We start from the raw sequence: 144,179 nt of genomic DNA, 5'->3' as shown, positions 1-144,179 counted from the left end.
AGTTGATAAATAACCAACTCCAAGGTTTTGGATGGTTTTTTTTTCAACTTGTTGAGTAACTCAATTGAAGATAAATGTGTATGCTTACAAGGAGGTCTTTGCTAGTATGCACCAATATGCACAACTCTGCTAAAATGTAACCACAAAGTAAGATACTTTTTTTTATGTTCCATTATATGATGAATGCATTTTCTAATCAATGCAACTATATAAATTATTATTTTAACCAAGTGTTTGAAAAGCAAATAATAAATATAGAGTAACGAGAGATTAAAGAAAATTACTAAAATAAAAATTGCTAATAGAAATAATTCAAAGTAACAATGCATTTATGAATTAAATTATAAAAAAGATGTGGTAGGAAACTAATGAAATTATGAGAAGCACTTCCTCAACTCCACTAATGCAATCATTGATGGGAACTTAAATAATAACCAAAAGATGTTTCACATTTCATCAAATTGTGAGGCCACAAAAAGTGTGCTCACACAAGACAAAATGCTATGCAATAACAGTAATGATCCTTTCTCGAATTCATCACAACATCAAAATTCATTAACACAAGGAAAACACCAAAACTAAAATATTGCACAATCATAAAAATGAAATAAAACCATTAGCTCCATTATTATTCATGAACATGCATTCACAAAAATAACACACTCCAACAAGATTTACTACACTCAAAATGAGAGCACCAATAGCATTTATTATTTCGTCAAAATAATGGCTTGGAGTACATATTATATCCATGTATTTAAAAGAAATCATCTCCTCCTTTTGTGTTAGGAGTTAGATCTCTTCTAGTGCAAAATCATGCTAAAAAATTAATAAAATAAAGTTATTTACATATAAATTGACTCTCTAAATGGTGCTAAGTAGGTCTCCACCCTTATTTATATCATTTAATGGGTGCATGAGCCTTTACATGACTTAAAACAATAAAATAAGAAGGCGATAGGAAGATAGAAGCCATGAGATGATTTAGGAGTCATTGGGAGCTCTAAAAATGGAAACTTGACCTTCTCTAAGTGTCTCTAGGAGTTGAACTACCATCAAAATGTATTTTCGATACATGGAATGCTCTAAAATTGCAACTGGTAGTTAACTATCAATGCACTACTTCTTCTTCAAAATTTTTGGCCCACCTTTTAGAAAAGTGCACCTTCAAATAGCACACCTTGGAAAAGTGCACCTTGATGAGAAGACCCAAAAATCCAAAAATTCTTCTAAGTGTTAAAACTCGATTTCCAACATTCGGGTCTTCTTCCCCTTCATAAAAAAATGATGTATGGATGTTTGGTTTTAAATTTATCCATTATCTCTACCACTTTGTTAGCCTCTAGTAAATCTAATGAATCATACTTCTATCTAACTACTTGTCAGTACTCGCTCACCTCTATTCTTGTATTCGTAAAACTCTCAAGCTTAGAATCTAGTTCTAACAATGCTTCTTTAGTTTTGAATGTTTGTCTTACATCATCTTCTAACAAAGAATTTTCAAATGTATCCCTAAGTTGTTGAACTATTGTTTGCACTAACAAAAGCTTAGTCTTTGACTCATCTTCAAAAATTTCAAGGCTAGCGGCTTTGTAGTATTATCTACTTCCAAAAATTTCTCTTGAGTCTTATTCATAATCTATTGAATACCTTCATGTAACCCCTCCATGACTTTATTCCCCAAATATATCTTCTTTATCCAATCATCTAATTTATCTAACTCCTTTGTTGAGTATATATCCATCAACATTTAGTATCTTTTCCCTTTAATAGTTTTGAGTGCTTGCAAATTATTAGCCCAGGTATGTAATTCATCCATCAAGCCAAAATATTGGTTTATAATAGTAACCAATTTTTTGGCATTGGTTTGGACGTTATGCAATAGGTTCAAATTACCCTGTATTATTTATACTCCCCTATCCTCAAAACTATGATGTCATTTTTGACAAGCATCCAAAAATGAACCCATTGTTGGCTCTACCTCCTTCCTTTCTAATACAACTCTGAGAGTGATTTTAGGATTAGCTAGGTCAATCAGAGCTACCACCTCATTCAAGTATCCTCTCAACAACTCATTCTATCTCCTTAGCATAAAAATATCTAGTTCATCTTTGTCCAAATGTGTGAACTTTTTTTTGAGACTTTTAGTGATTAGAAGCTTCAATGTGTCCACCATAGGTTTCCCTAATATCACCTCCTTTATTTGATAGTCCTTAGGATTCAATTCATCTATGTGGAATGGGAATGTGTGTCATAAGTTCCTTAGCTTGATTCTTCATTATGAAGACACTACAACATTTGGGGTCAAATTGCAATGACAATCTGTGATGATAGTGTAATTTGTGGTCATTTTCATTTTATTTTTTGCAATTATCCCTGATGATGTTGTAATACCAACGTTGGTGTCATAATTGCAATGACCTCATGAGAATAAAACAAACAGAAAAAAAGAAACACAACAATCATTTTCCTTTTTTTAAAATTTTGGAGAGAGTTGCGTGTGAAAGAGGTGGAGAGGTATGAACATTGTCATGGTGCCCTTGTGATCAATTAATTTGGTTGATGTTCCCTCATGATCTCTACATTTTGTAGTTGTGTCCTTTCTCTACAATTTCATTATCATGTCATGCCATTTCTTTGTGATTTCATTGTCATGTTGTGCCCTTTCTCTATGATTTCATTGTTGTTATGTGCCCTTGAGATCTACATGCCCTAGCTCTGTTATTTTCTTCAAGGATGAGAAGGGGTACGTATGCAAATGTTTTCTTTTCTTTTCCTTATACACGTATATCTTTATATTTACTTTTAAACATGTATCTCTTTATATATTCATAGAGATCTTTTTCAAGGTGCTTATTACATATATGGTCCAATTGCATACATATTCTAGAATCCAAATAAGAAAGAAATAAAACTCACTCAATCTGTGCTAAGTGACTTACCTTAAAATCCAGCACAAAAATAATACAGACCACAAAAAATGGATGAATTTCATAAGAAATTTTACAAAACCATATCATAGCAGATATTTTTAGAAACAAACAAGCCATAACTAGTTAAATGAGTCTAGTTACTAATTAGCTAGGTTGATATATACATATATTTAACTAGGTTATGGAATCTGCAAGGGAATGAGCCTCATGATTATGCATATGTGTTTGGTGCATTTATTTCCTATGATATATCTATACATTTCATTGTTGTGCCCTTGCTCTACAATTTGGTTGGCATGCCCTTGTGATCTTTGAGTTTCTTTGTCATGCCCTTGCTCTACAACTTTGGTATCATGCCCTTACTCTATATTTTTTTTCCATGACATTCACTTTCTCTATGATTTTTTTGTCATGTTGTACCCTTTCTCTAAGATTTTGTTGTCATACCCTAGCTCTATGATTTTCTTCAAAGGTATGTAAATGTTGGTTTCTTTTCCTTCTAATAGATTTATCTTTATATCTCCTTTTAAACATGTATATCTAGAGATCTTTTTTAAGGTGCTTATTACATATTAGCTACACAATAAAAAAATTGATCCAATTGCATACATATTCTAGAATCCAAATAATAATAAAATAAAACTCATTCAACCTATGCTAAGTGACTTACCTCAAGATCCTCAACAAAAATAATGTAGACTAGGAAAAATGGATAGAGTTCACGAGAAATTTTACAAAAAAAATATCATACCAGATATTTTTAGAAAGAAATTATCCATAATCACAAGGTTCATTCTTTTGCAGAAGCCTTTTCCACAATGATATTACCTCTAAACCTTGCAAAGGATGTTAAAGTGGTTCCCAACCTTGAAACACTCTTATAAGCATTTGATAATTGGAATCATCGCAAGGAGACTATGCCAATACTTGAAAAACTCTTATAAGCATTTGATATTTGGACCATAAGTTCTCAAAGACACTTGCAAGTGATTCTAATGTCATAGTACCTACCGCAACACTTTCTTGGATTCTATCTAGTGGCTCTCATAATATCCTTTATGTTGTCTAGTTGTTGTTTCTATCATGTAGTCTCTTTGTAAAGCCACTCCATCTTGTTCTCTTTCTAAAGCTTCTCCTTCTCCTTTACCCTCATGCCTTAAATTTTGATTATCAAACTTCTAAATATCTGCCTCTACCTTATCTAAAATCAACTTCACAGTGTGTTATAACGCTGGCATAGGTGTTTGATCATCAATAGCTTTCATTTCAGCATTCAAGTTTTCAAGATTGGTCAACACCCTCCCTTGTGTAACTCTCATGTCAAGAACTTTTTGTATTGTTTCAACACCATGTTCTTGCTTTTGAGCTAACAATTGTTCAGCTGCATTTTCTTGTAAAACACTAATTTTGTTGACCAATTGTAAGCTCTTAGAAAGTGCATTATTGTTTTCATGTATGTATATATATATGTATGTATGTATGTATGTATGTATGTATATGTATGTGTATATATCTATATGTATGTGTGTGTGTGTGTGTGTATATATGTATGTATGTATGTATGTATATATACATGTATATATATGCATATATATATATATATATATATATATATATATATATATATATGTATGCGTATATACATGTATATATATGCATATATATATATGTATGTAGGTATGCATATTGAGAGATCTTGTGGATTGTGGATTATCGATTATAAAAAAAAATGAAAACAAAACACACATTAATCATTCCCCATTTGTTTTGATTGATTGAGAAGAGTTTCATGTGAAAGAGGGTGGAAATCTCTAAACGAGTATGGAGAGAGCTCTGAACATTGGTGGAGGTAAGTGGAGATCTATGATTTTGTTGTCGTTCCCTTGTGATCTTTGTGCCCTTGATCTATGATTTTCTTCAAGGGGAGAAGAGTTACTTATGTAAATTTTCTTTTCTTTTCTTTTTCTTTCTAAACATGTATCTCTTGTTCATATATAATAGCTTTGGTCAGATTCAAGGATAATTGAGTATGATGATTGTATGCATATGTGCATGTATGTATGTAAATCAGTTCACTATGTGAACTACTTTACATGCATACATACACAATTGCATAGTGCTTGTGCTAAATTAAATTAATCATTCATGCCTTGGATTCACACAAGAAATTATCCTTGCATTCAATCAAATTTATTCATACCAAACTAAGTATGCAGAAATCTATACTTACAAATTATATTAGCTCTTGGTGATTGAGTAAAGATCTCATGCATAATATCATCTAGGTAATGATTGGATGCATTAACATTAAGTCATAATAGGATCAAGAAAATGATCCATTTATGTTACTTCATACTTTTTTTCTTGAACATTTTGTTTAATATAATCACTAATACTAGAATTATACAACTATAGCTAATACTCTTGTTTTTTTTTTTTTAATCATATACATTTAAGACTATTATTTTCTCAAAATTTGACTATATATTTGTTATCTCTAAAACACAAATATATATCTCTGATAGTTATCTTTTTTAATTTCAAGATCTTCATATTTAATGTGAAGATTTTCCACTGCTAGATAGTGGAATAGCCACAATGTGGAGCCACATAGCTCATGAATTTTTTCACTAAATTATATTTTTGTCTTTCAAAAAATATTATAGGTGAATGTTCTTCTGATTTTCTATATATTTAATAATTTATTGCTTTTTGTTTGAGGTAATTTTCTATTATGAGATAGAGACATCTATCATAAGGATGGACATGCCAATTTTGATCATCCTACTTTCAAAGTTGATTCCCTTATCTAATTAATGAAACTACTTGCAACTGACACCCTGATTTTTTGCAACTTGCCTGATCAGGCATTCACACAAATGAATCATCCCATATCCATAAACAACATATATTTTTTAGTAAATCTCTCTCCTTTAAAGACCCAATACATGGAGCCATTATCATTATGAGTAGACTCACTCTCCACAAATGAACTTAATCAAAACTATTCATACCAAACTAAGTATGCAGAAATCTATACTTACAAATTATATTATCTCTTGGTGATTGAGTAAAGATCAAATACAATTTCTCAAGGTTATAAAATTGCATATGTAGATTTATGTATGTATGTATGTGTGTATCTTTGCATCTTGTTGTCATGCCTTTGTGATCTTTGTATGTGTATGTTTGTATGTATGTATATGTATATGTATATGTATATGTATATGTATATGTATATGTATATGTATATGTATATGTATATGTGTATGTGTATATATATAGACATACACACACATGTGTCTATATGTGTGTATATATATAGATATATATACATAAAGTGAAGCTTCTCTAATCACTTGCTGGGGGAAATATAAAGAGATACATGTTTAGAAGGAAAAGAAAAGAACATTTACATAGGTAACTCTTCTCCCCTTGAAGAAAATCACAAAGCAAGCACTATAACATTTGGGCTTGAACACCACAAATTACATCATTGTCACAAATTGCCATCATAATTTGACCCCAAATGTTGTAGTGATGCAAAGGGCATAGAGATCACAAGGGCACAACATGGCAATGAAATTGCATAGCAAGGACACAAAGATCACAAGGGCATGACAACAAAAATACAGAAATCACAAGGGCATGGCAATAAAATCCTAGATCTCCACTTATCTCCACCAAGGACAAGGCAACAAAATGTAGAGATCATAAGGGCCCGGCAAGGAAATGTAGTGATCATAAGGGCACGATAATGAAATTTTCACCAACATTCGGAACTCTCACCCTCTTTTGTACACATCTCTCCACAATCAAAACAAATGGGGAATGATTTATGTCATGTTTTCTTTCTTTTTTCTTTATATCTAAAATCAACTTCACATTATGTTGTAACTCTTTCATAGGTGTTTGATCCTCAATAGCTTTCATTTCAGCATTTCAACATTCAAGTTTTCAAGTTTCCTCTTCATTATATAGTCCTTTCCACCCTAAAAACCATTTTTTTACTTCATTAAAATCGGGACTTGAACAAAGCCAATGGTAAAACAAAGCCCATATTCCAAAATCCAAATAATAAAACAATAAAACTCACTCAGCCTATTCTAACTTACTTAGCTCAAGTTCTTGCACAAAACTAATGTAGACCACAAAAAATGGGCAAGAAATTTTAGAAAGACATATCATAGCAGATATTTTTAGAAAAAAAACAAGCCATAACCTAGTTAAATTGTTATAGTTGTTGATTAGTTAGGTTGATTACAAATTCCTATAGAACTATCATCAAATTAGGTACAATAAAATGAACAATCAGTTATTCCTAGCTAGTAGGATCAAATACAGTTTTCCAAAGTGATAAAATTACATATGTAGATGTATGTGTGTGTGTATGTATGTATGTATGAATGTATGTATGTGTATATATGTATGTATGTATAAATGTATGTATGTATATATGTATATATGTATGTATATATATATATATATAGAGAGAGAGAGAGAGAGAGATCTTGTGGATTGTGGAGATCTAGGATTTTGTTGTCATGCCCTTATGATCACCACATTCCGTTGTCATGCCCTTATGATCTTTGCATCTCATTGTCATGCCTTTGTGATCTCTGTATATGTATGTATGTATGTGTGTATATGTGTGTGTATATATGTGTATATGTATGTATGTATGTATATAAATAGAGAGATCTTGGCACAATAGAAAAATAATGAACCCCACTCAATAGGTAGCATGGTCATAGGTTTTGTCACAAGAATTTAAACATGACTATATAAGGAAGGAGTTAGGACATATATAGGTTAACCTTACATATTTAACTATAAACTAAAACACAAAGGTTGTACCAAGGTATTACTATATTTTAATTATAGAAAACCACCTTATTCACCCAAATGGGTGTATGATTGTGAAGAGTTGTATTAGGTGATTAAAGCTCACTAGTGGTTATAAGAATATAGCTACATAAAAACAATTAGAAACCATAACTACATATTCATTAGAGTGAGTAATTCAAGGGTCTTGATCCCATGGATATGGATATGTAGGTAGCCTAGTAGGCAGAGTGTGCCTCTAGTTTGCAGATACCTTGGACATAGTTAGGTAGCACTTAACCATGTACATATGTATTTAACTATTCTCTACTTAAGAGTGTCATCCTCATGATCAGGAGGGAGGTGGAGGGTAGTTGAGCTTGCACCTTCAGCAATACTTCATTTCCATTATTTGCACTCTCTAAATCAAAGGTATATAACTATTTGCACTCTCTAAATCAAAGGTATATAACTTTATCACTTGTAACTATAATTTTCAAATAGTACAAACCACAACAGTTTCTTATAATTCTATGGTTCTCTTTGTAAGTTTATAAAATTGAAGTTTAAAAATTAATTGCATTTATGTACATCTTTTTCAAGTTTGATATTTCTCTTTTTTTTGACTCACAATCCAAGAATAATTTTTCAAAACACATACTAACTAGATGGAGATTGAGTCAAAACATTGTAAGAACGATTCTGCTAAAAGAACTAAAAAATGATTGTGCGCGATAATTATATTTTTACATTCTTTTTGGCATAGTTGTTCTTACATTTTATAATTTTTTGTGAGAACAAAATTCCAAACTAATTAGGTAGATGATAAGACTTGTGTCTTGTGATAAGACCTCTTTCTTTATTTAATAGAAATCCTAGAATATATCTAATTGAGTTATTTTTTATTTGGTTTTGGCTAATACAAACTTTTATTTCCAATCTATGTTTTTTTTCCAAATATGATGATTTTTAACTAGAAAATCTAGCTGAAATATCGTATAGAATCCTATAATATATCTAATTTTTTTAAGGGAAAATTTGTTCATCTTTTTAAAGAGTACCTATATTTAATGATTGCTTTCTTTTTCAATGGGGTTTGAAATATGTTTACTTGTCTATGCCTCTAAACTATAACTATGTTTTCTATATGCTCAAGAAATATGAGTTTTTTAAATTCCAATTTGACTTTAATTAGATTCAAGAAATTAGCTAAGATATGGTATTAACAATGTAGGAACATGTTGGGAAACTTAGTGGACTATGTTATTATTTGTTCAATGTTTGCCAATAAATTTAGCTAGAATGTTTAGATCTAGCAGACTTGGTGTTTTATGCCTATCTTAGTAAAGGTTTAAAAGAATTGCAGATAAATAACTTGATTTAAATTTTGCAGTTTTGAATTGTATTGGCACACTCTCTCTGCGAGGATCCCAAGTATCTAGTGTTGCTATTAATTTTGTCTAGTTGCTAATTAGTTGGGTTGATTACAAATTTCTATAGAATTGTCATCAGATTAGGTACAATAAAAGGAACAATCAGCATTATTTTTGTGCAAGATCTCAAACTAAGTCACTTAGCATGGGTTGAGTGATTTTTTACTATTTTATTATTTTGATTTTGGAATATGTATGCAATTGGATCAATTTTTCTATTATGTAGCTAATATGTAATATTCACCTTTAAAAAGATCTCTTTGTATATATACAAACATACATACATGAATATGTATATGTATGTATGTATGTATATGTGTGTGTGTGTGTGTGTGTGTGTGTGTGTGTATGTATCATGTGGAGATCTAGGATTTTGTTGTTGTGACCTTGTGATCTTTGCATCCCAAATATCTGTTGTTGTTGTTAATTTGGGCATTACTATATGATCTAGAATGTTATAAAGTACTGAAGCTGGTAGTAACTTCTCCCATGTCTCCAAAAAGCATAGCATAGGTTTAGGGTCCCTTGGCTCTCAGGAATTTGTAGCATCTATTCTCACTGCTGGAATAAAAACTTCAGTGAAGAGTTGAGTGTAAGGAGTTGAAGAAGAAAGTTTTGCTTCTATGTAAATGCCTTAATCACGAGGCTCATTCCCTTGCAGGAAGTCGTAACCTAGTTAAATATATGCATATATCAACCCAACTAATTAGCAACTAGACCCATTTAATAGGGTTATGGCTTGTTTCTTTCTAAAAATATCTGCTATGATATATTTTTGTAAAATTCCTTGCGAACTATGCCCATTTTTCCTAGTCTACATTATTTTTGTGGAGGATCTTGAGGTAAGTCACTTAGCACCTTAAAAAATATCTCTATATATATATATATACATGTATGTATGTATGTATGCATGTATATATGCATATATGTATGTATATATGTATATGTATGTGTGTATGTATATATATGTATGTATGTATGTTCCCTTGTGATCGCTACATTTCATTGTTGTGATCTCTACATCTCGTTGTTTTTCCCTGGTGATCTCTGTATATGTATGTATATATATATACATATGTGTATGTATATATATGTATATATGTATATAAACAAAGAGATCTTGGCACAGCAAAAAAACAATAAAACTCACTCAACAGGTAGAATGGCCATAGATGCAATGGCAACACCTATTTGTAAGTAGATTCCTCTTTTTCTCTCTCATTTTTAATATGTTTGTTGAGATCTAATTGAAAAGATAATTTTTGAGAAAGATTCAAAGAGAGAAATTATTGAAGAACACTATGTGTTTCAATCATTGTTTTGTCACTGATTGCAAACCTACTATTTGCTGGTAAGATAACTATTATAAGATTCAAGTGCTATCACTTAGTTTATTGATGAAGAGGATTTGATCAAAAGATGTAACAATAGCACCTAGAGGAAAAGTTGAGTTATGATTATGTATTGAAGTACAAGGATTAGTTAAGACAGTGATGACATGATGTATTAATAATCTACTTAAGGTTACAAAGGTTGGTTACACTTAAAAAGTTTAGAAGAACAAGTTACACAAAGTTTGTCTACCAAGCTTGATCGAGTGGATAGTAGGTGTCAAGCAAAGCCAGTGCAAGCTGAGCAGAAAATTAGTTGGAGCTAAGTAAATGTTCATTCTAGTGTATGCCAAGAAAAATAGTTGATGTCGAGTAAATTTTAGTTGACGTTGAGCACCAATAAACTTTAGTTCATGCTGAGTAATTTCACAATGGATGCCAAGCAATGCAATATGTGTCGAGCATCAAAAGGTTGATAATGTTGAGTTGTTACATTATTTAAAAGATCATAGATTCGATGAATCTAAGCTAACAAGTTTATTTTCTTAGATTTTGTGAACCAAGTGGAAGATAAGGTTGATGAGCTAGTGGCATAGAATTTGAGCTAAACCATTTTTAGGCAAATTCAAAGTGGATTCTAGGAGAAGTTTCAAGAAGAAATATGAGATGTGGGGTAGATACATTGTATCCTACCTAATCCATTTGAACCCTAAATTGGATGATGGAGAATGAGTGGAAAAATATATTATATTCCTATTTATAGGAATGGTTGGTCATGAAGCAAGGTTTTTATTTGTGAGAACCTAAGGGAGACAAGGAGTTAAGGGTTTTTCTTCATCAAGTGACCTAAGAGAAGAGTCTACAATGGCATGTTAAGTAAGAATGCTTAAGGAGATGAATGCTTGAAGGATGAACAAGCTATCAGAGCTAAAAAGTATGAAGGCCAAGTAGAATTGAGGACTAAATAGAGATTTTTAATTTTCAAGAGAAGTTCTAAGTTGTATTAGATCAAAGCCTTATTATTACTCTCTAACAATTGTATCAGTTTAGGGTAAATCCTTTGGATTAAGGCTGACCTAATAGTTATTTGTAAATCCTTTAACCAAGTGACATTTCAAGTGAATGGTCTAAAGTCCTCTAACAAGGCTTGCTTCTAACAGGATGATTGAAATCTTTTAATAGGGTCACATTTAGCAGTGTGTATTGTAACCTTTAACAAGGTTGGCCTTTCATAGGGCATCAGTTCAGACGAGTGAAAAGAGTAGCATGTTACTGATGGTTTTTCCCAAATTAGGTTTTCACATAAATCATTGTGTCAAGTGTGTTGATGAATCTATTATGTTTCATTCTTTGCATTTTTGCAAGTTGATTTGATAGTAACCTACAAGTGTTAGTGATTATAGAGAGCTAGTTTGAAAGTACTAGAAGCACAAAGATCAAGATGTCAAAAAAAGAAGTACCCAAGCTCAATAGAGATAACTTTCCTACATGGAAAAGTTTGATGAAGCTACACCTTGGAGAACTTGGAGATCATGCACAATCTACCATTTATATGGAGCATGTTAATCATGTTGGTGCCCTAACTACTAAAGATATGAAGATGAAGAAAGAACACAACTAGGCAATGTTGGAGATTGCCTCTACCCTAAGTTATGTTGAATTTGATGATATCAAAGGTCTTGATAGTGCCAAGAAAATGTGGGATGCCCTAACCAATATCTATGGAGGAGATGCAAATGTTCTTAAAGCCAAATTTGAAAAGTCTCAAAGGTAAGTTTGATGATATGAGAATAGAGGAAGTTGAGAATATTGCTCAATATGTTGAAAGGATAAAAGAAGTTGTTAATGCAATAAGAGGAGCTACTAGTAAGATAGATGGTGATACTGTACTAAACAAAGTTTTCAGAACACTGCCACCTGTATAGGCTATTAGAGTCTATACAATTCAAGAACTAAGACATGTTCCAGGAAATAAACTATCACTTCAAGGTCTAGTAGGTAGACTCACTACTTTTGAGCTATCTAACTTTGATAATTACAAGCCTGAAAAGATTGAATCTACTTTAAAAGCTAAGGTGTCATTAAAGGAACCTAGTGAGAAGAAGAAAAAGAAAAAGAAGAAGTATGTGTCCAACAATATTGATACAAATGAGGAGGATGTTGAATAGCTTGAAGCACTGCTGGCAAGAAGATTCCACAAAGGTAAAGGCAAGTTCAAAGGTAAGTTACCCATCATTTGTTTCAATTGCAAAGAGGTTGGTCATATTGTTGCTAGATGTCTAGAGAAGAAGAACTATAGAGGTGGTGATAAGTACAAGAGTAGAAGAGATGAAGATAGCAAAGATTATAAAGACAAAAATAAGAAATCTTGCTACATTGATGAAGAGGAAACACTAGATGATTCTAATAAACATGATGATGAAGTGGTATATGTTGCAATGAAGGATGAATCTAATGAAGATGATGCAATTGCACTTGTGACTTGTGTGAAAAAGAATGATAGATGGATCACTAACAGTGGATGTTCACATCACATGATTGGAGACAAAAGTAAGTTCATTACCCTAAATTTTTATGATGGAAATAGTGCAAGATTTGGTAATAAGGCACCATGTTTGATAAAAGGAAAAGGTTCTATCAAACTCACAGATAAGATTTTATCTGACAATGCTTACTATGTTGAAGGATTTAACTATAACTTGTTGAGTGTGTCACTACTGAACAATTTGGGATGTAAGGTTTAGTTTGAAAACAAGATTACTAAGATATATAACACAAATGGAAAACTAATTGGAAAGGGTGATAAAATTAGAAGCAATCTATTATATCTTGACATATAAGATGCTACTTGTCTTGTTGTAAAATTTGATGATGTATGGTTATGGCACAAGAGATTATGTCATATTAATTTTGATAACTTGGTTAGTATCAGTAACATGAAGAAAATTGGAGGTTTGCCTAAGTTGAAGAAGCTTGATAATGTAATGTACAAACAATGTCAGTTAGACAAAATGAAAAAGTCAAATATTAAGAGTAAAACTTATACCTCTAAAGGAATACTAGAGATTGATCATACTAACTTGTGCAGACCAATTGATGTGAAAATCTACAAGGCAGATAAGTACATTATGTTATTTGTTGATGACTATTCTAGGATGATGACAATTATGTTTCTGAAACAGAAATATGATGCTTGCCAAATGTTTAAGTGGTACTTAGCAAGAGTTGAAAAGGAAATAGGTAAAAGTATGAAGTGTTTGAGATTTGACAAAGGAGGAGAATTCACATCAAATGAATTTGTAATGTTCTATAATGACAGAGGAATCAAACAACATATATCTTCCCCTAGAACCCCTCCACAAAATGGAATAGCTAAAAGGAGGAATAGATCTATAATGGGTTTTGATAGAACACTCATGATGGAGAAGAATGTTGCTCTAAAATACTGGAGAGAAGCTATAAGTATAGTTGTTTGTACCTTGAACCATGTACAAATCAAGAAAGGTACTCATTTAATACCTTTTGAACTATGGTATGGATACTCACCCAATGTAAAATACTTTAAGGTATTTGGAAGTAAGTGTTACATTCTTAAAGATGTTAGGAATGACAAGCTTGATGCAAAAAGTGAAGAAGGTATATTCTTAGGATACTCCACAAGAAGTAAAACTTATAAGTGTTTGAATACTGACACTAACAAAATTGTGGAAAGTACAAATGTGAACTTTGATGAATATATAGAAGTCTATGAGGCCAAACCTATGAAAGAACCAGAAGAATACAAATCATTTGTATACTTTTATGAAGGTATGCTTGCTAAAGAAGATGCTACAAATCAAGTTACAAATCAACAACAAGTTGTAGTGACTACCGAGTCATGCCCTATGAATGTTGAGTTAGATTTAGGAACTGAGCTACATTCAAATGCCAAGTTAGAGAATGAAGTGGATGCACATTCTGATTCTGAGATTAGTATACATGAAAGAGAAGCTAAGATACCTAATAGAGATATGCACAATGATTCTAAAGTTGAAAGAAAAAATGAAGAAACAATATTTGAACCAAGATTGTCTAAGTATGTCAAAAGACATCATCCTACTACTCAAATCATTGGAGATAAAGATGCTAGACCAATGACAAGAAATAGATTGAGAAGTAAAACATGTTTTTTGAGCATGAAAGAACCCAAAATAGTAAGAGATGCATTAGAAGATGTTGACTAGTACAAATCCATGGAAGAGGAGATAGAACAAATAGAGAATAAGAAAACATGGAGACTAGTTCCTAGACAAGAAGACAAAAATGTGATTAGTACCAAGTGGGTCTTTACAAACAAGCTAGATGAAAATAGTGAAGTCACAAGGATAAAAGAAAGATTAGTTTGCAAGGGATATGCACAAGAAGAAGGAATTGACTATAGAGAGACATTTGCCCCTATTGCTAGATTGGAAGGAGTAAGAACTCTACTTGCTTATTCTGCATACAAAGGTTTCAAAGTTTATCAGATGGATGTTAAATCTGCATTTTTGAATGGTATATTAGAGGAAGAAGTTTACATAGAACATCCAAAAGGTTTTGTTAATGTTAACAATAAGAACATAGTATGTAAACTACACAAATCTCTATATGGTTTCAAACAAGCACCAAGAGCATGGTATGAGAGACTTCAAGATTATCTTATGAAGATTGGATTTGAAAGTACTAATGATAACAACAATCTATACATGAAGACAAAGAAAGGAAAAGGTATTTTGTTATCTAAAATATTTGTTGATGATATCATATTTGGAGGTCAAGATGCTTTATGTAAGGACTTTTAAAATCAGATGGAGCAAGAATCTAAAATGTCTATGTTTGGAGAGATTAAATTTTTTGTGGGTTTGCAAGTATATCAGATGAAATATGGTATATACATCACTTAGTCAAAGTATGTCAAGGAAATATTGAAAACTTTTGGATTAGAGGATTCAAAACTAGTGAGTACACCTATGGTGATAGGACATAAGTTGTCAAAGAATGATGATTCTACTAAGGTGAATCAAATATTATATAAGCTTATGATTGGAAAATTTCAATATGTAGTACATAGAAGACCTGATATTGCATTATCTATAGGAATAGTTGCAAGATTCTTGGCTAATCCTATGGAGAATCATTTAATGGTTGTGAAGAGAATAATGAGATATCTAAAAGGAACAAAAGAGTTTGGTCTATACTACAAGAAGAATGAAAAATTTGAACTGAGAACCTTCATTGATGATAATTGGGCAAGAAACATTGACGACAGAAAGAGCACTAATGGAGAAGGCTTTTTCTTAGGCAAGAGACTAGTTACATGGACTAGTAAGAAACAAAATTGTACTTCACAATCTACTGCTAAAGCTGAATATGTTGTCGCTACTATAAATTGCACAAACATTGTATGGATCAAATAGCTACTCAAAGGAATGAAGGAAGAAATCATAGAACCAGTGATACTTTACTGTGATAATACAAGTGCTATTAATATATCAAAGAATCCATTAATGCACACAAAGACTAAGCACATTGTAATCAAGTATCATTACTTGAGAGAGTTAGTTCAAGATAAAGAGGTGAATACAGAATATGTTAACACAAAGGAACAAATTTTTGATATCTTCACAAAAGCATTACCTAAGGATGTTCATGAGTATCTATGAGGTAAACTAGGGGTGATACCCCTATCAAAGGCTATCTAAGTAACAAGAGGAGTGCTCTGCATCAAAAAAATTGATGTTTGTATGTTACACATTGATGTAAAGGATCTTACTTTAGAAGTTGCCTAAAGTAATCACAAAGCTAAAACTTCAAATTAATCAACTGGAGAAACTAAAGAAACTAAAAAAGATGCAAAGTTTCTGGTATATGTCTTTGGCATTGTTGTCAAAGAGGGAGAGATTTACTAATCAAGAGGGAGATCGATCATTCCAGTATGTATAATCACATAGGGAGATATCAAGAGATTGTTGTCAAAGAGATGGAGAGCAGAAGCTAACTGATGATATTGTTGATTAGGGAGATAGAAAAGAATATAAGAAAGAGGGAGAAAATTCTTAATCTACCTAGTCAAAGGGAGATATATAGTAAGAGGGAGTTATAAGAGAGAATTTTTTAACCTAATCAGAAGATGGAAGTCATTGATAGAGGGAGAGATATAAATAAAAGTTTTCTTTTTGGTATTATCTTACTATTTTAACCTAGCCAACTTGGTTGAACAAAGGTGTTTACCATTTAGTTAATATCATTGATTAGTTTGGTTTGCCATCAATGCCAAAGAGGGATATTATTGAGATCTGATTGAAAAGATCATTGTTGAGAAAGATTGAAAGAGGGAGATTGTTGAAGAACACTATGTGTTTCAATCATTATTTTTTCATTGATGTCAAACCTACTATTTGCTAGTAAGACAACTGTTATAAGATTCAAGTACTATCACTTAGTTGATTGATGAAGAGGATTTGATCAAAAGATGTAACAATAGCACCTAGAGGAAAGGTTGAGTTATGATTATGTATTGAAGTACAAAGATCAGTTAAGATAGTAATGACATGATGTATTAATAATCTACTTAAGGTTACAAAGGTTGGTTACACTTAAAAATTTTAGAAGAACAAGTTACACAAAGTTTTTCTACCAAGCTTGAATGAGTGGATAGTAGGTGTCGAGAAAAGTTAGTGCAAGTCAAGCATAAAATTAGTGTGAGCCAAGTAAATGTTCATTCTAGTGTATGCGGAGCAAAATAGTTGATGCAGAGTAAAGTTTAGTTGATGTTGAGTGCCAGTAAACTTTAGTTTGTGCCAAGTAATTTCACAGTGGATGCCAAGAAATGTAATATGTGTCAAGCATCAGAAGGTGGATAATGTCAAGCTACTATATTATTTAAAAGATTGTAGACTCAATGAATCTGAGCCAACAAGTTTGTTTTCTTGGATTTTGTGAACTAGGTGAAAGATAAGGTTGATGAGCTGGTGGCATAGAATTTGAGGTAAACTATTTTTAGAAAAATTCAAAGTGGATTCTAGGAAAAGTTTCTAGAAGAAATATGAGATATGGGGTAGATACATTGTATCCTACCTAATCCATCTGAACTCTAAATTGTACAATGGAGAATGAGCGAAAAAATATCTTAATTTCCTCTTTATAGGAATGGTTGGTCATGAAGCAAGGTTTTCATGTGTGAGAACCTAAGGGAGACGAGGAGTCAAGGCTTTTGCTTCATCAAGTGACCTAAGAGAAGAGTATGCAATGGCATGTTAAGTAAGAAGGCTTAAGGAGATGAATGCTTGAAGGGTGAACAAGCTATCAAAGCTGCAAAGTATGAAAGGCAAGCAAAATTGAGGATTGAACAAAGATTTGTAATCTACAAGAGAAGTTGTAAGTTGTATCAAATCAAAGCCTTATTATTACTCTCTAACAATTGTATCAATTTAGGGTAAATCCTTTGGATTAAGGTTGACCTAACAATCATTTATAAATCCTTTAACCAGGTGACATTCCAAGTGAATGGTTTAAAGTCCTTTAACAAAGCTTACTTCTAATAGGGTGATTGAAATGCTTTAACAAGGTCACATTTAACAATGTGTATTGTAACCTTTAACAATGTTGGCTTTTCACAAGGCATCACTTCAGAAGAGTGACAAGAGTAGTATGTTACTGGTGGTTTTTCCCAAATTGGGTTTCCATGTAAATCATTGTGTCAAGTGTGTTGATGAATCTATTATGTTTCATGTTTTACATTTTTGCAATTTGATTTGATAGTAACCTACAAGTTTTAGTGATTATGGATGCATGCATGAGTATAAATGTTTTATGGGTTCACTAAGTTGTGAAAAGTTTTATTTATACATCTAGACCTTAGATAATTGATTCACCCCACCCTCAATTATTCTAAAGTATTTCAATAGTTTTTATTTCACTTGAACTATATAAGGAGTGAGTTAGTATATGCAGGTTAACCTTACATTAACTGTAAACTACAACACAAAGGTTGCACCAGGGTATTACAGTATTGTAATTATAGAAAACTGCTTGATTCACCTGAGTGGGTGTATGATGGTGAAGTGTTGTATTAGGTAGAGTATGCCTCTAGTGTGAAAACACCTTGGACATATTTAGGTAGCACTTAACTATTTTAAGACATTATATGTTAACTCATGAGGCTCATTCCCTTGCAAAGGCCTCTCAACAAATCACCCAAGATGGCTAGAATATATGGCTGAGCATCTCCTACATTGCTCAATTTATTGAGTTCATCTCTAGCATAATTATGATTATGTATAAGAGGATTATATGTTTCTTCATTGTTGCCAATATCTATGTTCATTCTAAATATATACTCTTTATTTGGAATTGATGTAAGCTAATTTGCATGGTAGTAGAATTTCTTGAATTTATTGACATAGTGCTAAGTGGAATCCAAAAAAATTGCATTTCAATTCGCCATTGGGGACATAATTGTATTTTATTCCTTAATTTTGGATGCAATAATGAGGATTTTAGCTCAAGCCATGACAGAGCATTTGAGTTGTGAACATAAAATTGGGAATGATTTATGTCATGTTTTCTTTTTTGTTTTTTATATATAAAATCAACTTCACATTGTGTTGTAACACTAGCATAAATGTTTGATCCTTGATAGCTTTCATTTCAGCATTTTAACATTTAGTTTTTCAAGTTTACTCTTCATTATATGTTTGGTTTATCAATGTTTTCCTATAGCTTGATTACAGTGCATCTCAACTAGTTGCTCCAATGATGTAATCACTCATTCATCTCCAAATTATGAAAGAACTTGTTGATTTATAGAATCTAAATGGATAATGAAAAATCCAAAGCCATAAACCTGAAGAACATCATGTGTGTGTCCCACTGTAGGGAAAAATTGGATGTCATGTTCTTGTGCATATATTACAATCACTTCCTTCAAACTCAACTAAGGTGCACCCATGGAATTATTTAGGTAAATCCCACTACCCATGGAAGTTGAGGCTTGTTGACCATATGTTGTTGTTGCTTGTTGTTGCTAAAATGCCTCAAATTGGTGTTGCTCTATCACCCTAAGATAGCTTACATTCTCTCTAGCCCCATGTTGTTCAATAGTTGTACTCTCTACAGCTTGATTTATCATTTCAAGGGCTACATTTAGTTGACTTCTCATCCTCTCATTAGCAAGAAGCTCAAGGCAAAATAGTCCTTTCCACCCTAAAAGCCACTTTTTTACTTCATTAAAATCAAGCCAATGATACAAAACCTGCTGCCACTTTTGAAAAAATGTTGCCTCCAACATTGCAACCATATGATAAATGGGAATAGCACATGCTCAAGCCATAACCCAGTTAAATTGGTCTACTTGCTGATTAATTGGGTATTAAAGTTAATTTGGGCATCACTATAGAGATATTGTGGATTATGGATAGTGGATTATGGATTATAAACAAAAAAAACATGACATTAATCATTCCCCATTTGCATGTTGCTAAATAGAGAGATCTTGGCACAACATAAAAACAATAAAACTAACTCAACATGTTGTTGTGCCCTTGTGATCTCTACATCTCGTTTTCTTTCCCTTGTGCTCTTTGTAGATGTATGTATGTATGTATGTATGTGTACATATGTATATGTATATATGTGTATATGTATGCATGCATGTATATAAATGAAGAGATCTTGGCACAACAAAATAATAATAAAACTCACTCAACAAGTAGCATGGCCACAGATGTGATGGCAACACATATTGGCAAGTAGATTCCTCTTTATCTCTCTTATTTTTCATGTGTTTATTTCACTTGAACTTAGATGTTGGCAGGGGAGGGGGCACAAATGAGCTTCCACCTTGACATGGTTGGCCCTAATTAGTAGAGAATATTAAACTATTCTCAAAACCAAGTGAAGCTCAACAATAATTTATAATTGTATGACAACTAATTGTGTGAATCTCTTGGTTTCAGGAAATACAAAAAGACGACATAGTTCAATATGCAATGTCAATTCATATGCATATGACATTAGGCAGAGCTAAAGAATACAATAGATTTTCATTTTTTTTAGCGGTCTTTAATTAGGTATTTTAAGTTATAGACCATCACAAACATTGTTCATGATGGTGCTCTACAATTTTAAAAACTTAATAGACCTAATAAATAAAGGTAATTGTGTTACATTTTTTCAGCTCTGCCTATTGTCCATGCATAAAAGATGCAGTTGCATGTGTATTCTCAATTTAGAGTGGAAGAATCTTATTTTGGATGCAACAAAAAAATGACATGCACCAGAAGATGGGAAAGTGATGTCACTTTTGCAGGTTTGGAACCTTTTTTTGTACTTTAAAATTTCATCATTTCTTAAATATTTTAGATGTTAACAAGGAATTTAGATGTTAGGGGGGTGGGGTTAAATGAGCTTCCACCTTGGCATGGTTGGCCCTAATTAGTAGAGAATGTTAATATATTCTTGAAACCAAGTGAAGCTCAATATTAACCTATGATTACATCATAGCTATTCAACGTTTGCTGCCAAATTTTTTGTATTAATACAACATGATGTTGCAACTGTAACGGTTGGTTGTTGATCCCACAGCATTTCTGCCACATGCTTGTCCTCATTGCAATAGAGGTTTCTGATGGCTTTTCATCAGATCTATAGCATTTATGTCACACAGGCGTAGCAATTGTGATGGTGTATTTGATAGATTTTTGTCGCAATGCTTATAGTGAAACTGAATGGTTTGCCACAACTATATCCCAATTTATGACACCTGTGGTCATCACAATTACAATGGTAACCCTTGTCATCGCAACTTGCAATAGAAAAATTTAGACACCCATCTGATGGGAGTCAATTTTGACTGATGTCTATTGGGTGACAATTTACTATCATAATTGCAATCGCCCGCTATCACAATTTGGGCCCAAATATAGTAGTGAGGCCAATGTTTTTGCATCACCCTTAGGTGGCTCAGGATTCTTAATCATTTTCATTAATTTTTGCATTCCCTCCTCTTCTATCAATTCCATCTACCTCTTTTATCTGAACACAATCCCCTTCTTTAACTGTGATGGTGTTGTCCATATTGGTGGCATGTATTGTGCTAAAGAAGTTGGTTCTTCTATAGGATCCTTTCCCTTATCACTCATTTTTGGAGTCTTCTCATGTCAGGAAAGATCTTCAAAGAGAGCTTTTGTATCATGTTGAGCTAAGGGCATAGCCTCTATTTTTGAAGGAACTTGTTTCTTTTCTTATGTTATCTATCGTTCCTCAAATACTTCATCGACATGCAACTGCACATATTCTCCTTCCTCTACATTTTGACTCTCTAGTTCTACTTCAGTCATCAAAGGAGGTGGAGCCACTAATCCTTGATCCACTACTACTATCATATCATGTGCTAGTGGAAAAGGAATTCCTAGAGGTCCTTGAGGTAAAGGAGGTAATTGATTCCAATCCTCTCCTAGTGGCTTGTTCTTGGCAGTGTCCCTTATTTTCTCAATTACTATCTTGGTGCCTACAAACTTAAAATCAAAATATGAGAGTTCAAAATGTTTACCCCCTCACATTCCATTTTTGCAATCCATTTTGTGGCTTATCTTCAAAGGTCTTGACCTGGATGGGTTCCCTAGGGATAGTTGGAGGTATCTGATTTGAGCTTCTTCTACTCTCTTCTTCGATCACAATAGTCAAACAATTCCTCTTCTTTAAAGGGAAAAAATCAATTTGTTCCCCTTCCTCCTTATCTTCTACCTCAGGGATTATTTATGTCATTTGTGGTAAGGGAGTGCTCTTCTTCTTCAATATTCTCCTTCTAACTCCCACCATTGTCGTCTTTGTTTAGGATCTTTTGGGCACCAATGTAGAGGCTTCTTCTATTGAGGCTCTGGGTGGTGGAACATCTTCTTGCTCTAGTTGCACCTGTTCATGTTCTTGTGGAGCTTTTTCTAGCTCTTGTTGAGCTCATCTTCCTAAGAAGACAATTCTTCTTCGCCCTCTTCCACTTTCTCCCTTGTCTAGGGGCTCCTTTTCTCTTCTTAGCCTTACCCTTTTGAACCTCAAATTACTCAACCTCTCGCTCATGTTGATGTATTATTTCCATCCTCACTAGTGATTTGAAATGGTAGGTTGGTATTGTGACCTTCATTCCTTTTCTTTTCTTTGGTCAAGTTGTGGCTTGAAGAGGTATGGCTTGAAAAATTGGATCCATCCAAAAAGACTTTCTAATCCATTTTTCTAGTTATCTTGACTACATGTCGGCACTGGTGTTTGATATCATTGATTTCCTCATGCCCAATTTCTACATTCATAATGGACCTACCATAGATGTTGTCCTTGTTGTACAAGGGATCCATTGTCTCAGGTACATCTTTGTCCCAAGCCTTAAGGGGAATCTCTATATTCAGCACCTTTTCTACCAGTTGCAGACCCATTCTACAATATTCCCTAATGCAGACATCATAGTCATCTACTACACTCATCCAAGGTTCTTCAAGGGCTTCTTTAGGTACAAATTTCTTTCCCACTAGGTGCTAGACCATCCCAATGTTGTCAAAATATGGACAAAGTGCTTGATAATCCTCAAGAGAATATTGGTTCCATTCTGAGTCAAATGTGGTGATGTCTTGATTTTTTTCACCTCAAAGGCTCCAATGGTGATTGGCCATACCCATGTCATCTTATGTTGTTTACTCACTCTGGCATATGTAGAGGCAAGTTGTCAACTTGGCTAATATCAACTTATCTGATGGGTATCTTGGGAGCTTTTTAGGACATAAGATAGTATCAACTACTTGAAGATAAGTGAAGGTCTTAAATTTTATATAATATGCACCAACTTCTATTATTCGAGATACAACCTCTACTAATTTTCTCTTTGCATAATCCCCCTTGATGAACCTAATGATGGAAAATATGAAACCATCATTGACCACCCTATATTCCACACTTTGTAGTGGGAGCTTATTCTTTACTAGCTATGGATATAATACATAGAGCCAAACATTTGCATCATGCATGCTTCCCTTTCTATACACTCCTGGATAATATGTAGTCCTTGCCACCAAAAGATATACCATGAATGAGGTCATATAAAAATGGGGGTCATTCTTCACCACAATCAATTGCTCGTCCAAATTGTAACTGGGGATTGTGACCCAATCAATAGGCATCTTGCTTGTCCTGATGGTTTCCATAAAATGTATCATCCATGTTTCCAAGTGACTTGTTGTGAGAAGGCCCATGGCTCTACTCAAGAGAAATATCGAGTAGTCGATATCATCAATCAAGTATCTACATGTCATATCACCTTTCCCTACTCTTCAACCCAAGGGTGTCCTATCAATTAAGTTCTTTTCTTGTACCAACTCCTTGGTCTCTGCTTCATTTTCCCTATACCACCTATATGCACCCTCATAAGAGATCTGAAGATATTGATCCTCCTATGGAAGGTGGAAGATTTTTTTGATGTTTCATGGCCTAATATCTATGACTATCTCCCATGTTACACTCTTAATGACCTTATCCTTAAGTACATAGTGTTGGTTCAATGTCATGATCATCTCATATGATTAAACCAATGTTGGGTGAGAAGCAACATTCTCTAACCCACTTAGGATCAAAGCTAACATCATAGTTAATCTCTCTTTCAGTTTGTTGCATAGGATGAGGAAGATGTTCCAGTCAATGTCCCCTATTTCATTGTCTCAAATCATATTATGTCTATCCTAGAATCAGGACTTCTTCATTGCTCCCTTATATTTGAAGGTTATGGGCTTTGGTGTTATCTTTTATGCCATGGAGGATGAGGATGATGTAATCAAATATACACAAAAGGAAGAAATATTGGTATCCTAGTGTCATAAAACCATAATGACACTTAGAAGGGACCAAGACTGACAAGAAAACGTCTAAAAATAGTAGAAAAAAATCAAAATCCTTCCTAAAGAGCTTGATATGCATACTAGCACACCTAGTGCACCTAGCGCACATGCGCAGATGCGCTAGGTGCACAAGTACATTTTATGTAATTTGTTCAATACAAATTTGCACAATTGTGCACATGTACACATGCAAAGTGGGGTGTCAAAAAGGGGTTGTTTTGTATTTTATGTTCATACATTAACACCTATTGAGGGTGGACACATGTGCATGTACTCATGCACACACCTCCAAAAGGTAGTTTACATTAGCAAATATTAAAGGCTGGAGAGTTTGTATAGGAGCAGACTAGCAGAGCAACAAACCTTGGGAGGGTGCAAAGGTGTATCAATAAAATTTGAAGAGAGCAAGTTAGAAAGAAGAGGGGAGGGGTGGGGCCTATATAGGCCCTAAGTTGGCCTTAGTGCACACCTCTGCAAGTATGCACCTCCAAGGTTGCACATATGTGCATCCTTAGAGAGAGGTGAATGTGCATCTGTACACTTAGTGCACATGCACATGTGTGCAGTTTATGCATTTGCCTAAAAATTAGATTTTATGTCCCTCTTTAGTACTCAACACTGCCCAATTGGATACTAGGGTTTGACCTAGACCTAGAGGATTGTCCTAGATGACCAAGGCACCTAACTTGGTGTCTTGTAGATGATTTTGAAAGCATACATTGTGAGACCACAACAAGTCGTAGTCATGGGTTGAACCTCATCATTTGTCTCACTAGTTGTGGAAGGTTCTTCATCATAGATAGGAAGTTTTATTTCAACACCATAGCCTAGACACATTGTATCCTTTCTTTTGCAACCTTTTGCATGACTTATGGGTTCAATAAGGGCATGCTTATTATCACTCAAATGTCCATGTCAAGGATAACCCATTTTCTTAAGAAATTGATAACCTTTTATGTATCTCTTAGGAGAGATAGGTGTAGTAAGTGTGACTTCATCAATAGGATCTTCCCTATATATCTAATCTCTTATAAATTGATCTTTTATTTTGTCTACTAAGGGAATTAAAGTCTAAAAAAATGTACCATAAATAGTTATGGTCGAAGAGATGGGCTTCTTTTCAGAAAATGGTTTCCCATAAGATTGGGGAGAGATTGGCAGTGCAACAATAGAGTCCAAGGTGTATTTCCCCACACCAATACTCATCATCTTCAATTTCTTCTTACATTGAGCAAGCAATGGCCTAATAACACTAACAGGTATGTTATGTGGCACTAATGACTCAGCAACAATGAGTGTGTTAGTAGACATATAGTTATCCCTCAAAATCATGATTTCGGCACCATTAAAGGTGAATTTTATCCATTAGTGATAAGTTGACAGCATGGCTTGTATATCATCAATCAATAGTCTTTCTAAAAAAATATTATATGCAAGTAGAATATTGAGGACTTAAAATACCACATCCTTCTCCATAGAACTAACTTGAATGTGTAGCACAATTATACCTTTAGAAGACTGTTCAACCTCATCATAAGATATTATGGTAATTTTGTGTTAAGGGTCAATGGAAAATTTATATAACCTCAATTGTTGAACCACACTAAAAGAAACAATGTTTAACCTCGCACTATTTTCTATCAATACTCGTCTAACTTAGATACTATAAATTTGGACTTCAATGTGTAGGGAAATATTATGAGGATGGCTTAATGCTTTGTCATATTCTTCAAAGAATTTGAGGTAATGTGATGAGGAAATATGGTTCACCATAGCTTGGAACTTATCAATTTCAATGTCCATAGAAACACTATGTGCACATAAGACATTTTCTAGGATCTCCTTATGCAAAGGAGATAACTCTAGCAACTCAAAGATAGATATCTGAGAAGGGGTTCATTGCAAATGAATCACAAGATCATAAGTGGACACAGTGGAAGTATTAGGTTTGTTAGAAGAGAATTTTTTTTAGGATCATTAACCACCTTAAGCACAACCTTAGATTGTCCCTATTGATAGTGTTTAGTGTCTCACCATGAGAAGATCAGAGATCTTCTACCTTAAGTAAAACCCTAGGTATAGTGTCATCATATTATATAAAGGGATCATTTGTTCTCAAGACTACCTTTGGCCTTTCATCATCTATTCCATAATTAGGTTCCTCATCAAATTCTGGACCCATCATGTAGACATTCTCCTCAATAGGCTCAAACATGTTGATGACATTGTTGGTGTTGGCATACATGTAATTAATCTTTGTATCTTTGTATTTCTTTCTAGTGTTGGATGTTTATCCTTGTCCATACTTAGGCAAAGGTTGTTTAAAATAATTGTGATATAAATTCATAAGAAATCCATTAGTGACAACCTTCCCCTCATCAATTAGGTCTTCTATTACATCCTTGAGTTCAAAATAGTTATTAGTGTTATGACCATTATTTCTATTATAATTGCAAATATGAACATCCCTCCACAAAGTAGGTTTAATAGGTGGGTCATAAGGTCATGAATTGTCAAGAAATGTAAAAAAAAATTTGGCAAGAGAAGTCTTTAAGACTATACCATATGGCTCAACCATCAAGGTATAGGTGTGTCTAGGTCTAGAAAACTTTTTAGATTTCTCATGAAGTTTTGATTTATTGGAATCATAAGACTTTGTTTCTTCTTGTTCCTTAGTAGAATATATAGCATTGGTCAAGTGAAAATCAAGTTCTTTTGTATTAGGAACATCCACAACACCGTCATTGACGATATACTTATTCTCATTCCAAGCTTTATTCTTATCCTTTCCCATACTATTGCCATTTTTATCTTTATTCAACAGTACATTACCCTTCTTTATAGAAACATCTTCAATGTGATACACACTTTCAATAATACAATTGAAGGTAGTTAATAGTTTTTTAATAAAATAATAATATAGTTTAGGGACAAGAGTATTAACAAAGAGACCAATTTTATCATTCTCATGAATTTTTCGTGAGTATCTAGCATGTAGTCTTCCCCACCGTTGTAGGTAGGAAAAAAAATATTCCCTTTTCCTTTTCTTAATGCTGCAAAATCCAACATGGTGATGGGGTGTTGTATGTTACAAGAATAATGTTGAATAAAATATTGTGCAATTCCATCAAAAGACTTGAGGGGTTGTGATATCTTGGTGATCCATTCCATAGCTTATCCACTTAAAATCCGTGGAAATAGCCTCATAAGGTATGTGTCTTCTTCCACAAAGTCCATATAAGTGTATAAAATTGTCTAAAATAATAATTTGGATCACCATTTCCATCATATTTGTCATTTTTGGGAACCTCTATATCCCTAGGAAATGGTACCATGTAGAGAATTTTGTCGAAGGGAAGAGAACATATAGTTTCAACAAAAGAGGTCTTGGGTTTTTCTTTCTCCATTTACATTTGCATAACTAGATTTTTTATATCTTGGACTCGCTTCTCTAAGATCTCCTCCATAGTTGGTTCTCTCTTTTGAATAATGTGTTGAACATCAAATTCATGAGGTATTTTCCAACCTCTACTTTCCATGTATGTAAAGTATGCATCACCATTTTGTTCTAATGTCTTGAGCGTAAGCTTGTCTTGTTGGAATTTCATGAGATCTTCAATAATAACCTCGTTGTCTACTTCACTTTCATGATGTAAAGGTTGTGGTAATCTAGGTGGTGATGTAAATCCATCAACACATGAACTTGAAATTCTCAGAGGGGTATCATTTTTGTTGTATCCAAAGTGTACCTAGTTCACAAAAGGATTGCTAAAGGCGGTGTTGGCATTTTGATTCTCATAACCAAATCCTTGAGTGTTGTTGTGTGTATCATTTTTTTCAAATAGGTGAGAAGTCACCCTAGAAGCTACACAGCTACCTTGTTCAAGTCTTTCTTGATCTAATCTAGCTTGCTTGTCTTTAGTTTCATTTTCATCCTTTTAATGTCTTCTCTCCTAATATGAAAGTATGCATCTAAGAAGAGGAGTTCCTCCTCTTGATTCATGGTGAGAGATACATTATTTTCAGCTCTAGGTGTGTCTAAAGAGGTATGAAAAGAACTACCAAAGTGGCTAACATTATTTTACCAAGTCATGGACTTTCCTCCCTCCTCTTGGTCAAAGATAGGTTCGTTGTAAGAATGTTTCTTATTTGGACATTTAGGAGAAGCCAACTATTCAAATCAAAAAGAGGGACAATTTCCTTCACCCAATTGCAACCTATTTGTCACCTGCATGTAATAGCAAGTCCTAGCTTAGTAGGATGAGACAAAGTACTTCAAATTGTAAATTGTAAATTTAGGACGTTCACTTGTCAAGAAATGTAACAAAGAGGAAAGCTTGGAAAAAGTGTCCAAGAAACTTACAACACTAGTGACTCGAGCTAAGAGTAGGGCAAGAATTCCAATAGAAACAAGCCAAGAAAGTAGGGTAACCAAGTTTGAAAAGTGATTATCTATGACATTAAGTTTGCACCCAAGAAGCCAATTTTATCTCTTTATCCTAAGACATAAAAAAATTTGTAAATTATAGACCAAGAACATAATAGGACCAAGTAGGTACACCCTAATTAGCTAGAATTTGATTAAAGACCAAGTCTTTCAAGAAGTAGGTTTGAGAAACATTTTCAAAATAGTCAGGCGACATAAGTTCACCAAATAAAATCATGTGATGGTTCCTATAATAGTCAAGGGATAGTTTTCGATGAAATGATGATTTTTAGAAGGTTGTGTGATAGAATGTAGAATACCCAAGTGACAAAGTTTGTAAGTCAATGTTGTACTTATATGATGTAGGAGCATCTTGGTTTTCCTTGTAATCTTACAATTTTATTCATTATACTAGTTTCTATCAAGTTACAGTTACTGTCGAGTGCCAATTTCTTGTTGCTACTGAGTTCTAGTTACTATCAAGTTATCCAATGAGTGTTGAGTTATCCAGTGTGTGTTGAGTTATTTAGTGTCTATCAAGTGAGCTTGTTATTTGTTGATACTCAGTTCCTTCTTTAGTCAAGTTGTCTATGTTTTGATTGTTATTGGGAGTAAACTTGCATATTTAATTTTGATCGTGAATTTAATGATAGGATCTTGTTTAGGGATGAGTTTTGACCATTTTGAGGATGGTCTTTCTATTATGTAATGTTCTAGAATCTTCTATAAGTTTTTTTGGAAAGTATAAATAGAGTGCTTAGGCTTAGGTTATAGGAAAAGAACTTAGAGGGTTTTGAAGGGGGAACGCATGTGTCTAGAAATGTGAATTTGAAGTTGGATCGTGGATCTAGAAGTTGTACTTCTTATCTGGGCATAACCAAGAAGGCCTTATAGTTGAGCATGTATACAGATTACTTGATGAATCAATAAAATATTTTGGTCTCTCTCTCCTTGGTGTTGTTCTCTATTTGTTGCTTATGTTGTGTTTACTATACAAGGTGGTTGGGATAGCCAAGTGTACCCTTGGCCCTAGTTTTTTTTTCCTTCTTGCACTGGGACGTATCAAAGCTCGAGGTTCATCCTAGTGGAGATTGGATTGTGTAGAACCCTAAGTGAATTTTTTTGTGTGGTAGAAGATCTTAGGATTTGGCCTATGACTTCCAAAGGGTTATAATCTTGCAGGAACCTAATTTACAAAGATGGTTTAAGGTAGAGAAATGTTGATAATGCAGTATTGAATAGATTGAGACAAATTGTAGCCAAATTAGATGTTGTAGAGATTTCCCAAAGGAGAGGAGCACATCTTGATGATGTGAGTGATGATGAAGCAGTAGCATCAAACCCTAATCCAAAACCTAAAGAAGATCAAGATGAGGAAAGTTTGTTGAGAGTATTATCTAGGCCAAATTCAAAGCCTATTGTAGAAGTTGTTCCTTATGATGGAAAATTGGATACCAATGTTGTGTTAGATTGGATCTCTAAAATGGAGAATTTATTTGAGTATGAAAATACTTTAGATAATAGGAAGGTGAAGATTACAATTACTAGGTTGAAAGGACATGCCTCATCATGGTGGGAGCATTTACAAACTGATAGACAAAGGAGAGGAAAGGAGAAGATCATAACTTGAGTGAAGATGGTAAACAAAGTAAAGAACATATTCCTTCCTACTGATTACCAACACTAATACATTTGGTACCAAATTGCAACGGCAATTTCATTGAAGTTTTTTCGTCACAACCTTGTCGTCGTCGCAATTACAATGACGACAAGGTTGTGACGAAAAAAATTCAACGGCATTGTCGTTGCAATTTGGTACCAAATGTATTAGTGCAAGTTAGCTTGTTGAGACAGATGCAAAATTTGAGACAAAAAGATGTGACCTTGAAGGAGTATACTAAGGAATTCTATAGATTGGAAATTAAATATGGACATGTGGATGATGATGTTGAGAAAATTGTAAGGTACTTAAATGGATTGAGATATGGAATTCAAGATGAAATAAGTTTTTTGAAATTGGAAAGTGTGGAAGAAGCATACCAATATGCCTTGAAAGCTGAGGATATCTTTACAAAGAAGCATGACCAAAGACAAAGAGGTAAAGGTGGTAGATTCTAAAGAGGTAGAGGTAGATCTTATGGAGAAGGTGGAAAATCTGACAATTATGTGCAAGATAAGGGAAAATCTAAATGGGAGAACAATGAAAAAAGCAAGACCAGGTGGAAAGGTGATGATTCTTACCAAGGAAGTACTGGTTCTTACCGAGGAAGAAATAATTCTTATTCTAGAGGTATATTTTATGGTAATTTTTTTAGATGTGGTAAAGAAGGGTATAGATCCTTTGAATGTAGATCTTATGTAAGTGGGCAAGCTAACAGAAATGTTGTGATTCAAGGAGACACTGGGGGTTCACCAAGTAGACTTGAAGCTAGAGAAAATTTGATGATGAGAAGAACCCTATGTAATAAGGGAAGTGATGAGGAACCTATCCTAAGGAGAAGTCTTTTCAAAACTAGATGTAAGATGGTTGGAAAATGTTGCAAGGTAATCATTGACACTGGAAGTTCTAAAAAATCTAGCATCAAAAGAACTGGTTATAAAGTTGGAGTTGCAAAAGCTGAAGCATCCTAAACCCTACCATATTTCATGGATCAAAGATGAGCATAAGATATCGGTAAGTGAACAATGTATTGTAAAGTTCAAGATTGTACATTACTTTGATGAAGTTTTATGTGATATTATACCTATAGATTATTGTCATATTTTATTGGATAGACCTTGGCAATATGATAGATATGATATACATGATGGAAGATTGAATCAATATACTCTTTGGGTGAATGGAAAAAAGCAAATATTGCTTTCTTTGATTGAAAGTCCAGATGAGGTTAATTGTACTACTATGAAAATTTGCATGGTCAATGGGAAACAATTTGGAAAAGAAATGAGAATGAACCAAGATTGTTTTGCTATAATTCCTAAAGGACCAAGTTTTGGTGGTAATGAACGAGTAACAGCAAAAGCTAGTAATAACCAAGTGACAACAAAAGCTGGTAATGATTGAGTGATAGTAGAAATTGGTAGAAGTCGAGTACCAACAAAAATTGAAAAAATTTTGAATGAATACAAGGATATTGTTGCAGAAGATATTCCTGATAGTTTACCACTAGTAAGGAGTATAAGTCACTGTATGGATCTGATTCCTGGAGCTAGTTTTCCTAATAAAGCACCATATAGATTGACACCTATAGAGAATGAAGAATTTAACAGATAAGTGCATGAGTTATTGCAGAAAGGTTTGATCGGAGAAAGTTTGAGTCCATGTGTTTTACCTATTGTATTAGCACCTAAGAAGAATGGAGAATAGAGAATGTGTATTGATTCCAGAGCTATCAACAAGATCACAGTGAAATATAAGTTTCCTATGCCGAGGATGGATGACATAATAGATTTTTTAAGTGGACAAAAGTATTTTATCAAGATCAATTTAAAGAGTGGCTATCATCATATTAGAATTAGAGAAGGTGATCAATGAAAGACTATTTTCAAGACAAGAGATGGTTTGTATGAATGGTTGGTTATGCCTTTTAGTTTGACTAATGCACCTAGTACTTCCATGAGGTTAATAAATGAAATTTTGAAAATATTCTTGGGTAAATTTGTGATCTTTTATTTGGATGACATTTTGATATTTAGTAAGACTAAGGAAGAACATCTTGAGCATGTTAGACAAGTATTGCATAGATTGAAAGAAGAGAAGTTGATGATTAATCCAAAAAAAGTGTTCTTTGTGCAAGAAGAGATTGTATATTTGGGATTTGTGATTTCAACCGATGGTTTGAATATAGATCCTAAGAAGGTTAAAGCAATTATGGAGTGGCCTACACCTGTGAATATGGGTGAGGTAAGATCATTTCATTGTTTAGCTAGTTTTTACAAGAATTTGTAAGGAATTTTTGTTTTGTTTGTAATGTTATGACTGAGACAATGAGAGGAGATAAAAAGGAATTCAGGTGGACACATGGAGCTGATAATAGTTTTGAGACTTTGAAACAAAAGGTTGTTGAGTTGCGTATATTTTCTGTACCTAATTTCAATAAGGTATCTCAAGTTGAATGTGATGCTAGTGGTAGTGCAATAGGAGTTGTATTAAGTCAAGAAGGTAAACATGTTTCTTTCTTTAGTGAGAAGTTGAATGATGCTAAAAGGAAGTATTATGTGTATGATCAAGAGTTTTATGCTATTGTTCAAGCCCTAAAGAATTGGAAACATTATTTGATTCCTAAGGAGTTTGTGTTGTACACTGATTATAAAGCTTTATAGTAATTGGGAAGTCAACTGAAATTGAATCAGAGACATATGAAGTGGGTTGAGTACTTGCAAAGTTTCACATTTTTTGTTAAGCATAAGAGTGGAATTACTAGCAAAGTTTTTGATGCATTGAGCAAAAGATTTTCTTTGTTGACTGAGATGAAGGTTAAAGTTCTTGGTTTTGATGAAATGAAAGAGTAGTATGATACTAACCCTAATTTTTTTTGAGGGATCGAGAGAATGTAGAGCACCAAATCTAACAGATCACATAAGTAAGTATGATGAATATTTCATTGAAGAAGGTATGTTGTTTAAAGAAATTTATTTGTGTATCCCTAGAAGTTCTATGAGAGTTAATTTGGTCAAGGAAAAACATAGTGGTGGATTAGCTGGACATTTTGGAATTGATAAGACATTGAGTTTGCTGAAGGAGAAGTATTATTGGCCAAAAATGTATAAGGATGTTCAAAAATTTGTGAAGAGTTGTGGAGTTTGTCAAGTTGTAAAAGGAGTAAGTCAAAATATTGGTTTGTATACACCTATTGTTGTTCCTAAAAAACCTTGGAGTAACATCAATATGGATTTTGTTCTTGGATTTCTTAAAACAATGAAGGGGTATGATTCTATATTTTTTGTTGTGGGTAGATTTTATAAAATGGCTCATTTCATACCATGTAAGAAGACATCAGATGCTGAGCATGTTGCTAAAATTTTCTTCAAAGATGCCTGGATTACCAAGAATTATTATGTATGACAACGATAGTAAGTTTTTGGCTATTCTTGGAAGACTTTGTGGAAGAAGATGGGTACTAAGTTAAGGTTTAGTTCTACATTCCATCTGCAGACAAATGGATAGACAAAGGTTGTGAGTAGAAGCTTGTGTAATTTGATGAGATGTCAAGTTAGAGATAAGCCAAGTAATTGGGAGATGGTATTGGCACAAGATGAGTTTTCATATAATAATTATGTGAATAAGAGTATAGGGAAAACACCTTTTGATATTGTTATAGGAATGCATCCTAGAGGAGTATTATATTTGAGGGATTTTGTTGGTGAAGAAAAGAGAAGTGATGCAAGGGAAGAATTTTTTTATTTTATGGAGTCTTTGCATAAGGAAATAAAGTTGAGATTGGAACAAAGCAATCAAAAGTATAAAGAGAATGCTCATAAGTCTAGAGGACATCATATTTTTCAAGTTGGTGATGAGGTGATGGCTTAGTTGAATAGGAATATTCCCTATTGGAACATATAGTAAGCTAAAGTTGAAGAAGTTTGGACCTTATATGATCTTGAAGAGGTTTGATAGTGGTAATGCTTATGAAGTTGAGTTACTTGATGACATGGATATATCTCCTATATTCAGTGTTGGCAATTAACATAAGTCTCATCAGTCAGAGGATGAAGTTGTTGTATCAAATTATTATCCTAAGAAGAAGATTGAAGAATTTGAAAAGGCATTGGATCAAAGAGTTGATAAGAGCACAAGAGGAAAATATTACTGTGAGTACTTAGTGAAGTGGACAAATAGACTAGTTGAAGATGCTACATGGATTTCTCAATCTAAGTTGGATTCAACTTAGGTTGTGACACTTGCATGACTCAGGAGAATCATTTATTCCAACCCTAGTTGTTTGATGTAGGAGTAGCCTAGGTTTCCTTGTAATCCTGCACTTTTTTTCATTATGTCAGTTGCTACTGAGTTCCAGTTACTACCGAGTGCCAGTTTCTAGTTTTTGTCAAGTTCCAGTTACTGTCAAGTTATCCAGTGTGTGCCGAGTGAGCCTATTATTTGTTGATGCTTGGTTCCTTATTTAGCTAAGTTGTCTGTGTTTTAGTTCTTAGTGGGAGCTGACTTGCATATTTAATTTTGATCATAAATTTAATGATAGGATCTTGTTTAGGGATGAGTGTTGACCAATTTGAGGTCGGCCTTTCTATTATGTAATGTTCTAGAATCTTTTGTAATCCATTTTGGAAAGTATATATAGAATGCTTAGGATTAGGTTAAAGATAAAGAACTTAGAGGGTTTTGAAGGGGGAATGTATGTGTCTGGAAATGCAAATTTGAAGCTGGATTGTGAATCTGGAAGTTGTATTTTGTATCTAGTCATAACCCAGAAGGCCTTACAACTGGGCATGTATATTGATTATTTGATGAATCAATAAAATATTTTGTTCTCTCTCTCCTTGGTGTTGTTCTTTTTTGTTTTCTTATGTTGTGTTTACACTAAAAGGTGGTTGGGATAGCTAGGTTTGCCCTTGGCCCTAGTTATTTATTTTCCTTCTTGCACCATTCTAGCAATCCATAAGTATTGTACAATATTTTTGATAGTAGTAGTGTGATACAAGTTCAACAAATATCATATTTCATGACTTCATGCCTAAAAAACTTATGTTTTGACTTAATCTTTCATGTGTTCGAGAAAAATGATAGTTATAGCAGAGTGTTTTTCTAGTTCATAGAAGCAAGTGTAATGTTTTGAAAGAAAATAGTGTCACAAATACACGTCTTAAAGAAATTGATCAAGGGAGAAATAAATCTTGCCAATGAAAACACTTGTGAGTTTTTCAAAGTAAAACCCTATGAATTCTATAGCCATGTGTGTGTTCAAATAATTCCCATAGGTCTAGCACAAAACAAGAACACACCAAGCAATATCTACCTAAATATCATAGTTCATTACTCAATACCTTGGCCCATGCTTGGTGACCCCTCACCTTACACAAAAAGGTTTCCCACAATAGATATTGGCCTTGTCATGGAAGTGTTATTAACACAACCAAAGGGACACATATGGTGAGTGTAACATCTTGGAGTGATCTAGGTAGTTCACTAGGATCAATACTTGCACGAAGGTATTGAGGAGCAAATAAAGGTGGCCTATAAATCCTAAAGTGTCTAGTAAGGGTCTCGTTTGCAACACCCCTCTTGCACCTGATACCAAGACACTCTGTCATATGATAAGTAATAGACCTCGCAGCCACAAGAGTACCTTAAGCATTCTCACCCAGTGATTTCCTCATGGTCCTAATCCCATGAGTACTCTCCCTAGATGAAGACAAGTATTACACCAACCAAGGCTTTGGCCTTTGTCAAGGGGTTTTTTATTATAGTAGGTCAAGTTAGCCGAGTTTTGGTTATTCCCACTTTGGATCGTTCCTATTGATATCTTTCCACCAATAGCAGGCCCTCTAATTAGAACAAAATGGATCTGTGCCAAAGAGGTCAAGATTTTTTATTCACCTTAAAAGGTGAAGAGCATACTCTCTTATTCCTTAGTGCTTCTCCAAAACACACCAAAAATATTAATCAAAACCACTAAAAAAGTGGAGTATCCCACTCGCTTTCATGACTCAATGAAGGGTCAAGACTATAAGAATTTTCCTTAGGGAAAAATCACACATGACTAAAAAGCACAATAATTAGCACAAAATAGACCAACAGAATATGACTAGAATAACAATATGATATTCAATTGATTGTATATTACACTAGAGGTGCTTGTATATAAAGGCCTCTATGATACATCTAGAATGTCTAGGAGTTAACAATATGATCAGCCTCACAACTAAGCACATGTCCACCAGGAGTGGATTATCCTCCATTAAGCACAGGAGTTAGTGTGATGATGAGAGGATGAGCCTACAAAGGTGTGTCATGTAAATTATGTTGTAGACACAATGTGCTTAATTAAGAGTGCAAACAACTATGTTGTCAACATGACAACTTAGTTGATTATGCATACTCCAATGTTGTAGACAACATGTGCTAAACTAGAGTTGCTTACTCATGTGTTGTCAACAATACAACTCATGAGTACACAAACTCCTAGATGTCTAACCTAATAAATAATAAAATAATGCATTTATCCTAAGTAAACTTAAGTAAAGTGTAAATAATAATTATTTATGCTAACACCCCCTCTTAAGTGCAACTTAGCGGAATGCACTTAAGCTCACAAAAGCTATGATGAAATGCATAATGGGTCCTAGCTACTAGGCCATGTTAGGTAACCAAGTACAAATGCAATGCTAAAATGCAATGAAATCTCTCTGCAAATGGAGAAAGAGATAAACCTCATGGAAAAAACCCTCCTCCAAAAAGACAGATAAGTGCAATAAAGAAGATGAATGTATGAATGGAGTAATCAAGACCCCCCGATTATGACATACATAATGCATATACAATAAAGAATCCCTCCATGAAATCCCCCCCTTAATGAAGGATCTTGTGATGATGAGTGCTTGAAGACAAAAGTAAATCTAATGCCAAAAAACAACATTTCTTCCTTTAGGAAAAAGATACAAAAAGTATAGGTACAAGTATGCTTCCCATTGTGGATAGGAAGATGGAATAGGGATCTAGATATATTATGGTGTGGATGCTACCTTTGAAGTCTGCTCTTTTGCCCCACTTTTCATCCCTTAACCATTTTGCAAGGTGGAAATTTTGTGTCCTACTAAAGTCCTAGGTGTTCAGGTCTAAGTTCAAACACCCTTAGGTGGAGAAAGTCTTCATCAGATTTTTCATCTTCCCCTTCCCCACATTTCATAGCTAAGTGGTTTTTCTTTTGTGTTGTGATTTTTTGTGGGTAGTTTAATACCTAATCCAATGGATATTCTTGTAACATGCAAGGATCATTCACAAGAGTTATATATGCTTGTGGCCTATCATTTTCTCCATATAAAAAATTGCTTGCAAAAATATGGACTTTGCCTTCTTCGTGGTAGGTTTTGAACCCATGAAGGTGATGTCTCACGAAGAGCACTAAATGATACATATGGGCCAAAGTAAGAAGGTATAAAGCTATCCTATGAAAAATTGGGGTTCCTCTTATAATTATCTACTTCAGGAAGTATTTAGAATTTGTCACAACTCTCAGAATCACTCTGGGTGAGGAACTAGAAACTGACCTCTCCTCGACAGTTTTCAACCCATGAAGTTTGTTTTTCGTAAAAGACAATTCTAAAGGAAAGGAAATAAAAGGTGGGTCCCTAATGAATATTTGCACTCCTTATGGACATCCCCAAACCCAAAGGAGGGAATAAGTCAAAAAGAAAGGTTAAAAGGCAAGCCAAGGTGGAGAATTGAAAATTGTCTTCTCCTCATTGGGTTTTCAACCCATGAAGACAATTTTCTAAATTTTAAAGAAAATCAAGTATGAAAGTGGATGGAACCAAAAAATTGTATGTGAAACATCTTGAGATGATTATGGAAACAATATAACCATTGTGGGAAAGATCTATTAAGCATAATCCAATTTGGCAGATATTTCCTTAAAGAGTACTCTATTTATAATTTTTCGTAACTTAGTGGAAAATGGGAAAGTAAATGTGAAGAATAGAAAATTACCATTCTCCCAACAAAAAAATGAAAGGACATCAAGTTTTCTGTTGAAAATATGCATTTACTGCTACAATGGACCTCTCCTTTGATTCATGTGTGTGGCATGAACCCTAAAGATTAATGGATGGATTAAAACTTCTATATAGAGATATATGAATAGTTGCAAAATTTACCGCTCTTACTCAAACTATTATTATGTTAATTTGCACAACTTCTACTTGAAAAGCTAGCATTTGTGCATTTACCATTCTTTTCTTTACTAGATTTTGAAATTCATCCATGAACAAAATGGCAACTAGATTCACAAGTTTTGATGGGCTGAATGGAATCAAGTCTATGTTGCAAAATTTCATGGACACCTCTCTCTATTTCTATGATATGCAAGACTTTCAAAAGAGAGTAAGATCAGAGCCAATTCATCCCATAACTAAGAAGCTCCAAGGATGCAGGCTAATTGAGGCAACTAGTTTCCTAGTGGCGATTCAAGCTTTGGAATTGATCTACAAATGCATAAATCATTACAACCCATACACCAAGAAGATTGTATTTTTGGATGATATGGTATTGATTTCCACTAATAGAAAAATAGTGGTAAATTGTCTACAAATTCTAGAGCAAGAGGAGTTTTCAGATTTGACAATTGGTGGGGTTGTCTCTGATTTTTTCACAAAGAAAATGGTCTGGGGAAAGGAGATTATGTAGTCATGGTTTCAAAAGCCAAAAAGTGCCAAAATTAAGGTTCCTAAGACTCTTTTTGGTACTAATCTCAAACCAAAGTTTGTAGACATCCTGGTTCTCTTGCATAGATTAAAAGGTGAGGTAGAATCTTTAAATTTCATTGAGCAATATTTCTTTTTGGTATAAGTCATCTGCTAAGATACCCAATATATTGATTGGGCTCACGAGGTAAGTGAGAACCTATCCAATGCTCTCAGTGCCGCAAAATTTTACAACACCTTCTATATGTCCTCTTTTCTGATTTACACGTTAGCTTCTCTACAGTTATGGCTGGGTCTCATGAGGGTAAAAACTTTCCCTGATGATGTGAAGTCCTATGAATTCTATCCATGTTTTCAACTAGAAAATAGTTATGTAGAATATATAACAGTTAATGATGCATTTACAATGAGAATTTTCAGGGAGCTCCAAAGATGCCCAGCGAGGAGATTCAGTCTAGAAGTAATGGCTACTATCTATGAATTTGGAAGCTTTTTCATCCAATTCTCATCTTTTTCATATTTGTGTCTTGCAACTTTTGTTGGGTTCCCCTTGAAGATGTTGAGGTATCCAAGTGATATGATTGTGTTGATTGAGATCTTGAGGTAAGCAATCTAAGTGAATACGTTGAGTAGGAGTTTGAAGAAGAAAGGTTATGAGTTTTTGATGAAGGTGGGAGCTTTCAGCTCTGAATCCTGTTCTGATGCAAAGAACATGTTAAAAGTGTTCAAAATGAAGTATCAATTGGAGATGTACAAGATCTTGAGACCTATGATTGATCCCAATGGATATGAAAGAGATGTCTCTAGATTGGTAGTGTGATCAAACATGTCACCACTATTGAAGACTACAGGGCTGATTGCAGAGATGAGTTCGAGAGCTATGACTGTGCTTTTGTGAGGTTCACAATAGATCAAGTAAAAATGTATAAAATTAACCTTGATGTTGAAGGAATTAAAGATGATGGCTAGAATATGTAAAGCAATACATATTTTTAAAAGTTAAGAAATACCCCTATCAAGATGTTGGGGATGATCTAGATGTTATGATGGCCTGAATTGTTAAAGGGACTAGGAAGTGGATCGAGTGGACTATAGCAAGAAGAAGCCAAAGTAAAAGCACCCCCACTCAAGATCCTTTAGCATCCAACCCTACTTCCTCACAAGTTGACACATCAGGTGTGATCCTGGCCATAACTTAAAGACTAGCTCAACCAGTGGGTGGAGGTGACCAACCTCCAAATAAAAACATTCATTTGACAAAGGATTGTCAAGATGGATCCTCTATATTGATTGTTACCCAACCAGAAGCTAAGAATAAATTAGAGGAGCCAAAAGATAGTACTACTACTCCAATTCCTTAACCTACTAGTAGTCTAGTCCCATCTACTAGCCCTCCACTTCTCCTTCCAAGAAGCCCTCATGTACAAGTAGTGGACTTAGGTGATGGAGGAAGTAGTGATAGTGAGTCCACTGAGTTAGATGAAGCAAACAAGAAGACTGCAGAGATAGAGAAAGGCCAAGAGTCCTCAAAGCTTGTCTCTTAAGCTCAAAAGAATCCTTTCTCTTCAACCACAAAAAAAATCACTCCAGTCAAAAGGATAATTTTTAGTATAGATTCTCTTGGGATAACCTCAAAGGTAATAGGCATGAATTCATGATTAGAAGAAACTTTGGATAGAAAGAGAAAGAGGAAAGATGAAGGTGCTCCAGAAAAGGATACCTTATCCCTTGCTATTCATTCTAGATTTGCATTGACCGAGGTGAAGAAACAGAAGACCTTGTCTATCCTCGGGCAGGATCTTGAAACAGGGCATTTAGTAATAGAGATAGCCAAACCTAACAAAGAAGGAAGGATTGAGGATATGACTACAAATTATTTCACCATGCATTTAGTAGACCTTGCGAAAGCCAGAAACGATACCAAAGTTGGCTTATGGAAGTCCATGAACGAGGTGATCGAAGGACAACTAGAAAGTCTTAAGTTGTTAAAGGTTTGAATGAAAGAAGAGATACAAGAATTGAATGGGTATATTAGACAATTGGTCACTCTGTTGGAAAGCATCTCCAGGATGCCCTTGACTAGAAACCCCACTGTTGCAGATGTCCAGGAATTTATATCTCAACTTCAAGAAGATAAGCATTTTGGGAAAATCGACAAAGAGTGGAGTGAGAAGATCAAGGTGGAAGGACTCTCTGTTATAGACCAGATTGGTAATGCTATTTTAAGATTAGAAATAGAGAAAGATAATATGTCATCAAATAGGGCCACCTTAGCTGCAAAAAAGGTCAAGAGTGATGATTGTGTCTCTTTTTTGAAAATGATCATCCACATGAAAGTGAAGGAGGTCATTGAAGTGAAGATGTTACCCAAAGGAGATGAGCCCCTAGTTGAGTGGTTCTAGAGTATGCAATTCAAATCTAAAATGATTATGGCGGTGGAAGGACTTAAAGAAACTAAAGCTAAAGTGAAGAAAGAGCAGGACAGAGACTATGAACTACTAAAAGGATTACATACTAATTCACAGTCTAGTGGACAAGGGAAGGCAATAATTGGGGTAACTTTCATGCAAGAAAACTTCACTAACTTCATAGATGAACTGACAAGAATAACTTCTAGTCGTCAGGATAGACTTTTTGAGCTTAAAAAGCTTGGTGGATGTGTGCACATGGCCATGGAAGAACTACAAGACCATTTGAGCACCATTAGAGATCTGGCCTAGGAGCATTCTAAGTGGCTCTTGAGATACACAACTATGCATGTCCATAAGCATGAAGAGCTAATTCAAATCATTTTTGCGGCCAAAGCCTATAGGTCAAAAGCAGAAAAGGGGAAGAAGGTGAAGTGATTCATATTCTACCCTTTCCATTTTTGTTTTCTAATCATTGTAATAGATGAACTAGCTCTTTTCCATTTGTCAGTTTGGATAAGATGAACTGATTAACCTTCCATTGTAACAGTCATCTTAGAATCCTATATGTATGATAATTAAAGATTAATAAAAGTTTGGAAAATTTTTGGTGTGAAGTACTTGATGTTACAAAGTCAATTGAATGGTATTTCTGTATCAATCATTTTCTGTTCCATTTGTAATAATTGTTGGTTACTTGTTGTTTCTCTTTATCTTGATTTGAAACGAGGAATAAACAGAGTTTTATTACCCTTGTTTTGATACAACGAGCTAAATATGATATGAACTGTAATTTTAAGCTCAAAGAGATCCTTTAGATGTTTTCATTCAATATATCCTTTCTCTGCAATTTGGTTCCTAGATAGATCAATCAATCTTAGTGCATATTAATTATGAATTCATAAGATGTGTGAGTTCATAAATTTAACTAATCCTTGAAACATTACTTCTTGCCTAAGTTGAATTCCTTATAGGATTTTCTTAGTTTACCTCTTCTATTCTCTGGTTAAGAACATACCCTATTTAGATTTAGGAATAAACAAAATTCATTGTAGATTTCACAATAGGGAGTTGTACCTAAAAATTCAGAGGAAAGTAAATCTTCAAGAAGCCACTTTCCAAGCTATTGTAATCAGAATTTTTTCACAAATTAGGGCACTTATGATTCAGAACTAGAAAGAAAAAATTAGTTTACCAACAGATTTTTGGCAACTCTGCCAGGGAGATGAACAGTCGCTTAACTAAGTAGATCTTATAACATGATGGAAAATGGTACTACCTCATGAGAATATCATCCCAGTGCTCCAACCTAACCTTGGTTTCTAAGATGACCAAGAAGACATAATTTCATCTCTCAATACATTTGTTTGGAGAAATAGGAGGAATGTTAAACACTACAGGAACGCTAGCCAAGTATTAGAAGAAGAAGAATCTAGGGCTGAAGCATTAGAAAGAGTTATTCAGAGGAGAGAAATATAAAGGGCTAAAAGATAGTTAAGACATGAAGCTCAAAGATAAAACTAATCTAGCACCCTAGAACAAGAAAGGTTTCTCCAAAGCACCAAAAAACAGGGTGGGCAAGACCCTATTTTTGATAAACTCACAGAACTTAGTTTTCCTATCTTATATCTTCCTAAGCATAAAGGTGAAAAGAATAGTCAGAGCAGACCACCTTCACCCATCAGAAATTAAATTTCTTCACATACTACCTACCAGGCATTGGCCTTGCATGGAGTTACTACTCCCCCAATTGTCAATTTTTTGCCATACCTTGCTAGAACAATTATGGTTGCTCCTTGGGCTATAGCAATAGGTCCATTAGTACTAACAACCTATCACCCACTCCCAACTAGTTCAAGGAAGAATTTCCCTAAATTTTTAGGTGATGGGAAGGTTACCACAAATGAACATATTAAGGCCTTCTTTACAGCTACTCACATATTAGGCGTTGCATATGAAGATGTTTTTATAAGATTATTTGTAGAAACCTTGACAAAAAGTGCAGTGGACTAGTTCTATCATCTGGATGATGGCTCAATCACCAATTGGAATACAATGAGAATAGCCTTTGAGACAAGATTCAAAACTGCAGAAGATGAACATGTCTTGTTAACACAGTTGACATACATTAAAAAACACCCCATCATGAGTATGAAGGATTTCGTTGTGAATTTCAATAAGATCACTAGTAGAATTCCCACTGTTGGTAATCTAAAAACATTCTTCATAAGTGTGATGCCCCTAGATATCAATTATGACTTAAGAAGAGCACATCCCATAGATTTGGAAGATGCACAAAAGAAGGCAATTGAATTTGAAGATGACTTGATCTCTGCGGGAAAATGGAAATGAGAACTTCAAACCAAAGGAAGTTCCAGTAACACCACATCATCTGATGAAATGATTCAAAAGCTATCAAATGAGTTGGTAGCAATGAAGAGACAATTACTTGGATTTAATCAATCTTACCTATGAAACTATCAAAATCCTCCAGGAAGGAATAATGATGGGAAATTTATGAAAGGTTCACAATCAAGGCTAGCAATTGAGGCCACACAAAAGAAAGGAAACATGTGTGTGTTTCATTTGACAATGGATCATGATAGTGATAGTTGTCCAAAAATTGCTCATGTGATGCAGTTGTTACTCACCCATGAATTGAATACTATAACTCCTTGTTCAGAGTCAAATTCATTCTCAAATGGAAACTTTGGAAATTTATTTTTGGAGTATGAGTTAGATTCTAAACCTAAGGGTGAATGTTATGCTACCATTGATGAAACTTCATACACCGTGTTGACTTAAGGTCAAAAGCTCAAGAATCAATCCTCCAGTCATGCTCCAAGAAATGAACCCAATTCTCCAGCAAATAATATTCACATTGATCAAGGAGCATCAACATCTCAAACAGGTAAGGACAAAATCCCTTTTGATTTCATCCAATTCTATGAAGAGTCAAAAATCCAAATTTCTCGTATAGATTATTTGAAATCTCATCCCTCTAAGTTGAAAAGATTGGTAGATCATTGTAAAAGAAATGCTTCAAACTTGAATCACAATGTGACCATTGAAGAAGGGGATGAAAATTTGACATCTAACCTATTTAACCAAAAAGATTCTATTGTCCTAGCAACCTCTCCTGAGCAAAATCCTGACCCATTCTATATTTCAATGTATATTAATGGATGCAAATTGAGAAATTTTATAATAGATTTAGGTGTGTCAAACAATGTGATGCCTTATTCTGTAGCTAAAGCTCTAGGTCTCAATCTTACTAAAGTTCATGGAAGGTGTTACTCTATGGATGCCAAACAAGTCCCCTTGCTCAGATTAAAGATGCTCAAGTAGTCTTACCTTCTCATCCAGAAAAGAAACTATTACTAACTATCCTAGTAGCAGAAATTCCAGCAAGCTATGGGCTTCTCTTAAGTAGGATTTTTTGCCAAGATTTAGGAAGAGAAATAAATTTAGACTAGTCTCAAGTAGTCATACCCATAGGAAACAAGAAAGTTAAATTGGAACCTGAAGAAAAGGCAAAATTTATTGTGCTAAAGTCAGATGATCCTAAAGCTCAAATCCTCTACCAAGAGCTAGAGTTTGGTAATTATATGTTGTTTACTAAGGAAGCTCTAGATGAACAAAGAAGTGGAGACCTAAGAAAGGAAATCCTTGGTGAGAAAGAAGAGTCAATAGATATCTGAACATTAGAGTTTGATGGAAGTTGTTCCTCTTCAGGATCTGGTGTAAGTGTAGTGTTAATACCCCCCAAGGAGAACCTGAACCCATGGATTTTAAACTAGAGTTTGTAAACACAAATAACACCATAGAATATGAGGCCTTACTCCTTGGGATAACAACTACAAAGGAAAAGGAAGTGAAGATCCTGAAAGCCTGATGTGATGCAGAACTTATTGTGAGACAAATTAAGGGGCAATACTCTGTAAAGAACCATAAGTTGAAAAACTACAGGAAAAAAGTTTGGGATGAAATAGAAGGCCTGGATGCTTTTGCTATTGAAGCAATACCAAGGGATAGGAATACCAAATCTGACTCCTTAGTTGTTTTTGCTTCTTTGTTTCTACCTCATCCTGAATTCAAAGATAAGAAATACCAAGTTGAGATTATGTATCGAGCCTCTGTTCCAGATAATATAGAATCCTAGCAAGTCTTTGAAGATGAAAAAAGCTTGTAACTATTCTTAGAAAATGTCAGGGCTACTTGCAAATATCATTCTAACAAAGAAAATAATCGAGACTCTAATCATAAGCCAAAAGAAGATCAAACTGGTGAAGTTCAATTACGAGGTAATACCATTCCCCCATACTTTGTATCTTTGGAAAAATTGTTTAATAGAGATGATGCCTACATAAAGAAAAAGAGGGCAGAAAGGGTCCTACTACTGGTGAGTATGGAGTAAATATTGGAGATGTTTATAATCCTAAAATGATCAATATTGGAAAGTGTTGTTCACTAGAGGAGAAAGAAGCTACTAGACAACTTTTCATAGAATACCAAGAATGTATTTTCCTAGAGCTATGAAAACTTGAAAAGTTATAGGGATGGGAAGGTGAAACATCAAATTCCCCTAAAGCCTGACACGGTCCCCTTCTGATAGAAACAAATGAATTATAATCCTAAGTTAGCTGATTTTATATTCCAAGAGGTAGACAAGATGTTAAAAGCAAGGATTATCTATCCCATTCATCATTCCACTTGGGTAGCCAATACAGTGCCAGTTAGGAAGAAGAAAGGAGAAATAAGGATCTGTATTGATTTCTAAAATTTGAACCGGGCATCTTTAAAAGATAATTTTACCCTTCCCAATATGGATTATCTATTGTAAACAGTAGCTAGAGCTGAAATGATGTCCATGCTCGATGATTTATTATCAAATAGAAGTAGAGGAGAAGGATCAACACAAAATGGCCTTCACTACTCCTTGGGGTAAGTTTGCATACCGTAGAATGCCTTTAAAACCCATTAATGTTGGCACTACATTTCAAAGATGCATGAGTTAAAAAATTGCAGATCTGAAGGATCGGATTATAGTCATATACCTGGATGACCTCACCATGTTTTCAAAGAAAAGGAAGAATCCAATAGAAGATCTGAAGAAGGTTTTACAAAGGTGTCAAGAACATGGAATCTCCCTTAATCCCAAAAAGTATGTTTTTTGTGTTACAGAAGGAAAGCTTTTGGATCATATAGTTTCCTAGGAAGGTCTCAGAATTGATCCAAAGCAAGTGGAGGCCATTCGAAGGTTAAGCTTGCCAATAAGCAAAACAGTAGTTAAGTCATTTTTTGGATAGGTAAATTTCCTCAGAAGATTCATCCCAGATTTTGTAGAAACTACTAAATGTATTGTAGATATGATGAAAAGGAATTCAAGTTTTAAATGGAATGAAGTTGGGAAATAAGCTTTTCAAAACAGTAAGACTGCCATTGCTAACACTCCAGTATTATGTCATCTGGATTATAAATGTGATTTCATCGTTTACTATTATGCCTTTGAACACACTTTATCAGCAATACTTATGCAAGATAAAAAAGAAAGAATACAAGCCCCTATATCTTTCATGAGCATACCTTTGAAAAATCATGAGTTGAAATACTCACAAATTGAAAATATGTCTTTGCAATAGTCAAAGCACTTAAGAGTTTTTGATTCTACATCTTACACTTGCATTCCACGATCTATGTCCCAGATGTAGTAGTAAAAAGTGTGTTGATACCAAAAGATGTAGGGTGTGATGTCAGAGGGATATGGATAGTGAAAACACAAGAGTACAATATTGAAATTAAGCCTACTAAGCTAGTGAGAGGCAATGCCTTGTGCAAAGAAAATGCAAAGAATAGAATTGTTGAGGAGGCAAAGAAACTAGGAGAACAGTAGCTAGTATTAGTAGTAGGCATGCAAGATTCCTGGTTTGAGAATATTGCCTACTTATTGAACTATAGAGAATGTCTAGAAGGCATGACGGCTAGCCAACGAAGAGATCTCAAGTTAAAAGTAGCCAAATACGTAATTTGAGATGAGAAATTATTTTAAAGGGCTATAGATGGCACTTTCCTCAAGTGTGTAGACAAACAACAGCAAGAAAAGTTGTTGCAAATAATTCATGACAAAGCTTGTGGAGGACATTTCTCATCATCAATCATAGCTTTCAAAATACTGAGATAGTGTTACTACTGGCCGGGAATGTTTAAGGATGCCTACTCTTGGGTGGCAAAATGCAAGAAATGTAAGATGTTCGTCGAGTGTCCTAAGTTAGCTCTCTGCCTCTTAGGCCTATTATCATGGAAGGTCCTTTTCAATAATGGGGTCTCAATTTCATTGGGCCTATCAACCCAACATCTAGTGCTGGTCACCAATATGTGATAACTATGACTGATTATTTCACTAAGTGGGTAGAAGCAAAAGCAACCAAGAAAACTACTTCTAAAGTAGTATGTGAATTCATTAAAGAAAACGTATTAGTTAGATTTGGTGTCCCCATAAAACTAGTGATGGAAAATGCGGCATATTTTTCCTCAATAGAAATCACCAATTTTTGCTTCAAACATGGAATCATAGTCAGTCATTCATCTGATTACTTCCCACAAGGCAATGATCAAGCGGGATCCAATAACAAAAATTTGATGAATCTTGTCAAGAAATTGGTATCGGATAATCAAAAGACTTGGCACAAGAAAATTCATTAGGCATTGTGGCTGGACATGGTGACACCTAAAAGGGCAATTGGTATATCTCCTTTTCAATTGGTCTATGGGACTAAAACCAATCTACCATTACCCTTAGAATTAGCTACAAACAAATTGAGAATAGTAATTGAAGATGATATTTATAGGGATGGTTTACAAAAGAGGATTCTCTACTTGAGAAAACTTGAAGAGGAAAGAGAAGAAATTGTGGATCATATAACACAACACCAAATGCACATGAAGAACCTATTCGATAAAAGGGCAAGACCACAAAAATTCATGATAAGAGATAGTGTGTTATTGTGGGATAAGTGAAGAGCTCCAAAAGGTATGCATAAGAAATTTGATAGCTTATGGAAAGGCCCATTCACTATTCATCAGGTGCTCAAGAATAATTCATTTAAATTGGCATATCCAGATGGTGAGGTGCTACCTCTGACCTGCAATGGTCAACATCTGAAGCTTTATCAAATTTCAAATTAAAAATAGGTAACCCATGTAATGTACTAAAGTTAAATTTTTGTTCCTAGTTAGGTTTCCCTTGCTTTTTTCATTTCCTTATTTTTCCTCGCTTTAGTTTTGTTGTGTGCCCTCTTTTATTTATGTGAAACCAGACATTTTGGATTCCTTCCCTAGGCATAGTTTACCCAAGTCCCTAGTTAGAGCCAGTTGTTGCCCCACGTTTCATCCCTTAACCATTTTGTAAAGTGGAAATTGTGTTTCCTACTAAATTCCTAGGTGTTCACGTCTAAGTTCAAGCACCCTTAGGTGGAGAGAGTCTTCATCAAATTTATCATCTTCCTCTTCCCTACATTTCATAGCTGGTTGGTTTTTCTTTTGTGTTGTGAGTTTTTGCGAGTAGTTTAGTACCTAATCTGATGGAGATTCCCATAACATGCAAGGATCATTCACAAGAGTTATATCCACTTGCAGCCTATCATTTTCTCCATATAAAAAAAGCTTATGGAAATCTAGACTTTGCCTTCTCCATGGCAAGTTTTCAACCCATGAAGGCAATTTCCCATGAAGAGCACTAAATGATACATATGGGCCAAAGTAAGAAGGTAGAAAGGTATCCTATGACAAATTGAGGTTCCTCTTATAATTATCTACTTCAGGAAGCATTTAGTATTCATCACAACTCTCAGAGACTCTGGGCAAAAAACTAGAAAGTGACTTCTCCTTGGCGGATTTTCAACCCATGAAGTCAATTTTTTGCAAAAGGCAATTCTAAAGGAAAGAAAATGAAAGTTGGGTCCCTAATGAAGCTTCGCACTCCTTATGGACATCTCTGAACCCAAAGGAAGGAATAAGTCAAAAAGAAAGGTTAAAAAGCAATCCTTGGTGGAGAATTGAAAATCATCTTCTCCTTGTCGGGTTTTCAACCCATGAAGACAATTTTCTAAATTTTAAAGAAAATCAAGTATGAAAGCGGATGGAACCAAAAAATTGTACATAAAACATCTTGAGATGATTATAGAAACAATCTAACCATTGTGGGAAAGATCTATTTAGCAAAATCTGATTTGGCAGATATTTCCTTACAGAGTACTCTGTTTATAATTTTCGTAACTTAGTGGAAAATGGGAAAGTAAATGTGAAGGATATAAAATTACCGTTGGTCCAAAAAAAAAATGAAAGGACATCAATTTATCCGTTGAAAATATGCATTTACTGCTACAACAGACCTCACCTTTAATTCATGCGTGTGGTGCAAACCCTAAAGATTAACAGATGGATTGAAACTTCTATATAGAGATATATGAATAGTTACAAAATTTACCGCTCTTACTCAAACTGTTATTCTATTAATTTTCATAACTTCTATATGAAAAGCTAGCATCTATGCATTTACCATTCTTTGCTTTACTAGATTTTGAAATTCATCCATGAATAGAATGGCAACTAGATTCGCAAGTTTTGATGGGCTAAACGGAATCAAGTCTATGTTGCAAAATTTCATGGATACCTCTCTTTGTTTCTATGATATGCAAGACTTTCAGAAGAGAGTAAGACTGGAGCCAATGCATCCCATAATGGAGAACCTCTAAGGATGTAGGCTAATTGAGGCAGTTGGTTTCTCAATGGTGGTTCAAGCTCTGGAATTGATCTACGAATGCATAAATCATTACAACCTGGACACCAGGCAGATTGTATTGCGAGATGATACGGTATTGATTTCCATTGACAGACAAACAGTGGTAAATTGTCTACAAATTCCAAAGTGAGAGGAGTTTTTAGATTTGACAATTAGTGGAGTTGTCTCTTAAGTTTTCTATGAAGAAAATGGTCTGGAGAAAGGAGATTATGCAGTCATGGTTTCAAAAGTCAGAGAGCACCAAAAGTAAGGTTCCTAAGACTCTTTTTGATACTAATCTCAAACCGGAGATTGTAGACATCCTGGTTCTCCTATATAGATTGAAAGGTGAGCTAGAAGCTTTAAATTTCTTTGAGCAATATTTCTTTTTGGTCCAAGTCATCTGCTCAAATACCCAATATATTGAGTGGGCTCATGAGGTAAGTGAGAACCTATCCAATGCTCTCAGTGCTGTGAAATTCTACAACACCTTCTATATGTCCTCATTTCTAATTTACATGTTAGCTTCTCTATAGTTATTGTCAGGCCTCCTGAGGGTAGAAAATTTCCTTGATGATGTGAAGTCCTATGAATTCTACCCATGTTTGCAACTAGAAAATAGTTATGTAGAATATATAAGAGTTAATGATGCATTTACAATGAGAATTTGCAGGGAGCTCCAAGGATGCCCAGAGAGGAGATTCAATCCAAAAGCAATGGCAGCTATCAGTCAACTTGGAAGCTTTTTCATCCAATTCTGGTCATTTTCATATTTGCATATTGTAGCTTTTGATGGGTTTCCCTTGAAGTTGTCGAGGTATCCAAGCGATGTGATTGTGTTGATCGAGATTGTGAGGTAAGCAATCCAAGTGAATGTGCTGAGCGGGAGTCTAGAGAAGAAAGGGTACGAGTTTCCAATGAAGGTGGGAGCTTTCAGCTACGAATCTCATTCTAATGCAAAATTTAAAAGTGTTTGAAATGAAGTATCAATTGGAGATGTACAAGGTTTTGAAACATATGTTTGATACAAATGGATATGCAAGAGATGTTCTCTAGATTGGTAGTGTGATCAAACATGTCACCACTATTGAAGACTACTGGGCTGATTGCAAAGATGAGTTTGAGAGTTGTGACTGTGCTTTCACAAAGCTCATAGTAGATCAAGTAAAAATGTATAAAATCAACCTTGATATTGAAGGAATTGAAGATTATGGGCAGAATATGTATAGTAATACATATTTAACAAAGTTAAGAAATACCCCTATCAGTTCAGAGCCTTATCAAGATGTTGGGGATGATCTAGATGTTATGATGGCCCAAATTGTTAAAAGGATTGGGAAGTGGGTCGAGTGGACTACAACAACAAGAAGCCGAAGTAAAAACACCCCCACTCAAGCTCCTTCAGCATTTGCCCCTGCTTCCTCACAAGCTGACACATCATGTGTGACCATGGCCATAACTCAAGGACTAGCTCAACTGGCAGGTGGAGGTGACCAACCTCCAAATAAAAACATTCCTTTGACAAAGACTTGTCAAGATGGATCCTCTCTAGTGATTGGTGCCCAACCAAAAGCTGAGAAGAAAGTAGAGGAGCCAAAAGATAGTACTTTTACTCTGGTTCCTTCACCTGCTAGTAGTCCAGTCCCATCTACTAGCCCTACACTTCTTCTTCCAAGCAGCCCTCATGTGCAAGTAGTCGACTTAGGTGATGGAGGAAGTAGTGATAGTGAGTCCACTGAGTTAGATGAAGCAACCAAGAAGACTGCAGAGATAGAGAAAGGACAAGAGTCCTCAAAGCTTGTCTCTCAAGCTCAAAAGAATCCTTTCTCTTCGACCACAAAAAAAATCACTCTAGTCAAAAGGAAAAATTTTAGCATAGATTCTCTTGGGACAGCCTCAAAGGTAATAGGCACGGATTCATGGTTAGAAGACACTTTGGATAGAAAGAGAAAGAGGAAAGATGGAGGTGCTCCCGAAAAGGATACCTTATCCCTTGTTGTTTGTTCTAGATCTGCATTGACTAAGGTGAAGAAACAGAAGACCTTGTCTATCCTCGGGCAGGATCCTAAAATAGGGCATTTTAGAATGGAGATAGCCAAACCTAACAAAGAAGGAAGGATTGAGGATATGACTATAGATGATTTCACCGTGCATTTAGTAGATCTTAGGGAAGCCAAACACGATACCAAAGTCAGCTTATGGAAGTCCACAAACAAGTTGATCGAAGGACAACTAGAAATTCTTAGGTTGTCAAAGGTTCGAATGAAAGAAATGATACAAGAATTGAATGGGTGTATTAAACAATTGGTCACTCTGTTGGTGAGCATCTTCGGGATGCCCATCACTAGAAACCCCATTGTTGTAGATGTCTAGGCGCTTATATCTCAACTTCAAGAAGATAATCATTTTGGGAAAATCAACAAAGAAAGATAAGATTGGTAATGCTATTTTAAGATTGGAAATAGAGAAAGATAATATATCATCAAATAGAGCCACCTTGGTTGCAGAAAAGGTCAAGAGTGATAATTGTGTCTCTTTGTTGAAAATGATCATCCACATGAAAGTGAAGGATGTTGTTGAAGCAAAGATTTTACCAAAGGAAATGAGCCCCTAGTTGAGTTTCCAGAGTATGCAGTTCAAATATGAAATGATTATGGTAGCGGAAGGACTTAAAGAAACTGAAGCTAAAGCGAAGAAAGAGCAGGACAAAGACTATGAACTGCTAAAGGGATTACATACTAATTCACAGTCTAGTTGACAAGGGAAGGCAATGATTGGGGTAACTATCATGCAGGAAAACTTCACTAGCTTCATAGATGAGCTGACAGGAATAACTTCTAGTCATTAGGACAAAATTTCTGAGCTTCAGAAGCTTGGTGGATGTGTGCACGTGGCCATGGAATAACTACAAGACCAGTTGAGTGTCGTCAGAGATCTGCCCTGAGAGCATTCTAAGTGGCTTTCAAGGTACACAAATATGTATGTCCATAAGCATGAAGAGCATATTCCAATCATTGTTGCGGCCAAAGCCTATAGGTCAAAAGCAAAAAGGGGGAAGAAGGCGAAGTGATTCATATTCCACCCTTTCCATTTTTGTTTTTTAATCATTGTAATAGACGAACTAGCTCTTTGCCATTTCTCAGTTTTGAGAAGATGAACTGATTAAACTTCCATTGTAACAGTCATCTTAGAATCCTAGATGTATGATAATGAAAGATTAATAAAAGGTCGGCAAATTTTTGGTGTAAAGTACTTGATGTTGCAGAGTCAATTGAATGGTATTTTTGTATCAATCATTTTATGTTCTATTTGTAATAATTGTGGTTTGCTTGTTGTTTCTCTTTATCTTGATTTGAAATGAGGAATAAATAGAGTTTTATTACCCCTATTTTGATACAACGAGCTGAATATGATATGAATTATCATTTTAAGCTCAAAGAGATCCTTTAGATGTTTTCATTCAATATAACCTTTCTCTGTAATTTGGTTCCTAGATAGATCAATCAGTCTTAGTGCATATTAACTATGAATTCATAAGATGTGTGAGTTCATAAATTTAACTAATCCTCGAAACATTACTTCTTGCCTAAGTTGAATTCTTTATAGGATTGGCTTAGTTTACCTCTCTTATTCTTTGGTTAAGAAAATACCCTATTTAGATTTAGGAATAAACAAAATTCATTGCAGATTTCACAATAGGGAGTTGTGCCTAACAATTTAGAGGAAAGTAAATCTTCAAGAAGCCACTTTCCAAGTTGTTCTAATCAAAATTTGTTCACAAATTAGGGCACTTGTGAGTCAGAATTGGAAAGAAAAAATCTATTTACCAACATGCTCATATGTTGACAAGTCTTTGATGAATGTAGATGCCATGAACTAATCTGGTGGATGCCCAAGAGAAGGTGGCAAACAAGGTAACATGTATATGTATGAAGCTAAATCAACCTCCAAAGGTGATGAAGCATCCTAATAGGAAGATAATAGAAGAGAATTAATGTCACCTCTCCTCAATGATGTATGTACACCCATGATGGAAGCTCCTTGGTGACTAAAGAAGTTGCACCATGAAAGTTGAATGATGGTCCTCCCTATAGGAAGAAATGGTGTCATAGGTGTAGTAAAGAATGCTCCCCAACTGATAGGAAGAATCCTCAAAAAATATGATGTCTGAGGAAATCGGTATAAAATCTCCACAGACTGATATGTCTCCTCATAAGTGCAAGAGTCCTCCTCCAACTGCTGTAAAGAAGCCACAATCAAGTTAGTCTCGAAAGAAAGCTCAAGTGGTTGAGGGTCGGATTGTGCCCTCACAACGAGTGAAGAAGTCTACTCAACAAAGAGAAGATTAATGTCATCTATGATTTCCCCCACATATTTTATGTGAGACTCCACGAACAGCCCTGCAATGTCTAGAAGGAAGTCATCCCATGAAGCTGAAGTAGGAAGACATGGTAAATCCTATTGTATTGAATTAGGAGCATCTGTGGTTGGAACTAGATCAATAGAATCAATAGGAGTATCAGGATGTGTGATCTCATCTGGAGTTGGAAGTACCATAACAAGTGACTAAAGATACAATATCTTCAAGAAAGGGAGGAATATTTGGATCTCCATATGCTTCCCAAAGACCTATCCAAATATCATAAGGATAATTTTACTTGTCAATGACTTTAAAGCAAGAATGAGTGACATTGAAATAAATGATGTCTAGAAGTCTTGCAACAGGTGGCTCAGTAATGGAAGAGATCAGTTCGTTGAAACATAAATAAGGAAATGCTTCCTTATGCTCTCTTCTTAGATGATCAATGATTAAGGCACTCCATTTTTTATAGTTTCTCTTTATCAACTTTGGTTTAAGACCACCCTGACAGATGAAACAACACTCCATGATATCAATGAATGTATGCAACCCCCAAAATGCAAAAATAATCAATCAACCCCCCCTAATGCATGATTTGGCACTTTATAGGTAGTGCGATTACAATAGGCCACTTGCTAGTTTAGGCCTTAGTGGACTTCACATTTTGTTGTTTACAACCTCCTTTTGGAGTTCAAATCTGCAACTTTACAATGTATCTCTGAAATACAACAATTTTGAAGCAATACAATGCAAAGAAAGGACCTATTTTTGAAAGTGGTATTTTTGTCCACACGAGCCTATAATTTGATTACAGATCTAAAAAGTAGACAAATAATTAAGCACTTTCAAAAAAATAGAACCTAATTATGTGTCCAAATGAGCTCGTACTAAGCATTTGAAGTTGTAAAAAATGGGATTTGTGACTTGTAGAAAAAATTAGGAACAGAGATCTCAAACATCCTGCACCAATGTGTAGATCACGAAATTCTACCCCAAAACAAAACAAAAAATAGTCAAAAAATGGATTCTGTATGAGGGAGATATCGTTGTTTGAAAATCACCTCTATAATTATTTTTCCTGAATCGCTGCCATCGCGCCTCCAAAAATCAAATGAGTCTAAATTTCACCTCAAATGTCCAATTTTGGTAAAACAGAAGTCGATTTGGGGGTTTATTGACCTTTTGAATATGATGCCAATATTTGATTGTCACTAGCAAGCTCCAATCTTCACCTGCAAAAAATCTCTCCTATTGGCCTGATGGCCAAAAAAATTCAGAAAATGCGTAGAGACTGAAATAATAAAATATGTAGATCTAAAAATTAAATTTAGAGATCTAAAATGATCATACCAATTCTGCAAATCGGGTCTTTGGGTGTTGGTTTACAAAAAAAATTGCCTTAATTTTTACTATTGCCCAACATAGGCAAATTTATAGTGAAAATTCACTGAATCGACGTTTCGGACGCAGTGGTGAGGTCTGTTTTGGCTCTAAATGCTCCCAATATATGTAGATACTCCAGATCTAAATCGAGGTGTTCTTAGAGAGGTGAAGCAAGATCAGTCTCCAATGGCTATGAAATGACGCCTCTATAGCTCTAATACCATGTAAGAATTTGGTATAGCTCTAATACCATGTAAGAATTTGCCTTAGGAAAAAATCACCCAAGACGTATAGCTCTAATACCATGTAAGAATTTGCCTTAGGAAAAAATCACCCAGGACGAAGAAGCACAATAACTAGCACAAAATAGACCAACAGAGTATGATCAGATTAACAATATGATATTCAATTGATTGTATAGTACACTAGAGGTGCCTATATATAAAGGCCTCTATGATGCATCTAGAATGTCTAGGAGTTAGCAATATGATAAGCCTCACAACTAAGGACATGTCCTCCCAGAGTAGATTATCCTCCATTGAGCATAGAAGTTAGTGCGATGATGAGAGGATAAGCGTACAAAGGTGTGTCGTGTAAAATTATGTTGTAGACACAATGTGCTTAATTAAGAGTGTGAACAACTATGTTGTCAACATGACAACTCAGTTTATTATGCATACTCCAGTGTTGTAGACACCATGTGCTAAATTAGAGTTGCTTACTCATGTGTTGTCAACAAGACAACTCATATGAGTATGCAAACTCCTAGGTGTCTAACCTAATAAATAATAAAATAATGCATTTATCCTAAGTAAACTTAAGTGTAAATAATAATTATTTACACTAAAAAAGACTTTTGATTCACTGAGATGGTGACGAGAATACTCTCCTACCAACAATGAGCCCCTACTCTCAAGTTTTATGTGTCTAATGAAAAGAGACAATTAGTATCATGTCGCACTTGAAAATGAATGAAAACACATTAAAAAAATTGACTTGTTTGTTTGCTTTGAGTAGGTAGCCTTGGGACAAAAATTAGTAGCCCTTTTGCAAATTTTATCTGACAATCATTTTTTAGCAATCGAGCAACCCCTATAAAACAACAAGGTTAAGGGAATCAAATAGTTAGCAAATCTCAAATATACCATGCAATACCACTGGTTAAATTGTTAGAAAATAAGAATCCTGAAAATGAAGAACTTCCAAGAACAAAAAATGCCAACTAGGAATTGAAACAGCTAGCTAAACTAGGTTGAGCAATACTTCTAACTGCACAACTATCGTATGACACTTCCTAGTATAACCAGGTGATAGAATCACCTGGTGCGATACTTTGTGTCACTGTATGCGATACTTCACAAAATAGGTGTATAATAGAAACGACAAAAGTTGTGCGATATAATAATTGGTAAAGTATTGCATAGCTATATAATAAAGTATCATACGATATTGAAAAAGTATCGCACAGCTATAGGAAAATTGTATGATACTAGAAAAGTATCGCACGATAAATTTTGCCTGCAGAATAAAACAGTTGAAACAGCAAGCAATAAAATGTTGAAAATACAAGAATAAGAGCTAGACAAGGTTGTCTAGCCCCACAATGGGTGCTAAAAATTTATGCAAAAAAAGGTACACTTCTCTAAGTCCTTCTATCGAAGGGATTCAATAGCTTAGGAACCTTGAATGGTGACTTAGAGCTCCCTATCCATGACGTGCAAAGAGGTGCAAATGAAAGGGGTGTGGCTCTCAAATGAGCTTAGATATGCAACCCCTTGTAAGGTGCACCAAGAAATGAGAGATTCAAAGACAAGAGAAACAACACTATTGTAAGGAAACTCAGGTGCGGAAACAGCTTCCTACACTAATCTCATAAGGAAAGTATGATGCAAATCCTATTAAAATCTTCTACACTTACAGATTTAATATTATGTAAACAACAATATTGCAGCCAACCATGCATACAGAAAATAGACAGAGAAAGGAACACATAACACAAGGATTTGTCGGTGGGGAAAAACCTTTCGGTAAAAGAACCCCACCCCTTTAGAACCTGCACAATGTATTATCTTCAACAAAAGGTTACAATACACTTGCAGTGCAAGCTCAACAGCGACAACAGAAGACTCCAGTAGCTACTCGCAGTACCAACAATACACCCTTTTCGCATCACATCTCTCCGCAACCTTAAAACGCTTATAACATGCGCTTCACTTTAGGGCTACTCCCAAAGGTAAACCGTATTAGGGTTTTTACCATTCTCCGAGAAAATAGGAACCACTATTGGGGTAGAGTGTACAGTACTCAAATACCTTAGTTGCCACATGTCTTCACCTATCATTGAATCTTCCTAACATAGCTCTTACGTGTCATAGGAATCCGTCATAACCGTTTTAGTCATGATCTCCTTACACACAATTCAAGATGTTGACACATCTACATTATTTGCAAGAAATACATTTTACAAAACAAATAATAAGAATAGGAATTATAATAGGTTGAGACACCTTATTCCTAACAACTATTGTCGAAGAACCAACATGCAATGCAATGCAAAATGCAAAACTAAACTAAGAGAATGTCAAATGTAAGCTAAACTAACAAGCATAAAGTGTTACAAATCCTCCTAGTTAAGCTAGAAGAGTTAAATATAAAGAATGAAAGGAAAGCTATGGTAATGCAAGTATGCGACTATGAGATAAAATGATGTCACAAGCTCTTCAAAGCTCCAAAAAGTACCAAAAATCTTGCAACATAACATCAGTATGAAAAACATGAGATTGTTGAGATGAAGAGAGAGCTCTCCATTTTATAAATAGACAGAGGATAGAGATCAAAAGGACAAGAGAGGTCTAATCAAGGGCAGAGGATGAAAATTGCATGATCCATGTGCACAAGTGTTTCAACCAATCGCAATCAAAAGTTGTATTATGTGTCCCTCACGTGAGGCAAAAAGCCTTTTCTCTTATTTCTTAAATGGGGAAAATGTTTTATGTGTGCACACTTTAGGATAAGTGGGAAGTGGGGACTTGTATTTAATCAAAGGGGAGCAAATTCATTTTAATTAAATAAGAACTTAGGATAAAGTGGTCAAACCATTAGTTATAATCAAATAAATCATTAAATGAGGATTTGATCAAAGATAAGTGATTAATAAATTATGCAAAATTGCTAGAAAGGGGGAAAATAATCTAGATGACCATTTTTAGGTGATTATAGTATTCACATGTTAAAATAATGTTTGGGACCTAGTAAAGGTCGTGTACATTGTATTTCTTAGTAAGGGGACATATTCACATGTTAACTTAGGTCTAGGTGTCATTTTAGAAGTTTTAAATTGTATAGATTTTTTTATTTTTTTTAAACTAATGTTTTTTACTTTGATTTATTCTAGTTACATAAGCATTTAATATGTATCATGTATGTTAGTCATACTATATCAAGCATTCCCTTTATAAGCAAGGCATCTCATTCTATATTTCATATCGAACCAATCATATCATGCATACTTGTTACATTGGATATTCTTTCCATTCTCTGAGTGTGGAAGTTAAATGGTCTCAAAGGGATTAAGGGGATGTTGAGGAGTCACCAAACAACACCTACAGATCCTTGGCTTTATTATATGTTTGCTTACTATTTTGCCTCAAGGTACTAAATCATTGAATCAATTGAAAAAGTTCAAACTAAAAGAGAACAATCTTTTACTCAAGTCCCTATACAATGCATATCAACACCTATCTCAAATTTTAAGATCCTACTATCAAGATAAACAAATTCACGTCATAAATATTTTTCAATCATTTCTAGAAATTGAACTCTTTGAGCACAAATATCTATTATATACACAAAGATGAGCTAAAGCAACAAAAAAAAGTTATGGTTAAACCTAACATCAGATAAATGGACAAAGGGAATGACGAGCTAATGAGTAAGAACAACTAAATAGCATGCAAGAAGTCAATAAGATAGATCAGTAAGATGAAGTGCAATTTAGATAGAAGCTCAAAACATGGGGATGAGGATGAACACATAAAGAATGATCCTCTCACTTGTGAGGATTTTTATCTCCTTGACATGTTTGAAGCTTGTAGAAGCATAGGCTCTACAACCTCTTCCTAAATTCTCAAGGGTGCTTCCCAAAAGTGGTTTAATGGAAATGGAGAAGATAGAGGATGAGGATGTGCTCAATGCCAAAGATGGTTACATGGTCCTAAAGGTTGTAGATGTTTTCTAAGCATGATACAAGTTTTTGGGTTAACAAGTCTTCTATTCCCCTCACGATTTCTAGACTCTCCCAAGAGGTTAATAAGCCTCCTACCTACTTAAATTTCTTCCCAAATCAAATTGCCTAAAATCTTCCAATCCCCTAACAACATGTTAAATCAATACAATAAATCTATCATAAAATTATATTTATCAAATGTTGATTTCTTAAAATTGTTTTTAATAATATAACAAATCAATATTTACTAATTTTACAATGATTTAATTATAACCTTTGATTGCTTAATTAATCTTAAAATTATTTATTATTTGTTATCCTTTCCAATACAATATATATGTACAACTGAACATTAAATTAAGGTACAACGAATGAAATAAATATCAAGCTTATGATAGACCTTAACATTAAGGATAACATAGATGGTTTGGTATCTATATAAACTTGAATTAGGGTTTCAGCCAGGTCAAAGATATTTGTTCGCAAATTAAAGTAGATAAGGTGGCCTAAATACAAATAGCTAACTGGATAACTAAAAAGAAATATTTCCCAATCTTCTAGATCTACTACGAATTGAAGATATCCTTTATTTTTGTCCAAATTTTTATTCTTAGAAACGTAATTCTATACAAATTGTCGTTAATTTTCATTGTATGAATTCATTCATACCATTTGCATCATTGTATGAATGTCTAAACTCGTGCCAACTTCCAACTGTCCAAAAGATATCGTATTGGTAGAAATATGAGGATTATTGATGGAAATACGAGGATTATCTGAAGAAAATTCAATCTATAAAAAAACACACCTTTCACCTAAACTGATAATGGAAGAAAGACTCCGTAGAAGAAAGAACATCTGGATGAAGCATGAAGCAAAAAGATAAGTGGATGAAAAAAAAATATTCTAATCTACAAGAATGTGCAAGATAACAATGAAGAAATAAAAAAGGTTTTAGAAAAAAATTCAGGAGTATCATACAGTCAAAAAGGAAACGGACATTAAAAAACATAATATATCAAAGAATTTAACCCTACGAGATATCATGAGGAAAAAGCATACATTGGAACAAATATTAAATGTGGAGCAATTTTTTTTAAAGTTCAAATTAGGACACTAGTTCTCACCATTTAAGACATGAAATAGGTAGATGGAAGATACCTAAGGCAGAATGAGATAAGACAATATTCCTATTTTGCAACATGGGAGTGTTAGAGAAAGCAGCATTTTATCATGGAGTGCCCAGCATACAATGCCATCTGTTCCAACTATGTAGACATTTTACAAACAGACTATTTAGATACTTTATTTGAAGAAGCACTGACAAAACAGTAAACCTAGTGATCAAAATTCATTGTCAAACAGCAGATTTAAGTAAGTTTCAAATTATTTTAAGTTTTGGCACCCTACTCTGAGGTGTGTGCAATTAAGGGTGCCCATAGGCTACTTTGGCCTTCAGAACATTATTAAAATCTTTCATTTATTAATTCAGTCAGTCCATCATTCATAGGGATTTTGATGATTCAGTTTGTTTTTAACTCTCTTAATTTCAAACACAATACTTTAAATATGAAAATATCTGATACTGGAAAAACAAATACCACCGGTAATTTTCTTCAATTAACAATCGTCGGATGATCTAAGCTCTCCAATCGAGATATGCGAAAACCTAAACAAAATATCCCATCTTTTTCCCCAATATTGCAGTGGTAATCCACATAATTAATGACAAACACCAATAGAGCTAATTATGATACATCCGCCTCCAATATGATTTGCATCTGACCTGCGCCGCCAGAAGCCTATTTGGATTGTCCATCAGAACTCTTCATTGACCGGTTTTATAAATCAAACTTTCATTATTCTCTGCCATGCAACTCGTGCTTTAAAGGCGTGATAGTCCTTACGGAAGGCTTAATACAGAACGTGACAAGCAACTCCTATAGCTATTTTCAGACCTTTGTCAAAAATCATACAAGTGAGTACTCTAGTTCACTGGAGCATATAAAAGATTTGCTATTATCCTGTCATGATGAGCTACAAACTGATCCTACTTTTTTATGTTGCATTAAAATCCAATTTAAGGAATGTCATATTAGCTTCAAAATTAGAAGCCATTAAAACCATCTCTACTATCTTCACAGATGAATAACCAACTTAAAGATATCTTCCAGATAAACTACAAATTGTATAAATATAATGCACGGGCCGAAATAAGTCCAAAGACTTTGAAAAATATAAGGACAACTAACAAAATTTCAATGACAAACTTCTTCATCTTGAGCAAGGAATTTGTTATTATACGTCAATTCAATATAGGATTGCTATAACATGTTACAGGTGAAAAGGAAATGAAGAGAACGTCTCTACCACCTCCTCTTCTTTAAATGCAGAGAAAAACTTAAAACTCTATCAGTAGTAATACAAAGTTGGATTTTCAGCCTTCAACAGCTCTCATTAAATGATAACCTTAGTTTGTCTCGCTGAATATCATTTCCTGCAAAAACAACACCATTGAAAGTTTAAGTCTACTGATACGAAATTTGAGACTAGGTTAGACTTCTACATAAAAAGTACTAATTTTGTAAGCTCGTGAACTATGCTGCACAAAAACATTACAAAGCATCTCAAAGCCAATAGTTGAGCTGACACACAAAATAATTATCAAGGTGAAAACAAAAGACACTAAACAAAAAATAATAATAAAAGATTTGAAATTCTAATTAGTTGACGCAATAAATCTATATGGTTAGTTTTTCATATTAAAGAATAACAAATCCATACTGAATCTGAAGGAATCTTAATGGTTATCATTAATAGAGTCCACAAGGCCTTCGTACGTTACATTTAAGCAGACATCATAATGTTGTGGAAAAAATTTAGCAATAATAGGGCTTCCCTGGTATTCATAATTTGATCTACTGAACTGGAATAATATGAATCAAATATATTAGATAGGTGATATCATTAAGGACTAGCTTTGTTTCCCCTCATTTATATCCAATTTCAATCACCACTTCCCAAGCTATTGACTGTGACGGGACAGTGGCTTACAGATTTGACCAGTAGATTCATCTGAAGTCAGCTAATGCCAAAAAAAATAAGAGGTACCAGATTTCTGTCGAGGTTACTATTAGTTTTTCTTTTAATATTATAATTTTCATTGCCCCTTAAACACAATCATAATCAGCCAAGCAACTTTATTTAGTGATACTAATCTATCAAGGTAAATACTAAACTTGTAGCGAGAACACCAATCCAAAACCTAATCCTACTCCTCATGAACTGCCTAAGTATCCCGTCTTCTAGGATTCACAGAACTTGCCATAGTTCACGCACCAATATTAGAAAAAGCTCATCCTAAAAATCTAAGATGACATCTTTAAACTTTTTTTAATTCCAATCATTAAAAAGGCTTACACTTCCAGTTACAATACAATTCACATACAACAATCTGATCACAAGCATGTCCCAAACAGATTTTGCTATGTCAACAATGAAGAACGAGCACAAAATACATAACCAACTTTTCCATACATTATATACATATAGTGCAATAGGAAGTGGATTCAACCTGACTAAATGTATCTCCACATCATCTAGTTCAGAAACACGTGCTCTTTTCTCAAAATCATGACCAGCTGAAAAACAGAAAGCTAGTGCATCCCATGCTACATCATCTCTCTTTCCCATTTGTTAGAGTAATAAAGTATTTTCTTATTAATTAAATCAAATTGATTTAATTATTAAGTCACTTATTATATACATATGGTGCAATAGGAAGTGGATTCAACCTGACTAAATGTATGTCCACATCATCTCGTTCAGAAACATGTGCTCTTTTCTCAAAATCATGACCAGCTGAAAAACAGAAAGCTAGTGCATCCCATGCTACATCATCTCTCTTTCCCATTTGTTAGAATATAAAAAGTATTTTCTTATTAATTAAATCAAATTGATTTAATTATTAAGTCACTTATTATCTCTAGTTTACTTAAGCTAAACTTTGAACATATAATAATTAATTCTTTTATTAATTATTATCATGCAGCCTAGGTTTTACCTGTTAGGGTTTTGATCTCTTTTATAAGGACAATCTCTCTTTGTATTCATTCATTCACTTTTGATAATAGCATTTTCTCTTTTTGCTCATCAAGAATGTCTCATCCGTCAATCTGGGAATTCCAGCCTCAATAGCTTTTGCTTCTCTCTTTGTATGACAGGTGTTTGCATGCAGGTGATTCTTGGAAGCTATGGGGTTGAGCTTTCATCAACTTCAACACCATTTTTAACTTCACTAGAAACTATGATGACACTTACTACTTGTCACGTCATTGATAAGGATTGAAATACGCAGCCATCAAGAATATAATATCCATCCCTAATGACCACATTTCAGAAATGGAAATAGAAACGATTTCAGAGACAGGAATGACTGAAAACATTTCCAAGCTGTCCCTGATCAGTCAAAAAATTTGGAAACCATTTCCAGAACTCAGAAACTTATTGACCTATCTGCGTTGACCATCTTGTGGATGAAATCGCATTTCCAGCAATGTAAGCAAGTAAAAACAAGATTTTAGTTGTATTTGCAATTTTTTAATGTCTTATGTCAACCCACAACCTCATGCAACCCTAATAATATTAAAATCCACAACCTCATGCAACCCTAATAATATTAAAATATGTTATGTCAAATTTAATGTGTTTCAAAAAATTTACTTAATTTTTGCTCGTCTTTGATGCACACCATGGCTGTCTATTCCTGCCATTTCCAAGTTGGGGTTTGCAGAGTTTATTTCCACCATTTCTCAGCCCAGGATCGGTTTGCGAAGAAAAATCAAAAAAGCCCACATGAGAGAGGAGTCATTCATGTTGGAATTAGACTTCTTAGCTTGAGCAGAAAAAAAAAACATCTTTAGAAGTAAATACAGTTTTGAGTTCAGTTAGTGGAATCAGTTCACTGGCTAATAATAATAGTTGATAAATGGCATAGCAACGAGAATTGCCCATAAATCGTGTGAATCGCCGGTTTGGCAATACGATTCGGACTTCCTGATTTTTTTTGAATTGTTGAACCAAAATCGGTGATTTCATCGCCATGAATCGCCCGATTCAGCAATTAATCCAAAAGATTGCCAAAATCGCCTACATGAATCACGAAAAATCAGACTCTAAAGGAGATTGTTCCAGAATCAGAGTTGCTCACTGACGCTATGGACCCGGTCTTCACTGAGGCAGGCCATTAGTGGGTTGACCAAGTAGAAAGAGAGGCTAAGGCCATGGCCATGGCAGAGGAGGCAGCTAGAGCACATTCAGGCACTGGCAGATGCACACGCGCGCACATAGACACATAGACACAGGCCCTAGTGATGTTGTTCATGAGCCCATCTTACATGCAAAGCTCAGTAGTCCTCTAGGACCTACCTTAGACGCCTTTGTAGAAGGTAGACAAGATAGGCTGAGGCTGAGGCTGTAGATGAGCTTGAGAATGATGATGAGGCTTGAGCTAGAGCCTTGTTTTTTTCATTTTGTTTACAGAAACTGATAGACATACATTTATGGACCTTCATCTTACATACATTTATGATTTGATGTCTAATGGATCTTCATCTTACATACATTCTATGATTTGACTCATTATGATTCTATGATTTCTATGTACTTCAACTACAATTTACATTTTACGTGTAACGTGTGTGATGGATTTATCATTTATGTTCCTTGATTATGTAAGCTTCTATTTGATGATGTTATAGTGTGTTTAGTTATATTCAATAAAGGGTGCATAAAATAAGCTTTAAATTGTTAATACTTAAAATCTCTAAATTTCAAGGGTTTTTTTAATTTGCCGATTTGTGGCAGATTTTTGATTCAATTCGGCCTTGCCGATTTTGATTCTCTTTACTTTGATAAATGGTTTCATTTACATTTTTTTAAAATGATAGTTTCAAGAAAGAAAAATAATATTACACAGTACTCATTTTTATTGTTTCTAGTATTAAATTTAGTAGAAATTGATACTAAATTAAGGACCAACAGTTTCAAAATTCAGTTTCTAGGTCTACTGAATTTCATAGATTCAAAAAAATCAAATTTTAATACAGTTTCTACACAGTTTAAAGCATGAAAGGTCAGAATGTATACAGTTTTTATATCATTTCGATGAATTATATCTATGAAATTGAAATTGAACTCATTTTGATTTGACCCATTGATGTTATGTTCTATGATGATTTGATGATTGACCGTTGCTACAATGAGTGATGAGTGTTACAATTGATAAGTAGGAGACATTTTCTCCAGCAAGTCAAATTATGATATTGCTATCAGGATTTAACTGTGTAGTTTTTTAGAGTCAAATCAAAAAACGCTACACAGTTAAACCCCAATAGCAATATCATAAAATGTTACAATGTTATATAATTCATCAATTCTGAATATATTTGAAATTTCAGCTATATACATATATATAAATAGCCATCCCCTGCTTTGAGATTAAAAAAACCCCAATAACCCATTCCCGTCTCTCCGCACCAGAAACTCCAGGTAAAAGGATAGTATTCTCATGGCCTGCTGAACCTTTGAGTTAATGGATCTTGATATCTATCGCTTGCATGCTCCTAGAAAAAATTAATTCAACTTGGTACGGGATAGCTCCTAACATCTATTACCTACATGCTACTAATGAAAGTTGGCTAGGTCCTATTATACTACAGATAGCCCTTAGCATCTGCATCTATGTACCAGTATTGAAAGCAGATAAAAGCGTAGGATACAACAGTTAGCACCTAACATCTATCACCCACACAATACTACTGAAAGTCAGCTAGTTTGCACCTGGATCGAACTCAGTTCTGGCATTAGAGTTATCTTCTGCCAAATAAACATTATCAAGATGTCTTATGATTTTACTATATTAAACTCTTGACATGGGTAGATCATGGCATCAATCAAACACATATTGCTGGCAAAAGCTTGTCTAAGCCTCATAAAAGTGGGTAGCCCCTAGCACAAATCACCTACATGTTAATAATGAATGTTAGTAACCCCGTGACATGCCCAATTACTTATGTTGGCAAAGCAGGCTTCCAAACCACAAGTTGTGTGGTTTTTAAACCATCACCCCATTGCAAATGGGGACCCCGTCTTTTTGTTTGTGGGTATAGGTAGTAGAGCGGATTTGACAACAATACAAGAGGTAGAAACCTCCTTAGAGTGTCAAAACGGGAAAATTGAGCAAAAATGGCAATATTTGACTAAGTATCAAATTTGGGAAAAGTTGGCTATGTCAATATGGAGAAAATTCGGAAAATTTGGCAAAGTGTGAAAAGGAGGTGAGACACCTCTCCATCCCAAAGGAAGGAAAATGAAGCCTCTTCTCATCTCAAATGGAGGTGGAGGAAGCACCTCCTCGTCTCATGGTTGAATTAAGGAAGAAAGAGATTGATTTGAGCCTAGGGATTGAATTCAAATTTGTCATGAGATGATAAACACTTAATGTAATTAAACCTTGCATTGAGCTTTGGATTAAATATTTAATTAGTGTTGGATTAAATATTTAATAATATTAAGCAAGGGAAGATCAATTTTAATGGTATCAATTGAGGTGGAAATTAATATTCAATTTAAGTAAGACCCAATTCACCTCAATTTTGCAAAATTAATGGGTTTTAAATTGAAATGAGATTAAATTTACCTCAATTTTGCAAAAAATGAATTTACCTCAATTTTGCAAAATGAAAATGGAATTTAATTTGAGATGAGATTAAATTTACCTCGATTTAGCAAAATATAGATTGATTTTAAATAATAATTAATTAATTCATCCACTGTGGCATTGAATTTATCCAATATTGATTTTAATGGGCAATTGAATTTATGGCAAGTAAAGCAATAATATCAATCATTTTTAGCCAAAAGGGCCATTCAAACTGACTTATTCAAGGAGACTTTTTACTTAAATAATTAGCATCAATTTTAAATAAGGAAATTAACAATTTTTTAATGATGTTTTGAAAGGTTGTTTTTTATTAATGATGTTGATTATTATTGGTTGTAAATCAATTTGGATATGAGAGATGAAAATTCAATTGGCATTACCCAATCAAATTTTGTTATTTGTGCGATGGTTTTCTAAGTCTTACTAACTGTATATGTTGAAATTATTATTTAAAATTTTGCAATTATTTATATGTGGTGCTTTGGCTTGCAGGTTAAGGTGATGAAGCGACATAGGCCCACATGGCCTTTTTTTGATTGGCTCTTGGTTCCATTTAATTTTTTCTCATTGGTCTACTAATTGGTGGCTTCTTCTACAAGCTCTCTCTTCTCATTGGTCCATATGTTGGTGCATGCGTTTGGATTTTCTTATTGGCCCATGAAGACAATGTGATTTTCTAATTGGTCCACATGGAGGTGCTTAATTGTTATTGAGTGGGTATTCGATATTTGTAGCTATGATTATGGAAACCCCAATAAGGGCTTATGCTGTTTAATCTTGGCCATTTATTGTACTTGAAGCCCCTATATAAAGGTTTGCTTGCACCATTTGTAAAGACAGTTAAAGATTTGTTGCTAGAGTACAACTAAAACTGGTCTTTATTCACTGTTGGTCTTCACGCTGGTTATGTGTGATCATTTTGGAGAGTTGCATGGTTCTTTGCATCTCTCACTTAGCTTAGGATTTCATTCCATGTTGCTTAGTAGTAGTTTAGTTGGATGAAAGTAATTATGGATGTTTACTTGCTTGACTCGAACACATCTAGACTACAAGTATCTTGCTGATGGTAGGAGTGTCTTTTGCGATTAGTCGATGAAAAAACTTAACTTCAATTGGTATTCAATCTTTAGTTTGTATCCATTTGAAGGGATTGAAGAGAAGATATTGATGTGATATTCATTAGGGTATTTCTTGCAAGCTTGTTGATTAAGCTACATCTCGTAGAGTCCAACTTCATCCATGATTCCTTGCATTCACAGCTTGGAGTAGAAGTAATTGAAGTTAGCAAGTTGAAGTCTAAGTTAGAAAATCAAAACTATATTTTCATTGCACATTGTGAAGATAAATCTTTAAGAGTGCAAGTAGTTGATATTCATTGAATGAATAGCGTAAGTCCCTTTGTGATCCTAGCAAATCACATCGTAAAATTGAGCGAGTATCCACGATCGAAGGGAACCTTGGAGTCATTTTCTGATCTTATTTTGCAAGCTTAGCATGAGAGAAGACATTATATTAAGAGAGGACTGAATAATCAGTGTTTGACTCTGAAACAATGAGCATTTGATTCTATATGTTGTAGTGGACCAAAACTCACATCAACACTACAACCATTCCTAAAAGTTGTTACTAAGTTAAGTGGGTCATAGAATTTCAAGTTCAGAGCACATAAGGAACAATAAGAAAAAATACATTTAGGAAACAATTGTCACCTATCTATCCCTTGATAGTGTCTCTCAACCCTAGTTGTGATCCCCTAAAAATCAGCTCTTATATCTATCTAGGTTATGGCATTCTAGTATCTAAAAGGTAAATGACATGATCGATCTAACAAAGTCTGTCCTAAATGTTCACACCTCAAACTGGTAGATATTGTTACATTATCCCAAAGGGTGATTACTAATCCATGCACACACCTACAATTTTTGGGATTTTTGTGTACAAGAAGAAAATAATTTATTGAGCCCACAGAACTAGCATATTACTGCACACATATACATATGCCAATACAAACCCATACACTAAATTATCTCAACTATCCATTTTCCATGCAGTTACCAAATTGACTTCATTAAGATCACACCTTGATTATGGTAATTTGACAATTTGTTGGTTTGCATATATGCAGCTGTATAATGATCAGAGCATATCAACTTTGTCTGTGGCAGTTCTGATTACTAACCATGTTGTCCAATTGTATGAAACAAGATAATCCTTGACTGTGATTCAACTGTATCCAATGTATTTAGTAGATGTTGCGATCATGATTAGTAATTGCTCAATCACTTTGTCAGACTTACAGGTCAAAAAGATCTAGACAAATGACATCAAAACAAAATAAATAAATCTTAAGCTTGCAAACTCTATTAGAAAATAAGGTTTTGATCTTTCCTAATGGTAGCTCAGTCTTGATACAATTGAAGGCTCAAAGCCATAGCTATGATTAATGTGGGGTCATGGCCTTTGCACTTAATCTTGATTCATAGAAATTGAAAAACATATATGCTCATTGATTTTTTGTTACTCTTAAATGGATTGGTCACAAACCAAAGATGCATTGAAAGATTTAAGCTTTTTTATTTTTAAGTAGATAAAATGTGCTGGGATACAATTGGGACGGCTGCCTGTACCTGGGACAGTTAAGGAACATCTGGAGGTCCCCTGGCCATCCTCGGGATGACTAGCCATCCCCCAAAGTACCTAGGCATCCCCTAAAAAATAGTTTTGGATGTACTAGGAAAATTTCCAGGTTTTTTGTAAAATAGAAGGGGTGAGGAAGTTTCCTATTGGTCCATGCAACCCCAAAATATCCCCTATGTGTGAGGAGGTCATATTCAGTAGGTGAGGTAACTCCATGAAGCATAGTTTATTCATATTGTAACTTTAAATTAGAGTAAGCAATATTGCTTCTCTACAAGTATTGACAACTTGATGATTGCTAAACAAGCACTAGAGATTAGCCAAGTCCTCGACACTAGCACACAATAGGGTTCTCTCTCCTATCTCCCCTATCTCTATCTTGATTCTTAAGAGCAAAGTACATTTCACCTATGAATTTGTATGTCTCAACCCCAATGGTATGGAACTTATAACTACATGAGCAGTCGTCCCAACCCTAGGTCCCTAACCCTTACTACCTTTCTAACCTATTTCACTATACTTAATCATTCTAATAGATCATCTCTAACCATACTTAAGTCAAAGTTCTAATATTACATTTTACTGAACATTAAAATAAAACTATTTTAGCCAATCTAATTTGAAAAGTTTAATTACATTTGCTCCTTTTTTAATAAATACTAATTAATTTCAATCTTATATTGTTCAAGTTTCAATGTGTTTGTCAGTATCATACATGTTCAAATATTGAAATTTATGTTGATTCCATATCTTTAGCAAAGCTAGGTCATACATGGTTGACAATAAGCTCAACAAGCTTTTACAAGGTTATATCACATGACACCATCACTATGAGGTTGCAAACAAACATGAAGAGGCTTTATATTATTCACAAGGCCAAAACTTGTAATATAATAATATAAAACCCTTTGAAAGCCTCAATCAACACAATACTATTAAAAGTGAATAGATTGACACTGACACATCTGCAATGAATGGACAAATACAATCCTTCATAAAGCTTCAAAACAAGGTAGAAGAGCAACCATAATACAGTCTGTAAATCCTTGAATACACTTGTAATAACATCGTTGGAAACTAAAACAAGCAAGTTCAAGGTCAAATAATTTATAACCAAAATCCAAGCTATTACAATGTAGCCTTTCATTAGAAAAAAAATTTATTTCATCTAGCAAACAAATCCAGCATTTTTATTTCATCTAGCAGCTGAAAGCAAACAAATCCACAAAATTTATGTTCATGTCATAGGCATACGATCTCTGCAATGTGCCAAGGGATATAATATTTATAGCAATAAAAGAAATATTTAAGTGCATGTGCTTTATGAGTCATCCCACGAGTTATTAGAAATTAGAATATAAATATTGACTCCACATGTATGGGTAAGTGGTAGAGGTAAGTAATTGAGAAGTCTATAATAAAGACAGTGGACTCCCACGAGAATGTCAAAAATATTGTGTTTTTGGATCTCATATTGAGAGTGTAGAATTGTATCCTTCAAATAATGAGCAATATATGTTAGTTCCCTCATACAAGGGTTTCATCCATTTTCTAAATACATCAAAGTATCCATATTATTGTATTGTGAGATCCCATCTGTATAATTGGTTTATCTCTATATTCATATGCAGATTCTTAGCAAATGATATTAGAGCTTTTTTCAGGGTAAACTGGGAATTTTTTTGCTGATTTTCCCATTTCAGGCAGAATTTTGTGCAAAAGATGATCTCACAAGGTTTGAAAATTGGTGAATCTAGACTCATTAGAAAGAGAGCTTTGAGAGCTTTTTGAAAAGCGACAATATTAAAAATCAGGATCAGCATCAAGGAACATATATCAATCTAAAGTTGATATCCTGCAAGTCATATTTTGCTGAAGTTTTGATATACCACTTTTAGAAGAAATTCATAGCTTGCAAATTGAATGATACATCACACATCCTATTTTTTGTAACTGTTTAACAAACTTGAAATCTACTCTTCAATGTACTTAAGACCTCTCATTTCAATTTCTTTTACAGGGGTGTGGAGGTGGAAATGTTTTCCTCGTACAGTTATCTTGGGGTTAATTTCTACAAGCCCCATTTCAGCATGAGACCCGCCCTTCAGCCACAAATCAGTAAGGGGTATGGCTCCTTGATTCTCCTTGACCAACTGTGTTTTCGACACCACTTTCAAGATACCTTGTCCAACATGACATGGATACTCTAATCAGACCCGCTATTCTCTATGGTTCAGCTCTATGGGGTCCCTCCTGCCGGATTCCTATTGGACTATAGCTGAGTGGATTTAGATTGTCCTTCTCTAGTGCATTATCAAGTGCATGCAATCCATCCTACACCACAATATTCTTGCAAAGTTTGGGCTCTCCCTTTAGGCTTGAAGCTATACTCAATATGGTTTAGTTCCTTCATTGCCTTCAATGCTTTGCTGATTTGGCCAAGAGGCATCACAAGTACCCTTTCCCCACTTACTGCTCTTCGAAGTCATTGCAACTTTAAGGTCCTCTACTTGAGCTCGAGGTTGGTATTCTAAGACTTCAACCCTCCTTGGGTCTATCAGGACTAAGATGTATCATCTCCTCCCCTTTTAGTACTCTTGATTGGTGTGTCAAAGATGAAATCTATAGGCCGTTTATCCACACCATCTGAGTCAACCCCCATGGGGACCTTTGACCTAAGATGGCTTTCTAAGTGGAGCATTTTTTGGAGTTGAAGGATGGACTTATTGTTTGCCCTTCCTATTTATCCCACCATTGATCCCATTCCCTTTCGAATCCCCCTTGGTTCCTTTAGAATGGGTTCTCATCAACTCTATTCTTAGACAGACCATCAAATTGAAAGAAAGCACAGGATTTGTTAGCTTTGCAATATCAAGGAGGTTGAGTTTGAGTTCTAATTTTACCTTCCATTGCCCTTTATACTAGGAGATCAAAGGGAGTTCCCACTGTCTCTTCAGGGAGGCACAGTTGATGTCCACCTTCTTCAAGTACGCAAATCAAAGCTACCTTGCTCTTTACCTTCAAGAAATTGTTAGGCCCACTTGTCACACACTCTAGCACTAGCATCCTATGATGCCTTAGCCTTGCCAACTCATCACCTCCTCCTCCACTAGGCTTCACTCGACATGCAGCACCAAGCATCAGCTTGTCCCTGCCCCTTGTCCAAGATTCATGATGCCCAAGCCAGGTTCTTACCAACAGCAATCTTTATCATTTAGGACTACCTAGAGGCAGCTCATAGTTCCATCTTGTCATGTGGTTTATCCCTCAATGTTGAAGTTCTTTGCTGCTCTTCAAGATTCTTGGTGGGGCTCTAGGGTTTCCCCCACCTCCTGTTATTTTGTTTTGTTTTGTTTTGTTCTTGTTTTTGTTGCTTCTTTTGGACACTATTTGGTATCCTTGTTATGGATTGCCCCGCCCTTTGTTTCTCTTACCCTTTGACACTTTGTGGTCTTTATTACATTAATAAATAGCTTCTATTATTGGTTAATGGCTATCTATTTGTAATCTATTGTAAATATTATAATGTTTCTAATATTTAGTTAGGTTGTAGATAACTAATAGTTTTCTATTAGCTAGAATAGAAAGTTTATATTCTTTACGATCGTTTCCTAAGGAAACATAGTTTCATTCTTTTGTATATAGTGACCTCTCGGTCTCTGTTAATATTAAGCAAGTATTTACCAATTACTTCGTAATATGGTATCAAAGCAAATACTTTTAAAAAATTCAAAATTTTATAGTTTCTTTGGAAGTTATTTGCCAAAATATTTTCAAAATTATTTCTGAAACTCTCTCTACAATCCGACTAGGGTTTCCATTCTAAGAGATCTGACTGTGGTGAAAATCACGACCAAGGTTTAGGGCCATTTTTACTGTACTTTTGCATTTTTCCTAGACATGATTTCTGCCCTATTTCCACATTTTTCCTAGACATGATTTCCAGTGGTTTTCGTGTGTAATCTCCAATGGCTTTCACTTGTAATCTCCAATAGTTTTCATGTGTGATTTTCAATATTTTCAAATTTTTTCAGACACGATTTCCAATGATTTCCATACACAATTCATGTCTCCATCCAATCCAGTTATTGGGCATTAACAGAAGCTGTTTTTTCCAGCAATTTTTGCTTCTCACGAGCATGTATATGCAACAAAACACCATTTCTAGTGTTGGGTCCCTAACCTCCAGTGATGTCTCTACAAGAAACCTCTCTTTTTTGAAAAAAATCAGTTGCCTACTACCTGAAATCACCATTTTTCTACATTTTTATCCTTCCATGGCCATCGACTAGGGTTTTCTTTGAAAACCCTAATTCTTGGGCTCGAAAAAAATTCTAATTATAGATTCTTGGTGGGTTTTTGAGAGCTCAACTAGGTTGTCATCAGATTTTTCTGGGTGCCTCGATTTTTGAGCCAACATATCCGAAAATTGACAACATATTCTTTCTAGGTTTTTTGAGCTCTCTTCTAGGTACCCCTTCATTTTTGGGGTCTTCCGTCTTTTTGCCTCAAAGCACGTGCCTTCACAGATTTTCACTAAAAAAATGTAATATGGCATTTTTGACAAATGTTCTGCTCAAGGGCTATTCAAAATTCAATGGTCAAAATTATAGCACATGGTAGCAACGAATACTAGCAATCTTTGAATATCATAATACTAATCAGATTGTTCTGGGTGTTACAAAACGTCCAACTACAACTAGTACTGATCAAGATACATGGGATCTAAATAATCGGGAGGCAGTGTTGCTTCTCATATTATTCATAGCTGATGATCAGCTCCCTCAAATTCCATTCGGCAAAATAGCTCCCAAGATATGGGAGCATCTGAAGAAACTTCATGAGACTTCAGACAAAAGCAAAGCCTTCTTTCTCAAGAACACTCTGTTTTCTATTATCATGGATGAGCAGAAATTGCTCCAAGAACACCTTAATACGATTCAAGAAATCCATGATCAATTGCTTGCCATTGGATGCAAGATGGAGGAAGAGGCCATTGTGGTCATAACCCTCAAAATTTTTCCCAAGTCCTACGTGCATTTTATCGAGACTCTCAACATCACTTCTACTGGTGTTGATCTAAAAGTCATATATCTATGCACACTTCTGCCTCAGCAAGATCAATGGAAACAACAATTCAGTAGCAGTTCTAGCTCCACCTCCATAAAGCAAGTCTTTGTTACTAAATCCTTTCAGAAGGATAAAGGCAAGTCTCAGCAGTCTTCCCCTCCAGCTTCAGATTGCTCCAGGAAAAAGAACATTCAATGCAACTATTGCCACAAGTATGGTCACATGAAGGTTGAATGTCAGAAACGCTTAGCTACCCAATCTAAGCAATTTGGTTTGCAACCGAAAGTGAACATTGCAAAGTACACTGAGCAAAACAAATCTGCCTTTTACACCTTCATGGCTAAAAGACCCGCAGATCATGTGAAGTTGTCTACCTGGTAATTGATTCAGGTGCTTCTCATCATTTCTCTCACCACAGAGACTGGTTCACTGACTACCAACCTTATTCAGATTCTATTATTTTTGGTGGCAGAGAAGAGTACACCGATGTCGACAAAGACAACATTCAGATTCGGTCTGCTACGAAGAATCTCATTTTCCTCAATGTGTACTACGTTCTAGGATGGAACTAAATCTATTCTCGATCAATCAATTGTTGCGATACTCTCCACAATTTGATGTCACCTTTAGTTCACATCAGTGCACCATCACTGATAAGGCAACTCAGTCTATTGTTGCGGTGAGTCTTGAGGATCATGGTCTTTTCCAACTTACTAATTCTGGTGATTCTCAAGACTTGGCTATGGTTGCTCAGCAATCTTCTGTTAGCACACTTTGGCACTAGCGATATGGGCACTTAAATGTGCATTATCTCTCTCAGCTTGCTTGGGAAGAGCTTGTCCTCGGATTGCCAGAAATTCAGACTCAGTTGCCTGGAATTTGTAATGCATGTCAGGCTAGGAAGCAACATTACACATCTTTCACCACTGGCGATGCATGGTGAGCTTCTCAGGTACTCCAGCTTGTTCATACCAATATCTACAACCTTGATGATCACTCCTTTTGTTCTTGGGTCCAAGTATTTTCTATTGTTTGTTGATGATTTTAGTAGAAAAATGTGAGTATATTTTCTTTAAAAGAAATCAAATGCATTTACTATATTTCAAAAGTTTAAACCTTTAGTTAAAAGGACTCTAGGAAGTCTATTATTACTCTTAGGTTAGATAATGGGGGGGAATTTTGTTATAATGAATTCTCTAACTTCATGGAAACTCATGGCATCAGATGTCAATTAACAACACCCCACACACCACAACAAAACAGTGTAGTTGAACGTCAGAACAAAACAATCACTGAGATGGCTCGATCCATGCTTGAACACAGACATGTTTCGAAGAAGTTTTGGGTAGAAGCAGTTAACACTACAGTCTATCTTTTGAATCAGTCACCCATCCCATAGTGGCGGTCAAAGGTAAGACTCTAGAAGAGGCCTAGTCATGTCGAAAGCCCAAAATCAATCACTTGTAAGTTTTGGCTCTCTTGCTTTTGTTTGAATCCCTGATTCATCACGCACCAAGTTGGATGCCAGGAATCAGAAACTCGTGCTTGATGGATATAGTAGTCTTCACAAAACCTATTGCTTGATCTTTACTAAGACATGTCGTCGCCTCTACAGCCGTGATGTAGTCTTTGATGAGCAATGAGGACCATTTGTTAGCATGAATGTTGATGGCATTCCTTTGGGGGAGTATCCTAAGCATTAGAGAGTATTGAGATGTTGCATCCATGACTGTATTTGTCATTGATGTCAACATAGCAATAAGTCTGTGAAGACTGGCAAAATCGTAGACAGAGATCATACTTGTACGAACAGAGTTTTGATGTACAAGTGAAGCGCGTTTAAGGACATGTTGTACCTTGTGTCTTGATGACGAGGTTAAATGCGCAAAGTCTAAGTCGAAGATGTACAGAAGTTATAAGTGATTTACAGAGAACAATGTGGAGACAGAGTGCATGGGAAGCAGCTTCTGATGGTCCTATTATATCTTCTAGCAAAGATATAATCTAGTGATGCGTAGTCAGCCAATGACAAAAGACAGTCTTATGGTGACATCAGCTAGTGCGCAAGCCCTAGTATTGCAGGTGGGAAGTTTTGTATATACTATGAGCTGACAATGCTATTGTAATTGTGAATTAATTAATTATCTTATTATAATTAATTGGGAAAGCCTCAAGGCCGACACAAGGAATTATTTTGAAGATAGGGTATAAAGGAAAGATGTTTTCCTTGTTCGTAAGAGTGTGTGTAACAAGCATGGAATGCGAAGTGTGAAAAGGAGCACAATGTTTGGTGAATGCGGGTAAGCGATCCAACGGATTATTGAATGTAGACTTCGTGATCTGGTATTAAGATCAAAAGGAGCAGAGGTCCGGTTGACAGGGCAAAGAAAGAGGAAGTACAATTCAATTCTATCATTCTGCAAGGAATAATACAGAAATGATTTGGACAATGAGTTCATTGGTCTTTCCCTTGAAGCTGTTTGGACAGTGGATCCATTTGCCTTCTACAACTCCTAACAGGGTTGGAATCTCCTAACAGAGATTCAAAATCCCCTAACAGGGACTAATATGTATTGAATGTTGTTATAGACACCTACAAAATCCATCCTCTAACAAGGAATATATATATTAGTACATCATCTTGTGGGTACCATCCCCATCAGGGTTTTCCCTCTGATCAAGGGTTTCCCTAATTAACATATCTGGTGTTATTGTGCATGAGTATCTTGTTGTGTTTTGTGATTACATTGTTCACATGGTTAAGTTTGATTAAGGTTGATAATTGTGATAATAGTTGGATAACTGATTCACCCCCCCTCTTAGTTATATTGGTGGACTATATATTCTAACACCATTCATGTCTGCTTCTCCTATTCGTGATCCAACAGACCAAACTATGAATGGTCATGATTTGGAAGTTAGGCTTCCATTAGGTCCACCTGATGGGAGGGCTCTAGTAGCTCCTGTAGCTCCAATTATACTAGTGATCCCTGTACAGACACCTCAAACTTCTCCTGCAAGATCACCCAGATTTTTAGATGCTTTACCTGAGTTTGATCAAGATTCTTTCAATGAGGAACCTAGTTATAGAGCATCTCTTGATAATAATGTTGGTCATTCTCCTCTTCAACTAAGTGGTGGGCTAAGACACTTGCTGATCTTCGTGATGATAAGCTCATCGATGGGTGAATTGCTCGAAAAAAGAGCAAAATGACAGAGTTAATTAACTTTGCTCTCATGGCCAACATTCATAGTGTTTGAACCTCAAACATATTATGAGGCTAAAGGAATTCCAGACTAGGAACAGGCCATAACATCTCAACACCAAAGACTATTGAAGAATAACACCTGGTTCCTTTCTGATCTTCGACCAAGGAAGAAACCCATTGGCTACAAATGGGTTTAAAAAATCAAATACAAATCTGATGTTTCTTTGGATAAGTACAAAGCTCGTTTAGTTGCAAAGAGCTTTTCTCAATGTCAGGGCATTGATTGTGAGCAGACCTTTGCTCCTGCTGCAAAGATGAGCACACTCGATTAGTCATAGCCATGGCAGCACAGTTTGGGTCAAAGGTCCATCAAATGTACGTCAAGAGTGCTTTCCTTAATGGTGACCTACAAGAAGAGGTCTACATGACATAGCCTCCTGGTTTCCAGGTTGTTGGTAAAGAACATCAAGTTCTCAAATTGGTGAAAGCTCTCTATGGCTTGAAGAAGGCCCCTCAGGCATGGTACATGAAAATTGATAAGTACCTCAGTGATCAAGGCTTCCAAAGGAGTTCTTCAGACTCAAATTTGCACACCAAGACTACTGATAGTGACATCATCCTTCCGATTATTTATGTGGATAATTTGATCATCACTAGCAATTTGACATCTTTGGTTCAGGAAATCAAAAAGAATTTATGACACTCTTTTCATATGACTGACCTTGGGTGTATGCATTATTGCCTAGGTGTTGAGATTTAGCAATAGTCTTCTGGTATATTCATCTCTCAATCCAAATATGGCAAGGCTCTATTAGACAAATTTCGTATGTAGGATTGCAAGCCTGCACCTACACCTATGGAGAAAGGTCTCAAGTTATCAACCAAATATGATTCTCCTATTGTTGATTATACTACATGCAAGCAACTAGTAGGCATTCTCATCTACCTCTTTGCTACTAAGCTTGATATTAGCTTCGCAATCAGCTAAATCTCACATTTTATGACAGCTCCTAAAGCTGATCATTGGATGGCAGCAAAGCGTGTGCTTCGTTATGTGAAAGGCACTACAGATTATGGACTTCTATACTCTCGAAGTTCTAATCCTAGACTCGATGGGTTCACAGATTCAGATTGGGCAGGCTCTGTTGACGATATAAAGTCAACTTATAGATATGTGTTTAGTTTGAGATCTATTGTCATCACATGGACTAGTAAGAAGCAACAGACAGTTTCTCTCTCCTCTACAGAGGCTGAATAGAAAGGGATAGTCAAGGCAGGTTGTGAAGTTGTTTGGCTTCGTCGAATGCTAGGGAATATGTAAATGTCACCAGCAGGACCAACCACTTTGTTTGTTGATAATGAAGGCATTATCAAATTAGCACGGAATCCAGTCTTCCATGAACAAACCAAGCATGTAGATGTTCATTGTCACTACATACGACTATTGATTTAAGACAGGACAATAGACTTGCAGTATGTTCCTACAACGGATAAGATTGCAGACATTCTCACCAAGCTTCCTGGTCCTAATAAGATTGTCAAATTTAGGAGACAACTTGGTGTTGTGGATAGAATAACCATTAAGGGAGGGTACTACGATAATAGATAGCTTCTATTATTAGTTAATGGTTATCTATTTGTAATCTATTATAAACATTAGAATGTTTCTAATTATTAGTTAGGTTGTAGATAATTGTTAGTTTTCTATTAGCTAGAATAGAAAGTTTTCATTCTTTACGATCATTTCCTAAGGATACATTGGTTCATTCTTTTGTATATATTGACCTCTAGGTCTCTGTTAATATTAAGCAAGTATTTACCAATTACTTCATAATAGCCTTTTGTTGGACATCAATAAATTTATCATATCTTACCTATTACATTATTCTCATTTCAGGTCCATAGATTAATGAAACATCCCACATGTAATAGAAATGATGTTGCTATAGAGTGATCGATCAAATTCACAAAAGAGAGATTCAAGTTTTGGGATATATCTCTTTTGACTCCTTAAAAAGTGACATTGGAAGATGGTATAGACAATTGTTTATGCCTGATTATTCTTTTAGTGAAATAGAACAACTTTTCTAAGATAGATAGGTACTAAAAGCACCCATAGTTATTGAAGTTGAGGAAAAGCAAAAGCCCAATCTCAGTGAAGAATACATGGATGAAATAAAATATGAACTGCTAGACCTTTTCGATGGTTTATATCTAAGATACCAATGCTTGGCAATTTGGCCAAGGTGCAGGTGCAGGTGCGCGGAGATGCATGGATGCTTTTGGAAGCATCACAAAGGTGGGCAGGAAGCATGGCTTCTGCCTGTGGATGCTTGTGGGATGCTTAGGAAGGCATCCATCAAACATCCGTCAAGCATCCGGGTGAATCCACAGAGCATCCAGACTTTTTAGGCACCAAGTCACTTAAGTGACACAATAAAACATATGTTAAAATGGTTTTTTTAATTATATTTTGTCTCCATTTTGCCCAGAATCCTAAAACAGCCCTAATATAGGCCATTCATTGCTCACTCCTCTCATTTTGTTTGCCACTGGGCTCTCTTCTCATTTGGTCTCCATTTTGGCATTTTGCATATGTTAATTGCTATGGAATGGCTTATTTTTCATTTTGTATATTACTTGCATTTCTTTACATACATAAATTATATTATTATAGTATACATACATACATATATATATATATATATATATATATATATATATATATATATATATATATATATTTTTTTTTTTTTTTTTTTTTTTAAATTTAATATATTTATATATGGATGCACCCAAACGCATCCAAAATCCCCAAAAAAAAAATTCCCCGCACCCGCATCAGCATCAGAACCAGCATTGGTAACTTAGGTTTATATTGCTTCTATAGATTGTGATATAGTTCATCAAAATAATTGTGATGACAGTTCATTAGGCCTTTTGGATGATTTATGTCACAATTAGGTCCTTGAGACAATTTGTAATCCATTAATGAACAGTCCCGTAATCCTTTTTAGGACTGGAGTTCCATTTGCCTGCATTGTTCATGGCTGGAAACTTGCAGCAATGAAGGAAAACACAAGTGAATGAACAAAACTGCCAACACCAAACTCTTTAATTTCTTTTCATTCTTTTCCCACAGTTCTTTCTCACCTCTCGTCCAGCTCTTTCTGTCTACCCTAGAAACAAAGCAGTAATCCCATCCCCAAAAAATACGACTTTATAGCAGAAAAAGCAAGAGAAATGAGACTCAAAAAATTTGGCTAAGGCATGGTAAAACAGCCAGCAACAATAGCTTCCAGGTTAGAGATATTTCAGCAGCATTAAACCTCACCCCCTCACTACCAGCAAAATTGTGTCAAATCGTTTTGATTCATTCCCTGAAGCGCTCAGACCTCAATGCAGATTCATTCTAGAGAACATGGAGCACCATGTAGCGTCCCACACAAAATGTTTGCAAGGAAAATTTGACCACTTTAAATAGTTCTCTATGATACAATGTTTTCCTATAATTTATTAGACTTGGAGAATTATTTTCAATCAATTTACTGAGAGCATTATATTGAGCTTGGATTGTAAAAATAATAATTTATAATTAGTATATTCACATATTATTCATAGTCAGCTGGAGACAGGGAGACTAGGAGGTCTTGGATACTGGTACAGCTATTCATCAAAAATAAGAAAGAGACCAGGGTACTTGGAGATGGCAAAAAAATTTAATATAATTTAATAATTTCCAAGAAATATCATAACATAGAGCTTTGAAAACAAGAACAACGGAAAGTATGAACATTAAAACCATTGAATCAAAATATGAAATCTGAAATTCAAATTAGTAATAGTAATGTCATTTACTCATTTAATATTGCGACATATGGTTCAAAACTAACACTACAAACAAATAAAAAATAAAATGTTTTGTTTTATTACTTTTTAAATATGCTTTTTCATCTAGAGACAGTCAGGAGATGTCAAAATTCATGGCGAGAGACTTTAACATGAAGTCTCCACCCAAATTTGAAATCTCTGGGTACACAAAAGGTCACAGAGACATGTCTCCGAGACACATCTTGGAGGGGGGAGACGAGTGTCCAGGTTATTATGATATTATTGTATGTTATATATATTATATCTACATCAAAGATATCCTTTCCGAAAGAAATATAAACTAAAACCAACATCTAAATAAAAATGGCTAGAAGACAATATCACTTACAACCTCATGGTACCATTAAAAAATGGTGTTAACAAACATGATTGTCTTTAGATTTGATGTGGAAATTGGTATTTTGCCTCAATCAAACTACATAGCCTGCATCATCTTGCACCTTCCCATTAGCGATCAACTAGCATACTCATCCACAACACAATAAAAATGGGTGCTCTCCAATATCAGTGTGGGCAATCAAGCTTTCATGGACTTTGGGCCTTATCTACAAAGCTTTTCTGGGCACTCCCCTCTTTGGTTCATTATATTACAACTGAGTCTGCTCAAGTTGCGGGTTTGATTCTCTTTCCCACTCTAAGTTATAACTGGTTTGTGAATTTGAAGCTCTTTCCTGGCCTACAATCATATAACCCATTTTGTTTTGCAACAATACCACAGGAGAAAGGAGTGATAAGAACTTGCAGAAGGTCCTATTGTCCCTGTAACAAGTGAAATGAGTATTTCCTATGATGCATTAAAAAGGGTGTAGTATTTGGAACCCCCTTTTCCATGGATTTTATTTAGAAAATTATTGGACCTGGTAACTCCTCTATCCCTGCACTATGGGCTCTGATTCTCTACAATTACTTGAGGAGGAAATTCAAGATGGTCTCAAAGATTGTGTCAAGGATTCTGAAATGAAGGGTTTGATTTTGAACTTGGAAATTCGAGAATCAATTTAATGTTCTAGCCAATATTGATACTAATGAATCATTATTGGAATTATGTTCTCGACTTTGTGCACATCTAGACTTGGCATAATGTGCAGATGGTAGTAAAGCCGTTGTCATTGAACATCTTGACTTTAAGGCAGGCTAATCTTATGAATTAAATGAAGCTCTTCGTGACCTCAACCATGCATCCCACAATATTTTCTTAGAACATTTTGCAACATATGCAGGCTGCAGAAAGTACTCAGATGGGTATCACTTTGTCAGATTGTCCCATCTTCTGTCAACAATGGAGAGAAACTGTACGGAACAGAGCAGGAATTAAATCTCTTTCACATCCAATGTTTCCATAGTCCTTTGCAACATCTACTTCTCTCATATTTTTCCATCTCTGCAATAGCATGCAATTCTACTTGTGCTTCAGTCATCTATATAATTATCTACTATAATGTCTACAGACTTATTGTGTTTACTGCTACAATATCTACAGAGACTTATATAATCATTTGAATATTAAGTTTTCAGCATTTTTTATCAAGGATGAACTCAACAGTTGGAAACAGAATGCCACTGCTAATTATGTAAACAACAGTTTGAATTTTTTCAACAACTAAGAAGTGCTAGTTATCATGCACTCTGCTTTTCTCGATGAGAGTGCCTTGCATAGACTCCTCTTTATTTAGGCCCAAAAAAGATCAAAGTTTGTTTTAAGCCATATACCCAACTACAAGAATCGAGGAAAGATTAACGAAAATTAAAATAAGAGGCATAAGTAAAACTGAATTCAAAGACTTGATCATCTACACAACAAAGCTTTGTTGAAGTAAATGCTATGATCCACGCAGAATATCTAAATCCAATTGAGTCCTGTAAGCTTTAGGTAAAATACCTGATCACAAATGGGACATGTATCACTTCTTTCCATCCACTCAAGTATGCATGCAAGGTGATAATGGTGATCGCATTTTGTGGTTATTTGGGGATTTTCCTCATCATATTCTGTCCAAGAAACATACCATCAAATCCTGAATATATAAAAATGTTAACAGAGTTTATTTTTTCAAAAAGAAATACCTTAAACAAAACTAAATTCCATATGATGATTTCTGTGCTAACAAATAAGGATATTCATTACAAAAATAGAATAATAAAATATACGACTTGAACAAACAATTACATAACTAAGTAGGTCCTGTAAGTATTTCTCCGTATCAAACCGAGTCAGCCACTATGATGAAACCGAGTCTATTCGATCACTTTAACAAACAATTACATAACTAAGTACAATTCTGTGGTAGATACAAGGGATGTGTCATAGACCAAAAGTATTCAAATAATTAGAAAAGTTCCTTGTGGCTGAACACCATTCTAACACCAAACATGATTCTAGACATAATCTTGGTGATAAAATACATTGATTAAAATCTTCCATAAACTTCACAAAAACAATGGAAAGATTTAGCTAGTTTTAGTTAATGGTCATTTAGGCTTTCTTTTTAGTTTGTTCTTTCAATTCTATTTATAGACGTCTTTATTAGGACAACCTTGCTTTTTTGTTCACACTATGATTAGGTTTGTCAATTCTATTTAAGAGTTCATTGTTAATGCAATAATCAATCCATTTATCCCATTCATTCAGTTTTTAACAATTTCAATGTTGTTATCACAATTCAACTAGTAGTTTTCGAGTCAAACCTATTGACACATATTTTATGAGTAGTAGTTCACATGAACCCATCCATCATGAGAATGAATGAACACTTGGCACTCATTGTCTCTAGGTAATGTGTCGCAAAGATGAAGCATTGGAACTTCTAGTAAGGTCATCCATCCCAATACTACTCCAACTCGAGTACACTTAACCATGGAGTTTCCTACTTAAGCTCACTTTTTTTGCAACCCCATTTGTAAAACCTTCACCAAGTGTTTTGCAAATGGGGATGCAAGAAAAGTGGGCTTGACCTTGGAGGAAATTCACAGTTAACCTTCTTGAGAATGAATGGAACACTCAGCACTCATTGCCTTAGGTGATACTCAAAAGGTAGGACTTCGTGGCATGTCACCCGTCCCAATACTACTCCAGCTCAAGCACACTTAACTGCGAAGTTTCATTCAAGGATAAGCCACTTAACCTTGGAGGGAACTCCACAGTTAAGCGCGCTTGAGCTGGAGTACTATTGGGATGGATGACCTCCCACGAAGTCCTAGTGCTTCACCCGGAGACAACGAGTGCTAAGTGTTCCATTCATTCTCACAACATATGCATTCTTGTTAGCCACTAATCATGAAATATGGATCAATAAGTATGACTCAAAAACCAGAAAGTTGAATCCCAGTAGCAATATCACAATTTGACTGGCTGTGGAAAATATCTCCTATTTATCAATTAATCATCTGATAATGGCACATAACTATTTTCACACAAACTTCACATTTTAAAATTTTGGAGAACACGTGCCACCCATTTAACAAAAGACAAGATTTTCATGAAATTAACTCTTCCAAATCTAGTTTTGGTCAATTCCACCAGTGGCATGCTCATCTGAGTATTTTTAAAGGTGTAATCTTGCTCTAGGCCAAATTTATTAGAAGAATTTCCGCTTGCATCTTAGCTCTCCATCTTCTGTGACTGCAAAACTAAAACCTATATTTTCCTTTCAAAAAAAATATTGAAGTAGACTAAGTTAAAAAAAAGAAAGAATATTGATCATGTGCGGCATAATGTTACTAGTATCTTGCATCACCCAGTTGATGTGTATAGCAAAAAGAATGAATAGAAGAAGGGAAAACAACTCTGCCATTGAGGATTTCATCCAACATTAACATATAATAATTTGTACAGCTAAATGACTAATCATCAGAAAAGCAAACAGCAACAAAAGGTGCACTGCCGCAATTGGCTGATAGAGATACTAAGCTTTATGCAACTGCCAATAAATCTCTATTGACTTATTATTGTTAAATTAAATATATGTAAGACAAAATCATATTCACTTTAGTTATATAACTTAAATCCTTCAAGTCCTGCTTCCATACATTGTTTCTATTTCATTCACACAAGAAGGGCTACCATCTTGTATCTCTTTTTCCTCTGTAATGCATCTCAGAGTCTCAGACACAAATGATGAGCCAGGGAACAAGGATAAAAATGAGGATTGAAATATCAAGGACCAATCGCAAGGATGCCACCCCCACCTATGGAAATTTTCTAACATGGGTAATTGGAGGCATGGGAATAACAAAAGCAACTCAAGGACACTTTGTATAGGGAAATCAGAAGAAATGCAGAAATTGTATAACCGAACAATGCAATTTAAAGATCCTACAGACCAATATGGTATAAAGAAAAAAGCCATCATATATTATTTTAGTATCTTGATACTTCCATATTTAGTTAAACTAAAATAATTCATTAATGTGTTAGTAGGTCTATGCTTCAGACGATGTGTATTGATTAGTGATAAGTGATAGCAAAGTAAAGCATTTCATTGGTACTTAAGAAGGTTTAGACTTCAGCTAATTTATACTGATACAGTGGTACCAAACAAAATAAAAGTTGAAATCCAAATGTTCAACACTTCAGAAAAAGGGAGCAGGGTGAACTTGAAACTAAGTGCAATATAGAAAATGTTTCTGTTAAATACAAAAATTATAAATAAAAAGCCACATGATTCAACTTGTCTAACCTAACGCCACAAACTTCTTTTCTTTTGACATGAACTAAGTATAAATTTTGTTTTTTTTGCCCTGGAATTGGAAATTTAATCAAGTGACCTGATACAACAAAAAAGAAATCCACCACTAAATTCTTCACAATAAATAATGAACGTGGATCATAGTCCTCCAAGAAATCACATAAGATTTCAAACCTTCCTGAAAACAACAAAATAAATAATTAAAATAAATATCACCTATCCAAGAAAGCACATAAACCCCAAATCATCCTAAACACAACACTATACATAATGATATCATATCTCAGTTGTCCAGAAAATCAGCTAAATTATCATCCTAATAATAATAACACAATAAGAGGCTACAGACCATATGTACCAATCATGTCAGTGATTGTTGAACAGCCCTTAAATGACGCACAGACATTGGCAGTACAAAGGCTTAACTTTTAAGATTAACCATACCGCTCTAGATAATCGACAGCATTTGGATCCAATAAACGGGGGAAATCGTGCATAGGAGATTGATATTTCCCTTCTAGGCAAGTGGAATAGGTATATCCATCCACGAATGGCACATCATTCAATCCAGTACATGATAAAACAAAGGAATAGAGAATATAATTTACCTTCCAGACAAGTAGGACAGACATCCTCCTCATCTGCAAATGGTAAAGTAGAATCACTCAATTTCTCTGGAGACCCAGGCATGCTGTCAGCTAATTGGCTCTTGTCATCTGCAGCTTTTGAATTTTGCAGTGATGTCACATCTTCACTTTGAGTTTCACTAGTGCTTACTCTTGGAAGTTGAGATTCCTCCCCCTGAACTGGACCACTTTTATTCTGTCTAATTACTGCTCTACCTTGTTCTGTCTGCAAACGTCTTCTTTCTGCATTATCAGGTAAAAAAATAAATCTTAAATACATGTTGATGTAAGGTTATCACTGTCACCTCAATAAAGAGTACATGCAGATCAGAAGTGACAGACCTAGCACAGAAGATAAGTCCTGATTTTCTGTCCTTGAAGTAAACTGCAAAAGGAGTAGAATTGACAGCTTGTATGTCAATATCGAGTTGACTAAATATTAAATAGCACTTGCATATACTTATAGATAGCAAAGTTGATCTATGGTGCTTGCATGCATCAGAAAACATACTAAAGAGAAACTCTCAATAAAATAATGCATCACCGTCTTAAAAGAGAAAATATTGATGGAATGATGGATCACAGTCTTCAAGAATGCAAATATGCAATGAGAGAGAGGTGTCACAGTCAACGTTTGTCAGTATATTAACGATCTTAGTAATATTTCATGCATGAATTTTGTATTTGGATCTTTAAGAAAGAGTTATGATTAATAGGTCTCTAGTGACGGGTATAATTTGCAGTGAAATTATATTTAATCTACATAGACAGTCGGTTACCAAAACATTAACATGTCATATGCTGAAAAGACATTTGATCTGTAACATATAAACATCAATTAAGACACCTTTGAATCCACATTGCCCTCAGAAGATGTACAAGGATCTTGTAATTCCTTTCCCCATGGTCAAGCTGCATTTTTATTCCTGATTTTTAAATAATAAATATGTTGTGTTTCTGCAGTGCTTCTGGATATTTGATTGTTTCAACTTTGTGTAAAAGCTAACACAGAAACAGAGAAGCTAACAGAGCGAACTTCAGGGTTGGTACATGAAAGAGCAAAAGGAGCTCCGGAAGAACAAATAGAGGAGACCCATAGAGATGATGTGGGAAATTTAGCCTGCAAAAGGAGAGTTCAGAGTTACCAAGCTCAATGAAGGGTATTATATGATGTCACCCATCTCAAGTACCAAAACCAACTCTCGTTCAAGCTTGGAATTGCTCAAGAAACTCTATCTCTGGAATGTTGAGGAGCAAAGGAAGTGAATCCTCGGATGATGAAAGTTTGGATTTGGAAGATGAGGAAGAAAGAGAACAGTAAGTCAATCCCTCTCTACTAATGGAAAAATTAGGGTGGGTAGAAGAGATCCAGAGGTAAAAAAAACAAATAAATTTATAAACTAGAGCTAGCAAGCAATGCAAAAGGCCAGAGGCAAATAAGATCCGTAAAGGGTTTCACCCTTTTCCAGGAGCAATGAAAATACTATCTTCAAATGACATAGGCTGCAATGCCTCTAACAAGAGACATCGGATCAAAAGTAGGTCTGATCAGATGAAACCAGATGTGACACAGCTGCAAGAAATTAAGTTAGGGAAAGAAGAAACAATTACAACGCTCAAGAAATGGAACATATGGCAGGGAATTTATTTGGAAGCTATAGGCACCTCTGCATATATTGTAGTTCTTTGGAACCCACAGAAGATTATGGATGCACCAGTGGTCGAGAACTCTAATTGGCAAATGGTTAAGATTCGAGTGAACTTTCTCAAAGAAGACATATTTCTCATTAATGTCTATGGTCCCACAGGGACAAGCTAGAAAAGAACCCTTTGGATCCAGATTACCAAAGTACTAGAGAGTATAGAGGATGATCTAGTGATCATTGAAGGCAAGTTCAATGCCACTCTTTGCTTGTCTGAGAAAAGAGGGGGTTTTGGAGAAATAGGGCAGTGCAAACAGACTTCCAGAATTTTGTAACAGAAAATGGTTTATAGGATATTCCCCCCCTAAAAATGACATCTTTTAAATGGACCAATCGACTACAACACTTTTTCAAGCTTAGCTGAGAAATTGGGCAGGTTGTTTTAATTTGGCAAATAAGCAGATCACACTTTTGTTTTTTAACCTAATATATTGCCTAACTCTGGATCAGATCACTACCTGAAATATTTGTTGTCCAGTGTGATGCCAGTCCGCTTAGATGCCCTTTCAAATTTGAAGCTACGTGTTTGAGAGATGGTAATATTATAACACTGATTGACACATGGTGGAGAAATGCTCTCCATTGGTGAAAGGTAAAAAGGCTTTCATTTTTTTCAGAAAACTCCAGCATATAAAGAATAGTTAAAAGAATAGAATGACATACATCTCAAAAAAATCTTTGAAAAAAAAGGCACAACTAGAATCTGCATTAGAAGATCTTCACAATAAAGTGATAGAACAAGCAATGGGGATAGAGGACATAAACAAGGAGAAGATTCCAAATCAGTAGTATCCAGAGATCTTAGCTATAGAGGAGATTTATTGGTGCCAAATCTAGGGATTGTTTGTAATGAGATGGGGACAAAAAAAACAATTTTTCCATTCCTCTGTGAAGGTTAGAAGATTTAGAAATAGAATTTCAGACATCAAGAATACAGATGGGATCATTATAATAGTAGGGAAGACATCAATAAGGAGGCAGTGAGATACTTTAGTACTTTCATAAATACAGCCAGCAAAAAGATGGAAAATTCCGACAGTAAAATGTTTCATAAATTTACCCACTATTATAAGTTATAACAGCACAACAAAACAGTATGCTCATGAAATCGGTCAATTTAAGGAAGGTAAAGATTATTTTGTTTTCCATGGATGGAGACCATGCCCTTGGGCCGGATGGTTTCCCTGCATGTTTCTTCCAAAGTTTTGAGAAACATTTAAGACAGATCTTTGGGAGGTGGTAGAAGAACCAAGAGAAGAAACGTATGTATCCAGAAATCTAAATAATACTTCAATTATACTGACTCCAGAGAAAGCAGAAGTGTCCTCTTTTAAAGACTTCAGAACCATCTCTTTATGTAATCCACTTTATTAAGTGATCACTAGAGTAAAAGCGAACAGATTAAATAGTGTATTGAACAGCATCATATCGAAAGAACAGAGTGGTTTTTGTTCCACAATGATCCGTAGTGGAAGGCATCATTGTGGTCCATGAAGCAATACACTATTAGAAGGGCCAAGACTGAAAATATGCTCTTGAAGCTGGATATAAGGAAGTCATATGATCAAAGGCAGGCCCCTTCCTATGGAAAGTGATGTAGCCCTCGGTTTTGTTGCAGATTGGATTTCCTGGGTAAAAAATCTGCATTAGCACTCCCCAATTTTCAATTTCAGTGAATGAATGTCGACAAGGGAAATTTGATTCATCAAGAGGTTTAAGGCAAGGTGATCCATTATCCTAATTCTTATTCATAAACCTAGCCGAAGTACTAGGAAGATTCATTAGCAAGATGAGAAACATCAAAAGTGGAAGGGCATCAAGATTACCCCAGATCTAGAAGTAACATCTCACTTACAATATGCTGATGACACCTTACTGCTGGGGGAATCCACACTTCAGGAATCTCAATGCATAAAATGAATGCTTGATAAATACTCTAAAGTTTCGAGGTAAAACATTGATTGGTATAACTCAGAAATTTTCTTCTTCAGCACACCACTTGGCAAGCAGAGGGCAATAGAGGAAATATAAGGAATCAAACCAGGAAAACTTCAGGGCAGAGTCTTGGTCATCCCCTTGATTTACATGCTTGTAGATCAAGTGTTTGGAACAATCTGATAGACAGTTGTTTGGGCAAACTTGAAAGATGGAAAAGTAAATGGATGACATGAGTCAGGCAAATTCTAATATCGAAATCAGTTGTTGCTGCCATCCCTATTTATTCCATGATGTGTTTGACAATTCCAACAAAAATCCTAAATACCCTAGAGCAAAAAATAAGGAAGTTCTTTAGTAATGGGAGTCGAGAACAAGATAGATACCACAGTTGGTTTGGGACAAGAAACACAAACCAAAAGGTGCTGGTGAGGCAGGCCTCAAAAAATAGAATCTCCTCGATTAAGCAATGGGTGCCAAACTCGTATGGCAGATGTATAGCAATCCAAATCAGAAATGGGTCAAGATTTTAAAAGTATAATATCTGGATGAACTCTCAAGGGAAAGAATATTAACAATCCAAAATCCACCAAAAGGATTAGTGATCTATAACTTCATCATTTCATGCCAACCAGCATTACTGAAACTTGGCAATTGGGAAATGGAGATTTGGCAAAATTTTGGTATGACCCTTGGAAAGGTTATGAGAACCTAAACAACGGTATCAGGTTATAGGAACTATAACAGATAATGGAAGCAAAATGATGCAACACAATCTCAAACATTGTAATTGAAAATGATTAGAATGGAGTAGAGATTTGGAAATTGAAGTCAACTAATGAACTGGACCTACCCAGAGATTCAAAGGATTTAATCATACAGATCATGCATAAAAGCAAAGTATTCCTGAATAGAGATAAAGATGAATTAGCATGGTGTGGATCCAAAAAGGGTAGGTACTCTGTCAAATTTGGGTATAAGCTCTTAGAATCGGCATGAGAAGATGAAGAATGGCCAAGAAATTTAAGTTGGAATAAACATTTCCTCCCCAAAGCAGGCTTATTTACGTGGTTAGCTACCAAAGGAAGTACTCTCACAGAAGATAGACTCGAAATAATTGGCTTTATGGTACCATCACAATGCATAACCTGCAAAACAGAAGAGAGAAATCTCAATCACCTACTTCATTGTGAAGTGGCTGATCAAGGTTGGAAATTTACAATGAAGAAACTAGGATGGCAATCGCCCTTTCCAGCATCCTTAAAGTAAATGTTCCAAAGCTGGAGTATGACCAGAAAAAATCAGCCTTCTCAAGCATTTGGCAGATTTGCCTATCCACAATTATTTGGGAGATTTGAAAGGAAAGAAATAGAAGAATTTTCCAATGGAAATAGGAACGACTAGAACATTTTCTCAGCCACATAGAAAATGCCATCTCAAAATTAGTCAACATAGCTGCTATGTGCCAAAATCCAAGTAGATTCCCTTTCAATTACGAGGATCTGCAAGAACATAGGCCTCATCTGAAAGTCTCACCTATTAATGGGCTTTCGAGGGTTAATCCTTCATCTCTTTGTGAGAAGATTGTGGAGTGGATCAAGCCAAATGAAGGATGAATAAAACTTACTTTGATGGTGCCTCAAAAGGAAACCCGGAATCATTGGAACTGGATGTGTAGTGAGGTATGAGAAGGGTAACATCTTGGCAATGGAAGCTCAAACATTAGAATAAGGGAGAGATAATATGACAGTTGAAAGTTGCATTGCTCCCCATAAACATGGCAAGCAAATTGAAGATTGAAAGATTACATCTGGATGGCCACTCTTGAATCATAGTAACTACAATATTTATAATGGAGCATGAAATTGGAAAATAATAAGTGAAACCCAGCAACTCGCACCCCCCCAAAACGGGAAGTACCTCTCCTCACACCAAGTAATTGCAGTACCCCGAATACCCCCATCTCTGCCATTTTGCAACCACGTCATTGGCTCGACAAGTACTTGAATTTCTATTTGATTTTTTTTAATGGTATTAATTGGTATGTACTAGTTACTATGTTGAATATTCAATGATTCTAGTTCAAGTTACAATTTTATCATGTTCAAGTATTACAATTTGGTACTTTATACTGAAACATTATTTCATAACTAGTAGTTCATGTTCTATATGTATCGTATACAACACCCCCAGCCTCACCGCCCATGCCCCCTGTCGTTGTCCCCCCTACCATCCCCCCTTCGTCCCGAAATTGAGGCCCTTTGTCCCCACATCCCAAAAACTTGTCCCAACGTCTTGGCGTCCCAACATACCCAATTACACTGAAAATAAATTAATATATTGAAATATTAAGGAATATACTTTCCAGTTTCAACAATTTAAAAATTGCTCACACATTACAGGAGGGTAGTTTGGCAATGGACAAAGAGGCAAATTGGGCATTTACTTCCTCGCAAAGATATCATGATTTTTGCCCAAATGATTTTCAAGTCCTTTTCTACAATGGAGAATGGCACAAGGAGCACGGCAAGGATTGTGCAAGTCCTTTGCCATCAATGCAATGGATCTTTCAAGAAGGGACGATAAACACTGTTGATGTTTGATAGCTTCAATTAGATAAAAGTATATATAATTATATATGAGATATAATTTATATGTGTGTGTGTTTATTATATTTGAGATATATGTTTATTGTTATATGAGATATATGTGTGTCTGTGTGTGTGTGTGTCTGTGTGTATGTGTGTGTGTGTGTGTGTGTGTGAGAGAGAGAGAGAGAGAGATTAAATTGATTATATTAATTATATGATTAACAAATAGACATGTCTCTTCATGGCTTATTCTCAATATAAATAATACATCGTTGTCATTTGGAAAACACATACCAAATATTATGGCGGTGTTAGTACATTTGCAACGATCCCAGAAAACCAACATGGTATCAAAGCAACTTTGAACTTCTAGGAATTTGAATGATTTAAGTTTGTGTAATCAGTGTTATTAGAATGAATGTGGAGGTGTTATAATGCGATGTGTAACAATAGTTCAAGCTTTGCAGATTCCTTCATTCAACTCCTACAGTCAATGAGCAAGTATGAATTCAAATCACTGGTACTATAAATTGCAGAGGAGCATGGCTACCATTGAATCTATGATAATCTTTAGAACATCAAAGATAATAGTTTTTATATGCAATCAGATTGAAGAAGTAATCGACAGCAAAATACTATGACCATGATCATCATGATGATCATGTTTGAAGCATTGGTTGGTCGACAGTATGATACGAAAAAACTTTGCAGAAGCCTTTTATTCATATTGATCGCCAAACTATGAAGAACGTTGAAACATTATAGCGGAAGGTGGTTGGACATATATACTTTGAAGGACATTTGAATCTTCTGATCAGAGAAAATTTAATTGATTAGGAGCAACGATTATATCCATGGAGCCACCTACAATCCTCACATGGTGTCTCATAGTGGTGTTCTTCAACATTAATATTAGCTGATGGGAATGATGTCAAATGAGGGGTTGTGCAAATACCAGAAAAACAAGAGAACCTAAACTTGGTGTTTTCTTACGATTTTAAAGCAGAGGTAATACGAATATAGTGGCATCAATGTGTAATTATTAATGGTCAGCATATGAGAAATGAGGCTCAGCGACGGCAAGAAAGACCATATTGCCAATCAAGTTCTGGTTTAGATAACATCAACCCACATAATCATTGATACTTCTACTACCGTTCACTTCGAAATTGTTGACAGTGTATCTCTAAATATCAATAAGCAAGGAATTACATATGGTGGACAACGATTTCATTTGAGACAAGAATTATGATATCATTTACATCACGCCAGCATGTCAGGGGCCCATGCAGCTGAATGTGCAGCTTCTACGAAAATTATAACTTCAAAATAGGGTTTGGGCAATCTTCAATGTGTTGTGAAAGGTTTGCCTCGAATGCTGATTCATATGTTTGCTTTGGTGATCAGTGTTGGCATCATTTTCTACCCCATGCTTCTGGATGATGATAATGGTACTGAGAAGTACATTTTGGAAAGCATAAATTTGTGTGCATCAAAGTCATTTCAGATTTTGATGTCACTGCTATTGAGTGCATCTAAAAATAAGGAATGATGAATTTTAGTATTTTTGAGAGGCATAATACAAAGGATTCTTCACATGATTAATTGGTGAACATATTTTATAGAATAAAATTAAAACATAAAATATTATATGTTGAAGCCTGCATTGTGATAAAATGTTTTGAAATTACCTGTTGAAATTAAAAGAGTGATAGATTCATAGGAATTTGGAGAATTTTCATATGCTAATGTTGCAGGAACAATGAGACTCGTGACAATATTTCATTTGTGATACTCTTAAGTTGTGGCTGTACAAAGTCACCTTTCAAAAGCATGTGCATTTTCTCAGGAATTTGAACTCAAACTTGCAGTTGGGAAATGTGTGCCCCAATCTTTTCTCAAGGGAATTTTGAACTCAAACTTACAGTTGAACACTGGAGGGACTCTAAACCAAAAGCTACATCATCAAGATCTGCAGCCCTCTAATATAGCTCTCTTCATAGTGGCAGAAATCATTAGCTAGGTCTGATTTTTGGAACTTTGTACTTGGATTGTAAGTTGCCTTTCTACAAAGTAGATTGTAATTAAAAATTATAAAACTATAGACATAAAATGTGATCAAGAATATGAACATGAGTGAAAAAAGCTATATTCCACAGTTCATGGGCTAAACATTTATTTTTATTTGCTCTCCATGTTCTGTGCTATTAAAATAGCTTCAAATTTTGAAAATAGTGCACTATTTTCTCTCTCCTTTTTTTAATCTTTTCTGTATTTTGCAACTCTTGTTTTTCCTAGATTGAATAACATTATTTAGAATTGGTTTGCCAATTTTTCTCTCAATAGATTTTTTATGCTATGCAGTATTGACCAATTTTTTAAAAAAATTGAAAGCTATTACAATAATAGATAAATCATCTATTATTGGTTAATGGTTATCTATCGTAAATATCTAATTAGCTTTAGTTTGATTTCATTTTTTGCTTTCTCTAGAATAGAATGTTTCTATTCTTTAGGATCGTTTCCTAAGGAAACATCATCTCATTCTTTTGTATAAATTGACCGTCTGGTCTCTGTTAATAATAAGCATGTATTTTACCAATTACTTCTGTAATATGGTATCAAAGCTAATACTTAAAAAATTCGGAAAATTTTATAATTTCTTCTTGAAATTATTTGTTTAAATTTTTTCAAAATTATTTTTAGTTAATTTCTCTAAAACCCGCCTAGGGTTTTTTGCCTAGAGAAATTCGAAAATCACGAACTAGGGTTTTACGAATCACAACTGTGTTTGTGCAAATCATGGATTCATGACTAGTATCTGCAAATCGCGATTTTTCCTCGGCCAAACTCCTCTGCAAATCGTGTCTGGAATCTGGAATTTTGCTACGGCTCACCACTAGTTGAACTCGTGCCTTCACTCTATAAGCCATGTGTGATATTTGTTGCAGCTCACGTTTGGCATAAATTCGCAAAACGCATCTGCAAATCGGGTCTATTTTTGCAGCCATTTTGCCCCCCATTCACGAGTTCATTTTGACAGATTTTGAAGGATTTCGGAGGCCAAACTCATCTCTACCAGCAAATCTCGATTTGTGCAAAAATCTAAAACAAAAATCAGCCATTTCTTTCCAAGAAATTGCCATTTTTTTGCAAATTCAACCTTCCAAGCCACCAGCTAGGTTTTTGCTCAAAACCCTAAATTTTGAGCTTGAAAAATTTTTTCGCTCACACATTCTTGGTGGGTTTTTCAAGAGCTCATTTGGGTTGTCGTCTATTTTTTCTAGGTGCCTCAATTTTTGAGCCAACGGATCCAAAAACCGACAGCATATTCATTCTAGGTTTTTCAAGCTCTCTTTTGGGTCACTCTCTGATTTTTCTGTGTCTTCCATATTTTTGCCTCGAATTTTTCTGGGTCTTCCATATTTTTGCCTCAAAGAGCGTGCATTCATAGATTTTCACAATTTTTCATTGAAAAACATGCCATGGCATCTCTGACAAACATTCTACTCGAGTATAACTCCAAATTCAATGGTCGAAATTCCGACACCTAGAAGCAGCGGATCACCGCAATTTTTGAATATCGAAACACTGATCAACTTGTTCTAGGTGTTACGAAGCGTTCGACTTCTCCAGGTCCTGATCAAGATACATGAGATTTGAATAATCAAGAGATAGTGATGCTTCTTAAATTATCCATGGCTAATGATCAGCTTTCTCAAATTCCATCTAGCAAGACAGCTATCAAGATTTGGACGCATCTCAAAGGTCTTCATGAGACTTCTGACAAAAGCAAAGGCTTCTTTCAGAAAAACACTCTATTTTCTATTGTCATGGATGAGTGCACTTCGCTCCAAGCACACCTGAATTGGATTCAGGAAATCTGTGATCAATTACTTGCCATCAGTCGCAAGATGGAGGAAGAGGATATTGTGGTTATCACTCGTTGGAGTTTACCAAAATCCTATGAGCATTTTATCGAGACACTCAACATCACATCTTTTGGTGTTGATTTGAAGTTCACTGATCTCTGCACCTTGTTGTTTCAACAAGATCGGTGGAAACAACAGTTCAGTAGCAGCTCTAGTTCCACCTCCACAGAGCAAGCCTTTGCTGTGAAATCCTTTCAAAAGGATAAAGGCAAGTTTCAATAGAAGTCTTCTACTCCATCATCAGATGGTTCCAAAAAGAAGAACATCCAATGCAACTATTGCCACAAGTTTGGACACATGAAGGTTGAATGTCGGAAACGCTTAGTTGCACAGTCCAAGCAATCAAGTTCGCAGCCCAAAGCGAACAGTGCAGAGCACACTGAGCAGGCAGAATCTACCTTTTACGCCTTCATGGCTAAAAGACCTGCAAATCATGTGAAGTCATCTGCCTGGTACATTGATTCAGGTGCCTCTCATCACTTCACTCACCGCAAAGATTGGTTTATTGACTACCAACCTTATTCAGACTTATTATTTTTGGTGGCGGAGAAGAGTACACGGTTGTCGGTAAAGCCAACATTCAGCTTCAATCTGCTGGGAGGAATCTCATATTCCTTGATGTGTACCACATTCCAGGGATGGAACTTAATCTACTCTCAGTCAATCAGTTGCTATGACATTCTCCACACTTGGCAGTCACCTTCAGTTCACATCAGTGCACCATCATTGATCGGGCGACTAAGTCTACTATTGCAACGGATCTTGAGGATCATGGTCTTTTTAGACTTATTGATTCTGGTGATTCTCAAGACTTAGCTATGGTTGCTCGACGCTCTTCTATTAGCACACTTCGGCATCAACAATATGGGCACTTAAATGTGCATTATCTCTTACAGCTTGCTCGGGATGAGCTTGTCCTTGGCTTGCCAGAGATTCAGACTCAACACCTTGGAGTCTGTGACGCATACCAAGCGAGGAAGCAACATCGCACACCTTTCACGAGTGGTGATTCATGGCGAGCTTCTCAGGTACTTTAGCTTGTTCATGCCGATATTTGCGGCCCTATGGCCACTTATTTTGTTCTTGGGTCCAGGTATTTTCTATTGTTTGTTGATGATTTCAGTAGAAAAATGTGGATGTATTTTCTTAAAAAGAAATTTGATGCATTTCCTGTATTTCAAAAGTTTAAACCTTTAATTTAAAAAGAGTCTGGGAAAGCTATTATTACTCTTAGCTCAAACAATGGGAGGGAATTTTGTTCTAATGTTTTCTACAACTTCTTGGATACACGTGGCATCAAACACCCGTTAACCACACCCCACACGGCACAACGGAATAGTGTAGTTGAACGTCGGAATAGGTCAATCACCGAGATGGCTCATTCCATGCTCAAACACAGACATGTTTTGAAGCAATTTTTGGCAGAAGCAGTTAACACTGCAATTTGTCTATTGAACTGGTCAGCCACAGTAGTAGTCAAAGGTAAAACTCCGGAAGAGGCCTGGTCAGGTCGCAAGCCCAAATTAGTCACCTAAAGGTTTTTGGTTCCCTTGCTTTTGTTTGGATCCTTGATGTATCATGCACCAAGTTGAATGCCAAGAGTCAAAAACTCATGCTTGCTAAATAGTAGTCTTCACAAAACCTACCACCTAATCAATGTTGAGACATCTCGTCTCATCTACAATCGTGATGTAGACTTTGATGAGCAGCAAGGACCTTTCATGCCCGTTTCTCCTGTTCTTGATCCAGCAAATCAGCCTATGCAAGCTCATGATTTGGGAGTTCGACTTCCATTAGGTCCACCTGATGGGAGGGCTCCAGTAGCTCCTACAACTCCAGTTATACCAAAGATACCTATACAAACACCTCTGGCTTCTCCTACAGGATCACCTCGCTTTGTAGATGCTTCAACTGAGTTTGATCCAGATTCTTCTGAAGATGATCTTGCTGATCAAGCATCTCCTAGTACTAATGTTGGTCATTCTCCTATCCCGCCTAAGTGGTGGGCTAAGAAACTTGCTGATCTTGATGATGATGAGCTCACTGATGGGAGAACTGCTTGGAAAAAGAGAAAAACTACAAATTCTATTAACTTTGCTCTCATGGCCAACATTCACAGTGTGTTTGAACATCAAACATATTTAGAGGCTAAAAGAATTCCAGAGTAAGAACAGGCCATGACATCTAAACACCAAAGCCTGCTGAAGAACAACACTTGGGGTCCTTTCTGATCTTCCACCAGGGAAGAAACCCATTGGTTGCAAATGGGTTTACAAAATCAAATACAAATCGAATGGTACTTTGGATAAGTACAAAGCTCGTTTAGTGGCAAAGGGTTTTTCTCAGCGTCAAGGCATTGATTATGAGGAGAGCTTTGCTCCTACTGCAAAGATGAGCACCATCAGATTAGTCATAGCCATGGCAGCACAATTTGGCTAGAAGGTTCATCAAATGGACGTCAAGAGTGCTTTCCTAAATGGTGATCTCCATGAAGAGGTCTACACGACGCAGCCTCCTAGTTTCAAGGTTGCTGGTAAAGACCATCAGGTTCTCAGATTGGTAAAAGCTCTCTATGGCTTGAAGCAGGCGCCTCGGGCATGGTACATAAAAATTGATAAGTACCTCAGTGATCAAGGCTTCAAGAGAAGTTCTTCAAACTCAAATCTGTACATCAAGACTACTAACAGTGACATAATCCTTCTAGTTATTTATGTGGATGATTTGATCATCACTAGCAGTTCAGCATCTTTGATTCAAGGAATCAAACAAAATTTATGCCAATCTTTTGATATGACTGACCTTGGGCTCATGCATTATTGCCTAGGTGTTGAAGTTTGGCAACAATCTTCTAGTATATTCATCTCTTAGTCCAAATATGCCAAGGCCTTGTTAGACAAATTCCGTATGCAGGATTGCAAACCTACATCTACACCTATGGAGAAAGGTCTGAAGTTATCAACAAAGTGTGATTCTCCTTCCATTGATGATATTACAGGCAACTAGTAGGCAACCTCATCTACCTTTCTGCTACTAGGCCTAATATCAGCTTCGCAGGCAGCTATATTTCACACTTTATGACAGCTCCTAACGCTGATCATTGGATGGCAGCAAAGCGTGTGCTTCATTATGTGAAGGGCACATCAAATTATGGACTTCTGTACTCTCGAAGTTCTAATGCTAAACTCAGTGGGTTCATAGATTCAGATTGGGCAGGCTCTATTGATGATAAAAAGTCAATGTTTGGATATGTGTTCAGTTTGGGATCTGATGCAGTCACATAGACCAATAAGAAGTAGCAAGCAATTTCTCTCTCTTCTATAGAGGCTGAATACAGAGGGACTGTTAAGGCAGGATCTGAAGCGTTTGGCTTCGTTGAATACTTGGGGATACGCAAATGTCACCAGCAGGACCAACTACTTTGTTTGTTGATAACGAAGGCGTTATCAAATTAGCACGAAATACAATCTTCTATGAACGAACCAAGCATGTGGATGTTCACTATCATTAGATACGACAGCTGGTTGAAGACGGGACTATAGATTTGCAATATGTTCTTACTACAAATCAGACTGTAGACATTCTCACCAAGCCTCTTGGTCTTGATAAGTTTGTCAAATTCAGAGGACAACTTGGTGTGTTAGATAAATTAACCATTAAGGGAGGGTATTACAATAATAGATAAGTTGTCTATTATTAGTTAATGGTTATCTATTGTAAATATCTAATTAGCTCTAGTTTGCTTTCGTTTTTTGCTTTCTCTAGAATAGAATTTTTCTATTCTTTACGATAGTTTCCTGAGGAAACATCATCTCATTCTTTTGTATAAATTGACTGTCTGGTCTCTGTTAATAACAAGCAAGTATTTTACCAAATACTTCCGTAATAAAAGTAAACTTAAGTCTCACCCGTAGCTGACTCAACAAAAGAAATTTCTAAAAGCAAACTCAAGTCTAACCAAGTCAATATCTTGGTTGTTTAAAATTCTTAAACTGCAGAAAAGAACAAACTATCACTTAGGTAAAACCTTTTGCAGAGGACAGGAACTTTGTATGAAGAAAATTAGGGGCATAAAACACACAAAAAGTTGTCAAACAAGCAACACAATAATTATTTTCACAACCACCCCTGTAAATTAGAGGGGAATGTAACTATTCTACATCAATCCTAGGGGGAGACAATAGTAGTATGATGATATATTTATATTTCATATTACCTAGGTGCATTAGAAGCTGGCAAGTTATTTTGGAGCTGAATTGAACAGTCATTTTATTGTTAATAGATATGTATTTTGTATCACGTTTTCAATAAACAAGAATTGTGTTTCACTCTTCCTTTCACAATTCATTTTGCAGTTGGTTTCCTGACCTGACAGAAGTCAGGTTTCTGGTAACATAGTCTAGAGGACAATTCCTTATTTACAGTTTGCTTGTACATCTCCATATTAGATAGAAGGAGAAGACCATCTAAGGCATTCAAATGTCTACAAATGATTCTGACAGGATAAATGACATCAAGAGAAGTGTTGATAAAAAATATCAGTTTGCACAGGAATAGAAAGGAAGCAGAAAGGTCATCTTTTCTGACCTGCTTTTCAGAATAGAGGGTATGGAAACTCCTATAAATCATAAACTCAGGTCTCTTCCAATTTCCCTATTTAGGCTTCGAAACCAATTTACCCTTGCAAAAAAGGAAAACGTCAGTCTCCTACCAAGATTCTGATGTTGATTCCAAGCTTTAAGGAGAAATCATAGAACTACTTACTGTCGTATCATTATTAGAAACGACAATCAAAATTTCATTGTGTTGAAGTTACATTGACGATTGTCTGAATAATTTACAGCTCTTGAAAAATTTTGCATAAAGAATAAAACTGTTGTGGATAGTCTTCTATCGCTTGATGTAATGAACAATAATGCAAACTCTAATGATAAACTTGGACATCCTTCAAAGAATGAACGTAGCCGATTCAAAGAATGACGTCAACCAAAATTATGAACCTCTCAGAAACAAAATATGATCATTTCAGAAAAAGAAAGTATTTATTTGTTCACAGATAAACCCATTGAATTAGGTCAATGGGGACAATTAAGTACAGGCGACTTCGAGTAGACAAAAGAAGTTCAAGACACATCTCCAATTAGCAATACAGAAAAGGAAAAGCACAAAAGTTCAACTCCAATAAATGAACATGAAAAATAGCTAACTTGAAGATTAAGCATCAATCACACTACCAATATAATAATTTCATAGAGTGGATTAAAAGAGTCATACAGCAACTCCATTAGAACATGTGGCGCAACCAGGAATACAATAGCGTCCATGAGAGATCGCCCGAGAGTTGTAATCAATCTGATCGTCTCCTTTCAAGAAACAACAGCAAGCCCCCATTTACCCAACTCTTTTTCTCGTCTCTCTTTTGTCTCCCCTCCAAATTTTATTCCGAACGCTTCTATTCAATTGTAGGCTTCAGGAAGACCAATAAACAGCCCATCGTGATCCTTCAGATTTCCGGCAGAATATTCCAATCCAAACTCAAATCTCAATCATCTAATTAAACCAACTCTTCCATCAATAAACCTTCTTGTAGTTCAAGTTCTAAATCCCCCACCACATTAACCTGTTAATGGAGACGTTCAAATAAAAAATTTAAATCACGGCAAGCTCGAATGTAAATAGAATTTCAAAGCAATACATAGATTTGTAGAGCGCCAACCACAGATTTAACAGATTCAAAGATAACATAGAGGCCCAATTATACAGTGTTGGAAAGCGTAAACCTGACAATTGACAGAATCAGAAACAACAGAAACCCCAATTACGGATGAGGAAAAAAAAAAAACTTACCCGTTTTAACTCAAATGTTTTTAGCATATCGATATAACAGGATCAGGCGCTCGTAGATATGAGCTAACGATAAAGTAGAATTTAGAAAGTAAGCGCATATGGTACACTTTCTTCTTTAACTTTAAAGTTGAGTGATTCCCTCGAAGGCTCAAACCGACTTTAGCAGATGAGGTTTTTTTTTAACAACATTAATTCTATGACGTGTAAATAAATCCAATCTCTAAAATATCGGTTGAACAATAGATATGCTAAACTTATTTTTCATGAATAGTCGCTGCCGTTGTTAGGATTTTTGTTTTTTAAGGATATTCCTTCCATTCATGTTCTTACAGACAAAAGAAAGCAAACGGAAAAGATGTGTGGTCTGAAAATAGAATCATGCATAAATTATCTATCGATGAGACCGTCTAATATTTTAACAAAAGCTGACACGCTTCGAACCCGCTAATAAACTGACAGGACAGACTAAATTTCCTATCACCCCATTGCACATTGTTTTATTTTTCTTATCCTACAGCTAAAAACAGATGAATACACCTATATGATTTTGGCTCAAAAAAAAAAAACCCCTAAAATGGGATAATAAAATTGTAAAAGTTAATTTACCCCAAGTAGCCGAAGCAGAGCAGAAGTCACTTAAGAATACATTTCTTCTCAATAAGACTTGTTCTATGAAAGGGATTGCCGGTCCCATTTTTGTCTGGTCCATTTAAAATAAAAGATTAAAGATTTACCGAGATTTACCGATGTATTTGCTTCTGTGTTTGTGTAGGAATTTTAATCTTTCGGACAGGCTGAAAAAATATATAAGTATCTAAGCTTAAGAATTGAAAAATCATGAACATCAAGTCACATTCATAGTGCACTATCAATTATATATATTCATAATCAATCGCAAGTAGGGTTGTAATAGTTGGCATCCCTATCCACTCAAAATTTTCACCCAAAGAGAAGCCCCCTGTTTCTCAATTTTTTTTGGGTGTCGGTCCGTTTTATGCGCCCCTTACTTTGTCCCTAACCTCTACTGTGAACGCTTTAAAAATGGCCCTTTCACTGTAATGCTAAATTTGGCCGCTCCTGATTACAAAATAGTATGAAATTATAATTTACAAACCAGTAAAGTTAGAAATCTTTAATATCATTGTCAAGGCCGTATTGAAGAAGAGAGCACATTCTAAACAAGGCCACTCATCTTTTCCAATTCAGATCGCCTTTAGCTTCGACATTTCTTGTTCACGTAAAGTAAATTTTTTAACAGCTCCTTTCACAAATTTGAGTGATTCAACTCATATTTTTTATTATTATACTATAATAATGCATAGCTAGAAAATAAATTTTATTATTATTATACTATAATATTGCATAGCTAGAAAATAAATTTTTAAATAAAAAAATTATTTGATTATTTCAGATTTAACTATTCTATTTCATATTTGAAGATGAAGAACTAGGGGTATATGGGGCCAGTACATCCCGTAAAACTCCACATTCCTGTGTTCCTTGAACTAATCCATATTCTTATGCAATTCAATTATAATAATTAATTTCCATTTTATATTTTATTAGAATTATATAAATAATATTGTGCTACACTGAGAACTAAATTTGTTCACAACCTCAAGCAAAAAAAAAAGATATTATTTTGGTCAATTGTATTTAGGTTAGTTTTTTTTAGATTCTTTTTCTAATCATCTCTAATATACAATTCTAATAACTGAAGAACAAAGAGATAAATGAATGAAAGATTTTAATGACGTCTACCAGATCACACAGTCTAAAAGAAAAACCATAAATTTTTGACAATAACCCCATGGATAACTGAAACACCAACAAAAAAACCTTCCAATATATAATTTCCCTCAATACAACAATTGAGGGAAGCATATATGAAACAGAATCACACTAAAAAATTAGTTTAAGCTTTAATAATTAAAAATGATAAACGAGGGGAACAATAAATATTAAAGATAAATAGCATATAGATATTTCAAGCAAATAGAAAGTTACAATAAAAGCCAAGGTCATGCATTTCTCCACAATCTACAGATCCATCATTCTGTATTGGATCAAAACAATCTCACGGGCACTAAATATAGTGCAATAACTCACGTTATTGAATTAGCTTAAGCAGTAGTAGATTCCTTGAGCAACGTTTAATAAAAATGTAAAGGAAAATCTTTGAGAAACACCCTGCCTTCAAATTTAACAGACTAGATTATCGGAGATATTTGTGGCTTTGATCCTGAAATTAGGATAAACTGCGAGATATTCAGCAGTGGATGTTGCATAGTTTGCACGTATATCTCAAGTTCTGGATAAGTTAAAGAGAAATGTGCATTATATAACCCCAGCATGTGGTATTAATTTTAGGCAGTAATTATAAAACTAAAATAAAATCCAAATTGAAATGACAAATTACTCTGCTCTAAAATTAAATGTCACTTTTCGATCAGCACACTAGGCTCTAAATTGAAAAGATTAAATGTTGACATGTTAAAAAATAGAAAATTAATGTTGGTTAAATTATTCAGCGTGCAAGTTTGTAGCAGGATGAATTTAACATCTTACATTCAGATCTGGGTGAAACTGACATCCAAACCCTTGGCGTAGTTAAATTCAAACATTCAATTTTAGGTGTATCCTACCCCAACTAATTTGACACCCAATTCCAAGAGTGACTAACCTAAATTAACAAGACAGGTACGAGTCCAACAACTACATTTACTATTTTGGAGAAAATGATTGCGAGTATTCTTGGAATTTGCTACAAATTTCACTTATAAGTGAGTTTCTTGAAGTTATATCTCTGTACAACTTCCACGTTTATGCTTATTCCTCTTATTTGTTGCTAATTCTTGCTATGTTGAAATCAATCTTTGTTGCTCTCTGATAAATTAAAATACAGAGGACACCGTCAGATATTTAAAAAAATTAAATATAAATGAAAAATAAATTTTAAAATTCTCAAACAAATTTCAGCTTACCACGCATTTGTAAAAGAATATGGAAAAAATTCTGAACACGTTTCCTAATGTATGGCCGTAGATGAAACTTAAAACACCGAAAAGTATATCATGTCGATATTAAAAACTATATTAATAGCTTCCGTTCTCAATTCAACTCAGCTTCATTTACAGTAAAAAGGGTTTACTGCACAGCTTGGCCAATTTCTTGCAGAATTATAAGTAAAAACCATAAAAGGGACTACATAAATTCAGTGACCTATCTGCACATTCTGCACGCAGAAATTATAGAACGAAATTAAATATATAAAAAATGCCAGCAAAATTCAAAAGCAATTCATCCCGCCGACCGCAGCTCCACTAAATTATAACAGGGGTTTGAGAAAAAAAACAAATAAATTATACATCGTACTAAAAATGGCGAAAACAGTCTTCATTCTTAAATCTACAATAGCCTGACAAGGGCATTGATGTCTCAAAACCAAATGCATTTTGAATATGAAGATAAAGAGGGCATTCCTGTCTCAAAACCAAATGCATTTTGAATATGAAGATAAAGAGGGCATTCCTGTTTGAAAGAAAATAAACACAATTTGAAACAACAAACAAGCATGAAAGTGTAATGCATAAATACCTGCAAAACAGATCGGAGATCGACCCCGCGACGTGTCCCCGTCCAAAAACTTGTCTGCAGATCTTCCCCCACAGCTAAGATAAAAAATATATTCCAGCAAAGAGTTTATGGGTAATAAATTTGACATTAATTTAAAATTTATTAAAAAACAAAACGAATCATTGCGTGGAACGTTAAATATTAATATCAACACTGTTATTGATATAAATATTATTATTCTTTTTGAAAATTGGGTCCCCATTCCCAAGGGCTGAGAGGCATGATGCAGATAAATAAGAATGAGAACAAAGCCGTGACATTAAAGATATTTTTCCTTTTCTATTTCATCTTAAAAACTCGCGGTATTTTGGGAAACCGCCTATAGCCGGTGGCCCCGGTATTCGGGTCTATTTCAGGAATCTTTTTTGGAGGGCTTTCAATCAAATGAGCTCTGGTTTTTCATTTTTTTAATGTTTTTGGCCGTACACGTCAATGTGGTGAAAGAAAGACACGTGTACAAACGCACTAATTATTGAATAAAGAATGTGCTGGCGCTTTTCCATGTCATCATTGACGAGACGTCATTGCATTTGTTTTCTCCCCTTGTTTGTTTTGAATTCCACTATAGTTTGTCCCTAGTGGCCAAAAGTAGTTTGCTTTGGACCACAATACTAACTTTTTATAATTTTGTTTTTTTTCTTTTGAGAGAGATATGAGGAGTTACTTATTAATGGTCCAAGGTGCACATCTACCCTCCCTCACTTTGATTAAAGTAAAAGTTTATATAATTGAATATTGTTGAGAGATTCTTTAGCTCCTTATTTTAAGCTTTATGAATCATCAATTGCATTTGAATTTATTTTTTAAAATGGAAAAAGTTCTTTAAAAACATTAAATATTATCCATTAATGAATCATTAATAGATAACATAGTAATGGAGGTCATTAGTTGCATGTGGAAAGCTTAGCAACTTGGTTTTCATGCGCTGAGTGGTATGATTAACTTTTTATCTATAGATTAAGTTTGTTAACTTCTTCAATATGGTGGAATCGAAGAAAATCAAAATTCATTTTCCATGATCTTAAGATTTAAAGCTAACTACTTAGGGCAAGTCCCTATGCGGCTACTAAGCTTATTTTGGCTAGCAGTCACTGCTCAACATTTCTAGCAGCAAATTGTGGAGCCAATAGCCTCGTGCTTTTTTCTTTTTTTTTAACTTTTTTTTTGACAGGCCTAAATAGAATGTTTAAATAAAATTATGATAATAAATATTTTAGAAAAATGTATTGGGAAACAATAGGAGAAATAAATGGGAGGGAAAATATTTTATGGAGTCATATGTCATTTTTTCAATAAGCAGTGATTGCTTATTCCAGCCCCCTACCCCCCCCGCCCCCTTTATTGCAATGTTTTTTTTAATTTTAAGCCATGGTTGCTCCACAAAAGTGGGGATATATTCCAAATTATCATTTTCCCGTAATTGGAAGATGGCATGGGAACACTTTGGCTGCTTAAATTTAAGCACAAAGTACACTTAAGCAACTACATGAGGACATGGGTTATTCAAGAAAGACATGTTGATCTTTGAGATTCTTCACACTTCATTTGGAGATTTTGGGGAGAAACAAAATTCAATTCAACCTCAATTATAGAAACAAAGGTGTTGTGTTAGATAAAACAAAATATTATATCCCCCGCCCTCCAGCCAACCCCTAAGTCGGTTATTCAGATGTCTTCAAAATGTCATTTGTATTTCCTCAAGGATTGAAGGTAGACTGATATACAACCTTATAACATCTCCCCTCAAATTTATCTACAAACAATTTATGCTCAGATTGTCCATTTCTCATGGAATTAATATTAAGCTCACCTTGTGAATATAGAAGTCTACAATTGACTCTCATCTCAACTAACTGCTTGGAAGCTCTTCCATACAAAATTCCAAGTTGGAGCCTACCTCAAATTTCTTTTCCATGCCCCCTTCTTGTCTCTTTTATGGCAAAATCAAATGTTTCAAGCTCTACTTCTAGTTATATCACTATGCTAAGCTTTTTTGGACTTCAGTTTTTTGTCTCTTTTCACTTCCCCGAGTCTTGGAAAGTTGGTTTTATTGGTTTATGAACTTCTCAGAACACAATTTTTATCCATGCAACTTTATGAGAAGTTGTCTTGCCAACATTAGATGCATTTGGAAGTTTACAAGTTTGGTTGTTTTGTCTCACTCCTTTTCCCCATGTGACATTGAAATCCTTATCAATTGCTCTAGTCTTCTTAGCCAAATGAAGTTTATAATTTATTTCAACTAAATAGAGCACTAGTTATATACTTATATCAAACATTAGGTTAAGCCCTTCTCAACTAGCGCAAACAAAAATCTTTGTCTCCAATATTATGATCTATCTTAAATCATTCTCTTCAGGCCTCTACATTGAGCAATATCAATAAATAATAAATTAATAGTGGTTATTTTTAGTTTCATGATCTAATACACAATGACTGCAAGTATTCTCCTGCTCATTTTAGGGTTGTTTGTGTTCTTATTATATTTCTACAAAACAATGTTATGTATCTGTCAAGCTCAACAATTTTATGTATTGATTAGGACTTCATGTATTTGTTGATCTCTGAGCCTATGTTACTGATTAGTGACCAAACACTTAGTCATTTGCAAGTCATTTACTAAGCAAGATCATAAGGTCATCACTGCGACTGAGTTATCTAGTAAAGGCCAAGCAAGTTTCACTTAGACCAAGCACAACATTGATTGTTGAGCATTCGGTAGAAACTGAGCAGATATATGAGTTGGGGAATATAGTATAAGCCGAACAACTTAATGACAACCAAGCATATTGAAAAGTTATCAAGTGTCGAGCACACAGACTTATAGAAGCCGAAAAACAAAATACATGATTGAGCGTCAGAAGCACTTAAGTGTCGAGCAATGTAGTTTTGTTATGTGAGTTTGTAATCGCACAAACTCATATGCGAATCATTTTGGCCGACATTTCTATAAGATTTAATATCTGTAGAGACAGATCATATTCTATTTATGTGTCATTGGCAAAAGGTGATGATCCGTAGGTAAACAATTTAACCAATCAGAAAAATGGACATAAATGGCAAAAGATGGTGAAGCTTAAATTGTTGATCAAGATTTGGAAGATTCACTTGAAGTATATTTGAGGATTCTAACCCTATAATCGCGAGAGAGAGAGAGAGAGAGAGAGAGAGAGAGAGAGAGAGAGAGAGAGAGAGAGAGAGAGAGAGAGAGAGAGAGAGAGAGAGAGAGAGAGAGAGAGAGAGAGGTGGGATGAAATGTGAAAGAAAACACGCATGTGAAGGAGTTGAAGAGTCAGTTCTAGCAAAGAGAGCAATCAGAGTAGTAAAGGACTGAACAGATCAAATTAGGAGGATTAGATCAGAGACAAAGGAAAGAGGAGACCCAAGATCAGCTTACAGAGTACACCAAGGGTTAGGTACTGAATCAGTTGTTTTGTAATTGAGATAGGGATAATCTCTTAAATAGTGGTCCTAACAGGCCTATGTAAATCTTCGAACAGAGTCCTTAATTTATTGCAAGCGTCAAGCCCTCTAACAAGGCAAGACTTAATAGTCTTTTAGTCTTTAACAAGACAAACCTTTCACTGGGTAGATCATATTTTTAGGTCAAAATTGTAACCTTAACAGGTTAACTTTATTGTTGCAACAATGAAGATTTGTGGGTTTCATCCACACCCCAGTTTTACCTTCATCTTGAAGTGTTTATGGGTAATCAAATCATTATGTTATGTGCTGAACTATAATGGATGTGATGAACTTGTTTTATGTTTTAGCATTATAGTTTTAATGATGAATTAGGTATGATTTAATGAGATTGATTTTTAAAGTCAAAAGTTTAAGATCTCGATTCAACCCCCACCCCCCTCCCCCCTCTCGGTATCTTGTTTCCCATATATATATATATATATATATATATATATATATATATATATATATATATATATATATATATATATATATATATATATATATATATATATATATATATATATTCCAATAGTATTACCATTGCTCTTCATGTAAGCACAACATTGTTATGCATTGTTTGTTGTTTGTATTTTTCATTATGCTCCAAAGATGATTTTGTTTGGTATTCACCAAGTCATTCTTTTTTATTATTATCTCTTAGTAGTTTATTAGTTAAGAAAGAAAGGATACTAATTTGTTAGTTTCAAATAATTTTATTTGTTAACTATGGTATGATAATAAAATAGTTACAAAGTATTCTCATTAAATAAATAAAAATAGCTCAAAACCTACTCTTGACATTTTTTAAGATAGATGTATCTAAGATTAGTAATGTTATTTTAGTAATAGTGTTTACTTATTATTTCAATTTTATTTATTTCTTTCTTAGAAGTAGAAAGTTGTGTCATCTTTTAGGCCGACTTATTAGAACAGTTGAATTTGATTATTTCTAACTTAAAATATTTTTTTTCTCAAACATATGATCTAGTAGATTTGTTCTAGTCAAGTTATATAAGTAGTCCAACTTTTTCAAATGGAGAGGTTTATTAAATGCATGTTTTATACCAATTTGTGTGCAATTACTAAGCAATAATTTTATTTTTTTTTGATGAATAAGTCATTTTCTATTAATAAATAATATACTAAGATTACAATTCACAAAGAAGGGTCGGGGAATACAAGATCACCCTGCGAGAGTTCACACAACTGCAACCAAAATCACAAATTATTCATTAAAAAAATATATATAAAGCAACCCTTAGGCAGCTAAAGCAACGCCAGTTGAGGGGGGTGGTTCATCCCAATCATGAAATCCCCAATCATCTTTGGGGTTGGCAAGTGGGCTGGGAACAGTCCAACCGTCATCACCAGCATCAGGGGCCTAGTCAGCCTCCTTCGGATCAGGTTGCAGAGGTGAGATAAAATTTCATAAAAGCAATGTTTCAATAAATCTTTAATGATATTTTTTAATAATATAAAAATGACATTTTCTAGAGTTCGGAATCAAGAATGTTCTCATATAGAATTTATATTATTTTAATTAGACATGGTATATTGTAATTAAAAAAATATAAAGTATGTATTTTAATAGTTGAGAAGATGTTGATTCAAAAGAAAAAATAGTAAATCATATCAAAAAAACTTGAAAAATATATGGTGCACTAGAGGAGAGAGTCCTCTTCCAAGATGTATAATTTTTGTTTAGGTTGGAAAAAAATTGTTATGAAAAATATGATAGGAGATGAAAACTATTTATTTTAATTGAGTTGGAATACGAATTGTATAATAGAAAAAATATAGGCTCAAAAATATTTTTTATTTTTATTGCACTAGCTATATATGTTATCTATAATATATTTTGAGATCAAAGGAAAAAAAGGTTTATTTGCATTTAGTTTTTTTATGGGAGCTAGATCCCTAATTTTCAACATTTTTTAGCATCTAAAAAAACATCTTTACAGATTAGAAAAATATATCAATTCTTATTGCAAATAATCATTAAAAATAATTATCCTAAACTTCATCCATTTCTACAAAATTTCATCACTTTACTTCATTTTCAAATTCTAAATAGTTTTACTTTTGTTAGCCTTTTCCTTTAAAAAATGGTGACACAAGTTTGTGTTTTTGCCGATCATTATGCGGTAAAATTCTTTTTTTATTGGTAGAAGGATCGAAGCCCAAATAATTTTTATTAAGAAAAAGAAAGGAAATATACAGACTTCTTTCTATGTGGGCACCAGTAAAAGAAAACCTCCTATCTTGTCTAGAACTTATGCAGTCCAACAAAAATGTCAAATTACATGAGTTATTCACCATCCTAGTCCAACAAACAAAAATTGATAACTAAAGGCTATCATTGTATATCCAAAATTTTAAACAATTCTATTAGCTATATATAATAACTACCTAATTGATCATAAACAGAGTATTAATAAGAGTTTATCACAATTTAGCTCCTCTCTCTTTTTTACAACTTGGTTAAGTACTTACAATAAAACTTATTCTAATTTTGAGAGTATAGATGCTTTACCTTCGACAACTTGTTCATTTCTATCTCTAGATCCAAGTGCTTCCTCTCATTACTAAAGAATATTGTTGCTACTGTATTCAAAATGCTCAAACTCACTTAATCATATGTTAGCAAGCAAGTATCCACATTCTTGTACTGAACCATATATACTAGTGATTCCTTCTCGATTACTTTCATAAAATGAGTCACCTACATTTAAAGGAAACAAATACCTATTATTTCAAATAGCTACAACTGTATTGAAAATTCTTGAAGAAAATTCAATCACATGTTTGCAAGTAAAACCACCATAGCTAAGAATATTTCATACCAATTTATCCATAGAAGGATGATATGAATTAATTGTTAACCATATAATTCAAGTATAGTTTTAAATTCACATCTTTGCACAAAAGTGAAAGGTTTTCGATAATCAAAATACCAGAATAGCAACAGATAACCATCAAAGATTACCTACAAAGTTTTCCAAGTTCCTTAAAATGACATTTTAAAAGAATTAAGAAACTATTTACAAGCCTTTGTCATTCTCTATGTTAATTTTCTTTAGCCATGCAAATTAAATCCAAAGAACTCAATGATTAAGAAGAAGAGAAACTAAAGAAAATGAGGGTATATTTATCATTAGTTTATGAGTACTAATGCTAGTTCCATCTATCTAGAGTTTCATTTTCACAAGAATGACTATAGTGGAGGGGTATCACTACCCACAACCATATGAAATATCCCTTTAATCTTGCAATAATAATAAAAGTAATCATTATGAAAACTATCTATGAAGAACCAATGTTTAACCAGAAAAAGATTGATTACCCAACTTCTAATTTAGAATGACTATGTATATTTAAACACTAGTATTATCAAAGTCTTAAGAGCTTATCATGGAGACCAAAAGGTCATCACAAAGTTACAAAAAATCATCCTTATAAAGCTTAAAATTTAAGAGTGGATGTTGTTTTAATCCATAAGAGAAACCTATTTACCAAATAACAAAAAATAAGTTCTACAAAATTAGCTTTGAAGGTGAATTTCTTCTCTTAGATCTACAATTGTATTAGTATTAATTGTGTCCTAAGAAATGCCCTCAACTTTGATATAGGCTTCCAAGTAGTCTTCCTCAACAGGGTTGTAGACATAAAATAAAATTATAAGGAATTTCATATTTGTCCCCAAGGAGGCCCATTGGGCCCAAAATCCCTCTAAGTCTTCAGAGAACATGATAGGATAAGTAGGAATTGGTTGGTTATAGAGATTGAAGACCCTATAATTAGCAAGCCAAGGGATAGTCAGTTCATCCCCAACATCAACAAAGACGCTATCCAAATCCACTTAAATATCATCTATGGAAAGTTCCCTAAAGAGCCTAGCATAGTTAAGATGTTGGGGTTAGCTTGAAAATGGACATTGTAATTTACAAATGGATCTCCAAGACTCTCGCGGATGGCCCTCCTAATAACCTTGTTTTGAAATGCTATAATTTGGCAGGTTTTGTCCATAGTTATCTTGATGTCAAAGGCCATTTGTCTATTAGGACTCTATAGCTTAATTAGAGTTTCCATGGTCAACAAGATAATACTATAAGCAAATAAAACCCAATTCAAAGAGAAGACATAAATAGACTCTAACCATCTATCATGATAAGTTTAATTGCTAAGAGATATTGATGCATGCTAGAGATCAAAAATCATTTAATCCAGATGAAGAGCCATCATATATGAATGAGGAGAGTTAAATGTAAAGTATAATCATAAGTACCTTGAGGTATGAGAGAGTTGAAAAGATAACCTAGGACAAAATTAATGATAGCAAGGATGGAAGTGGCATCAGATAAACAATGGTACAAGTAAAACAAATCTTTTCAAATCTTTACTTGCCTTATTCATTAATGATGGATGTGAGATGCAAGATGCAGGTGTCCTACCAGCCCTTATGTTGTCTTCTTAAACTAATTTTTAAATATTGATATTGTATGATGTTAGTAGATTAATTTATGCAATGCTACCTAATGTAAGGTTCTCTATTATAACCTCATCAACCCCTTTAGTGGCCAATTCATCTACTATTTAGTCACCATCCCTATATATATGGTTAATGGTGGTTTATTTAAAACTATTTATAATAACCCTTGCTAATAGAGAATCAAGTTTCCAATATGGCATGACACCCTTATGAAGTGCATTAATAATAATTGTTGAATCCCCTTCAATCACAATATTTTCTATACTTAATTGTGAGCTAAGTAATAGTCCTTCAATTAAGGTTGAAAGTTCATCTTAATTATTAGAGGCCACCCCAATAGGTTTAGCCTTACAAGCCACTTTATTCCCTTCACTATCATAAATGCAAGATCCAATTCTTGCAATACCAGGGTCTCCTAGCAAAGGCTCATCAAAATTCAATTTAAACTAGCATAATTTAGGTGGTTCTCGTACACATTTCTTCCTTGCATTTTTTCCTTTGACAACCCCTATTCATATAAGGGAGGACTCTTCAATCCCAACCATTACAATCTTATTTTCTCATCCCAAGAGATCAATTTAGGCAGATCCCATGCACATTTCCTCCTTGTATCACTTCCTTTGACACTCTTTATCCATAGAAGGGAGGACTCTTCAATCCCGACAATTTCAAGTTTATTTTCTCATCCTAAGAGGTCATTTTAATGTCATTTCCAATCTATGAAATCTGGTTATTGATATTTTTAATGATTATCTTTTTATGGTTAATTTCTTGCTACTTATTTTTGTTCTCTTAAAATTGTATCCATTTATTTATTTTCACAATTCCCTTATAATAATTGAGGGGGTCATAATCCATTAGCCTTTAAAAACACAACACTTTTTAGGATTGGCCAAGCCTCAAACATACTAAGAATGGTCAAAGGTAAGACTATGTTTAGTTGCAACTTATCAAGCAACCATATCCAATATGATTAGAATACTCACATTTAAGAAAGATATGCTCAACATTTTCTTCAGCTTGCTCACATAGTGGACATCTACTATGTCCTTCAAAATGTATTCACTTGAGCTTGTCAAATATTAAAATTTTGTTCTGAAGGGTGAGCCAAGAGAGGGTTCCTTCTTTTGAAATACATAGTCTATCCTAACATAACAACATGTGAATTTGTGTTTTAGACCCAAGCTTTTTGTTGCAAAGATAGGTGTATCCATCTCTAATATTGTATTCACCAGCTTTGGAGCCATCCTAGGCCAGTGCATATGATCTTAAGTTGAAATAAATCGCCCTTTCCTTAAGGATCCTTTCATGGACGTGCCTTTTATTATCTAGAAAATTAATGCCATTGAAGTATTTCCACCTCCACCCTAATGATAATCTATCATTTGGTATATCTATATAATCCCTCACGTGAGTCCCCAATAAGGACTCCAAAAGATGTCAAGCAGTGTTTAAGCATGTTAATTCAAAAATAACCTTATATCCACCCCAAGAATCTGACCACAAAAAGGCCCTCTGCCCATCCCCAAGATTTTAAGTTAATTTCTCTTAGATAATATTTTTATAATCTAACATAGAGTTCTAAATTCTAGAGCCTTATAGGGGAATCCTAGTCCATGGAGGATAGTTTGAACAATATTTTTTAAGTATTTTTGATTGAAAAATCTATCCCATTTTAGGTGTGGGTTTTATAACATTATTTGAGTGAGTTTAGCTCGAAGGGCTTTACCTTGGTCCTAAATATTCTTGATCCCGAAACCCCCTCTTCTTTGGGTCTGCAAATTTTTTCCCATGCTAGAAAAGAAAAAATATTTTTATCAGTTGAGCCTTGCCAAAAGAGGGTCTAAGAAATATAGTCAAGGTTTCCTTTTTCACAATAGGAAGATCTAAACATGAGAGTTGAAAGATAGGAAGGGAAGTGAGAACAAATTTAAGCATAATTGTTTTTTTTGCCTAGGAAAGCCATTTACCTTTCCAAGAATTGATCCTTGATTTAACTCTTTCTATTAGGTCATCCCAAAGTTTGGGTGATATTACCTCAGAGTCTAGAGGCAAGCCTAAATATTTGCATAGCAAATTCCCTTCTTAAAATTCATAAATTAACATATTTCATTTTTTTTTGTATTCAGATTGGCATTAAAGAAGAAAATCTCATACTTGTCTTGATTAATGGCTTGGCCAGAATTCCCTAAGTACATATCCAAGATTGCTCAGCCTCATCTTCCTAAACATCCCTCTGCTCGTATAACATTATATAATCAACAAATTATTGACGGGTAGTAGGATCCACATTGTTGGTTATGCTTAATCCTCTTAGAAAGCCCACATTTCTAAGATTGGTTAGTAATCTCCCTAGGGTTTCTGCCATTATTATAAAGAAGAAAGGAGAAATTGGATCCCCTTTCCTAAGTCCTCTACAAATAGACAAAATAATATTCTAGAGACTTTTTGAGTAGGATTGAAATCTTAGGGGTAGAAATGCATTCAAAGATTAAATTAATCTAGGGCTTAGAGAACCCAAAAACTTCTAGGCATTTATAGAGAAAATTCCAATCAACTTTGTCATAAGTTTTACTGACACCCAACTTTAAAAGCATCCTTGAATTACCATTTTTTTATGGGATGAATAACCTCTTCAGCTATTAATATACCATCATAAATTGACCTACTTGGGACAAACCCTTTCTGCTACTCACTTATAATGGAAGGGATAATTTTTTGGAGTCTATTTGTAATTTTTTTTGTCATTTAATTGTATGGCATGTTACACAATGCAATAGGCCTAAATTCATTATAGCTTTCAATTTTATATTTTTTAGGAATAAGGGCAACAAAGGCATTGGTTGTCTCTTTAAGTAAGCTACTAGAATTTCTTATTACTTCTAGCGCCCAAGTAATAACATCTCCCATATAATACCATCATTTTTGTTATCCAGGGTTTTAAAACCCTAAGTATTACCCCTTCCAAAGTTTAAAATTAAAATACTTTCAAGGTAAAAGTATTATTAATTATTTTGCATTATATTTAATTATTTGAATAATTAAATATTAATACATGAAAAATAAATAATATCAAATTATTTTAAGGTAATATGAATTCTCACATAATTAATTCTAGAAATAATTAATTATTACTATTTTAATGTGACCGTGAAAGTAAAATTGATAAGTGGGGTAAAATAAAGTTAAAAAAAAGAGAAAGAAGTTGAAATAATTAATTTTTTAAAAGGATTAATTATTAGGCATTTTGTGGAAAGTTTGTATGGGAAGGGATTCTTGGGAAATATGAAAAATGTGATAAATAATGTAAAATAATCAATTCTTTGATAGAATTAATTATTGAGATTAGTGAAAGGGAGTTATGGTAGTTGGGGAAACTACTCGGGTAGGGTTCTTTAAAAAGTATGAAATTCTATTGTAACATGGTTCCTCCCATTTTGAAGAGGTTTGCACTTCTGAAGGAAAGGGAAGAGAATTTAGGTTTTCAATTTTGTATTACAGAAAGTTCATCTCTCCATAGACTACTGAGTCAGAACTATTTTTGCCTAAGTATTCTATGCTTTAAAACTTTGAATATATTTTCTAAAGTTGTGGCAAAGTATCTAAAATCTACATTTTTATATGTTATGTTAAACTTTTGGGAGTAGATACTATTGTTTACTCTACTGTGATTCATGTTCTTGTGGATATTAATTGCATGTGAAAGATTAGCTTTCATTTATTGCATATTGGAAACGTGTTTGGAGTTTAAAGGTTTTGAGGGAGGAAGTTAAAATTGTCCATCTATTTCTTATTTTAATATTTAGTCATGTTGATGAATGGATGTCAGTATTCCTTCATTGCCTTCTAGGTTAAAGGCATAACCAGAAAATCATTTATTGCAAATCAAAAGGAGGGAGTTGTAGCTTCATTTCAAAATTTAGAGAGCACTTGACAAGATAATTGCAAGTGACTCTATTGTTAGTTTTAGAGTTTGTCTTTCTTTTTGGGTATTCAAGAGTCATTTGTGAAAGTGTTTTTGAGAGGACAAACCTGTTTATTGACAATTTTGGCAACTCCGTTGGGGAAATTAAAGTGCCTTGTGCATTTGATTCCTTATATTTTGAAGTGCCTCCCCTAGGATGGAGGTTGGCGGCTCTATTGAAGATGAATACCATAAGGTATTTCAAAGATATTCAGAAATCTTGAATGATTGGATTCCTGCAAGAAATGAAGATGATGTAAACGTGTTTATTTTTATTCCTCCATTTAGAGAAAATTCAATCCAAGAAATTATAGAGGACGTGGTAAAGTGAGTAGCATTTTAAAAATATTTTTAGGGTGCTATCCTCATCCAAAGAAGATTTCTTGTGAAAGAGCCAGAAAAAGTGCAGGAGATGTGTGAAGAAAAAGAAATTGGTGAAGTGATGCATGAACAAGAAAAAAACTCTCGAAGAAGACTCCGAGAACAATCAAGAGGAAGAAAAAGATTCACATATTTCTCAGCCTCCTGCAAATCTTTTCCACTATCTTCCTTTGGAGGAATCAATGCAACAATTTTCAGTGGAAACATCACATGAGCAATCAAGAGTTCAAGAAATTCAAGGTATGGAGACCTTTATTGGCATGTCATCTACCTCTGTGAAAGATGCTGATTTGAAAAATGTAGAAGGAGATTGTAATTCTTTATTTATTTTTTCCTCCCATACATATATCTTTCATAGATGAGATGAGCTTTAATTTGACCATGTTACTTTCCCTTCAACCAAATATGCATTCATCTTTCCAAAAATTGATTTGGAAAGGCTCATACTTTCTCCAGCCTGTAAATGGTCACAATTTGTTTTTAGGGTTTTCCCTTCTCCATTGTAAATAACTGCCCCTTTCTTTTGCAATTTTGGCTTGGTTATTTTTGTTTTGTTTGCTTTGTTGTTTCAATAAAGGCTTTGTCAGCATTGAGCCTTCTCCCTTTCCTTGAGGTAATCCATACTCTAGGAAGTTTCAAGAAATAAAGGCCCTCCCATTGATTGATCACATCCCATGCCCATCCAGTTTCACTATCCAAAAAGATTCAAATTCTTTGATTAAATTGTTTCTGAGAGACATATGTAAAAATATAATGATTTCTCAGTGAAAAGCATCTGGTGACATGTGAGTTAAAGAAATTGTGGAAATATTTCAGTTAGATAAGATGATTCCTTTTGCTAAAGTCACAGAAATATTTTTCAAAGTGGCTTTTCAAATATTGATGCACACAAGCTCTAGAATGTATTTTCGTTGGCGAGAAGTTAGGGTGTTACAAAAAATGATTCATGGTGGGCGTAGTATTGTTGATATTGCTCATGAATTTTCTATGAGTGGAGGAAATCTATAGGATTCAACTTAAAAGCATATATGAGAAACTACAGGAAATTTGCTGCTGAAATGGTTCATATTTGACTTCTGGAATTTAGGCAAAAGTTGTTCAAATTAGGGTGAAGCATGGGATCATATCTGATAGCATACACTAGCATGGGTGTTCTTGGTGTAGCTTCATGTGTTGAAAACTTTCAAAGATATAGTTGATGCTTTGCACTAGTGAAACTGGGAAAAATGCAAATGAATATATTGGCAAAGTGCCCGCAAAATGTGGATGATGAATTGAGAGGCTGCCTGCATTTTTTTTAATTCCTGTTAATTTTTTAAAAAGAGGTCATCCCTAATATGCAAGCAGTAAATATGGAAGCATGCCTTGTGGTCATGGTTAGTCCAAGTGGTTTACAAAGAAGGTACACTGGCAAAGATCGTAAAGAATGAACCATAAGAGGTGACCCTGATAAATGGTTTGCGGGCGCCTTTGAATATGTAGGTCCACTATTTTTCATTTTTAGCTCATGTTGATATCAACCAGATATATGCATTTTTTGAGCTACATCTACCAAACATGATTCTCATGCATGGCGAGGCAAATGATGTGGGATGCCTTAAATAGAAGCTACTCTCTCAGTTTGTAGACCTAAATCTAATGGTTTTGTCACCAAAACAAGGGTCAGGTTGTAGAGATGATGAATTTCTACGAGGAGAATCATAACTATGGGAAATTCAAATTTTTGTTTTTGTTATAGCTGGTCATTCCAAACGTGTAAGAAATACTTTTTGAAGCATGTCCCAGATTGTGCACATAGTTGTAACTATATGATTAGTAATATAATTATTGCAACCAAGCACAAATATGTCCAATGCATATAGCAGTGCACCACCAATTCAAGGAATCAATCCTTCACTAAGAAGATTGTGACAACAATGGATATTGCTCAGAATTTCCCTAATATTTTGATTGTTTCATTATCATATTAATCTATGCTTTCATCTCCATGATTGTTTTTAATAGAGCTATTGCACCTGGTGTTTTAGATTCAGAGATTTTTGGATGCCAGACCCTGCAGTATGTGTCGTGAATGATTTGCGCTTGGGATTCACCAATATAAATGTTACCTAAGCAAGGAGAAATAATTTGGGGGAGTTTTGATTGGTCACCCGAAGAAAGATGTGATATCTTTCCATAGAAAAGTAAATCTAGTGCATCACACATATGTAAGGAGCATAGCTCAAACAAATCATTTGCAAAAGAGGAGGGTCCTAGAGAAAAATGTCAAGTCCACTATGGCTGGATCCTTTCTTTTGGTAAGGAGGCATCAAAACAGTCATTATCACAACTAACAATGGTTGAGACGTCTATTTCTACACACTGTCAAGATTTTTGTCTACAACGATGTTGTAGCAGCCTTACCAAGTAGTACAATGGGTAAACTTCATGGGTGTGTGTTGATCACTGGCATTGGAACTATAGCTTAAATGGTTTTACAAAAGGTGGCAGATGAAAAACCAATTTCATAACTTTCCAAAGCATCTTTCCTGGTTGCAATAATATGGAAGCTATAATCTACAAATTCTATAATAATTTTTTGTTCAAGCCACACATTGGGAAATTATTACCCTAAGTTTATCTGGTGCAGCTGCAAATCCTTTTATCCTCTCCACAATCTTCATTCTGATTGTGTAGATATTACAAGCATATGATATGCGAACATTGAGTCCATCTTCTACATGAGGAAGCCCTCATGATCATGATGATCACTATTTACAGAAAAATTGTTATAAAATTTGTCAAGAATATGTTGTCATGAAAGGAGGACATCTATCATAGATGATAATTCGAACAGAACCACCTAGGTGTTAGTTGCCTTATTGACATAATTGGGGAATATCCTATCAACAAAGCAGATTAGAAGGCATAACTTGAAAGAGAATGGTAATTGATAGAGATTTGCCACTAGCTCACAAATGTTTATGGTCTGCATTCACCCAATATGTAACTTACCTATCATACAGATATCCATGTAGCTACATTATTTTGTGAGTTGAATTGCATAGAGGATATTGGGTTCACAAATACAATATAGTCTCAATTGACCGAATAAGCATCTCTTATAAATCACTCAACTGAAGGTAAGTACACTTTAAAATCATAGATGTTGGAAGCAAATGTTGGGAACAACCCTAACTATTATCAGTAACTTGAGGTGATCATAAAAGAATTGGGAAATGGTAAAAGCAACTTCATTCGTGTGTGCACAATTAAAAAATAAAGATCATTAGCTACAGTTGTAAAGGTAGGTGCAATCAACGCTGCCACATAATATTTTTCTCAGTGTGCACAAGACAATGAATAAACCAAAGTCAAAAAGTGCTCAAAAGAGAAGAGTTTCAAATAAATGGTTAGCCGCTCAGGCATGCTAGTGGTTTATGAGGTTAAGGTGAATCCTCCACGTCAAGTTGCATGCAAATTTTGAAGTTGAAGAAAAGCAATGAATAGGGTTCTTTCATGGTCATATTTGTTTGAATGACAAAAGTGTCAATGACTCTATGGCCCAAAGGATAGACATTGGATTGCAGCATTGAAGCGAAAGCCAAAGATTCTGGGGTTCTCTGCATCCTGTCACACAAAGCAGCCCCTAGAGAGAGCCATAGTTACCCAGGGTTTTGAAACCCAAAGTATTACCCCTTCCAAAGTTTAAAATTAAAATACTTTCAAGGTAAAAGTATTATTAATTATTTTGCATTATATTTAATTATTAAAATAATTAAATATTACTACATGCAAAATAATTTATATCAAACTATTTTAAGGTAATATGAATTCTCACATAATTAATTCTAGAAACAATTAATTATTACTATTTTAATGTGATCGTGAAAGTAAAATTGATAAGTGGGATAAAATAAAGTAAAAAAAAGAGAAAGAAGTTGAAATAATTAATTCTTTAAAAGGATTAATTATTAGGCATTTTGTGGAAAGTTTGTACGAGAAGGGATTCTTGGGAAATATGACAAATGTGAGAAATAATGTAAAATAATTAATTCTTTAATAGAATTAATTATTGAGATTAGTGAAAGGGAGTTATGGTAGTTGGGGAAACTACTTAGGTAGGGTTCTTTAAAAAGTATGAAATTCTATTGTAACATGGTTCCTCCCATTTTGAAGAGGTTTGCACTTCTGAAGGAAAGGGAAGAGAATTTAGGTTTTCAATTTTGTATTAGAGAAAGTTTGTCTCTCTATAGACTACTGAGTTAGAACTATTTTTGCCTAAGTATTCTATGCTTTAAAACTTTGAATATATTTTCTAAAGTTGTGGCAAAGTATATAAAATTCTACAGTTTTATATGTTATGTTAAATTTTCTGGAGTAGATATTATTGTTTACTCTACTATGATTCATGTTCTTGTGGATATTAATTGCATGTGAAAGATTAGCTTTCCTTTATTGCATATTGGAAACGTGTTTGGAGTTTAAAGGTTTCGAGGGAGGAAGTTAAAATTTTCCATCTATTTCTTATTTTAATATTTAGTCATGTTGATGAATGGATGTCAGTATTCCTTCATTGCCTTCTAGGTTAAAGGCATAACCAGAAAATCATTTATTGCAAATCAAAAGGAGGGAGTTGTAGCTTCATTTCAAAATTTAGAGAGCACTTGACAAGATAATTGCAAGTGACTCTATTGTTAGTTTTAGAGTTTGTCTTTCTTTTTGGGTATTCAAGAGTCATTTGTGAAAGTGTTTTTGAGAGGACAAACCTGTTTACTAAAAATTTCTAAAAAAATGAGTAGGGAACCCATTCAATCCTAGGGATTTATCCAAGCTCATCTGAAAATGTGCACATGCAATTTCTTCCTTGGTAAATTTTTCCATTAATGCCATATTTTGGGATAATTCAATTAATTTATGTATGCTTGTCACTAATTTATTTTGGATCATGAATTGGGATCCTTACTATTTATTAAGAATATTTGTAAAAACATCAATTGTCTCAGAAGCAATAGATGAAGGATCTTCCAAAAGTTTACTCTCCTTGTTTCTTATTTTGTAATTTTGTTAATAGATATCCTCTACTTAGTGCTATTATGAAAAAAACTCATTATTTGTATATCCTTCATCTAGACAAGTCTCACAAGACTTCTACCTCTAAAATGTTTCTTCTTTAGCCAAAAATCCTTCATATTTTGACATTAATTCCTTTTCTCTTAAATACAAATATTCATTCATTCTCGATTTTAGTACTTCTAAATTATTTTCTTCTAATTTTTTTTCCAAGTCTATTTTATGGATTCAAAGATATTCTTAAAGTGCTCTTTATTCTATTGAAGTAAATTGAATTTAATAATTTTAATTTTTTAACTACTTGATATAATTTAGAATGAGAGACCACAACCTCATTCCACCATTCCTCAATATTAGCAATTAAATAATCATCCTTAAGCCACATTCCTTCAAATTTGAAAGGATGTTATTTAGGGCCCCTACAAACATAATTGTTAGCAAGATCAAAATTTGGTTTGAGCTTGAGAATGATAACATTTTTTATTCCTAGGTTGAATTAAATTGAGTAATGCTCCCATGAAGGAAGAACTTGTCCAATTTTTCATCTATGTAGCTAAAGCCTTTCCTTTTATTGTTCTAGGGAAAGGTCATGTCTTAGGTTTTTATTTCCATTTAAATCAATAATTATTAGCTCGATCACAAAAATTATTGGTAGGTTGGGAAATATTTTGACATCTCCAAATGTTTCATAGTTATTTAAGATAGCATAAAAATGCCCCCTATAATACCAAAGTAATCAGGGGTTATCTTCACATATTGTGTAATTTTAGACCAAATTCTTCTTTTTTTCATAATTATGAATCGAGTCATATGTTAGTACTAAAGGATTAGATTACTAAGAGGGGGTGAATTACTAATCAACCAAATAATCAACTTTCAACCTGTAAACCTTTATCTCAAAAAAAAACTTAATAGTAGCATGAAAAAACATTCAACACACAAACCTATCCCCAAGATTAACACAAAGATTATAGTATTGCGAAAACCTAACTTGGGTGAAAACTATGGTGGGGATTAGTACCCACAAATTGTGAACCCTTATAAAGTATGCCCAAGTAGGAGCTTAACCCTCTTAGGAATTACAAAGACATTGTTTGATGCCACCATGTTGGGGATTTACCTTTATCCTTGTTAAGATTATTTCCCTAGTATGAGTATCATAGTTAAAGGAATTCAAACACTAATTAAGGTGACACCCTATTAAAGGATTTACAACAATAGAGACCTGTTAGGATCTATCCAATTAAGGGATTTTTATTGTTGTAACTATCAAAGAACAACACAAAGAATTGTATGTAGAACAACACTACCTCTACTTGATCAAATCCAGTTAAGCTCAAATATGCTTAACTTTCTCCATGGTTTGATCAGACCGTACACTTATTTTCCATACTTTCTTGAACATGATCAATGATAACAAAATATTTAGCCTTTACCATTATATATTGGACTTTCAAGTCCACCACCTTACAAGCCCCTTAATTTGGAATCAATATGTATTCCAAATATCTCACTTAGATCCAACTACCATAAGAAAAATATTAAACCATGAAACACATTTGCATGATCACACACGTTAACCCTAAAGACAACCTTAGTATTGTCTATTAGTGCAAAATACTTAGTCATTTACTAGGTAGAGTTGATCGGTCAATACTGCAAGCAAGCCACAATAGAGGTCAAGCCATACAATATAGAAGTTTACAAGTTTAATGTGTGTCAAGGCATACATGGTTGCTAAGAACATAAGTGTCACCAAGCATTTAGTTTTTGCTAAGCAACTTGAGGGCAACACATCATATCAGTTGAGTACCTTTTAAGCTAAGTAGTTCAGAGTTGAAATAGTTCAAGATGAGAGATAACACAAAGAAAAAAGCATAGTCGAGCATCAAGTGGTATATGTGTCAAGTAATACATTTTTTGTATCTGAGTTTGGAATGATATTAAATCCTGTGTAAACCATTTTTGTCGAACTGGAAACATATTTCTATGTTTGATAAGAGAATCATGGAGGTAATTACGCTTCATTAATCCCTATGTTGTATCATCAACCAATTAGAAAATTTGAAGGATTAAGAGTTAAAAAGAGTGAATCCCAAGCATTTATCAAGATCTAGAAGTGTTTTTAGATGAATATAAAGAAAGGGTTTAAGACACAATTTTGAGTTGTTGAAGTTGTTAGATAGACGATTGCGAAGTTGAAGGTGAATCAGAGGACTAAGGCGACCAAGCAGTGCAGAGAGGAGATATTCCATGTAAGTCACATTGAGGTGATTACATATTGGAAAGAGAATATTTTTCATTAATAGTCAAGTGCAAACTGAAGGATCATGGTACCGATTACATTCTAGCCAGTGTGTCAGGTGAATCTCTTAACATAGTGGTCCGAACAGGCCTATTGTAAATCCCCTAATAGAGTTCTCACTTTATTGTGATGTAAAAATCCTTTAATCAAGGTAAACTTAAAAATCTTATTAGCTTTTAACAAAACATACCCCTCATAGGGTAGATCATCACAAGCAATCAAAATTGTAGTCCTAATTGGCACACTTTATTGCTACAGTAGTGAAGTTTTTGTAGCTGCCATCCCCACCATACTTTTACCTTCACCTTGGAGGGTTTTTGCATTACCATATCTTGTGTTATGTGTTGATCAATTGTTTATGTGTTTTATTCATTTCATTAGATGTTAGATCGGATTTGGCGTATTATCACATGATGACAAATAGTTAAGGTTAAAGTTGAGATGTGTGGTGAATTAAGTTTGGATAAGGTTTATATTTAAGGTGGTAAAAGTTCAGAGATCCTGATTCACCCCCCTCCCGCCTCACTCAGCATGTTACTTTCCTATTAGATCAAAATAATTAGTATCAGAGCATAGTTCTCTAAGAAAGAAGTCTAACCACTTGAGAGTCAAAGATCTTGGAGATAGAAGACTACAAACTAGGAAAGGTGATTGAGAATCAAAATATCTATTTGAAGCTTACATATGAACAAGTTAAGGCTGTAAAGGAGGAAGTGGAGAAATCCTTGAAAATAGGGAAGGAGATGGCAATTCAGCAACATGACACACAATATCAAGAAGAGAGAATTTAAGACATATGTGATGAAGGAAGATCCAATGAAACTGATGCAACAATAGTAGATCTATTGGAGAGGAACATCATCTTGAATGAAGAAATAAGATCATTGAAAAGAGAACAAAGAAATGCAAAGCCAAAGGGAAAGAAACCTACATGCTATCACTATAGAAAATTAAGTCATACAACAAATGTTTGTAGAAGTAAAACTGGTAAGTCCAATCCTAAGCCTGAATTCAATGGATATTGTTTTTATTGCAATAAGTATGGACATCAAGAATATGAGTGTAGTTCAAAAATACCAATTACATCTAGATTTGAAGGTTACTATCACACATGTCAGAAGTATGGTCACAAGTGTAGATCTAGTGCAAAACACAATTAGACACCTAAAGGTCAAGGTAATGCAACTAGGAAAGGTAATGCAATACATTAAGATTATAATATTTGGGTCAATTGTCAGTAATGTGGAAAGTATGGACATGTTGTAGAAAATTATGCAAGGTTACATCTTAGAGGAAGATCAGGGAACTAAAGAAACTTTGGTCCAATATGTTTTAACTGTTAGAAAGTCGGTCACCTGAGCAAAGATTGTATGAACTGAGCACCAACATTCAATAACAAAGAGAAAAATGGAAAAGAAAAGGTTAATGTTGAAGATGTGAGAAGGCAAATGAATCAAACCTGGAAGAATATTTTTGAAGGAGATGGCAGTGCAAATGACGAACTTGTAATCACCCAATCCAATGGATTAGGTGATTCCCCCACCTCAAACTAAATAAAGAGGTATGTGTGGAATTGTATTTCAACTTGCTAAATCATATATCAGTTCCTAATATTGAATGCACAAAAGTCCAAAAAAACATATGATTAGATGCATCAAGGTATATTTGAAGTGTGAAATGAGTAATGTGTACATAGATGTCAAGTTAAAAGGCCTGTAGTGGCCTAGTATCAATATAGGAGAATGAAATCGTTAAGTGGTTGAGATAAGATTGTTAGTATCGACCAGGTCATGGTATCGAATGAGTGGAATAGAAGGATATTAGAAATAGGGAATACTGAGAGGGAGGGAGGGGGGTGGGGGGCGGGGGGTGAATCGGTATTTTACAAACTTTAGCCCAAAATTGGATATTATTAATTGCCTTGTAACATGCATATGCAAGTAAGCTAACAATGCTAAATAGTAAGATTAATCATACACAAAGAGAACTCATAACACCATATTTGTTAACAAGGGAAAAAACCTGGTGGGGATGGTACCCACAAAATGTTCCACTAAACAAAAATACCTGGTTGAAGATGTTGACCCTGTTAGGAGTCTATTACATATATATAGTGTCTTGATCCTTTTTAGAGGACTAGGCCCTGTTAAAAGCCTCAACCTTATTAGGAGTTGATATATACAATTATAGAATGTATATAAGATGATCCCACTACCCAAACATGCAATATACAATGTAGTTCCTTTATACAAAAAGAGATAGATACAAAAACCTCTTTAAAATGATGATATCTTCAATATCTGATCTTTCCTTTGCTGCTATTTGCATACCTTTGATCAAACATCAAAATTCACATCAAATATAGTTCACATGTAAGTTTGCATATCACTTATATCTTACACATAACTTCACATATCACAAACTTTCATTTCTACCTTTACATTTTGCAAAATTTGTCTAGTCAACCTTCAAGCATTCACATGCTTGGCAAAATGAAAAACTAATTTTTGCTCTCTTAGGTTTAACATATAGGATGTCATCCCTAATTAGTTAAGTAAATATTTTGTAAACAAAATAATTCCTTAACCCATAATTCACACTTCTTTGTTATGCTTTGTTATGTTCTGTACGTTGCCTTTACTGGTGCTTAATCCATAACTCATTACGTATTATCTGTACTGACTCATACACTTACATACACCATCCTGGCACTATGTACTATCCATACCCAACTATGCACATGTTGATAATGTCTTTGTCATCTGTACACATCAAAACTGACTCTGTTCTATTGAATAACTTTCTGATACTTAAACAATTTTCCACATCTAACTATGGAATCTTCATCCAAATATAGTGCCTTCTTTGAAAAATGTATATGTTTCCATAAATGACAACACTAATACTATTCAAACTTACCCTACTTAGCCATATTTCGAACAAAGGAAGTGTGATTGCTGAGTTTTCTAGAGAAGGTTAAGACAATTGTATTGCACCCATCATGTCTACAGAACATTTATGAGGCCCTAAACAATTTTTTTACCCTTATGATGAGTTTTGTTAATCAATTTAAGCCATTCAACAAGTATGAGACAACAAAGGCTAAGATAACTATACAGATCAATGCGCCAAATATTAAGAAGAAAAGAAACGGTATGATAGAGAACTTGGAAAGGACATTTGGTGAAGGTATCGAGTAGGAAGCACCATTGAAAATAACCAAGGATAAAGGTGAGGATATGTCCAATGGAGAGGAAGAAGGAAATGAAGAAGAGGAACTAGAAGGAAAAGGAAAAGAGATAGTTGTTTTTGAGCCTCAGGCAAGCATGAGTGTCAATGTCATCAAGCTAGTCCCCACCACATAGATTGTCACAAGACAAAGGACCAAGGCATCTACTACACTTGTGGCCGATCCAAACAAAGGAGTTGCAAAGATTACAAAGCATACTCAAGGAAAGAAGCTAACATAGAGGAAGGAAACTATAGAAGAGGCCAATTTGAGTAAGCCTACAAAGAAGCCAAGAAGAAAGGTAGTTATGACCAAGAATGATGATGAAGATGATGAAGAGAAGACCAAGTCATATGAGACAAGCCAATTCAGGATTGCAATGCATAAGCCACCCTAGAATATTGATGAACTCTGTGAAAACATTAGGGGGAGTGCTAGAATGATAGGTTTTTAATTCATCAAGTATGATACTTTGGCCATTGTAGACAAGGCAAAGATAGAAGAGGCAATTATGGATATGATGAAAACATCCAAGTATACACCGTTGGAGCTAGGTAATTTGATACCTAATGAATTATATAATAAGATTGATGCGTGATGGAAATATGCCTTGAATACTAAATGGAAAATAAGGGAAGGAACACTTACTAATGTGATGCTTGATTTGAGCATAAAGAAAATCTCAAAGGCAATGAGTAAGTAGAATAGAAAATTTATTCCTAAGCATAGAGCATTTTTTAATTTTGAAGCATAATGTAGAAAATGTTGTTGAAGATAGAAAAATAATATGGAAGAAGATATATGGACTTATGGTTGATGATGAGAAGAAGGAAGAGGCCAAGCAAGTTGAGCCTAAACTAGTTGAGTTGCACAACATGGAAGATTCTCCCAGTTATCTAACATTAATAACCCAAGCCCTCTCCTAATGACGAGTACACAATAGCATGTGCCAATAGTCACAAAGGTTAAGGTAATAATTTTTAAAAAGTCTTACAAAAATTAAGGAAATCTATACAATTGCTTGGATTGTCATAATCCACTTTAGAATACATAAAGGTACATAATAAATAATGATTAGACGTATTTTAGAGCATGTAATATTTACAATAGTGCCAAGTGATCATGAGAAAGACACTATCTAAAATTCCATCAATCAAGAGACACATCATAATAATAAATTTGAAATTAGAATAGGTGGAGTCCATGGCGAGATCTTTGGTGGGCTCAGTTGTACCTAAGATGAGGCTAAAAGTACTAGTGTGATTACACATCATGGTGAACATAGGGGGTGTCATACTCTTCCTATCAAATTAGGCATTGAGTGGACTTCAACAACTAATTAACATCTTGCCAACATTATAAGTTGTAATGTCCCCCATCTTTTAGACCCTCATTGGAGTTCTTAAACTTTCATTCTCTGAAGGCTAAGTGGAGAAATAAGGAGAAATAAATTAAATTAAAGTCAATGAATAAATAAATAAATCTAAAGGTGACTTTATATTTAATTAATTTAATATTCTAGAAGCACAAATAATTATTGCATTGGAAAGGGGGAGCTTCTAGAGAGTGCATTTTCTAGAAGCACAACTAATTATTGTATTGGAAAGGGGGAAGCTTCTAGAGAGTGCATTTTCTAGAAGCACAGCTAATTATTGTATTGGAAAGGGGGAAGATTCTAGAGGTGCAATTACATAATATTTTATTTCCTTCTAGAAGGGTAAAGGAAAATAATAAATAGAGGCGAGAGCTTCATTGTTAGGCATCAATTATTTTCTTATTTGATTTCTTTGAGTTTTGAGCATTAAGGGTTTCAACATTTTCCACTGGAGAACAAAGTTCTTTTGTGTGCCTCTATTTGACCTGGTGAAATACCCAGTGAATTTGGTATTAGGAGGACATCATACAGATGTTCTATTTGAGCATATTGGTGAAAGATATTTTGAAGGGTTGCAACTATTGGAAAAGACAAATTAGTCTTTTCATTGTGTCAAATTTGTGGCCTAGGGCCATATTTTGGAGTACGATTGGAGGAATAAGTCAGATATTGTTATAGTGCCACCACCACTACAATGACTTGCTACATGTAAAATCTAGATTTATTGAGTAGTTTCCAAGTTCCTATCCATTTCATTCTACATTACACGAAGGATAGATTTGAATATCTTAAGGCATGTTTAAGATTTTAGAAATCATTTGTAATCTGATTTATATTAGAGTTTTACATCATAATGTGTTTCTCTAATGTCTTATTGGTGTAGATGTATATTTTTTCATTTGTAACCAGTGTAATATGTTCCAAAAAAATACAAAAAATTTTGCATCTTCATTGTTAGATGTTTTCGAGTTCTTTGCAAGCATATTTTTTAAAAGTTCGATATTTAGAAAGAAGTCAAAATTTAGATCTGCAATATATCCCTTGTATGCAAAGTGTTTGATAAAATTCTCAGGTTAACAAATCAAAAAACTAAAATTAGAATTGTAAGGGATATTACATAAGCATTCCATCACAAACCAATAACTGCCATGGAAATTGCCATCGAATTATGTTCTATGTAACTGTATCACACATAGGTTTTCTCAAATCTTGAAAGGAGGCCTTTAATGTCTCTAAAAGTTCAATCTATCTAACATCTAACCTAGGATTTTTCATTAACCACATCAATAACTACCTTCGAGTCACCCTCAACCTCAAGATACCTAGTCCCAATGGAGAGGGCAAACTTAAGACCCCAAAGGAGAGTAGTGCCTTCATTTTGATTAACCATGTGGTTTTGATTAACCATGTGGTTGTGAAGGGGGGCTACAAATGAAAAAGAAGACCATTGGAATCTCTCATAATGCCACCTACTGCCTCAACCCCATTTTTATTTGCACCATCAAAATTGAGCTTAATCTAATTGAGTTTGGGGAGAAGCCATTTTATGGCCCTAATTGCTAAAAGTTTAGTCTTATCAAAACTACCAAACCCCTTCAAGAGGTTCTAATCCTTGGCAATTTGAATATCTTTAACAACTAAGGGGAGGCTTGGAATCTTTCAATAGGAGATCAAGGGGTTCTCATGTAGAAGCTTTAGGCCAAGGTGTAACACAATATTAGTGGCCATTTTAGAATCTCAAAATATTATGTTGTTACATTCCTTCCAAATGCACACAAAAATGTGGAGAGGAATTATTTTCAAAGGATCTGAATGAGCAAGTGTAGTGAAGGAAATGCCATTCCATGGTGATTTTATAAATATAAAAATTGAAAATGTATTGTAAATTAAGCTTAACAAGAACATGTTTCCAAACATAAGAAGCAACTCATGGTGCAAGAAAAGGTGGCTAACATTTTCCTTTTCTTTTTTGTAGAGGATACATCTATTAACAAGGCTAAGGCCTCTCTTAATAACAAGATTGTCAAGAGTCAAAATTTGATGATGTAAGATAATCAACTAGAAAAATTAATCGTAGGAAGGAGTTGAGACTTCTGAATAATAGTTTAGTATATTGAGTCACCCAAATCCTTGATGAGAAAGAGTGAGAAGACTTTACCAAGAATTGACGAGACTGAAAAGGATACCAAATAATCTTTTTGACATTGCTAGTAATAAAGATTTTGATCTCTAGGAGTAAATTAATAAGGCCCAAAACACCCCTCCTCAAATTTGATATATCAAACAATAGAGTCAGAAGGTTCACCCATTTGCCATGGTAAAATTAATCAACAATCATAACCAACCCAATGGACAAGGATGTTTTTCAAGTGGTTGGACCTAAAAGTTTCTAGAGAGCAATTGACCAAACTCTTATCCTCCAAGAACTTGATATCACTATCATTGCCAAGTTGCAAGTACACTCTAGGGGGAAGAAGGCTTCTACATTTAAGAATGCTAGACTAACTCTTAGAGCCCTGAGGCTAGCTTTGAGCAGTAAAGAGTTCTTTGGATCTCCCTCTACTAAGGTACTTAATCTCCATAGTTGCGTATCGATCAACAACACCAAGGATAAGTTTTCTAACAACTTTTATTATCAGGGCATTGTCTGTGCTGCTAATCCTTCGATGTTGAGACGACTAATGTTTTGGGGAAGATAGTCCTTGTCCCAACTAACCCGAGGAAGTCTTGTCTTTTCTAAACTACCAAATAAAAAATGCATTGAATCTTCTCTAATTTTTCTACCATCAATCCCATAATCTTAAGCACACAAATAAATTAAACTAGAACACCCTAAAGGGTGGAGGAGAGTAGTTCTAATTTCCCAACACTAGTAAGTATTTTTTCTTTCCACTAATTAATTTTCTACTGAGATCTTTCTAAGATAGAGTTCCAGAACTCAGTTTTGACATCCTCAACCGTCAAAGGGAGGCTTAGGTATGTTGAGGTGAGGTTGGCAGACTGTCAGCCCAAAATACTCAGCATTTTTTGTTGGAGGTCGTAAGCAGTGTTGAAGAATATAATTGATCTTTTCTCATAGTTGATGCACTGCCCCAAGATGGCAATATAATGGAAAAGGGGAGCTTTCCATTCCCTAGCCTTGATCACCAAAGAGATGCCAAAGTAAAAAGTATCATCAATGGATTGCTACAAGACTTGAGGGAGGGTGGGAGAAAGTTTAACACTAGATATTCTACCTGCATTAGTTAGGTTCATCATATTTCTTCCTAAGACTTCTGTTACCATGATGAAAAGGTAGGAGTGGAGAGAATCTCCTTGTCTTAAGCCTTTTCCAAGGGAGAATTTAATCCCATGTTTCCCATTTATCGGAATTGAGAACTTTATTGTTTTCGCTTATTCCCTTAACATGCCAATAACACCATGGGTAAATATTGTATACTGTGTTTATTAATGGACAGGCTAATTAGATAATGGATTAGGAAGGTGAAAAAGTATGAGATGCCAAATTTGTTACTTGTAAAAGTTATATATTGTTATTTTCTAACTAATAAGAGGTGTATTTTTTTTAATTTTATAAACTTTATTATTATATTAATATATATTCAGACTAATTATCTTCCAAAAAAGAATTACAAAATAAAACTAGTATAGATATCTTAAATAAATCTATCTAAAAAAAAGTCGATAAATATCTTACATAAATCTATCCACTATAAAATGATTGAAATTTAATTTACTACACAAGCAATTTATATTTCCTTTATCTTCATTCATTTTTTCACTAACTTAATCTTTTTATTTTAATTTCTAAAAATATTTGATGATTTATATCTCCAAACATTATAATTTTAACAAATATTTTATGTAGTGTTTATTAAATTATCTTTTAAAAGTATATTTTGTTTATAATTAAATTAAAAAATTTGACATGTAGATGAGTGTCAAATTTAACTTATAAAAAATAACATTAACACACTCCTACGCTAGGTGAACAGAGGATCGCCAGGAAATGGAATCTTGAGGAAGGGTTCATAGAGGTAGATAATTCAAAGCAACTAGCAAGAGCAAGGACGAGCTAAACTTTGATGGAGCTACAAGAGGGGATGGGTCGGCAAGAGGGGGAATGGTAAGAGATAGCAATGATAGAATGTTGTTGGCTTATGTGCGTAATTTAGGAAAGGCTTTAAATAACATTGCAGAGGCTATGGCTTTCCTTTGGGGCCTGAAACTAAAAATTGGTGTGGGATGGGAGAATGTGATGATTGAAGGAGACTCAAAGGTTATCATAGACATGGTGAAGGGTAATATGAAAATGGGTTGGGTGATCAAAAGGGTGATTGAAGAAGTGTGGCATTTATTAACGATCTTGGAGAGTTATGACTTGAAGCATATCTATCGGGAGGGGAATGTGGTGGCAGACATGTGTAAGGATGCATGGCTTATGTTGTTGGAGAGAGATTGGGGTGTTAGCAAATTTGGTAATACCTTTGATGAATAAAGATAACCATCCATGATTGGGTCTACGTGGAATGAAAATATTGATTATTGTGGTAGGGTAAAAGCACAAACCTGTGTCACCCTTTTGTAAAGGAAAAGGCTAACAAAAGTATAATTGTTCACCTTCAATGACATAAAATTGGTATTGTTATTTTGAATTTGGAAACGAAGTAAACTAATGAAATGTGTAGAGATGGATGAATTTTAGGATTATGATTTTTAATAATTATTTGGAATACGAATTGATATCTTTTCCTAATTTTTATAGATAATTTTCTAGGTGTTGAAAAACGCTAAAAATTAGGGGTCTAGTTCCCACCACAAAACTATATGGAAATAAACTTGTTTCCCTTTGATTTTAGACTATGCTATAGCTAACATATATATCTAGAATAATAAAAAATGAAAATCAGCTTTAGATCTATATTTTCTCTTTTATACGGATCGAAATTTCAACTCACCTAAAATCAATAGTTTTCATCTCCCACCACATTTTTCAAAAAAAAATCTTTTCCAACTAGGAGAAAAGTTATACATTCTAGAATAGGACCCTCTCTTCTAGAACATCGTATAATTTTTAGATTTTTTTGATAGGATTTAATATTTTTTTCTTTCTCAAAACTGACATCTTTTCGAGTGTTAAAATACGTGGTTATGGAATTTTTTAATTACAATATACTATATCTAATTAAAATACTATAAACTCTACATTAGAATATTCTTGACTCTGAGATCTATAAAATGATGTTTACATGTTATTAAAAAAATATAATTAAAAATAGTAAGAGTTATTGAAATGCCACTTTTTTAAAATAAATAAATTTATTTAGTAATTGGATACAAACTAGTATAAAACATGTATTTAATAGACATTTCCAATTGGAAAAGTGTGAGACCATATATAACTTAGCCAAAATGAATTTATCTAGATCACATGTTTTAAAAAAAATTGAATTTTAGATAGAAATACTCAAATTCAGTCGTTTTGATAAGTCAGCCTAAAAGGTGACATAGCTTTGTACTTTTACCTGGTAACTCAGTGCTGAGTCGACTAATGAGGCTGGGTCATCGTAGATAGATGGCGAGAAGTTATGGAAAGGGTACTCCCAATAATAAAGACCTGAGGTTTAAGAAGGAAAGAAAATCGAAGTATAATTCAAGTGTATTTTTTATGATTTTCCTTATTATGAATTTGTATTGGATGTCAAGTAATAATTCAAATTTCAAATGGCATTGGTTTCTTGTTGATGATAAGACCGAGTGGAATAGGGGTAGTGGTAGTTGGCACATGGTAACAAGATTGAGAAATAACATGGGTATTCATGACATTAAAGGAATTTATGGGTTTTATTTTGTGCAAATTCTTTTTTTATATGCATGACCATGATTTCAAAATTCATCCTTGGCCTTGAATTCTATAGGGTGTGAGTAGTGTTGGGAAGAATACTGAAATGGGGGGAGACCTACTAAGTATTGAATCATCGATGATTGAGGATAGTGCTCGAAAATCCCTTCCTTGGTACATGTTAAAGGAGGGGGGTCTGGTCCCATTCATGGAGGTGATGAATGGTTATGACGAGAGTTGTTCACTTCAATTTGTGAATTCCTAACAAGACAGAAGGGTGATGGTGAATGGTATCACATTCTAGGTGTCTGAGGAAGTTATTGCTATGGCGACGAGCCTTGCACTGAAGGGTAGGAAATGGAAAAAAGTTACGAGGGTTGTAGACGAGGCTATCTTGAGCCACTTCTTTTAGGAGGGAGGGGAGTTGTAATGCCTACCCTTAGTTGACTTTTTGTATTATATTTTCAAACTCTTTTAGACCAACTTTATGTGTATGCTTGATGATTAGTGACATTATTTTCCAGATTGTGGGATATTATTTCATACTCAGTTGATTATATGATGAGTTACTTTGGTACTAGTTATTTCAATTATTTCAATGATGATATAAATGTTCATTTAATGACTTTTACTTATTTCATGATGTTAGTTGGAGGAATGATTTATATGCAGTTTCTATGGTTACTTACCCCATACTTGCATGTGTATGGTGTACCTGTATGTTTTACTTTATGATTGGCATTCCTGATGTGGTTGAGGGAGGGAGTTATAGTCACCTGCTAGTAGGGATCTACATGATGTACCACTCCCCACCATTGCCTATTTAGTTTAGAATATATGTGTATGTACATGCGTGAATATTATGCAAATTATAGGTATCGGGTATCGACTTCCCTGAATTGTCAAGATGAGTGTACCCTATCACAATATCTCAATGATATAAGTGGGGAAATAATTGTTGAGTTCGAATCCTAAACCCTAAGCCAACTATCCTAGAAAGTAGGACAAGTATCTGAGTTAGTTTACCCATCCGAATTTGCCAAGCGATGTGAATTCGTGATTTTGACCCTAGAGTTTGATTTAGTGTTCTGTACTTTATTTTGGGTTTTCATATTTAGTTTTGTGGGTGTTTGATGATTTTCAATTATAATTAAATCAAATGAAAAGATAATTTAATGAAAATTTATAAAGAATATTCAATATTTAATTATATTTAATCAATTGAGAAGTTAATTAAATAAAAGAATTAAATTTAGAGATTTTATTGAAGTTATAATTTTAGGCGTATTTATATTTATTTGATTTAATAATTATTATTTAGGAGTTTTATTTTTTTAAACTCTAAATAATATTATTAGTTAAATTAATAAATATATTATTAAAATATCTCATAATTAACTAGAGAGAGAAAATTACTTTTAAGGGTTTTGGTCTAGTGGTATTGACTGAAAGGTTGATAATGGTATGTTGTAAGTAAAGGATAATCCAGTTGCTTAGAACTCGAGATATATGTAAATATATGATCATGATAAATAGATTATAATCTTAGCGTGATTACTTCTCTCGTTGTTTCAATAATCTTGTTATGGTTATAAGTTTCTTTACTTAATTAAGAATTTTACATGATGATGCTCTGTCTCACAACTACATAAAGGCACCTTGTTCTTTCTTTTTCAACAGATTAAAGAATTCTCTCTACATAACTAGCTTAGAAAGTAATAAATTATTTGTACGAAGCTGGGCATTCTACTTGAATTCCTAACCTGAAAGTTTTCAAAGTTGGGAAATTAGTTTTGTCTTGAGTTTTTGATGATTTGAGAATGGAACGATGGGTAGAGGAGGTGTTTGAGCTTTCATTTGTTCTCTAGTATCCCATTTGCTTTTGTTTGGTAGGCCAGTTGAGAGATTAAGACAAAGCGATTAATAATAGCAGTTTCTCTTGAGTCAGATGGGATTTAGTAGTTGCTTTTGGTCACTTTAAGAACTATATTTTGATCTTAAGGATTACAATATTGTTTTCTATGAGGCAATATTAGGATAGTGTTTTCCCAATCAATACTATAAATAAAATTCTCTGTCAAGGTTTAAATTCTAACAATTTTTGGGTATGTTCAATTACTAAAGGAGGAACTACAACTATTTTGATAAATTGGTAAGAGTAATGTTAAATATAATGGTTTTAGTAACAATTTATTTGGATCAGGATAGTCTTTTATGTTTTTAAGTCTATTGCAGTTTATTATTAACCAGTTTGATTGGCAAGAAAGTTAGACATGGCTGAGTTTAGCTATGAAAGAACACAAAGAAAAGGGGATGGAAGGCTTCTACAAAAGGTCTATGTTATAATTGAGAGTTACCTGACCATATGTATTTAATTAAAATTAGATTCTTATATTGCAAAATTTGATAAGATGTTAATCTGATTGGGATATGCCCCTTTTAAGATGTAATAATAAAGGACCATGGTCCCAGGCTAGACTGGAGGTTTTCTTCCCCCGTTCTTTCCTACTAGTGCTTGTTTGAATGGTGGAATGCTTTTGTAATTAATCAATTTTTATTAATATGAATTTATCAAGGCCTTGGCTGTTTACCGATTTAAAAAAAAAAAAACTAGAGAGAGAAAACATAAATTTAATAAAGTTAATTTTAATTAAATTGCATAAAGCTTATGCATGAAATTAAAATATAATAAATTAATTAAAGAGAGAAAATTATTTGATAAAGATATTTTAATTAAAACGCATAAAGTTATGCATGAAATTAAAATATAATAAAAGATAAAGATCAACGAGTCTTCTTGGGTGATTGCACAATCGAACCCCTAAATTTAGGGGGAACTCTTTACCAGAGATCTAGAGCTCATTTTGAAAGGACCGGTGGTTTTGGAGGAGCAATTTGGGAGAAGAGGGGTTTCAAAAAGAAGGAGATTATTCACGTGTTCCGTGTGATTGTCGTTTTAGCATGAGATCCAGGTAGGATCTTGTGGTTTATTTGTGCAGTAGTTTTCCCTTCTTCGAATTCCTGTCTTCTTCGTGTTTGGATAAATTTGATTTAAGAGTTATAGATTAAATTGAAAACCTTGTGATAAACTTTATTTGTTCTTTGTTTTGAGATCATCCGTATGTAAATTGGAAATTTGGAACTATCGTGTTGAAATTATTGTTGTTCGTTTCTTGAAAACATCTGTGAATGGATTTAGTTTTGAAACCCTTGTTTGATGAATTGGGGAGTCGTATATGGATTTGTTAAAATCAAGAGGTGGGTATTGAAATGAAAACCAAGTTTATTTTATCGATTTTGACTATTTGATCCGAGTTTCTATACCAGGTTGTGTTGGAAAAATAAAAAATAAAAAAATAAAAAATAAAATTATATATATATATATATATATAAATATAATAATAATAATAATAATAATAGTAATATAATTACTATGTAATCACATTATTAAATATTAACACAATGAAATTTTGTGAATTTTGATGGGGAGAGGCATTCTTTTTTAAACAATTTTTTTTTTTTTTTTTAAAGTTAAATTTAATGGTGGGAGGGGGCCACCATCCCCACCCACTTTCTCCCTCCTGCTTTCTTATATCATTGGTGACGATTGGTAGTAGTAGGTATTACTGATGCAACAGTACTCTGTTGCGACAATCCTTTAGGTGGTCGACGGGCCTAAAATGCCTTTATGCAATTTTATTTTTTAAAATTTAATTTATTTAATTTATAAATTTATAATTATATTTAAAATTTAGTTTATGATTAATTCAAATTAATTTAAATTAAACTAGTTAAATTTTAATTAATTAAAATAATAGGTATGTTAATATGAAATATGTTGATATTATTCTATTCATTTTAGTAATGGGTTCATTAATAAATTTAAAATTATTTATTAATAATTGGTAATTATTATTATACTAGTTAATATTAATTGCTTGATTTTGTTAAGATAAATTTGATATTATCATATTAGTTATTAAATTGTAAGTTTCTAGATAATGGATTTTAGCTTCCATTATCAATTGGGTATATTGGGATTATTTATTTTTAAATCTATTAGTGATTTAATTAGATAATCATTTATATGTTAAGGGGAAATTTGTCAACTTTGGTAAGTCTATGACTTAAAACAAAAATGAAACCTTGGTAACTATTTTATTTATAATTTAAAATAAGTTATTTTTATTAATATATGATTATAATCATTAATATTTTAATAATTTTTGAATTGAATTTTAATAATATTTGATTAAATTTTTAATTAATTTATTACTAAAATGTACATTTACAAGTTTATTGTGAATTATAAATTGGGAAAAATGGTTATCTTTAGTAAACTTGGGTTGTGCTTGATGATTTGATTTTATATGAAAATGATTTATAAAACTAGCAAATTTTTTTGATTCAAAAACCCTAGTAATTATATTACTTTGAAAAGACAAAAACTGTAATGTGTATGTTTATTGAATCTTGTATTTTGATAATGAATTGAACTATGAAAACTATGTTTAACCTACTTTTTATGATTTGTTGAGTGTTGAGACTCATGTGGACTCAAAAACATTAGCAAATTGACACTAGGGGAATTTTATGATTTGAAAACCTTAGTAATTATAATACTTTGAGAAAACAAAAACGTAAACCCTGGTTGAGATCGAAAAACATTATCAATTGTAATACTTGGAAATGAAAATAAAATCTTGAAAACCTATAGTGAACATTAAACTTGTGTGTTTTCCAAAACCTAATGAATTATGAAAAGTTACCATTGCATGTGTTTTATGTGATGTGTGGTTTACTGGTGTTGGGGTTTCGGGGTTGACTTAGCTTTGACTAGTTGGGATGTTTACCAGAGGCTTGGGAGTTTTGTTCTATGATGTCATGATGATGTTTTGTATATGATTTTTTATACTTGACCATGGTAATGTGTCATATGTGTGCTATGATGAGTTTGATCAGATATTTTGATGTGCTTTCCATTTCTTGTGTAGAACTAAGGTGGATGGTGTGACTTTCTCGATATAACCTTTGAGTCTTCAATCAGTTATCCTTGATTGCTTCTCAGTTTCTTATATAGAACTGAGGTGATTAAATGATTTTTTTTGGTGATGTCATATTATGACATGAATTTGGTTTAAGTGTACTTGATTTTGGATCAGTCCTGTTAGGATGATCGTATTGGTGGAATCTATGATTATGATCAATAATATTTTAGTACTTTCCAATTGTGTGCTTAAGAACTGATGTAGGGTTTATAGTCATTTGAGATCTTTTATTTTTTTTCTGAGCTTAGGGTAGGTTATCTGTATGTCATATTGGGAAGTGGCTTGCAATGGAGGCAGAGGTCCTAAAGAGGCTGGTGGGTAACCCATTGTAGGTTATTTTAATAAGTGATAAAATTTTATTAAATGGGATTAAAACAAATTAACAAGAGTCATTATTTTTCCTCATCCATGCCTTGAGTTCTAGTACAAACTAGGATGGGAGTAGAGAGGATGCTTGGTTGCGACCTTGCTTCGTATGTATGCCTTGTCTGTACGAAAGGATACTGGTGCCACATAGAGACAATAGGGGGCCAAAGTATTAAAAGACTGCCAAGGTAACCTTAGAGTTGGCTCATGTGATGAAATTTGCCCACTTGAATAGTAGATTTCCCATGTGTCTGTGTTGCCTCTGCGATTAGTTGATACTTGTGTCTTGGTACCCTTTGAGATAGTTTACTTTTAGGATATTCCTTAAACCTAGATGTTGGTTTTGACTTGTGTATTATTATCTTATTTGGGACTTGCGTTTATCTCCTCAACATGTTGGGAGTGGGCCATTTAGGCTCCACGAGGTTGAGTGGTAGTGCATTTTCTTATACCATTGAGATCTGACTGTTGGATGTCGTTACTGGATGTGTTTATGCAAATGTTCCTTTTTATTTGATCTTATGTTTCTATGATGGATGGTTATACTCTTAGTGTATTGTATTTGATTTTATAGATCTTACGAGATGATGTAATCTATTTTTATGATGTATATTCTTTCAACCTTTCATACCTTGTAACTTGTACAATGGATGATTGTGCACTCTGATTATTGCCAAGTGACATTTGGGACAATTGTATATTATTTAAATGGATTTGTACTTGTAGTTGTTATTTAATGTGGATGTGTTATATATTGGTTTTAATATTAATTAAACTTAAATGTGATTCAATGTCACAGAACCCTAA

The 144,179-nt window shown here is 34.3% G+C and overlaps 1 protein-coding gene across 3 annotated transcripts; it reads right to left on the bottom strand.

Annotated features, from left to right (window-relative positions):
• Positions 1-62,539: 62,539 nt before the first annotated feature.
• Positions 62,540-108,115, bottom strand: LOC149563933 (uncharacterized). 3 transcript variants are annotated; one of them, XM_089827041.1, is made up of 6 exons: positions 107,815-108,115; positions 103,645-103,990; positions 88,555-88,597; positions 88,195-88,455; positions 84,781-84,890; positions 62,540-62,868 (listed from the first exon to the last, which is right to left on the bottom strand). In XM_089827041.1, exons 2-6 carry the CDS (start codon positions 103,759-103,761, stop codon positions 62,842-62,844), a joined length of 558 nt encoding a protein of 185 aa, XP_089683167.1. In that variant the 5' UTR covers positions 103,762-103,990; positions 107,815-108,115; the 3' UTR covers positions 62,540-62,841. The 3 variants fall into 3 exon arrangements, with proteins under 3 accessions (XP_089683167.1, XP_089683170.1, XP_089683168.1); XM_089827044.1 differs by lacking the exon at positions 107,815-108,115 and adding an exon at positions 104,087-104,244; XM_089827042.1 differs by lacking the exon at positions 107,815-108,115 and adding an exon at positions 104,218-104,244.
• Between the last annotated feature and the right edge of the window lie 36,064 nt (positions 108,116-144,179).

This window comes from Cupressus sempervirens, chromosome 4 (genome assembly GCF_028749045.1).
Source record: "Cupressus sempervirens isolate cs-2001-9-10 chromosome 4, ASM2874904v1, whole genome shotgun sequence".
Lineage (NCBI taxonomy): Eukaryota > Viridiplantae > Streptophyta > Pinopsida > Cupressales > Cupressaceae > Cupressus > Cupressus sempervirens.
This window is presented reverse-complemented; position numbering and strand designations above follow the sequence as displayed.

Excerpts from the sequence above, each read along its gene's own strand:
- LOC149563933 (XM_089827041.1), bottom strand. The coding sequence starts at position 103,761 with ATGGGGGCTTGCTGTTGTTTCTTGAAAGGAGACGATCAGATTGATTAC. Across the intron at positions 88,456-88,554 it reads GGACTTATCTTCTGTGCTAG|AAAGAAGACGTTTGCAGACA; the intron begins GTCTGTCACTTC and ends CTGATAATGCAG. Across the intron at positions 62,869-84,780 it reads CATGTCCCATTTGTGATCAG|GAAATGATATTCAGCGAGAC; the intron begins GTATTTTACCTA and ends TTGTTTTTGCAG.